The sequence below is a fragment of the Colias croceus genome, chromosome 20, assembly GCF_905220415.1.
Source record: "Colias croceus chromosome 20, ilColCroc2.1".
Lineage (NCBI taxonomy): Eukaryota > Metazoa > Arthropoda > Insecta > Lepidoptera > Pieridae > Colias > Colias croceus.
This window is the reverse complement of record NC_059556.1, coordinates 4714033-4857482: the sequence shown is the minus strand read 5'-3', so window position 1 is coordinate 4857482 and position 143450 is coordinate 4714033. Positions and strand designations below refer to the sequence as shown.

Genomic DNA, 143450 nt, shown 5'->3' with positions numbered 1-143450 from the left:
TTGCAATAATGATCATATTATTATTTTATTAACTGCAAGTACAGTCCGCCCCGGCTTCGCCCGTAGTACATGTATACTTTTTCTCTCCACCATTCTCGTACTTCAAGGAATATTATAAAAAAGAATTATCGAAATCGGTCCAGCCGTTCACGGGTGATGCCGTGACCAAGGGAATTAGGAATTCATTTTTATGTATAGGGATTATAATATTAACTTAAAGAATAACCGTATGCAAAATAAAATAGAAACGATTAATTGCATGCACAAGTAATTTTGTGGAAAATTAGTTGTTTAGGAGTAATTTTCAGGTAGAGTTTCTTAAAGAATTTTAGTTCCAACATGACACGCTACGGTCATAAAGTACATCGTTTCTACTTACAGCGTAATTTTTAAACCTTTATCTACCGTGTACACACACAATAACTTTAAAACAAGTGAGATACACCAACAGAGACACATTTATATAACTATTTTAAATTCCCGGTGGAAAAATAATTTAATCCGTGAGTAAAGTAGTGAAGAAACCGCGTTTAATTTAATCTAATCTATACTAATATTATAAAGATGAAGAGTTTGTTTGTTTGTTTGAAAGCGCTAATCTCGGGAACTACTGGTCCGATTTGAAAAATTCTTTCAGTGTTAGATAGCTCATTTATCGAGGAAGGCTAAAGGATATATCATCACGCTACGACCAACAGGAGAGGAGCCACGGGGGTGAAACCGCGCGGAGCAACTAGTTTCATAATAAACGTCACATAAAACTATAGTATAATATTCTTGTAATTTATGCTTGTAGCGAAGTAAATGTCTGGCTAGCGTGAAGAGATTAATTAATCAAAAATACCGTCCGTTAATTAAAACTATAACCTCAGGTTCGCCCTGTGATGGATTAAGCGCTAATGTAATAACGTATTAAATATTTATTGGATTATAATCGTTTTGTAATATTATATGTATCACAGTTATATCAAAATTAAAATAATTGAGAGGTTGTATTTAAAATATAAAAGTAACAAATGATGGCTGAACATAATATAGGTACGCTTCTTGGGCTGAACCAAAGAGTTATTATCTGACTTTGCGTTGACATTCTGACATTGTTCCAATGAAATCTGCGAGAAAAAAGACTATAACCCTTTATAACCTATAACTATAACCAAGAAGACTATACCTAACTATTTTAGTGTTATTATCGTTTATCTTATATTTTATTCATATTAAAAAATAAAGTTTGGCAATTTCATTAGAAAACTTCGCGAACTCTCCGCACCGCTTTTACTAGTTATTTTAATGTGTAAATTTATAAAATAATGTACGCAGTGTTTTACGCAGTAAAACTATGAGCGCAATGTCGAGTTCGAATTTTAGGCCCATTTCTATCGCGACAACTTGCGCTAAACTAGTAGATTCGATTGTTCTAAATATTATTTCTAAATACATTTCGATAAATGATGCTCAATTTGGATTTAAAAAGCAAAGTTCAACTGATTTAGCTATTTACTCCTTGAAACAGACTGTAAATTACTACGTTACGCGACGGACTAAGGTTTATGCTTGTTTTTTGGACCTTAGTCGTGCTTTCGATCGTGTAAATTATGATATCCTATGGAGGAAGCTGGAAGAAGCGCGGGTGCCACCTGCTATCATTGGCTTGCTTAAAACGTGGTACACTACACAAAAAAATGTCGTTCGCTGGGGAAACACTTGCTCAGATGAGTTTGTACTGTCATGTGGGCTTAGACAGGGAGGTCTGACCTCTCCTCTCTTATTTAATATGTATGTTAATCAGTTGATCGAGGAGCTCAGCCAGACCGGTGTCGGCTGCTACATCGATGGTATTTGTATGAATAACCTCAGCTATGCTGACGACATGGTCTTGCTGAGCCCCTCGGTCGGCGCGCTCCGTAAGCTCCTCACCATCTGTGAAAATTATGCAGAAAGGCATCACCTTGTCTATAACGTAGATAAATCGGTTGCTATGCTTTTTGGCGCAACCTCTAGGGATATCCACCTGCCTGTTTATCTGTATAATCAGCCGCTCAAATTTGTTAATTCTTTCCGCTACCTGGGACATATAGTTTCGTTTGATCTGACAGATGACCTCGATATAGACAGAGAGAGGCGTTCTCTGGCTGCGCGTGCTAACATGATCGGTAGAAAATTTAATAAGTGCGAAAGAGATGCAAAAATATTACTGTTCAAAGCTTATTGCACCGCTCTATATACTCCACAACTGTGGACAAGGTATAAAAAAGAAAATTATCGAATTTTTAGGGTACAATACAATGATTCGTTCCGAATTTTATTCAAACTACCGCGTTGGTGTAGCGCGTCTAGCATGTTCGCGGAAGCCCGCGTGCCGGTTCTCGATGCATTGATCAGGCATCGGGTTGCTAGATTTAGGAATATTCTTTTTACTTCTAGTAACTCGATTATAAATGCTTTAACGAATTTTGGTAGCAGCATCTTGGCATTTTATGCCCGGCTTCTGCGTTAATATTATGATTTTTAAATTGATTCTTTTTTGTATTATTTCAATAACTGTGTAATGTAATGTAACTATTGTATTTTATTTTTGTCTAACGGATCTTAGTCGTCCATTAATGTACATAATAATTCAATTAAGGATATTTTATTTTATTTTATTTTTTTTATTTTATTTTTAAAATATTAAAATTCCAGAAGATTCATATTCTAAACGCTAGCTTCAAAGTCCAAACGTCAGGCCTGATCACAAAGACAATATAGAGACTTGTGGAGACTTGTGTGTTATAGACGATATTTTACATGAAATTCCTCAACCGACGTAAGTGTCAGGTCGCATCAATATCCATTACGCCCCATCGTATCTGACAAGATAATAGTCACATGTGGATTACCATCGAACCTTGAGTAGGTGAGATACGTCTTAATCCAAGGCAATTAAAATGTATGGACCAAAGCGATATACTTATTGAATATAATTTACAAACGATGTAATTTGAGATAGAGTTTGGGAACTTTCTGGAAAAAACATAGATTAACTGTGCCCTCCATTGTAGAAACTGTAACTTTGGAAGGTTAAGCTCTAATCTTCTATGCATATTATTATTAATGAATATGGTACCTACATAACAAAATAGGGGATTTAAGCATTTTTTTTTAATAATTCTTATTATAACTATAATCTTATGATATATCTCTGAACATCAAATAAATTCAAAGTATGAAAAAATTGTATTTTCTTTGTACGTGAGATATTAGCGTGACACAGGCTTATCGCAAACGTCTAATTTCCATTTCACTCTCCAGTAAAAACAAAGATTTAGCCTAATTTCTTGGGCACATCTATAGGAGATGCTGTCCTAAAAGATGTTCATGAGATTACAAATTAGTATGAAACACAATACGGGTCTTGCGGGTTTATTCGCAAACCATTAATTGTCAAGCTTACCCAAGGACTGGTTGTAGATTAATTTAGCTCACGATAACGCTCCGACACCGCTCAGAATGCCGACTCAGCGATCTAGATAATCTATACAGCCTATAGTTTATATAAATAATGTTAAAAGTTCAATAGAATGTGCTTGAGTAAATATAGTATCTGCTGCTCGCACCGACTCTGACCGGTCGCTTTTCAGTCGCTTTTCTTTCATGGACAAATCCAAAAATCGTTTAAATCTGTTTAGCCGTTCTTGAATAAGTGGTGTAACAAACACAACTTTATTTATTTAATATTGCATTGAACTATACAGATTATTGTTCTAAATTCTGCCTATATGGAAATCAAACGCTCTGTTTAAATAGGTAATTAATTGCCGGACGTTTAAGAAACGTTGAATACAACGAACTACTAACTACGACCTACAATAACACTTCGTTACCTAAATCTTTGGAATATACTCAATACTACAACAACCACATGTCAAACTAATACTACATTGTTGATACTAACGAAAATAAATCAATATAATAACTCTATCTATATGATTGTTACATTTTCATTGAAGCTTTGAAATAATGAAATGGCTGCCTTGAATCCGTGGGCGGAAAGCCCTTATGAATTTGTCAATGTATTTTGTATGATGAAGGTAATATTTATAAAAAATACGAAAAAAAGACAATTTGATCCAAAATAAATATTGGATACTTATTTGTGATATGTTATTTCAGTTTTATAATATCTTAAATTATTAAATAAATAAAACATGAAATTAAGATAGTAACTAACTATCGTTTTTCTTTTACAGTCCGTTTTTAAACAATAGTGTAGGCAATAACCTAGATGCAGGTTTTATAATTGCGGATTAAAAGTTCGCCTAAAATGCAGGCTGCTAGCCAAACTACAAATTGGTTACCAACCCGCACTGCATAATCAAAATGATGCATGAAATACATATTACCTACTTATCTACCTTTATAACTTTAAAATACTATTATATATGGAATTATTTTATTAAATATAATAGCGATATTTATTTATAGCAGTACAATAGAAATTGTGCGTAGGATATCATTATATTTTATTTGTTATGCGGTCCGTATAATAACGACATGGTATGTATTTAGAATTGTTATTACATTCCAATGGAATATTATGTACGTGTGGGTGTGAATAAGTGTAGGAGTAGCTATGTGTGGGAGTGTACAAATAGAAGCCAAACATTTCTTTGATATGTTTATATAAAAAAATCATATAATTTTTTCTCGTTTGTTTTTTCTCTAATTAAAATTTTACTTTCGGACAATACTCTCCAAGCTGTAGGTACTTGAAGGGCTTCTGTTCGACATCTTTTAAGAAAAATATGCCTACATTCTTCCCATTATTTATTCAAAATAATATAACGCAATTTATTTTATGAAGATAGACGATTCAAAGAAAATAATGATTTCCGAAGTCGTGTTTAGTATAAACGATATATTTCTGGAAATATAAGTAGCAATTATTATAAGACTTCAATGTGAGGACAGAATGTATAATTTAGCGTTGTTAATTATTTATTTCTTAAAATTAAGATATATTGTAAAAAAAAACAAAGTAAGTTTTCCGCTTTCATTACACCATATTAGCTTTTGTTAAATATCGTAAAGTAGCCTCAAATAAAAAAATATGTATATATTTTTTAATCATTTAACCCCTAGCACTATCTGGATATTACGTTTAACATGTAATCAATCAATCTGATAAGATTTAAGAATTATACGTTTAATTGTAAATATAAACTACTTACTATCCTCTAACAGCGTTCATTGAATGTAGATAAATGGTGCAGATACAAACAGAATCGCACATTACGTTATCTTACATACAATAGATACACTAGAAACCCGTCCGTCTATCCTACCTACAAGACTCCTATCCCATCTCCCTCCTTATAAAGTGCTACATATGAACCTTAAAATCATACAAAATCATTTTGACGAATTGATACACGAATTGTAACATCCATTTCCATGCTCTTATGAGCACAAAGGAACGTTCTAGAAATACGAGCAGATATAAATCATTCGTCCCTTACGATGTTCCCTTAAATGTATTAAGAACACAATATACGCAAAAGTATGAGCTATTTCCTCAAGAATCCACATCTGCAGATAATCACCGTTATTTATAATAAAACACAATACGGAATACGAACGCGGAATAACCCCAAAAACTTAATGTCATCATTTAATTCACAGGTTTAAATGAAATTTCCACCATGTTTTACTTAACCCGAGAGAGTGTGTAGATTCCGTCACAATTTAATCTTGTTTATGATTTAATTGTTATCTAAAACACGTGCGTTAGTAAAAAAAATTGTTTTACAAAACAAGGGCATTATAACAGCATTTCTGGACCGCAAAATGAAAGGGACATTTTAATTTAAACTGTACCAGATTTTGTGTTGGTAGATAACTGAAACAGCTGTCATGCGGTAAAAAACATACCATTTAAAATATATACCACTACAATATAATTATACAAACACATACAACAGATCACAACACATAAAATTATGAAAGTACCATTTTTATTTATTCAAGAATTTAGTTATTCTGATAATTTCTATAAATATCAATCTATTTTTATCAGCAAATGTTTCGAGTTCCAAAAGTTTTAAATATAAAAATATTATGAAATTCCTACACGGGAGTGTCAAAGTGTTGCCGAGAAACCTGGGGCTGTGTCATGTTTGACAATGAAAATGGTATTATTTCAGCGAAATAACGATGAGTAAATGTTTTCATGAGATAAGCCGCTTCATTTTCTGTTCTGTCTTTGTCTCTACAATGTGTTTTAATGTTGTTAAACCTTTGGCTTTTAAGGGGATGTTTTAAATATAGAAGTCTAATGAAGTGATATGGTAGAGTTTTCCATTTGCAACGGAAATGTTTTATACAGAATTTGAAATCTATACTATACTTAATATTATAAAGCTGAACAGTTTGTTTGTTTGAACGCGCTAATCTCGGGAACTACTGGTCCGATTTGAAAAATTATTTCGGTGATAGATAGCCCATTCATATAGGAAAGCTTTAATTCATCTCGCTAAGACCAACAGGAGCGGAGCACTGCGGGTAAAACCGCGGAGCACAGCTAGTATTTAAATAATAACCTTTTTTTTATTTCCAGACCTACAAGCTTAATACTTAAATAATACCGAATAAATGTTAAATACTCTACTTTAATAATATCGACTTAATGATGCTGTTCGTACTAATAATTACATTAATTATTATCTTCAAAAGAGAAAGATCTACAACAAATGTCCTTAATATCAATAGAACAATTTACTCTCTTTATTATAATTAAACGCCAAATTGAACATAGACAAATAGAATATTGTAAAACGTAAGCAATGAACAAGTAAAATCGTACCATTAAGCAGTCAACAGCGGAGGCAGAAATAAATCGGATTTTCCTTTCAGACGGGATAATAATAAAAATCGACGCACAATCATTCGTAAAGACAATCCTCTGTCACTATAAAACAATTTAATCGTAGAGGATTACAAATATATAACCCGGAATATTTCCAATGCGATTTAGGATATTTATAGAAGAACTTTATGATATGTTCACTGTATATTTGCTATTAATTAATAAGACTTGTTGTAATTGAGAATATTTTAAAGTGATTTTATTCCTTAGCTAAATTCATCAGCGCTTGATTTGATTTGTTTTACATGTCTTTTCTCAAATGAATGACATGATTGTAAAATTGTGAAACTATCTTTATCTCTATGAAATAGCTCCAAGAAATAAATTTAAATAGTAATTTTTTGTTAACCGAGAATTCCGTCAATATAACAATATCTTTTACCGTAAAAACAATTCTATCAATATGGGATAATATAGGTACAATAATGTCTAATGATGCTGTTTACGTATAACGTTTTGTATCTACAAGGCTACAAATAAAAATACATTAACTAGATCTCAAACATTTCCTTATCCTTCTACATTCAAGAATGTTCTTTATAGTGTACTCCACACCCTAGAATAAATACTTACACAGATAGTTAATGCGATGGTTATAAAAACTGAATGAATTGGTCTGCTTTATACGCCTACTGTACCGCGATAAACCTGATTTAATGCTTACGTGCCATTCAAGTTCCTTTATAAACTCCTTTGTAATTGCAAATCAGGCTACTTTATTTGCTAAGATTATTTTGTACCCGTTGTTTTATTTAGTATGTATTACTTATTGCGGTAGTTGTAATGAACATGACGTTTGCAAAAATATGCAAACGCCTATGCATTTTAATCAGTGCAACATGGGACATATTATAATGTAAATAACCGAGATTTATTAATGTAGAGTTCACATATAAATTGTGAATAAGTACAGTAAAATTAGAAATGTTTGAGATTTACGTCGTCGTCGTCGTCGTCGTTTCAGTCGTGGGACGTCCACTACTGGACAAAGGCCTCCCTCAAGGATTTCCAGTACGACCGGTCACCGGCGGCCTGCATCCAGCGGCTCCCTGCCACTCGGACCAGGTCGTCCGTCCATCTGAGATTCATCAATTCATCAGATCATTTGAGATTTTAACATTGTTTAAATAGATCACAGCCTTATATTTTCTTAGTCAGTAAAAAATAATAGCAATAAAAAAAAATTAAACGCTACTGACGTTTGAAAGAACTTAATTGTAATATACCAATTTGAGAATATACCAACGCTTACCTACTTTTAGTTATTAGCTTAAATCCAAAGATTTTATTACACACTAGTAATTTCAGCATTGGCCGAGATAATAAGTAGCCATGTCATGGAATTCTTGGCCAAGACCTCATTAATTGTTGTTCCTACAGCAAGTTTATATGCAAAATGCAATGAGAGTGCTCATCCCATTATATCCTTGAACTAGTTTTAGAATAGACCCATTTTAATCGTACATAAATTAAAATTATTGAAAAAAATATAGGATTAATTTGCGATGAATTATGCAATTAGTATCGACTCTACTTGACAAGAATAAATAAAATTAAATTATTATATGAATTAATTAAGATTCTCATTTATAGAAAAGACATGATGAACCTTGAAATTAAAATTTCGAGTATAATCCTTCCCACTTCAATCTTATTTTATATAGATCCAATATTGAAGACGACAAGTGTTAACTTTTATTTATTTTATTGGCTGTTGTGTAACAATGACATGAAACCGAAAGCCTTTGGCAAATGCCCAATATTGTACAAGATGTATCTTGTTCGCTGTCACACAGAAAGCAGAAAATAAATTACTCTGGAAAAGGATTTAGGTGCATTATAAGGACAGTGTGTCTTATTTACAATTTAATAAGATGCTGTTACACGTTTTGTTTTATGTTTATTTACGGGACATATTCGCTTGTCTTTCCAAATTTTTATTTTGATATTCTTAAATTTACCCATCCACAAACTATTTCTAAATGTATTCTATCCCTCTCATTAAATGAAAACAACTGTTCTTTTATTTAACTCTTTATGTATATTTTGCTCTTTACTGCTGATGCTCTATTTTGCAATGCATGCTTTATTTTCTACATAATCCCACTATCAGAAGTCAGGTAATTGCTATAGAAGAGTACTTACCTAGATTAAATACTCTTATTTTTCACAGAATGCATAAACAAATGTGTCTAATGTATGATATCTTTAATGTTTTTTTTACGATATCAAAATTAAATCTGTTTAGACATCGTTTCTTACCGGCCATTCTTTGTGGAAACTGATTTCCGAATCGGTAGTAAACGACGCATACCTATAAAAGCTTAGACGTAGCGTGGCTTTAGGGTTGAAAAGGTATTTTTATTGATGCCAATCTTTGTATAGATACTATCCCGCATTACGAGTATATACAATCAAATACTCATAGTAAATAATAATACATGTTTTATTTTGTCGAAACCAAAAGAAAATTACAGTTTGATTTCATGAAAACAGCACTATTATTAATATCATAAAATTTAATAAGAAACAATCGCTCCCCAGTGAGTGAAAACAAGGAAAACAATTTCCAACGAAAACAGTTGACAAATAAAAGTTACAGAAGTGTCGAAGTTTAAATCGCATTGTGTTTGATTAAAAGAGGAACGAAAATACTCGTTTACTGATCATGGTTCGTAAAAATGGTGTGAGGACATCCTAATGTTATATAATATTGCAAAAACGTGCCTTGGTCTTTTCAATTTTACAAACAACTAAATTGCCTTTGCGGTTAAAGATTACTAATTTTACTACTCGAGAAATGAATTTTCAAATTTTCCGCCTCCCAGAGCTGAGGTGGCATTTACGCTAACGTACCTAATTTGAGAAATATTCACACCAAATTTGTCTCAAGCTACACATTATAATAGTCGAAGCAATATTACTGATATTTCCCTACTTGCACGATCTACGGGCTTATGATACCTATGTATCAAATTACTTCTGTGGGAAATTTTATGCTTCCTAATCTTTAGTTATGAGAAACCTTTATTGTTATCTAAAATTCACCATTACATCGTCAATTTGATTTCCAAATGGTTCAAAATTCTTTAAATTTTAAGGCCTTTTAAGTATATCATGAATAACAAAAAGCATTACTCGGCAACAGCTGTTTTACAGCGACTATAAAGTATTTATTAGTGGTAAAACTTACAAAGTCAGTAATAGTGCTAAAGCCTGCTAAATCGATAACCTTTCTCAGTGATTGAATTACTTGAAAAGTTAATACTCTTATTGTTTATGTGGAGTTAAAATACGTTCACTGATTAAGTGAACATGAAATGTCAAAAGAAATGATATCAACGTTTTATGATATTTTCGGATTGTTCTTTTCTCACTCACAATCTTCTAAAGCAAATAATTTTTAACAGCTTTTCTTTATAAATAATGTTTATGTGTAAATTCTTTGCAAAGGTTGATTCAGATAATATAGAGCCGTTTTAACGTTCGCCATGGGTCCGTACCCTTATACGATCCTAAAAATAAACACACATGTTGTGTTTAGTAAAATCAATAAACCCCAAAATAAACGGGGTTATTGAACAATATTTCCAAGGATCATCTGAGTATTTCCAAAACATTGAACAACAGGACGATTACGTACTTGGGAAGGTGTGCGCACTCCACCATAAAGTAATTCGCTTTATATGCCTCTATACTCTATAGCTATTTAACATTATGCCTATGGTAAGATAAACTTAATCATAACATTACAATTCGTAAGTCTGCCTGTCTGGCGTATTTTCATGATGAATTAAATATGAATTTTTCATGAAGAATGAATTATAACTGATGGAAGATAAACATAGATAGAACCATGAAGATCTATATGAATTACTTGTTTTGGAACTTAGAAACTTATAGAAAGGTCAAAAGCCTCTCCTACGTTATTTACACCGTTATTGTCATGCATCCTTGACAGCATCCTTGAATGTACATAAAAAATCTACAGATCTACAAATATGAAAATGACCTAATGCAATGGCTTTCATGACTTAAAAGAGCTGTTAATCTATAACAATAGTACATTTGGGGTTCATTTTCATAATTTGACTTATTGAATCATTTTCCTTTCATTTAAATAAATGCAAATCAAGTAACTAATTTGCATTTAATTTTCATTTTCTACAAAACAGTTACAGTCCATTTAACAAATAATCAAAAATGTAAATATCAATGAGATTTAAATATACCAGCTGAAATCACTAGGACTGAATTCACTGTAGCGAGTGCAAATAGGAAATAAATCAATTATTTCTCGGTTCAACCAGAAGGAGACACAGGAAAATAGCAATTATTGGATATGCCGCAATTTGTGCCGTCTTACGTTCCTACTTCCTCGCTTGAGGAAATAAATAACTCACAATATAATAAGCTTGCATTAAACTTTTTTCAAACATTTTTTGCGATGTTGTTTGGTCTCATCAAAATGTTGTCTCTGGTACTTTGGAAATAATATTTTGCTATATTTTCGCATACGTTATGTGAGTTGGTGTACTTGGTGAAACTGTATTTTGAAATGAATAAAATCACATCTAGTAGATATTTTTCAAGCGTTTCTTCAATGAAATTTTGAGATTTACGAGTGTAGAATTCTACAATAGAATGTATAAATTTCGAGCATATAAACACGATATGATATATTTTTCAAGCTTTTCTTAGTCGAGAATTAGGTATAGGTATCAAAATATGTTCGTTGATGTATTTACCTTACACCTAAACGTTGAAATAGTGTAGGTACTGAGTGTTTTAAAATAAAATACCTCTATCAGAGTATCTTTTGTGCTTTACAACATACTGTTGATATTCATATTATATACCTAAGTAAGCTTATACTACAATTTAATGTTACTCTATCATCCTTTGAGTATTCAACCAATTTGTATTAAGCCAAACTTCCCCAAATTCTGCCTTTGCGGATCTTGAGCCCTGCAATAACATGTAAGTTCAGCAAAATAGACGGAGCTATAAAACGATATGAGCACAAAAGCGGTTTATGTAAGAGCGTGGATGCGGGTGATGTCAGCTGACGCTTATTCAATCTCACGGCTGGCCACCGTCGCTGCTTCATTACTCCTAACCTTGTCTTCCGATGCAAGGTCTTTGAGCTCATTATATAAAGTTTATCAGATTGATTAGGTATCTCTAGTATTTCATTGTCAATTAAAAAGGCTGGTTATTTATTTTTAATAATTCAAAAATTACTTGTTTAATTCGATACTTAATTACTTTTGATTTTGTTTTCTTGACCTCGTCTTTGTTTATTTACATACCTACCTACTAATTTATTATACGAACTTTTAAATGTATCGTCGTACTTTTAGAAACAATTACTTTTGCCGTATTGTTTCCTTTTGCCAGAGGATTGTTTTGCTTTTATAAGTATTCAATTTCAAAACACTTTTCAAATTGTTAAAGGATGGAATTAAATGTTCTGTTTTCGGTATTACTTACAAATGCTTTAAAAATAAAACACTTTATTTGAAAAAATGTCATTTTACATATTCTATTCTACTACAAAAAATAATATTCTCTATATTATGTATTCACATTGTAGTCTGCATTCATTTCACGGAAACAGCCAAAACTTTCCGGATTTTCCCACTGACCAAGCTTTTAGCTGTAGGTCCGCATACAAAACTTGGTTTATGTTTCATGAAGCGTTATTATTTATTGAGTTAATTTATTACAATAGTATAAGTGGTCTACGAGAGTTCTTATGAATATCTGAATAATGAAACGTCGCGCTGTACTCGACTAGCTCGAAAATTTATCAAAACTAGTGAAATAACGTTGTTGTTATGAACTATTGTTTTAGGAAACCAGCTTATTTTCCGGCTAATAAAACATTCGTGTGCAAAATGGGAGTAAAATGTATAAATAAACACAACAAAGGAGGTAGGTTACACGTACGTAGGCACAGCTGCGAATCAAACGTTTGTCGTGACTATTCTCTTTGAAGTGTCTGCGTTTATTGACACGGTTTAAGGATTCAGGTCGTGGGAACGACGTTATATCTGTACGTATGTTTGGTGGCTCTGAGGTGAAATAACCCAGCATTTTGTCTTGCAAACAACGTGAATTTAGAGTTTTTGTGAGTCTTTATTCAAATAGGTAAAGACTCAATGCTCTGGAAAAACAATCTTTAATTTAATGTTTTCTCGTCTGAAGTTTTATATTTCGATGAAATGATTAATTTATGCCATAACCTTATTATAAATCAGCAATTTACGAAGAATTGAAGCAACCACTCTACACGATCTACTACGGCTACGAGGATGGCTACGAGTGTACTACGCGAGATTAAAATAATATGCTACGCCTACATATTTACGCAAGAGGTCATATTTTATTAGTATCGCTACCAACCTCAAATAGAATGAAGGATCTAAAAGGACCATTTTAATTGAACGTGGCCTGATTCTATTTTAGTAAACAACCATCGCTAGAAAATTATTTCAGTATATAAAAATAAATTATAAAATAAAGTAGAGACGCATCAACTGAATCGCAATTAACATTTCGAATAAACATTCGTGTAATTATTCCTAATGTATACTTATTCAAAACATGTTTTTAATTTAAAACTAAAATAAAAACGTCAAATTATACCCAAAGGGAAAGCGAGGACCAAACAGCATTCAGCGACTATGACTGTAATGACGTCAGATACAAATTGAAGTCAGGCTTAACGAGAGGATCCAGCTGCACTCAAGTGTAAAACCAGTTGTGTAAATGTAGCTATACTTTGTGGAATTTGTATATTATCGATCTGTTGTTTTTGTATTTAAACAATATAAGAAAAAAATAGATATATACATTAGCCTCATATTTATTATTGGGGCACTTGTGGAATGTAGACAACAAAGTACCGTAAATTTTTTAAACGCCTTGATAATAATTAGGTTTAAATAAGTGCATCTCCACTGCATACCTCACATCCATATTTAATAAGAGCATAATATTCTACATGTATAAAAATTGGATATTTTATTCTAGAAGCCAACATTTCTCAAAATTTTATTTTCATTTTAAGCTCTGAAAAATTCAAGTTTCTACTAATTTATATCTTATAAACTATCGCATATCAGTTAGAGGATAGTGCCTCTAAACTTTATCTCCGTTACGAACTAGTTTCTCACCCTACGGCGTTTCCACAAACGTTTAGATATCCCTTGAGTAAAAGTTTCTTAGTTAGCCATGTTATTTTGGGATTTCTATCATTTCACCAGACTTTCTACCCAAAGTTTAGCTTTTACACCGAGGATTAAACATGCTCCTGATTTTATTATGATAAAGTTAAAATACAGTGTAATTTTAAAATTAAAACTTCGTATAAGTTAACGGTCGAACTTCAATCTTATAACACACGTGGTCTACGTAAGTCTAAAGTTTCCAGACAGGATAAAGTTGAACTGTACCCAAAACTATAAAGTAAGACTTATCTACAAACACCTTACATGAATGGTGCGCGTCAACGCAAAGTTGTTGTCTCCTACCTATATCACTATAGTAAACTAATCTAACTACTAACTATAAAAGATTTAAGGAATTAAATTGTGAAGCAAATGTTGCAACGTCATTTCCTTCTAGAAAAATCTTAAGTACCTCTAAAATGTACATTAGGAACAATAAATTTTACGAGTTGGAAAAGGAATCACAGAAGTGCAAAAGGGCAACTGTTGCCATCGAGCTTTTATTATTTTAATGGGTTTAGTTACGCAATTAGGAGATAACAAAGGTTACTTTACCTTTGTTACAGGAATGGGCCGTAACTCTCATAATACAATTTAAAGTTGATGTCGCTTATAAATATGCAGTTGACGCCATAAAACGCCCAAGACTAAGGTGATAAATGGATCTCGTATGTAAATGAGCTTAATATTTATAAAAAAATGCTCATACCGAGATAAAAGCTTTTAATTTAGACTTAAAACTATCAAGTGAATGGGAACAAATTTAATGTACAATTTTTTTCAGCTCTAGGTACCTATATACATTACAATGATAAAGACAGTCGTAAGACAATAAAATGTATTAAACATTGTATTGATTAATTTATCGAAATATAATTTATATCTACATATGTATTACATAGTTCAGTTGTGAGAAATATATAAATGAATTTTGGATAATATTATAATATCCATTTCTCAATAGATAAGAGTGTGTTCTAAAACAAGGAACAACAATCAACATAAATGTAAATTAGCATCCTTAACACTTACATTGACTTCCTAAATACCAAATTGAATAACTCCTCTACCGTTAAGATACATTTGAAAGCCTAGATTTAAAAGTACTAATATCTTAAGAGCAAGATAACTACAAAACTTCCTAAAGCCAGTTTCCGCAATTCCTTTCTTAAAACGTAGCTTGCGCTTAGTTTAGTGGAGCATTTATTTGCCCTAGTTCAAAATGTTTCAAACTTCAACAGTCAGTTTTAACACGAGCATACCAACCAGGCTCTAACTTTAGTAATTCGTTATTAGTGCAAACTTTTTAACAAGTCTTAAATAAATGATATGAATAATTTAGGTGACACAGAGCGTGATCTTGCGATCAAAGAAAATTTGATCTGATTGAAAATTTATAATTCTGTAAATTCAATAATTATATCAATAATAGCATCTAAAAGATGTACGAAATAATATTACATTTTAAATTAATCTTATTTACCGATATGAAAAAAATTTAGAATTTTTTCTAGGTGAAGAAAGAGCCATGTCCGTAGAAATATTTCAGGCGTTTTCTTTCAAAATTAGTCCGTTGCCTACGACGACGAAACTTTAATTTAACATTTTGACTAACTTTTAAGAGTACATTGTTCGCCCTTCCTCTGAGTTTCATTATTAAAAAGGATAAAATTGCAGAATTCAGGAACACAACAAAAAAACCTGCACAGTTTACAAGTACAGTGAAACTTGGTTAAGTGGGACCTGGATAAGTGAGAAACCTCCATAACTGGAACTCATGCTGAGGTCCCAACACTTTGGCACTGAATTACCTCTGTTAGTGGGACGAGGTAAACCTCTATATCTGGGATTTGTTCTTTCGATTTATCATCATAGTTACCTCTATAACTGAGACAGCGAGTAAATTTTATATGCATTAACCTCTGTAACTGAGATAACATTGTTTGTTTACTCATTCTTATTCTACCCACAAATTCCACACGTAATTCCAAGTACGTAAGTACAAATTTTGAGCTTCAATTACCTTCAGTTTTAGTTTCGCTTTACTATCATACAGGTTTATTTGAAAAATGTCAAAACGAAAGCTACAATCGTTATCATTACGTGAAAAACTGAAGTTAATATCCATTTATGAACCTGTATTCTCACCTCTATTAATGGAACCCTCTGTAAATGAGACAGATATTTATTTATACCTACCTGTATATCTGAGACATTGGGTGTGGAATACCTCTATAAGTGAAACGACATTGCAGGTCCCTTGATGTCTCACTTAACCAGGTTTCACTGTAGTTTACATTTAAAGTGGTTACTAGTGACACAATTAGAGATTATGAAAGCAGACTTCTGTTAATGTAGGTAATATACATTTTTAATATATAAACCATTTATATCTACATATTATTTACAATTTTCTACGTTCGTATCTACTGTGTAGATACATATTTTTACTTGAGAGACTTAACAGCGCCTATTCACAATCCAATGATATCTGCAATTTAAGACCACGTTGTAGTCATAACTAGCGATCTAAAATACATTATATCCGGCTTTCATGTAAATGAGAACAATTTGTGTGAGACCGTTAACAGTTTAGAATATCTGAAATCTATTAGGTAAGTGAATTTACGTGTCTTTTTAAAGAGGTCTATACTTATAGAACTAACAACTTAAGTATCTAGGGGAAAGATTAATCTTTTAACTTTTTGTATTTTTTTAATATTTGTTTGTTAAGGTTGATTATAAGTAAAACAGTAACATAAAAACGGTATGTATAAGTTATGGTTTTCTCAGCCATCTCTCAGGTAATAAAATAACCCACCCACTATATAAAACCTTATTGAAAATAGTTAAACAGTAATTTACAATTCGTGAATATAGCAGCTGCAAGTGGGAACGTGGAAGAATTTGCATTATCAATTCAAGAGATTAAACTGGTCCAGCGTTTATTTCTACGAAGTGTTTTAATGCCCAGCGATGATTTTAAACCCCTTTGATTTGTGGACTCGGATGAAAACCTTGTGTAAAGTCTGTTGGATCATTTCGCTTTGAGTACATAGTAGAATGTAATAAATTCGCTTAATTGATTTCTATAGATTTATCTCATGAGACCGCTTTGAGCTTCAAGCTCTATCGAATATGAAGGACCAGGTTAATTTTGAGTGGAAATTGGTATGACGATGCTTATTGCATCACGTACATAGAGCGTTCATTTTTCATATATATATTTTATTATTTTAAGTTTCTGAAGCGTAATTAGAGAAAAAACAAGATTTTATAACACTTATAACATAACAAACACTCTAGCAGGCCAGAGCCCATGTTTATAATTTATATATTATATTGCAAGTATTTATTATTTAGTCAAATATTACACAGTTTACTTTTAAACACATTACATTGCTTTTAATCACAGCTGCTTTTTCTTTGTAACACTCAGAAAAAAAAAATTTTTCAACTAGTAAAATCAATTTTGGGAATCGAGAAAAAATCTTTCCTCTTTAGCATTTAAAAGTAGGTATTAATAACTACCATATTATATATTATGATCATTCAATAAATAACTGAGGAGTATAATGCATTTTTGAAATATCTTTGGGTAAATAAAAATTCTCAACTATAGTAACTAAAAGTTTTTTTTTTAATATCATGAATTAACAAAACAATAACAAACAATGTAACTACTTCATAATTTTCAACAATACCGCTTATAAAAAATAAAAATATCCCATATTAAATAAATCATTATCTTATTTACAAAAAGGATCCTCAAAAATATATCAAAGCATTGGCACATTTAAAAAGCCATATGTATTCAGATCATCAATAATATCCTTAACTCTATTTTTATATACTTTCACAGCCGTTTCTTTGTCTTGTTCCGTTTCCAATACAATTTTACTTCTTACATGTCCTTCCTGCTGTAAACCACTAGATAACCATATTGCAGTATTAGCTATACAAAAACATGCTGGTCCAACTGTTTTCAAGTCTTCTTCAAACAATTGCCTAGAATATCCATTTGGCACATTTGCTTCAAGCAGAATTTCTTCTAAAGTTTGGAAATATGTATCCAATAGTTGTTTGAAATGCTGACTCCGAAATTGTGATGTAGAACCTGTTATTATTAGATAGAGGACATCAAACGCTGGACTTGACATTCTTGTTGTTTGATAGTCTATCATACAAACAGAGATTGGGCGGCCATCCTGAAATAAAAATTACAACACATTATACAATTTTTAATTACAATAAATATGATAAAAGTAAGAGTGCAATTTACCATATATTTGAAAAGTAAATTTTCTTTCCATATATCTCCATGGCATAAGCATGTTTCATTTACAGAGTTATACATAGCTTCAGCAAAATTTTCACACTCTGTTTCTAATATTTTAAATAATGCCGCATATTGAGTATTAGAAAACTTAATAAAACCTTTATTCAACCTATCCTTCAATATATCCATAAATCGCTTATTATTTTCCCTATTCAATGGGACACATGTACTTTTTGCCGTTACATACAAAGCTGCTTCTCGCTCCCTTAGAATAAACGAAAGAGCATGAAACTGTGCCAAACATTTCACTGATAAAAGCAAGTGTTCTATATCCAAAAATACATCTTTAGTGAATGGGTGATAACCTTCCGCACACATATTTTGCATAACAATAGCTTCCTTACAATAATCGTTATTTATATAATAACATTTTGGCACGACGAATCCTAATAAACCAGTTATGTTATTCTGAATATCCTGGTACTTTGGTAGGACAGAGGAATATACAAAAATTTCCTTCGCAAAAAATATCGTAACAGCACCGCTTACACGATATCTCTCATCTGTTGGAGCTAATTTTAAAACAAGATTCAAAACTACTTCTCCCTTTTGATTGCGACCGACTAAAGAAATAGGAATAATAAGTCCAAAATAATTTTGCGCAACGTTTACGAAAGTTTCTTTTTCATATTTCCAGTTTTCTATTTTGGAGTCAATTGCAACACATTCTAATATATTTTTGATATACTCCTCGTTTATACTTTCCATAGTTTTCTTATTTAAACTTACAACTTCCACTTTTTTTTCAAATTATCAAATTCAAAATTCATCAACAAAACAAAATACAAATAATTCCTAGCGCGTGTTTTGAAACATGATACCCACATGACACCTACGTCAGCTGTCATTCACCTGTGACATGTCCAATTTTCATTTTCTTTTTTTTTTAATAATTTATTCATAACTAAGGATACAAGTCCTTCAGTCGCAATCTTAAAGCCATAATATTTTCGCACAGTATTTTCGTCAACTAGGTGGTGCCACTTCTAAAAAAAGAAAATAGTGGTGTACGGAATAGTAAAAGCAAGAAGAGTAAAAGTAAGCCAAAGATGCCACCTGATACCACCACCATATTAACATTACGTGCTTTTCTCCAAACAATATTATGGTCTAGATGCAGTGGCGTATTTATTTCTAAAATTAACACTATATACAGGATCAAAATTTGTAATGCCACGTCGGGAGAGAGAGAGTACTCTTAATAATGTAATTCATAGAAAATTTTATCCATAGATCCCTATTAAAATATATATCGATATTTAAAAAAACTGTATTCAAAGATCACCATTTCGCTTGCCAAAACCGTGAATCGATCGGACTATCTGTTAAAATTAGGTATCTAAACTCTGTACTTCTATTGCATCGATCGTTAGTGTTTAAAGTCTAGGCTTTTGAAATTATAAAATCTGCTTTGCTAAGGTAAACCAATAATTAATGCTGCGAGATTTTTTTTAAGTTCGTCTATAGTACAAAACGAATTAAAAGACTTGTTGTTAATTTGGTATCCAGTGTATCGTATCCAAAATCTCTTTAAAGAATTATTGATATAATACCTACATTATATCACATACTTACCTAAGAAATATACCTACCTACCTCAATGTTTACCTATTTGCCGTTTTAATTCCGATAACTCAAGATATTTACAAGGTATTGAAATCAAAATATCATATAATTATATTATAAGTTGATACTAGACAAAACACATAACATGGATAACATCCGTATCTACATCTATACTAATATTATAGCTGAAGAGTTTGTTTGTTTGTTTGTTTGAACGCGCTAATCTCGGGAACCACTGGTCCGATTTAAAAAATTTTTCGGTGTTAGATAGCCCATTTACCGAGGAAGGCTATAGGCTATAATTATATCATCACGCTAAGACCAACAGGAGCGGAGCAATGCGGGTGAAACCGCGGGGAACAGCTAGTATTAAATACTAGCTGCTCCGCGCGGTTTCACCCCCGTGGATCCACAGTCCACTCCTGATGATATATAGCTGATGGGTTTTGGGCAGGAAAAAGCAAAGATTGTTAAATAAACTTAAGATTCTTTATTAGACGATGCGCGTAGTACGAAGGGTAAAGACGGAAGAGAAAAATTATAAGATGACACCACAGAACAGTAAGAACATAATAGAAGTGCGATGTGGGCGTGGCCCACGTGTCACTAGTAAGGTAAGATCACCTAACTCGCTCTCAGTTGTGCGCAGAAAAATATTCGAGTCGGTTGTCAACTGTCAAACCTTATTTCCATATTTATTCATTATTTAGAGCGTGTTGTTCGGTATTAGAGTGGAAAAATGATAACAGACGAAATAATATCAGCAATCGAGGCATTTCATACCATCGGTAAGACTTATTTTAATTTATTTTAAATATATTTTATGTTACAACTTCGCTTGTCGTAATTTGTCAAAAATTTATAAAAATATTAAGTCAAAATGAACCTTAATTCATAAGAAATAAGTACTAATATAGATTGAACAGCAAACAAGACTTTCTGGAATATTATTGCAATAAACAAACGAATGTCGGATTAGTGATGCATGTGGCGCATATCGACAGTATCGATACTTTAGAAAAGACAAACATTATAAATATTAAATTTTATTCTATTTTTCCTTAGCTTTCATTTGTCCTATTTATTTATAGATTTTCGAAAGAGCCTAATTTAAAAGAGAAATGGATAATAAATGCAACGTGACGAGTTAACTGGATGCCGAACAGCAATAAGCAGTCTAACAAAGGCCACCGATACATCAAACCTACGGCAGTTCCAAGATTTAAAATAATGCATATTTTCTGTTTGTTTTGTAAATATAGATTTATACTATTCTATTCCGGTTTTTTATTTAAATATAATAATATGAAAAGACGTACTTAGTAGTAATAAACATACTCCAAAATGTGACACATTATCCTATACTCATATAATAGAAAGAAAAAAAAAATGCACAAAAATATATTTATTTGTGAATTATCGATAACAAGGCTGACATCCCTTAGAGCATAGCATCAGGTTAATGTCAAGTTAATGTCATTAATTTAGAGTGACACAAATTTCAACCTTATCTTTATGTGTAGAGGTTCAAAGTTATATGTATTGAAAACCAACGCCATCTGTTGTGGAATAGCTGAATGTTTTCGAATTTGGAATTTCTGAGCAAAGAGAAACAAAACAGCTAATATACCTAGGAATGTTATACTAAAATAAACCGTAACTTGGTTCGTTAGGGTACATATTGAAATGCTGAATTTATAACCTAAGTCAGTTTTTACTCAAATTAAGCTGTCCAATCAAAGGCATAGTTTACTTGTAGTGTACTGTATAACTATCGGTTTAAATGTGTGGGTTTGGCGACACTGGTTTTCATACTAATTATGACATTATAGCACTTCTATTATGTTCTTACTGTTCTGTGGATGACACATAGGTATTTGACATACACATTTGTTTATACAAACTCTTTTCACCAACACTGGCCCTTAAACAAATGTGTAGGTACATAATTATTGTACAACATTAAACAAGTTTAGTTTTTACAATTTAAGAATTTAACAAATTTATTGTAAACCTAAACACGTTACAAACTTATAATGCTTTTCTTTAGTAAGTGGTTTTGTTAAAATATCGGCAGTCATTTCAGAAGTACACAAATAATTCAAATTAACAATATTATCTTTTACAACTTCTCTTATAAAATGATGCCGCACATCTATATGTTTCGTACGAGCATGATACATAGGATTCTTACACAATTTTTGTGCTGATTGGTTATCATTAAAAATCGTAACAGAACAATGCCTACCTAACAATTCATACAACAGAGTTCTTATGAATAACGCTTCTTTACAAGAATCTGATAGAGCCATATATTCTGCTTCTGTGCTAGAAAGAGCGACTGTTCGCTGTTTTCTACTTTCCCACGATACAGAACAGTTCCCAATTTGAAACACAAACCCAGTGTACGACCTACGATCGACCTCACACGAAGCCCAGTCAGCATCAATATACCCATTGATGTCTAGACCACTTCTACTAAAAACAAGTTTGTAGTTTACAGTACCCTTTAAATACCGTAGTACGCGTTTCGCGGCCTTCCAATGACGCTGATCATAACAATCATTATACTGGCTCAGCATGCTTACCGCGTGCGCGATGTCTGGCCTGGAGCTAACTGAAATATAATTTAAACAACCAATTAAATTTCTATATTCCAAATTCTCCTCCTTTTTATCAGCCTTTACAAGTTTCAATCCCGATTCCATTGGAGTTTGAGCTGGCTTACAGTCAGTCATATGAAAACGGTCTAAAACATTCTTTATGTAACTAGACTGATCAAGATAGATATTATCTTGGTTTCTTGTGATGCGCATACCAAGTATATGGCTGGCTGGCCCTAAATCCTTCATTTCGAATTCTTGCATGAGTTTCTTCTTTATTTCAACTTTCATTTGTGAATTTCTGGTTGAAAATAATAATATATCGTCCACATACAACCCAATGATGACTAATTCTTCACCATTTGATTTAAAATACACGCAGGGCTCTGAAGACAGTCTTCTGAAACAAAGTTTTGTAACCAACACATGGTTTATCTTTTCATACCAAGACTTCGAAGCTTGCTTTAGGCCATAAATTGCTTTATGCAATTTATATACTTTATGCTCACAGCCTTTTACTTTATAACCTTCCGGTTGTTCCATGAAAACTTTTTCTTGCAAATCTCCATTTAGAAAAGCAGTTCTTACATCCAAATGATCGATATCCATCTGCTTTTCAGCTGCTAAAGCCAATAATATGCGAATAGTGGAATATCGAACCACTGGAGAAAAAGTTTCCTCGTAATCAATTCCATAGCGCTGTGTAAAACCTTTAGCTACCAATCTGGCTTTATACTGCTTTAGATTTCCATCAAGATCTTTCTTTTTCTTAAAAACCCACTTGCACTTAATCGGTTTTTGATCTTTAGGTGGATCAGTTAATGTCCAACATTTATTTTTAATAAATGATTGATACTCATCAGCCATTGCTTTCTTCCAGTGAACAGCTTCAGCCCCTCCTAGAGCTTCTTGAACTGTCTCTGGTTCATCTCCAATGCAGGTCAGCATTGCAGTACACGCACTGTCATATTCCGATGTATCCATCGCATCTTCAAGTGTCGATTCACCTGGAATGTAAGTGACATCGGAAGGATCAACAGAACTACTGCTGTCAGAGTCATCTAACTCAAAAATACACTGTCTTCTGGGATTAGTTACAATCTCATTTTCTTCCCCTTTTTCTGGTGATAGTGAATTTTCAGACTGTGCCACTTCAACATGAGAATCATTTGAGTTTAAATTCTCAGTCTGTAAATTATTTATCATCATGAAAAAATCACCATTTTCACATTTTTCAGTGTTTTTTGTATAGAATTTGTTTTCAAAGAAAGCAACATTCCTTGATTTAATAATTTTGCTGAGATTCTCTGGATCAATCAATCTATAACCCTTACTATTTTCACAATATCCTACAAAAATGTAAGGTTTACATTTTGAATCTAATTTCTTACGATTCTGTGTCAAGGCATAAACCACACAACCAAATATACGTAAATGGCTAAGATTCACCTTCTCATTAGTCCATTTTTCCTCTGGCGTGCTACCGTAGACTGCTTTTGTAGGGGACCGGTTCTTCAAATAAACAGCGGTATTGACCGCTTCTGCCCAGAACTGCCCATCTAAGCCTGCGTCTCGTAACATGCTACGAGCCTTCTCGACGATTGTCCTGTTGGCCCGCTCAGCAACACCGTTCTGCTGAGGCGAGTGCGGTATGGTAGTCTGGTGAATGATGCCGTTATCCTTCAAATATTCCTGGAATATAGAATTGACATATTCGCCTCCATTATCCGTCCTCAACAATTTTATTTTTCTATTGGTTTGGTTCTCCACCATTGCCTTGAAATGTTTGAAGTTATCGAAAACTTCACTCTTATTTTTCAGAAAATAAATCCATGTTTTCCTACTACAATCATCAATAAACGTGAGGAAGTAACTAGCACCACCGAAAGATTTCACTGGCATAGGCCCGCATAAATCACTGTGTACAACACCTAACAGTTCATTTGACCTACTTTGTGCCTTCTTAGGAAAAGGTAATTTGCTAAGCTTCCCCTTAACACAAGCTTCACATTGACTGAACTGTGATTTATCATAAGTAATACCACTAGCCATACCTTTCATTAACAAATGCATACTCCTCATATTGAGATGTCCTAGTCTCCTGTGCCATGTCTCCTGCGTAACAGAGTTAGCAGCCGCCTGGAAACTCAGCTCAGTTTCTTTCTTACAGCTCTCAGATGCTTTCTTCTGCACTAAATCTTGAGCTTCTGTATTTACCTTGGTAGTCGCAGATTCTACACTATTCCCTGAAAACATAGAACAGCCACCACATCCTACCACACACAGATCACGCTCTCTAACAGATTCTGCAGTTTCTAATTGATAAACACCATTTTTATGTACAGCTGTAGCTGCTAGCTTTTTACCATAGAATATATTACAACATTTTTCATTAAAAATAACTCTAAAACCCTTCCTAGTTAACGCACTGACTGACAACAAGTTTGTAGCTAAATTCGGTACATGATAAACTTCACTGATTGTTTTGATGCCTAATTTCAAATTTACTTTTACATCACCACGACCAGCAGTAAATAGTTTTTCACCATTAGCCACCTTGACTTCAGACACATAACCAGGAACAAAGTTATTTAGTATATTCCTGTCATGACACATATGACTACTCGCACCAGAGTCTATTAACCATATATCATTCTGCACACAAGCTGATAATGCTGTCAATAGTAACTGGTTTGTTGAGCTCTCCGCCTTAACTGGTTTCACAGATTTACAGTTCCTCGAGAAGTGACCAAGCTTCTTGCACTTAAAGCATTTGTTTTTCTTACGTGCCGCCACCAACGCTGTTGAACTCGTGTCACCTTTTTCATCACGTCGATGCTTCTCCTGCATGAGCTTCGCTTTGACCACTTCACTCGACAACTTGATATTAGAATTTTCAAGTGCCATTATGAGTGGATCAAAGTCTTGAGACAAGCCACTCAGTAAGAGAACTGCAACGAAATCGTCTTCCAGAGGTGAACCAATATCGTTCAGCTGTTGACTTAGGTCGCTAATCTTCGCAACGTAAGTTTCCATGCTTTCACATTCGCATAATTTTGTTGCAAACAAAAGACGAAGCAAACTCAGTCTCCTTGACAACCCCTTGTCTTCGTACGCCTTTTGCAAATTAATCCATGCATCCCGCGCCGTCTCTGCGTTCCTTACATGCGTAAAAACCGAGGGCTTTACTGACAAACAGATCTTAGCAAGAGCTTTCTGAGATCTCTTCATATGAGCCGCATCTTTGACATCTTCAGTTTTATCTTCCGAAACGACGTCCCATAAGTCCTCGTGAATGAGTAGCATTTTCAGTTGGAACTTCCAATTACTGTAGTTTTCTATGCCGCTCAACTTCTCCACAGGAGTTAAAGTCGAAACCGATGTCGATGTCGCCATTTTTACATGTATGGACGGGCGTTTTAGTTTATTTATAAAATTACTTTTATTCTGCCAAAACTCAAAAATAATTATATACAGAGCAAAGATAACGTCCTGGGCCCATAACCTGATGGGTTTTGGGCAGGAAAAAGCAAAGATTGTTAAATAAACTTAAGATTCTTTATTAGACGATGCGCGTAGTACGAAGGGTAAAGACGGAAGAGAAAAATTATAAGATGACACATAGGTATTTGACATACACATTTGTTTATACAAACTCTTTTCACCAACAATAGCCAGGAGTGGACTGTGGCTATATATCATATAGCTCCTCGATAAATGAGCTACCTAACACCGAAAGAATTTTTCAAATCCGACCAGTTGTTGCCGAGATTAGCGCGTTCAAACAAACAAACTCTTCAGCTTTATAATATTAAGTATAGATTAATTATTATGAATTAGGAATTTATTTGTTTGAATTATAATTTGTTTTACAACAAACTAACTACTGAGTTTTATACCGTTTTTCTGCAATAATTAATGAGACAGATTTTAACTCGCAGAAGTAGGTACAGTCAGAAGCATAAATATATTACTATTTGCAGATTAGCAAAAATATCTGTCACAAGAACGAGTTCAATAAAATCTGTCTGCCCGTATACAGCAAAAATATCTGACATTAGTAGGCAGCATAATAAATTGGCATCAAAATTATGTGACGAAAATGTACAGCAAATAATTGTGATAACCTCACACAGCATAAATATGTGACGTCACCTAGGAGGCAATAATATCTGACACAATTTTATATATCTATATTTCGATGTGATTCCTCATATAAACCATAAATATGTGACATCAACTAGGTGGCAATAATATGCCGGGCGGTGGAACGGGGAATGTAATCCATCGTCCGGTGCGGTGAGGCGACTTGAGACGTGTTCCGCTCATGCCGCCAACGGGAGGGAAGAGCAGGCAAACCTCCTTTCCTGTTCTTGAGATGGGCTGCCGCCGAGGGGGTCGCGGAAGAATTCTAACAACGCGGCCCCATCATTAAAGCGGCTCGACGGAACACAGTGGGGTTTTAGTCGGTAAGAATCCGACATAACCCACGGCTCCTTCCCCGGGGGCCGTGGGTATCTTTGGAAGATTTCCCCACTATTAAAAAAAAAAGGTGGCAATAATATCAATATTATCTGACACAATTTTATATTTCTGCATTTTTCATCGATTCCTCACAAAAAGCATAAATGTGTGACATCGTCTAGGTGGCAATAATATCTGACACAATTTTATATTTTTGCATTTTGCATTGATTCCACACAAAAATCATAAATATGTGACATCAACTAGGACGCAATAATATCTGACATCAACGAGGAGGCAATTAATATCTGACGCAATTTCATATTTCTGTATTTTGCACTGGTTCCTCACAAAAAGCATAAATATTTGACATCAACTAGAAAGCAATAATATCTGACATCAGCTAGGAGGCAATAATATCTGACACAATTTCATATTTCTGTATTTTGCATTGATTCCTTACAAAGAGCATAAATATGTGACATCAACTAGGTGGCAATAATATCTGGCGTCCATGACATGTTTGATATAATATTATAACATAGAGCGCCGGTATATGTCTAACGCGATCATTGAATGACGACATTCAATTGAATGACTAGGCCGAACGTTGATTTTGCAACCGTCACTCAACGTCCAACTAGTTAGCGGATTATAACATAGCCTAAGGGCTATGTTATAATCCGGATATAAGGCTCGGATGTAAGGCTCGGCATATTGTTGAACTAGCTTCCGCCCGCGACTCCGTCCGCGCGGATGTCGGTCTTCGCGTGGATGGTTTTTTTTTTTTTTTAACCATTTATTGTACAGCAAAAAACAAACATGGAAAATATACAGTAAAGCATCACATAAATCAGTACGATTTGATCGTGATGCATATTCATTCATACGTCAATTATGTAATATGTATAAACACTGTTTCATTACTTAAGGTTTATTTCTCCATTTTGAGTAACTCTGACAATGACATCTTATAAATATCTATTGGACCCAAATACGGGTAGGCCTATAATAATACGCAACGTGTGTTCGCGGTTCTACAGAACAACGTCTATGGATAAAACTGAAAAATTAAGATTAATTTTTTCTGCGTATTTTTCCAGGATAAAAAGTATCCTATTTTACGCCCAGGATAATAAGGTATAATTATACCAAGTTTCATCGAAATCGAATTGTTAGTTTTCACGTGATGCCTGAACATACAGACAGACAGACAGACAGACAGACAGACAAAAAATTTTTTAATTACATTTTTTTGTTACGGGTTTGGTATCGATCCAGTAACTGCTATTTATTTTTTCAATATTTTCAATGTACAGAATTGACCCTTCTACAGATTTATTATATCTATGTATAGATAGATGACTATTGCGTTCATTGAAAAACAAAAGTTGCTGAGAATTTACACTATCCACAAGAAGACGGTTGCGAGCAGCGCTGGCGCCTATTTCTGTGTATTTAAAAATTATATCGAACTCAACCACACCACCATATCCAGACCAACGACTACTGTGCTAAATGACGTTTAGAAATTGACGAGTTGTCCTTTAGTCATTAAATAAATGTCGCCATGAATGAAATGAACGCGCCAGTCATTCAATCAAATAGCACATTCTACCAGATGACTGCGACATAGGTATATAATTATTATGTCAAAAGCCGCTAACGTCAAAGAAAACAAAATAAATTCGAAATGTGACATACTAGCCGCGGATAGATCATAGAAAATATACCACTTAGGGCCGATTTTTCAATGCCCAGATAAACAGCTAGATAGACTTTATTCTTCAGTTAACAAAATATTCAATTTTTCAATAGACGAATAGGACTTATCTATCGAATAACTACGTTATTTGAGGAATAAATCTATCTGCTGCTCCAACGGCCAGATAGCGTGCTATTCGACGATTAGACGTTTGAGTTGACAACTGACGCGTCAAATTTGGGATATTTTCGTATTTAATAACATAGAGCGTAGAATTTTTACAATAAAGCCTCTTTCTATAAAATAATTATCAATTAAAATCATATTGAAATTGATGTTTTTGATAGTTCCTACTGATGATCATGCCATTGAAAATTTGCCGGACGCTGCCTTTATGTCGTTTCCATCGTAAAATATATCCCACCAAAAACATAAATGTAAAAATTGGAGCCGAGTTCAATCGTTGACTTAATTTGCCAAAAAAGAAATGAGATCTAATTAATGTGTGCCAAGTTCTGCAGACAGTCCAGAAATTTATTTATAAAGATGTATTAAGTTCTTAGGTTGACTGAAAACTCAATTGTTTTATTTTCCCTTAGAGAACAATGTTTATTCCAAAATATAACTTTTTTAATTTGAATAATATAATTATTTTCACAAAGCAAACAACTAATGACCTATTGAACCCCATAATTTGATGAGGCTAGTTTTACATACTGTTTATATTTTGTGAAGTTCTAAAAACTAGCCTCATCAAATTATGGGGTTCAATAGGTCATTAGTTGTTTGCTTTGTGAAAATAATTATATTATTCAAATTAAAAAAGTTATATTTTGGAATAAACATTGTTCTCTAAGGGAAAATAAAACAATTGAGTTTTCAGTCAACCTAAGAACTTAATACATCTTTATAAATAAATTTCTGGACTGTCTGCAGAACTTGGCACACATTAATTAGATCTCATTTCTTTTTTGGCAAATTAAGTCAACGATTGAACTCGGCTCCAATTTTTACATTTATGTTTTTGGTGGGATATCATTACTTTTTGTACAGAAAATTACTCTGCAAATTTGATTTACTTTATGAATATAATACTTTTTATATACGATTTTTTTTATATTTTTTCTTGCGGATTCTTTGTATGGTTTGTTTAGTATTATTTTCTATATTTTCTTGTATGTTATGAATGTCAGCGCACATTGCCCCGTCATTATCTGCAATTTTTTAAACTCGTTTTCTGTTTAAAAGATTACATGATTTTCTAAACATCCAGCGTGAATATGTACACACACTATTACAAAGATGCAAAGATCGTTGTAGAAGAATCGTCGCTTTACTCCATGACGTTACGGTATTGCCATGATGAGATTTTGAAATTTTACTCTAAACGCGCCTAAAGATGTTTCACTTATATTAATATTAATATTACGCAAATTAAATCATTTCGACCTTCGACAAAGCCTTCTTCCATTACACTGAAATTAAAAATAAACTAAACACTCATAAATAAAGAATAAAGAAATGTGAATTTGTAAAATTATATATTATTTTAACTGTATGAGCAATATTTTTATTACAATTTTCTTTTATTTTACGTTTAATAATAGTTTTGAATAAAGAAATCATGCAATCGAAGTAATCCGCCCTAGCGATACTAGCGCGAGTGAGTGTGATGTCAGAGGCGCATCGAATCTACAGATGTTTCGCGCTAAAATATGTAAACTTCAATAATCTATATCTCAGTCATTTATTGATGGATTTCAAAATTTTTTTCGGCCACTGACTAGTTTTGATCTATTTTTTAAGACTAGTAAGGTGAATATACTATTTTCTATTTTTTTAAACTTTTCCATTTTTCCATACAAACAAAATTAATGTCATTGAAAAAAAAATTAAATACAAATAAATTCAGTATTTTCTGATTTTTTCCTTTGTACACTCACTATTACCTAGCTGATTACAAAATTTGAACTTTCTAGGTCATCTGGAAGTGGGTTAGGTTTTGTATATGTCTATAAGTCAGTCAGTCTTAAAAATTGCGATTTTTGGATATTAATATCTACGCAACTGTTTAATCTGTATTTATGAAATTTAAGGTTCTTGTTTATCTTGAGGTCCTCTTGATATGTACCAAATTTGGTTTATTTAACTTAAATAGTTTTTGAGTTATAAGGGGGTGAAAAGTGGCTCGAAATGGTTCGTGTAAATATACACACGGCTGCTGCTCGCCAGTTCTCTTCGCTTGAACTCGGCTTGACACGCTGCCGCGTGTCTAGATAAATTTTAACACAAATTTAATCAAAACTCTTTACTCGAATCAAAACAATAATCAACAATCATAGAACACAAGATAAACTTAAAATGCACTCCTGACGTGAGTCATAATGACGGTTGTTGACATATTGCAAGTTGACTCTATCCCACTCTAACCTGACTAATTTAATATGTTTGTTTCGCCACTCCAAGAGCAGAGCTACCAATATGGAAATATTTGGTCAGATAGTTATTCATCAAATAAATCACGATTGAAAAATAGGCGAGCCGTTATGAGTTAGATAAGCAATTGAATAAATCTATTCGAGGGGTAGTTATTAGACTGTTTATCTGGGCATTGAAAAATCGGCCCTTAGTGAATATTTCAATTTAATCGTGATATAATATTATGATATATCTAGACATAAATGTAGTATGCATACAATAAATAACGTAAATAATATTTATTTGTTTTGTAAATTTTAAATTCAACTGAAAATATAATCGTGTCAGATATTATTGCCTCCTAGGCGACGTCACATATTTATGCTGTGAGAGGTTTTCACAATTATTTGCTGTACATTTTCGTCACATAATTTTGATGCCACTTTATTATGCTGCCTACTAATGTCAGATATTTTTGCTGTATACGGGCAGACAGATATTATTGAATTTGTTCTAGTGACAGATATTTTTGCACATCGCCCCCTAGGCATATATTATTGCTCGTGACTGTACTACAATATGCGTGCTCTTGCGTCAATGAAACTTTTTTTTTCTCAAGTAAAAATAAAATTATGAGTTATGTTATGTAAGTACACAGAAAGTTCGATTCGTGTCGAGTCCACAATACTACAGCTTTCCTTAGGAAAACAACACGATCCCGCAGCTAAAGGCACTTACTGCGAGGATTATCTGGATTGTCGGTCAACAAACAAGGGAATTATATAGAGATATAGATATGTCTATATATATATATATATATAGATATATATAGATATATATAGATTATATAGATATGTCTATATGAGACATAAAGTTACATGGTTATTTTTTATTGGGGATAAGGAGCCGCTTTGGCCAATAGTTTTGCTAATAAACTGAACTATACTATAAAACTTAAATGTTACCTACAATAAATATAAAAATATTTAGTAATATTGCCTAAAATTATACGTAAGTAGTTATTTATAATGTATGTACCTAGGTACAAATAACAAGAGGTAATTAGATTTTTTAACCAATTTCACGAAAGGGCGAGGTTGTAAGATTTTTACGCCGTAGGTTTTAATTTTTCGATAACAATTTCATACTTTGCTTGATAGTAAGATAGTGACTCAATCTATAAAATGTAATATAATTAAACGTGACACGTTTTATTAACATAATAATAAACTTTACTACAAATAACAATAAACTTTACTACAAATAACACGGACGTGGTGATGAGCATTTGTTACCGGCCGAACCCGATTTCAGGACAAACTAGTTTTACCTAGGCTAAACTAGTTCGACCTAGCCCCAATAGGAGAAATTAGTTTAGGCTAGGCCAAACTAGTTCATCCTGATATAAATGCACACACAACCAGGATAAACTGGTATGGCCTTGTCTAAGCATTTACCTGGAAATGCAAAAAATTGTTGAAAAAATAAAGGTATTTTATTAAATTTTAATTATAACTGGTAAAATAAACAAAACAATGTCAAATTGGAAAATAATCTTTTTTATTAAAATATAATAATTTGCCGTTAAAGCTAATGGTACTAACAATAATTATTATGGTACCTAATAGAAACAATCAAGGAAACAATCTCAATAGCGATTATTATTAGGTACTTCACTTCGAGCGGTCAAAATCTTAATATACATATTGTAATCAAATAATAATATACATATTAATAACTAGCTTCCGCCCACGACTTTGTACGTGCATCCCCGTTTTTCCCCGTTCCCGCAAGAATTTCGGGAAATCCTTTCTTAGCGGATGCCTACGTCCTAACATCTACCTGCATGCCAAATTTCAGCCCGATACGTCCAGCGGTTTGGGCTGTGCGTTGATAGATCACTATATCAGTCACCTTTGAGTTTTATATAATAGATATATATTTTCGACTAGGTTGCCAGTCAAAATTCACTAATTATAAATATTTAAGTAAAATTAGGAGAAAATAAATTTAAAATTTTGCAAAAAAACTGTGAACGCATTAATCCTGCGGTAGGATCTTAGACTATAAACTGAACAAGAATAATTGGAAAAATAATCATACTTATTAAAATTATTAAGATATTAGCTATATCGTTTAAACTCTTTTTAAACTAATGGATAATTGTTAATACGAACACCTTACAAACACTCATAGAATCGATTATTATAACTACCTACACTTTGAGCTGTCCATAATTTTATGTAATTATCTTAAACGCAACCACTACCGCCAGCCAGACAGCCCGGACTGTAACCGAAATAGCAAGAGAAACAGCATATCAAAAACCCAACTATACTAAAATGACTTTTTTTAAAACGTTGGTAGCTCCCGTACCATATAGACCGTATTGGTCTTAGGATGAACTAGTTTGGCCTAGGCAAAACTAGTTTGTCCTGAAATAAGATTTGGCCGGTAACAGATACCTATACAGTTTATTACCTAGGTACACATTTATTAATAAATGATAACCTCATGTACATATTGCTATTTGCTACATTTCATTTTATCACGTAGCATGATGGTTATCTAGAGTAAACTTTCGCATTATTGCAGGTAAATTATATTTACTTGCATTGAAATGATTATTTCTAACAGTAGTGGTTTAAACATCAATGAATAAGGAGTAGGTAACTTCATCTAAATAATATGTATATCCCCGAAGATCGTCTCAACGATATTCTAAGTGAGGTAGCGAAGAAAAGGAATCTTAAAAGATGGAGATATATATGCAAAAATAGCATGGATGCAATTGAAAATTACTTCGGTGTTTTAGTTCCTGCCACAATAAACGGCACTAAAACTGACAAATCTGAAGATGATCTAACACTTCATTTATTAATTAAAATTACTCCGAACAATATTGAAAGAAGAATGAAACAAGTTTTCAAATATTTATTTGAAACAGAGACCTTCCTCTACACCATTCTACGTCCCAAGTTTTGTAATTTATCTGTTGTGAATATGGATGGCTTAATACCGAATTGTTATTATACTGATTTAGATCCAGAGAAGCAAGTTATAGTTTTACAAGACATGACCTTTGAAGGTTACCACAGATATACAGGTCAAAGGTTTCTTGATTTTGATCATTTAGTTGTGGCTTTGAAAGCGCTTGCAAAATTTCATGCTGTTTCCTTAATATTGGTAGAAAAAGGCAACGTGTCTGATATTAATAATGTAATAGCTCCGTACACAGACACAGACCCTGTAGAATTGAATATAGGGTAAACGCAGCTATCAACGACCCATCGAAAATCTGAAGGTATTACCGACCTATAAAAGTAATTCGAAATTTAAACGTTTCCAGAACTATTCTAGCTATAGGTAGGCAAAGTTATACACGAATGTATTACTTGAGCATCGTATACTTTAACGTTAGAGTGAGTAACTGAGCAAAAAAGAGTTAAAATGCGTAAGTTGCTGCGGGGTAGCGTGGAAGCAGGACGTGTCGTACTGTTCCGTTGTTCCTTCGGGTAAGTACTGTGAGTATCTTTTTAAGACATTTACAAACAAATGACATCTATACTTTAATTTATATTACTAAATGTCAATGCATTTAAGTGTCAACTTTTCATTTCTTACAACATTTTATTAATAAAAAGTAATTTGAAACGATAAAACTTAAAATTAAAATGGGACGGTGTTAGCTTCACCAGTTTAAGTCGTAGCAGGTATCAACGACCCGTAAGTCGGCAATGGCAGCAACGTAACTTTTTGTTTTATTTTCTTTTATGTTATTATATCATACTAACACAAGTGGTTTTATGGACCAGTTTAAATCTAAGCTATGAGTCTTCATAAAAATCTATTAGCGACTAAACTTTTTTGTCTAGTGTTGTGTCTTTTAGCGTTGTCAATTTATACAAAGTTATGATATTTTCGAGGATCCCTATCGAATAGTTACAGTAGTAAATCATTGTTTTTTTTTTGTTTAAACAATATGCATTTGTTCATATTTTGTATGACATTAATCAATTATAATCTATTTTATAGTCTGATGGTCAAATGAATTAAAATAACCATTTTTTTATGGGTCGGTAATACAATTTAGGTTTATACTTACATACTTTAATACCAACCCATGTGGGTCGGCAATAGCAACTATAGGAAGCTATTACCGATCGAATATAGATTGTTTAGTTTCTCATCTACAAATTCAAATTTGCAGAATGTAGAATAAAGATGTTTGTATATACAGATAATATTGATCCTTAAACATTCTGCTCGTAATTGAGCGTGCAAATATATTTTTATTACTTTTATGACATAATAGGTGCCTATTAAAAATTATATTTTTTTTAGGTTAAATTAACATAAAACATATAATTAGGTATATTTTTTCCAGAAATATGGAGCCACGAAAGCGGCGAAAAGTATTCAGTAAAACACAACTCGCCGAAGCAATCAATCAAATAGCATAACGAAATATCCTAGAGTTTGAAATCCTTAATTTAATATATGTACATATATTAATAGTATTATGTTGACAACAAAAAAATACGAATATATTTGCATTTTTATTTCATTTTATTAAGATCGGTTATCATCATCATCACTAGCTTCTATACATTCTATTGCTGGAAAAAGGCTTCCTCTCACATACGATCGGGAATAGCTGCATAAAAATCGTTTATAGCTTCACAGCCGTTTTTATGGGTCGGTAATAGCAACAATCGACTAAGTCACATTGGAAATTATTTTTTACAAGATAATCCTTTATGAGAATGTATTTGCTTCAATAAATACATTTTTTATACATAACACTAGCATATAAAATTAAATTATAAATCTTTAGAAGAACAAGTATACTTAAAAAATATGGTTGATTTTGAAATTGCCTTAGAGGGGTCGTTAATACCTGCGTTTACCTTAACTTTGAAATTAGCTCTAAAGAATCATCATAAATACTTCAGTGGCACTAAATATGAAAAATATCTTAAGAGTTTGTTATCCAGATATTCCAGTGTCCGTTTGGATAGTTTTCAAAAAGCACGCCGATTGATATGTGGACACGGGGATTATTGGAAGGAAAACATTTTATTCAAATATAAGGTAAGTTTCTACTTTCTTCTATACGTATATATAAACTAAAGTTAACATTTTTCAGTTATCAGAAATTAATATTTTTTTTAGGAAAATAAACCCGACCAAGCTTGTATCATTGACTTTCAAACTCTACGCTTCCTGAGCCCTTCGCAAGACTTTCTAAGCTTCATCCTTGTAAGCACAGATGGAACGACCAGGTCAAGCCATTATGAAGTATTAATGACTACATACATCGAAGCTGTTACTGATATCCTCGCTTCTATCAATGAAAATCTAGCCAAATCATTCATTGATGATTTTAAACACGATCTTAACGTTGTAGCTGATAACTGTTTGATTACATCGTTTATGAGCTTTGCCTTGTGGTATGGATTGGAAGAAGAAACCCTTTTGCTAAGTAAAAATAAAACGGACAAAAATATAGCTATTATAAATTTCACAGAGACGATAAGAAGCGCCATTGACGATTTGGAAAGACTTCGTTACATTACTATTGATACCAATGCATAATTCATTAAAAATATACGATTAAAAAAAGTAATTTAGTTTTTGTTTTCAGATATACCTACCATCTGTTAATAAATCATTTATATTCTTGCATTTAAATAAATAATTATGATAAGACTAATAAAAACATTCACTGATACGTGATATTAGCGGCTACCTCTGAATTTGAAGTGTAATTTCTAGATAAGTAAGTCACATCACGTCGACAACATAGGCTCAAGGTTACCGAAGATGAAACGGATGATCCAGTGATGAATACTAACTAATTGGACAACCTACCCCTTTATATAAAACATTTAAACCCATCTATTTGCTCGGATCGCGAAATCGTGAAAGCCATTCCAATTTTGTCGTTTGTTACACGTGCGTATGGGACTGCAACGGGCAACCTCTCTCTATTACATATCGCAATTATGCTTGTATTCATTGGATATCCCTAATTAACAACCCAAAATTTTACTTAATTTAATTTACTAATATTGTATGACAGACTCGCACAAATGAAACGGGACCTAAAATTGGCAAATGCCTTTACATTTCTAATGCGATGTCATACCGATTTGATTTTTGAATTACAAAATGTTAACAAATTAATGTTTGTCAATTTGTTACATTTATGTAGGTAGACAAAACAAAGAATATTAGGTGTAATTCCTCTGCTGGTTGACTGCTAAAATATTGAAATGTAGATTATAAATCAGCTCGAAAGCAAATTTGGTGAATCTGTAAAGTCGATTTTGGTAGATAATAATACAACTTGCATTGGTTGCGCGGGCAATGAATATTCATAACGACATTCCCGTCTGCTCTAATGAAATTTGTGCTAACTTTAAAATCGATAACGAACATGAAATATTAACAATTTATAATTAAATAAATACAAATATAATGTTCATTTCTAATACGAAGTGTTTCATAGATGTAGGTAGTACCTAAGCTAGGTAGATAATTAATGAGAATCTATTAATTATAATTACTTTAAATAATATATGTATAAGGCAAGGCTGTTTTAAGGCAAGTATAAAATCTGAGAATAGTACCTAATTTAATTTAATTTCCTTTCCTCCAATTTAATTTTTCTCCGTACGTCCGGTTGTCTGGAAGAAATCGCTGCATAGTGATAAGACCGCCAATTGTTTTAATGTATTCTTAGGTTAATTATTATTGTAATAATTCTAAGAGCAATAAAGTATTAATAAATTAATAAATACATATTCTTTAAAATTTATTAGGTAGGATGATAAAGATGAACTGTGTACTAGCAATAGTTATATTATCTGTGATAAAACAGTAAAATCTATACTTAATAATATAAAGCTGAAGAGTTGGTTTGTTTGTTTGTTTGTTGAACGCGCTAATCTCGGGAACTACTGGTCCGATTTGAAAAGTTCTTTCGGTGTTAGATAGCTCATATATTTATCGAGGAAGGCTATATAATATCATCACGCTACGAACCAACATTAGTGGAGCCACGGGGATGAAACCGCGCGGAGCAGCTAGTAGTTAGTAAAACTTATTCTTGGGGAAAATATTGCCTCCTCAATATTTATCAATACAAATTGAATAAGAAGTTTGAAATATATTCTAAAATTAGCATTGAAACTTCTATAAAAGTAAAGTCGGGTAGGACTGGCTATAATAATGTCATTTATAAGACTTCTATAAACAGCTATTTCTATACAATTATTTATTTTCTTTGGGTTACAAGCGAACAAAGACGCTGCCTGAATCTAGTTTACTATGAAAGTTGTTCAACCTAATTTAGACTGAAAGAAACATTGTTGGAATAGTTAAAAGAAACTTCTCGAATCCAGACAATATCAATAAAACGTACTTCATCAGTATAACAATATGATCATAGAGCGTCTATTGCCAAGGTATTGAATGCACTTAGAAGTAGTTAGGTACGTGTATCCAGGGTTATACCAGACAGAAAATTTTAAGCATTCGTTTCAGATTTTATCCAATTTTTCCAAAAATGTTGCTTTAAAAAATGTCGTCACTACCTACTTATTTCGTTTAGAAAATATTCCGTAATATATATATACAGGTATCTAACTAGAAAAAAAACGAGCGGATATGCAAAACCAATTTAAAAAGTAATAATTAAAATATTTTCTTTCACTTTGCTTACATTGAAGTGGTTATGAGATATAGACTATAGAGGTTTTTTGTATATTTTGACTGGTAACCCTGGGCATACAAGGTAACACGAAGCGAGAGATCGTTATGTACTTAATTTGAAACTTGGTGCCATGTTATTCGTCCAAGATTAAACTAGGAGCCGGATATTGGAGACGTTGGATCCGACGGCAGGAAATATTTATATATTCATATAATATTCGTGCTTAGGCAATCACGCTAACTGAAATGGATATTATGAAAGTTTCTAAAGATGAAACGGTTCTAATGTATATACTTAGTATTCGAAATTGGAGCTAATATTAGAAGTTATTAACATGAAAAATAAATATAACAGTTTTGTAAAAGGTATGAGATAAGGTATTATAAAGGTATCTACGTTTAGGTCAGGGTGATATTTTTTCTTATTAAATTAAATATGTTACCTACACAAATAAAAGATAATAATAATAATTGAATTTACTCAGAGAAGGCGATATTATACATACACTGCAGTCTGATTCACTGAGTAGGGGAGACCGGGTTTGGTTGTCTCACGGGTTGGTTGTCACAGCGGTCTTAACACAAAACTGAACTATCGAATAAGTCTGTTGAACAGCGTGGCAAGAGCGATACAGTGACAACGCTGTTCTCACTTCGCGTCAGACCGCTCCGATCTGCCGTGAGGGCCTCACACGAGTTTATTGTTTTCGCACAGCAAAAGTAAATTTTTGTGCTGCTGTGTCGAACCTCGTAATTATACGTTCTTGTTTCACAGTAATAATGTTTCAGTTCATTTGATGATGATGAAATGTGTTTTATAATATCGTAGTACAGTTTTTTAGATAATCATTGACCGGAATTTATTTTCAATGTTTTTTTTCTAAAACGTGTTATGGGGCTCGTTGTCACAAATTTTCGGGGGCTGGTTGTCACATGTCAACCAGCTCCCTGTATGCGAGCTGACTTTATTTGCGTTTTGAGGTTGTTTGTTTCAGCCGTTAATTTTCAATCAACACCGGAAAATCACCCTAACAAACCTGTTGGAAGTCCATATATCCTTGATGACTCTATATTGACTCACGTTTATTATTATTTGCTAAAATTGTGATTCTTAATATTCAGACTGAAAAAAAGACTGTCTACGGTTTCATTTGGTTAAGAGTTCTAAATTAAAAACTATTCCGTAAAATTATAAGACCAAAAAGTGACTTTCTATTTATAAATTGCCTGTTATTTAGTATGTGACTACCTACCCTAGGCATTGTGACAACCATCCCTGACCCGGGGTTATAAGTCACATTTTTCTTTAGGGTGAAAATACAAAATATTTCTACAACTGATAATATAATACAAAAATACGTTTATTTATTTTGTAACAGAATAATTACACTATCGTTTGGTATACAAATATCATTCCTAAACAACGTATTTTGGAAGTTACATAAAAAAAGTTAAAAATGTGACTTTCATCCCCGCTCTCCCCTACAAGTTCAAGTGAACTTTCCTAATTGTATCGTCCGAAATCGTACACAAGAAGTTCTACTAGTGAACTGTGACTGCGGCAAGATAAGCACTTCCCATTTGTATTAAAAGCCAACAGTATCTATCTAATTGGGTATTGTAACAATTTCTAAGTCTCTAGGTAAGTACCTACGTGAAAAGAAAGACCCTACATAAGTTCGTTTAAAATTATATCAATATTTCTTCATCTTTTTATTATCTCTATATATTTTCAATATAAAAACCCGTAAAATATAATTTCAGAGGATTTTGCTACATCTGCATAAAATTGTAGGTAAGTAAGTTAGTTATTAATCATTATAAATGTTACCTACTTTGAAAATCCAAAGAAAATTTAATCAGGATTAAAAAATTTACGAAGCGTACGTACGAAGCAAATGGCAATACGTCTTTACGGTTAGCCGCTAATCTAGGTAAATCCAATATTTACAAGCAATCCTTCAGCATTGACGCAATAGTTAGCTCTAAACTATTTTAAGAGCAATTAAGTAGTAAGGCTCTTTTACACAGCTTAGAATTAAATTTGCTAGCATCGCGCTAGCTTAATCGAACGTAAATTGACAAGATGCAGTGTAATGAAAGCATTTTGCGAGCTCCATCTAGCAATTAAATAGCTTTCCTGGGGCTTGTTTATAAGTGTTTCGTCTCTGATTAAGCTGCCCTCGCTAGTTTCCCTAAAATATTATAAGGGATTCAATATTCGCTAGGTTTCTTGGATTATTCATTCATGTGGATTAAGATTCGACATTAATTGACCTTCAAAACGAAAAATACAGCCATTTCAATTGTAGATATAAAAATATATACCCATGTGTTTATTTGATGACTGAATTATTGAGTCCACTACAAAAGTGCGAGGTTCTGCGGTTTCATTTATGACACCTCGCTGTTTATGGCCCATAAAATTGTATTCCCTGACGTTCATTTGTCGATACGAGTACCTACGCACTTTATGTATTGCGGAGCAGGTGTCCTATAAAACGTCATATTTTATTCCACTCTTATACCCGTGATAAACTTTTTATTGCTTTTTATTGAAGGCTCCTGCTTGTATCCGATTATCCGATATTCAGAATGAAGTGAATACTCGTGGATAAATCTTTAATTTGCCGATTCATTCATATTGTCATTTTGTTTATATTCTTTTCACGAGATTTAATTGTAACGAGCTTTTATGGATAACATTTATTCGAAATAAGGGGTAATAATTAGTTTACACGTTTTATTACTGATACGTTTTACGATTGCTATCAACTAGGCTATAAACTCCAAATGTTCGTCTAGAGATTGAATCTAGATGAATTATTATACACATTAAGGTGACTAGTAGAGCAAAACGCGAGTTTGCTGCTAAATTATAATGCTTTAAAGTATAATATGATTAACTGCAGTAAAAAATCTCAGATAAATATATGATATTCTTCAGGAGATAAACTAGTTTGATAGTGTGTTGAAAACACAATACAACTTATTTTACTCGATAGAAAAAAAATACAAAGGTACCTCTAAAAAAATCTTTTGATGCTTAAAAACCATACTAAACTACATGCAATCATTCTGTTTTTTCGGCAAATAATTCTACAAGCAACATACTAAGATAAATACTGTGTTATTTTTTTAGTCCAATCAATAGATTTCGTGTAGATCGCAAATTCTTATTCCCAAACCAAAAACGTACGCATGTGTGCGTGAACGCCTGTGTACCGACACTACCGGCCGAGGCCCGTTCGTAATGATGCGCGTATGGCGTTGGGCTGCAGCTGTGGCGCGGCGTGTGTGTGTGAGTGTAATGAAATGCTTGCTCAGGGCAGCGCCTTATGGTGTTGGAGAACTGTATGACTAATAAATAAGATTAATAATTAATCTTAAACAATTTATCCATAAACTATGTATAGGTACTAAATACCTACCTATTGAACTATCAGTTTCATATTATTTTATAGGTAGGTAATTTAACGATAAATAGTGCACCACTTAATAAAAGCTTCATTTAAAGACCAAAATATGTTTGAGCAGCATATCCTCCCTTAACTTTTTATGTTTTGTTAGAAAGAATTTCTTAATTTACAGTAATTTTGTGTAGTTAATAAATTATCATTATTCCTACCGAATTTAAAGTACCTAGGTATCATTTCATAACGTATCAAAGGCTAATTCGATAAATTTTTGGTGGGAACTTAATATTTCACTATACGCCGCGCCAAGCCTACTACAAGGCTAGGCTTGAGGGTCACCAAGGAATAATGAGTTCACTTCTTTCAATATATGTTTGTAAAACAATGATTAATTGATGTTAAATTGAAACAAAAACTGTTGTTCCGCGTTCGCTTTTTAAAGTACCTATCTGATAGGTATGTATTGCTAATATCACGCAGTTTATATTCAAACGTACAGTGGAACTAGAACAGAATTTCAAGAATTAAAAGGACTAGTTAAGTACATCTATATTATATATTTTTTATGAACCTTGATTTTCTTATACAGAAATGCATTAGGTTTGTTTACTTAACAATGTAAACTCTTTACACTTGCCCTTACATTTTCCTACAAGGTCTATTTCAAGGTGAAGAACGCACTTAAACTTTTATGAAAACGTGCTTACGTGGCCACAATCATCTTGTCAAGCATTGAAATATTAGGGTACGCCATTTTAGTCAGGTGCCGACCATTACATTCATTCTGTCTAACAAATTCAATTCAAAAGGTTTCTTTTTCCGATTTCTAACAAAGCGAAGACTTAAAAATATTTAATTTCACCCGAAATGTCTCTTTATGCGAGTAATTCTTTATTTCCAACAACAATATCTGTACCTAATGGTTTTCCTCCACGAATGGAAGATAAATCGAGAAATAAAATAATTTTCTTGGATGTAACTCCAGCTCAATCTCCATATTTAAGACCGGTTTCAAAGAATTCTATAGTACCAATTAAAGATAACCTAATTATTCCGGAAATATACAAGGACATTGTCTACGAAAATATAAAGCCCGTCTTTACCCTGCTGCGTATTATGGGGATATTGCCGCTCACGAGACCAACGGCAGGCTTAAACCAATTTCAGATTGCATCACCCTCAATGCTCTATTCTATGGTTATATACATTTGTTTGGTCGGATACGTTCTTTATCTTTCCCTACACAAAGTGCAAATCTTGCGAACGGCTGAAGGCAAATTTGAGGAGGCTGTAATAGAATACCTTTTCACGGTATATCTTTTTCCTATGCTGGTGATCCCAATAATGTGGTACGAGACGCGTAAAATTGCAGAGACTCTAAACGGATGGGTTAGTTTCGAGGTAAATGAAGTATTTATAAGTATAACATTAATTTTCATTTACGACCACGCTACATTATTATTCTGAACAATGACGTAACATATATCAAGCTCACAAAAACCATTGTAATGTTAGTTTAGCAGACCTTTTCTTACCTTAACTTGCCTTTTGGCCTAGATATAAACAAAGGAAAAAGTTAAGTAATGTTTTTCTTGCGCCGAAGTAAAGCAATCCTTTTAACATTATATTGATTATATCGATTTTTAGTATACAAAAAATATTCTCCTTTAATTATTCAAATACAAAATCATCCCGAAAGTGTCGGATCTTTACCATAATCCTTTAATCTTAGGGAATATAATTATTATAAGAATACACCTGATTTAAAAGAGGAAGAATTCTACTTATCTATTTAATTAAAGTACGACAATAATAATTTAAATATCTACTTAAGCTTTTGAATAATTCAAAACTGAAATACCTATGACTCTTACGCTCATATTGAAAAAACTCGGGTAATCTATACTAATATTATAAAGCTGAAGAGTTTGTTTATTTGTTTGTTTGAACGCGCTAATCTCGGGAACTACTGGTCCGATTTGAAAAATTCTTTCAGTGTTAGATAGCCCATTTATCGAGGAAGGCTATATATCATCACGCTACGACCAACAGGAGTGGAGCCACGGAGGTGAAACCGCGCGGAGCAGCTAGTGATAATATAATTTGGTATACCTATATTACCTAACAATGGTAATGGTATGGCCACTTTGATTAGTATAATATCACTGTTCAATGTTTTTTAATTAATTGACACTAATTTTAATTGCTAGATTTTTCCTTCTTAAATTAAGCTTTAAGTACCTACTTAGGACAAACAAACCCTCCTCCATTTAAATTTCATTCATAAGTTTACTGCGGCTACCGATTCGCTCGCTTGGTTCATTCTACGATTAAAAAAATATATACCTACTATATTGAAACTAGTTCATAGAAATTAAAAACAGGTGTTATAGTACTAACTATAAAATATTCTGTGTATTTTTTTGCAGTTGGCCTACAAAGCTTTGTCCGGTCGAGTTCTTCCTATAAAACTTTACAAAAAAGCTCTAGCTATTGCGACTATAATTCCTATATTGTCTACAACATCAGTTATTATCACTCATGTTACGATGGTTCACTTCAAAATGATGCAAATCCTACCTTATATATTTCTTGAAGTGTTAACATACATATTGGGTGGATATTGGTATCTTTTATGTGAGGCGTTGAGCGTGTGTGCTAATGTTCTCGCCGAAGACTTTCAACAGGTAACGTACCTATTTTACATTGTGACATTATAGTTATTTTTTTATTTTTATTTGTCTCTTTATTCGCACATTACTAGATACTTTATGATAGAGAAGAAGAAAGAGAAGTAAATATCTTTATTTGAAAATCATATTCCGATTGAAAAAGTTAAGGTTACGTAGCCGTAATTCGTAGCGGTCTCTACGACTCCACTATCCTAACACTATGCTCACACAATACTTCTTCGAGCTTTTGGTCAGTATAAAGAAGTATCGGAGCAATGTGTGGATATTATTATTGTATATGTTACCGGAAATGTATGAAATCAAGGAATTGTATTGTTACCGGAAATGTATGAAATCAAGGAACTGTATACGGAAATGTGTACAATTCCGATACCATTTAGGAAATGTATAAAATATTGTTTAATAAACTATTTAATGCATAGATATCATAGGAAATGTATAATCTTCCTAGGAATTGTATACAATTCCAATATCGTATTAGGAAATGTATAAAATAAATGATTTCTGTAATAAAACACTGTATCGGGTAACAGTCTTACCGTAAAATAATAATAATATGTTCATATTATCTTACTAATTAACATTTCTTAAATCAACTTATATTCAATCAAATCAAATTTTCATTTGGTTAGTAATCAGTACCCTCGTCCCGCTGTCCCCTTGTACACGTCCCAGTCGGATTGTATAATCCACCGTATTACAAACGACCGGCATTTTGTAATATGCCGAAATTCGTCTTTTTCAAAAATTCTACAAAAAGAGGTCGTAAGCCGACGGAGCCCCACTTCGTGGGGCTCCTATTTCTACGTAGTTTAAAAAAACACGAACCTAACCTAACCCATCCCCTTATCCAAACCAATATTCTGATTACGGGAATTTTCGGCCCTCCCCCCATCGACCCGCGTACCTTCCAATATTGAAATGTATAGATTTCCTAGGCAATGTGTATAAAATAATTTATTTTACACATTTCAGGGCGATTTCAGGAATTACATACATTTCTTAGGAATTGTATACAATGACGGATTACATACATTTCCCGTAACATATACATAAAGAATAGAATTCTAAGAAAAGAATTATATTCTAGAATCCCAATAAACCTATAACTATTTCCAGGCTCTCCGTCACATTGGGCCGGCAGGAAAGGTCGCTGAATATCGCGCTTTATGGTTGAGACTAAGCAAATTATCTCGGGACACAGGCATTGCCAATTGTTATACTTTTACTTTCGTCAATCTTTATCTTTTCCTAATCATCACTCTGTCTATTTACGGGCTGTTGAGTCAGATATCCGAGGGATTTGGTACAAAGGATATTGGCCTGGCGTTGACGGCTTGCTGCAGTATTTTTTTGTTATTTTTTATCTGTGACGAGGCACATTATGCATCACATAATGTAAGTTTTCAATATTTTAATCAGTTAGTAAATAGAATAACTTTTAAATTAAAAAAAAATTGATTCAAATATTTAGAAAATTATTCTTTAAAATTTATTGTATTTAGGTGCGTACAAACTTCCAAAAGAAACTGCTCATGGTTGAACTATCCTGGATGAACACAGATGCCCAAACGGAGGTGAATATGTTCCTGAGGGCAACTGAAATGAATCCCTCGCAAATAAGCCTTGGAGGATTCTTTGATGTCAATCGGAACCTTTTTAAATCGGTAAAACACTCAATAAAAATAAATAAAAATGTTATTTGAACTTACGAATGTATAATTATATAGCAAAAATTTGCCAATTTTCTACCGCCAATTACGTACAAAATAATATGTAGGTACCTACAAGAAGACCATGTAAAAGTATGTATATTTAAATTGCTTTTAGCTCCTAGCTACAATGGTGACGTATCTTGTGGTGCTACTACAATTTCAAATTAGCATTCCTGATGATAGTCAAGCTATGGAATCCGATGAGATGGATGAACAGGCAACCAGTAGAGTTGTTGACGAAATAACAACTACTACGACAATCGCAACGACGATACTCACTACTTTAGCAAAGAAAAAAAAGAAGAATTAGTTATTACAACTCTTATTACAATCCATAAATTAGTTTATTATGTAATAGTCAGAGAAATAGGTGCATAGCATAGGTACAGGTGGCCCAGAAAGACCGAAGTGGTGTGAATTGCTTATAACTTTTTATTTAAGAGATATTTTTTTAATTTTTTTTTTTTTAAATACATTAAATTTATGGGGAATATTTTTGGATTAGTTATTAAAAATGATATCCCGCAAGTGGTGGCCATATTCTGCTTCGCACAAATGTGCTCTTTCCAACACATTTTCCATGACCTTTCGCAAAACTTCCGGTGGTATGTTGTTAATTTCTTCTCGAATATTGGTTTTTAACTCCTCAATAGTCCTAGGCTTATTAACATAAACTTTTCCTTTTAAATAGCCCCAAAGAAAACAGTCTGGAGCGGTTAAATCCGGGGAACGCGGAGGCCAATTAAAATTGCTGTTACGAGAAATTATTCTTTCACCAAAGATGTCGCGTAAAAGAGTCATTGTGGCCCTCGCAGTGTGCGCTGTGGCTCCATCCTGTTGGAACCATATTTGCGGATGGTTTTCCACGGCTGGCCTTACAAAATTTTGCAACATGGCCCGATATCGATCACCATTGACGGAAATGGCGACACCTTGTTCATTTTCAAAAAAAAAATGGGCCAATGATCCTTTCTGAAGAAACACCGCACCAAACGGTACACTTAACTGGGTGAAATTGTCGTTGATGAAGTACTCTCGGGTTTTCCGTAGCCCATATCCTACAGTTTTGCTTGTTAACGAACCCATTTAATTGAAAATGGGCTTCGTCACTCATTATTAAGTTATGAATAAAATTTGGATTCTCTTGTGCTTTTTGCTGGAAATAAATTGCATAGTCAAGTCGTTGCTGGTAATCTGTTGGTTTCAATTCTTGGACAAGTTGAATTTTGTATGGAAACAATCCTATGGTGTGCAAAATTCGCTGCAGCGACGTTCTTGAGAGGCCCAGTTGTGACGAACGTCTCCTGGTTGATGTTTCTGGATCCTCCCGAATACTCTCCTGTACCACTTGAATATTGTCAGCCGTGTGAACAGTTCGGTGTCTGCCGGGACCAGGAAGGTTCCTTACTGCTCCTCGTTCTCGAAAATTTGCAACCAGACGGTTTATTGTTGACTGAGAGGGTGCAAACCGCACATTAAATTGACGACGGTTTGCACGCTGAGTCAACACAATGGACCGTTGATTTGAAAAGTAAATTTCAACAATTTGGGCACGTTGTTCAATTGTGTATTGCTCCATTATAAATTATCCAAGTCTTCTTTACAAAATACTGAAAAGAAAAGAAAAAAAAAATTATAATAAAAAAGTTATAAGGAATTCACACCACTTCGGTCTTTCTGGGCCACCCCGTAGTAATATAATATCGTCCATGTATAATATGTATTAAAATTGAATTATAGACCTAGATATTATGATATTAAAATTAAAACGATGATTAAAACTACAGTAATGTTGTTAGATTTTAGTTTTATGTATGCAGACTCAAATAAGTTGTTAGGTAATTAAATATTATTTAGGAATTTTAAATAAAATAAAACCTTTTTAAAGTAACTACCCGAGTGTATTTTATCAAATTTTATGTTGTGGACCTTGTTGTGGACTATCCTACTATTCCTATCCAACTTAAAATGCGAAAGTAACTCTGTCTGTCTGTCACTCAATCACGCCTAAACTACTGAACCAATTTGCATGAAATTTGGTATGGAGATATTTTGATACCCGAGAAAGGCTACCTTTTATTGCTAAATATGTACCACGGGCGAAGCTGGGGCGGACCACTAGTCTACTATAACTTATTATAAACACGATTGACGGCAGTTTGTAAGAATGCATGTATGTATGAATGAAGTATGAATGTATGTTTGTTACTCTTTCACGCAAAAACACATGTAAATTTAATAGTAAAAGATCGAATCTATTATTTTATCCCATTACCTCGCGAATGTGGCCGCAGGGTCTACCTAGGTATTTATTCAAATAAAAACGAACATCAAAGAGTTCAAGTGAATACCGAATTTAGAAATAAACAATAGTTTATACAACCACTAGCTGTGCTCCGCGGTTTCACCCGCGTGGCTAGCGTGATGATAATATCACCACGCTAGGCTGTATTATAATATATTATAGCATAAAAGCCTTCCTAGATAAATGGACTATCTAGTATCTATCGCCGAAATAATTTTTCAAATCGGACCAGGAGTTGCTGAGATTATCGCGTTCTTAAACAAACAAACAAACTCTTCAGCTTTATGATATGAAGATAGATTTTCAACACATTTTCAATCAATAATTCAATTCAATTTTTTTATGAATGGCAGTACTGCTGGTACCACAGCTGCGGTTTTCTTTAAATTAAAGGCCGCTGCATACGTGACGGGAAAATACCTCGGACGGGACGTGAGCGGGACGGGCACGTGATTGCCACGTTCAAAACGGGAACGTGGTGCTAACGCATACGTACCGTGGCATTGATTCGGATCTAACGTGCTAGTGTTGTGAACAACGAAAGATGGATTTTTCAATTCAAGAATTGGCTTTAATTATTATTTATTTTTTTATTAATTATTTATTTATTAATTTAAACTAAACAATACTGTTTTTGATTTATAAGCTTAAGATGTTTCATTTTTATATTTTTGGTAATAATGCCGCCATAAAACAAAAATATTATGCAGCACTAAAATTATTTTGGCATTTTAAACATAAAATACGTAATTCAGAACACGATGAAGTGTCACAGGAATCATCATAGGTGAAAAGGACTAAGTATAGTTAGGAATACCACAATATATTCATTAAATAACACTAACCGTTTTCACTGTATGACAATTTCACAGCAATTTTACGCCATAAATAATTTTTATACTTTGTGTCTAAATATTGTGGGTTCGCTATACTATACAACGCTGGATATGAGCGAACACATTCGATCAGTTTTTCGTCGTCCATTTTCGATACTTGGAAGGCGTCACTATTAATCTCTCCGGCACGAACGGAGCGACTGTGCATACGTAGCGAAATCACGGACGGGACGGGGCACGTGCGGGACGGGACGTGCTAAACATCGTCGGCGACGATATTTTTCCCGTCCACGTTCCCGTCCCGTCGATGTTCCCGTGACATATGCGTATTTGGATACATTTTGTATGCAACGATGTTTCCAAAACTTCCCGTCACGTCCCGTCCGGGTAAAATCCCGTCACGTATGCAGCGGCCTTTAATTGACATCTATCAATGTCAGCTTGAAAGAATATTCCGGAGTTTTATGTGTCAAAGGAAGTTACTAATAACTTTATAGCTGCATTCTTGTTTTATCTAGAAAACGCTTAGTCAAGCGGCTTTCTAGAAAGTTATAAACAGTTTGCTGTAAAACCCAATAAACAAAACACACAAACACAACAATGGTCGATTACAGCAAGTGGAAGGATATTGAGGTTGGTTTTATATCAATTTTATTTTAAACTTTACGGTTAATATATTGTAAACATTGTGCTATTTTTCAATTCTTCTTACATTTATATTCGTTTCTAATTTATTAACAGATATCAGATGATGAAGATGAAACTCACCCAAACATTGATACGCCGTCGTTATTTAGATGGCGTCATCAAGCCAGAGTCGAAAGAATGGAAGAAAGAAAAAAGGAAAAACAAGAACATGAACAACGTAAGGCTGAGAATATTAGGAAACTTAATGAAACCAAAAAGAAGATAAATGAAGTGGCACCTGACAGCTCAGATATGGATTCACTGAAAAAAGCCCTTGCTGACTTAGAAAATGAGCAAAAGGAGATACAGAAGAAAGAAGACGAATTAAGAAAGAAAGAAAAAACGACTCCATGGAATGTGGACACAATAAGTGAACCAGGGTTTACTAAAACAGTAATTAATACAAAACCCGCTAGGCCTAGAGATGAGAATTTGACTGAAGAAGAGAAGGAAGCAAAGATGAAGAAATTCATAAATGAAAATGAAAAACTTCTTAAGAAATTTGGTATGTTAAGAAAATATGATGACTCCAAACAATTTCTCCAAGAGCACAACCAGCTTGTGTGTGAAGAAACAGCTAATTATTTGGTTATTTGGTGTATCAATTTGGAAATGGAGGGAGTGAGTAAACTTATACAATAATCTATTTCTATTCCTTTAGGACAATTTGTAAGTAAAATGGGTCTACAAATTAAAGATGCCAAATTCTTTGAATTCATGCAATTATTGTACTCAAATTTTTAAGTAAAATAACTGAGATTATTTGCTAACTATCAGCATTTAATCTATAAACTATTAATGAACCAAATTATGTAATATTTATATTTATGTATATGCTTTCAGAAACATGAGCTAATGTCCCATGTAGCCCATCAAACTATCTGTATGCAGTACATGCTTGAACTATCAAAGCAATTGGATGTGGATCCCCGTGCATGTATTGGGTCATTCTTCTCAAGGTATTTATTTATAAGTTGTATTTTTTTTAATGATGTCTCTGCCATAAAAAATAGATTTTTATAGAGCATATAAAAATTAAAAAGTGGCAAGGTATAGCAAACTCCCAGAGTTTCATTCCATAGATATCAAAAATCTCAAGATTTTTTGAAGTGAAACTTCTTTATCGGGGTTGGAAAAAAATTTAGTGTAACATTTTTTCGTTACGCGTGACATTTTTACGCGCCATCTTTTTCTTATCCCTACCACGCGTGATTCAACATATTTCTGTAAAGTTGCATAATATAATAAATAATTTTTTGAAAAATAAGGTCATAAAGAAGTTCCACTTCTTTCGTGTGTACACTAGTACACGCACACATTTTTTTACTGTGCTATCATCTCATACCAAGAAAATTGACCAATTAACATATTCACAGAATTCAAGTAGCAGAAAAGACATACAAAGACTCCTTTGATGATGAGCTTGAACAATTTAAGAAGAGGATTCAAAAGAGAGCGCAAGAGAAGATACAAGAGGCTATCAAAGAGCAGGAGGAGGAGGAGAGACAAGCCAGACTGGGGCCAGGTGGTCTGGATCCTGTGGAAGTTTATGAGGAGCTGCCTGATGTAAGTCGTAGTTATATCTGTAATTCTGTAGTTTAAAGTTGACATATAGTATTTTTTTAATAAAGTAAATGTTTCCCAAAATCAATCAATTTATTCTTGTTTCAATATTTAACTTTAATTCAAAATATTACCTTTTTTTATGAGAATTTATTATTAAGGCAAAATTACTCTATTGTTTATTATTGTTTGGCATTAACTTTAAATAATTATTTAAAATTGTGTTAACTCAAACCTTTTTTTTATTAATTTTGTTTCATTAATTAGTTATTCAAAATTACTATTTCCTGTCATTGAGATAATATTACTACATATGGAGGAGACACCACAAACAAAAGCTGTGCGCCATTTTTTTGCTCTAACTAAGTTTTAAAAATTATTATCTAGTTAGGTACTTACCAATGAAAGTTATTCCATTGCACTTTTCCGTATTATTTGTGCAATATCGTAACACACACGAAGGCATATTTGATGCGTTTCACTTTAAAACAAATAAAAAATGAGCGTGCAGTTACGCCATATGGCGTCATCCGCTCAACATAGCGGAACATAAGTGATGTAGGCGGTGTCGTCTCCATATGTATATCTCAATGTTTCCTGTTACATAAATAAATGTAATGGAATGGAAGTTTAAGTTAGAATCAAGAGAAATTGCTATGTTCACGCTCCGTTTGTAAAATATGTATTCTATAATTGAGGATGATGATGTTACAGGAATTGAAGAAATGCTTTGATGCTCAAGACGTCCCAATGCTTCAAGCAACTATAGCGAAAATGCCAGAACAAGAAGCTATTTATTATATGAAGAGGTGTGTGGACTCCGGCCTATGGGTGCCAGGAAAGAATGATGAAGAACCTACTATGAAAGATAATAGCGGACAGCCTTCTTCTGAAAAAGATGTAGTGCCTTCTATCAGTGCTGAAGAATTAGATTAAGTTCTCTGATACCTTGTACATAATTTAAGCCACATGGCATTTGCATTTTATATTTTTTGCAGTATAATTGAAATAAATATCTAGTATTATTTCATTGTTTTCCACCTAACCTTCAGTGGATGTTGTGTACAGAACAATGCTTATTATTAACCCAATATATGCTGGAGATTATGTATGAATTTTTATTTATTCCTCCTTTCCAATTTAATTCCCCTCCTAATTATATTATACAATTATTGTATTTATTATTCTCTGCATAAATATTTTGTGATTAACTTTATCATCAGGTCATCAAAATCAGCTCAATGATTTAGGCTTCATGGAGTGATAGATAGCGTTAGCTACTAGTAAGTATTATGTGTTATAGAGTTACTTTCTCTGTGTAAAAGAAAAAAGTATCAGATATAAACACTTTTATAACTTTCGCTTTTATGACATAGGGCCATAGGACTTTTCAGGTCGTTTGTTATTGCTGGTAAATGTTAACAGGTTCACTGTCCACAGACCAAATATGGTCTGTAGAGTATATAGCACTACTAGTCCACAGACCATATGTGGTCTGGTCGTCCATACGATTTCCAGGCTGTTTTTAACAGTGAACGTGGAGAGATCGTCATTTATTTCACGTGGACTTGACAGAACATAACCTATATACCAAATAGTGTCGGGACATAGGTAACAGATGTACCGTTTTATCATAAATAATTCCTGGACGGACATAAAAACATAACTGGACGTATGGAACAATTCTCACTATATAAGCTGGACAGTGAACCTGTTAAAAATGTTATGACGATTCAAAAGTGCTTTTATAAGAAGTCTACTTGAATAAATAAATGATCTAGTCTATCAATCAAAATATATTTTAACTGCTTCATCACGCAACCGTCCACTCACCCGATAGAAGTAACAAAAAAGTTGAAAGGTGTAGGTGTAGGCTAATTAGCCAGAAGTCAATTCTGGTCTCGATTAAGTTGTCTCTTTTTTGTACTTACTTTGTTGTCATTTGGTGCGTTAGTATGCCGAGTTCGAATGTTGGTAATCTATCTACACCTTTCACTTATAACATCATCAAGTAGAAGGATAAAATAAAACGAGTGTATAACTTGTACTTTTTATATAACAAAACTACGTAAATAGTGTGAGAGAGGTGCGGCCGCTACGTGAGCACGTGCGGCGGCAGCTGCGGCCGGCCCTCCAGCTTGCTGTAGTCCAGGTGAAATTCTTTCGCCACCTACAATTAATTATAGGTATTCAATGTTCTGTTTAGTTATGCTTTCTTAATACAATCTATCTGTTTTGAGTACCTATTAAAGATTATCTTTAAATATTTTAACGATTATAAAAGGGTATAGAGGTCCGCGCCGCAGTCCAAAAGCCCAGCGGCGGCGCGCCGGGTGCGGCACCCGGCGCGGCGCGGCGTCGCCTAGTTTTTTTTAAAGTTATTAGGGGGTGGGTGGACAGTAGAAAAATCTCTGTTTAAGTTTAATAAAAAAAATATTTTTATGAAAATCAAGAAGCTTAACTTTTTAGTGATGAACATGATAATTATAAACATTGCCAATAATTTTATTGGCAATGTTTTTTTTTTTTATGTCAGAGCATGCAAAGGAGCAGGTGGGCCACCTGATGTTAAGTGGTCACCACCGTCCATAAACACTTGTAACACTAGGAGTGTTGTAAGGTGCTTTGCCGGCCTTTTATGGACAAATAAGCTCTTTTCTTGAAGGCCCCAATGTCGTAGTTGTCCGGGAACACCGCAGGTGGCAAATCGTTCCATAGTTTCACCGTACGCGGAAGGAAGTTGCGGGTGAAGCGGACAGTGGTGGAGCGCCAACCATCCAGATGGTGCGGATGGAACTGGTTTTTACGGCGTGTGGTCCGGTGGTGGAACTGTGCGGCTAGTAAAAGGTGGAACAATTCCTCAGAGCACTCCCCATAGTAGATTCTGTACAGTATACAGAGAGACGCAACGTCTCTCCGCACTGACAGTGGGTCAAGCCTATCGGAAAGCCTACGGTCATCGACAATTCGAGCTGCTCGACGTTGGATGCGGTCAAGAGAAAGGAGTTGATACTGTGGGGCTCCGGCCCAGAGATGAGAACAGTACCCCATATGCGGTCCCACCTGAGCCTTGTACAGCTGAAGTCGGTGGGCCGGCTTGAAGTACTATCTCGATCTACTGAGCACACCAAGTTTTTTCGAGGCTAATTTAGCCTTCGCTTCCAAATGACTGCGGAATTGAACGTCACTCGAGATTTCAACTCCGAGGATTCCGATTTTCGGCGATATACTAAGGGGAGTACTCTTAAACCGAGGTTCTACGATAAATCGGGTCTTTTTAGCGGTGAACGCGCAAACCTGTGTCTTTAGGGGATTGAACTCGATTAAGTTCGCCCCAATCCGAGACTTCTTGGAGAGAAGACTCGACTTCAGGCACAAGTTTGTTTCGACTCTCATTGAGGCTTTCCTTTGAGGTGTTTGCACGGCCGGGATAAAGAGCATCCCCCCTACTGTCGTCTGCATAGCAATGAATGTTACTGATTTGTAACAAATCATGTTTATAATTATCATGGATGAAAAAAATTTTGTTAACTTTTGCAGGATTTAGACGCGATCTCTTCGCAGTTAAGACTAGCCCAGCTACAGAAAAACCCTTTTACTTGGCGTGCTTGAAGCTGGGATAGATAGAAGCGATCGCGCTAATTCGGCAAGCCCAGGAAAAACAACTTTTTTTTTGTTCCCAGAACTTAAGAATGTTGCCCTTTACATCTCCTAAATCTGAAGGGTTAGCCGTAGCAAAATATCTCCAACACTCTTGAGCGACGTCGTCATCCCCATCAATAAATCTATTGGAGTGTTTTTTGGCTAGCTTTTGGAGTAAAATATCTGGCATCGATATAGTAGACATTGCCTATTATCGTTGCCGTGTTGTAAACAACAACTCGTGCTGTGTTCGCGCGCAAAATTTGAACTCGGCGCCAATTTTTCTGTGACCCGGCGGCGGCGGCGGCGCGCCGGGGTCTCTCGGCGGCGGCACGCCGGCGTGGCGCGGACCTCTAAAAGGGTATCATTTAAGCTATCACCAATTTAATTAGTTTTGTGTTTCTTAAATAATAGAGTGTCCTCAAAATAGTAGATCTGTCACCAAAATGTAGTCACCAAACAATGCAAAATCAGTTCCACAATAAATCACCTAAAATCCTGAGATATAAGGTCTAGTACCAAATAAATGTTTTTGTATGTATTATAATAGGTGTGTCCTAATAAGTAGAGTAGTAATTTTGGTGATAGAAAATATAGTTCCCATTATAAAACTCGATTTCATTTACACATATTATAAAGAGAAAGTTTTGAACGAAAGAAATAAACTCTAACAGTGTCGATTTAAAAAAATCTTTAATTATTTGAAATCTACATTTTTCCTGAATAACATAAGCTATTTTTTATATCGCGTCAACCCAGCCCCCAGGCAAGGTCAGGGCAAGCAATTATTTATATGCGGTCAGTCTGATTGAATATCACATTCTGAATATGAGCTTAACCCACAAGTCTTCACAGAACTACGACTCTTCTAACAGACTGAGCCAACTAACTAAACTATGTACTACATCTAATCATTCTTACTCTACTTAGTTACAAGCTATAAACTTCACATATACATATAAAAAAGAGGAATATACCTTACGCCAATTATGCGCATCGAAAAAGTAATATGTGCCCCGTTCGTACGTGGACGTCTTCTCCACCATCGGCATGCCGGGCGCCTGCGAGATCCACACCTTCTCCTCCATGTGATACCGCCACTCGCGGTTATATCTGAACACGTTATACAATAATAATTACAATTTTGTGCATCACTAGTTTCTACCCGCGACTCCGTCCGTATTTTTCCGGGATAAAAAGTATCCTATTTTATGCCCAGGATAATAAGGTATAATTATACCAAGTTTCATCGAAATCGAACCGTTAGTTTTCACGTGATGCCTTCACATACAGACAGACAGACAAAAATTTTTTTTAATCACATATTTGGGTTTGGTATCAATCCAGTAACACCCCCTGGTATTTATTTTTTCAATATTTTCAATGTACAGAATTGACCCTTCTACAGATTTATTATATGTATTAGTTGGTTCAATAAAGAAACGAATCTTCAATGGCGGCCAAAGCTGACTTTGACAGATGGTAGGATCAGCAAAAAAGAAAATAAAAATAACGTAAATTGATAATTATTTTATTAATTATTTCAAATTGTTTGTTGACAAACTTTTTTGTTATTGTATTTGTGTATTTATATGAATTATCATATTTACGTATACAGAATGTAATAAAATCCCCATAATACTTGTAATAAGCCCATAAAACTGAACAACTTTTCCCAAAGAATATATTTTGTCAAATTCCAATAAAACATTATTTACTTTCGCAAATGCATAATTGTCATTGTAAATTTATGATAAAAACTATTATAGGGAAAATCAAATACATTTTAGTGATTTAATTTTTCCCTTTTTTTTTGCATACCGTACGGCCGTGTTTGAGCGGGAATGATAAGCGCCGCCATTGAAGATTCGTTTCTTTATTGAACCAACTAATATGGATTTGTACCATAAATAAATACATGCAAATGCCGTTGTTCCCTTGTGGGTCTACGTATTGGTGCGAATGAGAGTGACAGGCATTTTTGTAAACCTATAAATGTTCAGAAGTTGTCTTGGTATTTCTACCGTTGGACCCACAACACAAATGTGTGGCTGTGGCTGATTTTAAATTGTGACCACAACGCGTGGTGAGCGTAACATATGCAACAATATTTTTTTTTACTATACAATCTTATCTCTAATACATAGTTTATTAAAATTATTATGTTCATCTTTCTTTATAAATAAACAATCATTGTATAAACTACTACTTAATTTTAAAGCTTAATGTCAATAAAAAAGATAACACTTACAACTCAGCGGCGGCGGCAATTTGCAGTACGTCTCCGACGAAACAGTAAAATAGATAAAAAAGTAAATCCTCTTTATATCGACTCAGTCGTAGAGGTGCTAATTTTTCCCTAATTGATCCGTTTATCAGGTATTCAGGAGGAACATGATAGTCCATGTCTTGAGGCCTGCAAATAACCATGAAAATTATAAATTAATTTGTACTAAAAAAGCCAACATTTTGATTTGCATGCTTGGCTGCGGAACTTATTTTCGACGTTTGTTCTCGCATATAGTATGATAGAAAATATTTTAAACTTCTTTTAGCTTAACAATGTTTATTTGCACATTAGGTTTTAAATGCGTGTTTAGTTAACCCGTTTAGATTATAATCTGCATATATTAGACAATTTACTATGTTACTTTTATTATCAGTAGAAATCTATACAACTTAACAATTACTTTCAATTGATCTTTACTTATTATATTATCTTTACTTACACGTTATAACAATAAAAAGCTACCTAAAATTTATCCTTATTTATTACATGAAAATTCCAATTACCTGCAAGGCGTATCCGCCCACGGCCCCGCGAACGTTAAATAAAGGTTGTCCGGCGAATTAAGATTCAGCCCGAGCGCAGTGAGATCCTGCCCTAGCGCCAACGACACGAGACTGGGGTCCGACTCCGCGGCTCGGATGAACGTTAGCAAGCCAACGATGCCAAACTGGTTGGGTATCATCGTCTCGGGGATGTTCGTCACTTTGCCTGTAATTTTGTGTTATTATTTATATTTTCTTATGAATTTATTATTGTATTAATACGTTCTTAGGAAAGGCAGTCAGGGGAAAATTTGTTGTTTGATGTATTGGACGTTTGAATTAATTTTAAATAGTGGAAGTTTTTTTTAGTTTTGTTCTGTTTCATAGTTTTTCTGGCTTTATACCCATTGTTAAAAAAATGATAATAAAATAAGTTTTAAACTGCCTTTTTTACTAAATCTAAAAGTTTACAGTGAAACATTAAGTTTACATACTTTCACAGAAGATTGATGCTATTAAAGTTGAAATAATAAGAAATATTTCTTCATTAAATCTATCTATAAAAAATATAACACTATTTTATATTATTAGGTTAATCATGCAATTAATATAAGACATGTGATACAAATACTAAATATAAACTAAAAGCTCAGTACAAGTTATATATTTATCACAGTTAATAAATAAAATATATTTGCATGCCATAAAGAGGTTAAAAATAAACTGCATAAATGCATGCTAACAACTATTCTATATTATATTGTACTAATTAAACTCTAAACATCAAAATACAAAATAATTTCATGTGCAATAATAATTCTATCTAAATTTTACAACTGATGATCAAAGACATTTGACAATAAAAAAAAAACAAAATAAACTAAACATAGACAAAATTGTCACACGTAAAGAAAAACACATGTAAACAAAACTAAAACGCGAACCTACGTTTAAAACATGCCTGGAATACATACTTCAATTGCAATCACTAAGAACACCGACATTCTACATGAACTTAACATTTTAATCACATCCATACAATTCCATTTGTTATACACACCATAAAATTCCGAATGTGCTCCTTGACTGACAACTTTGGGGAAGAAAAAGAAACATGTGTCATTTTATGTTAGTCTATGAGTAACTTGTATCATGCACATTAAAATATATAAATTGCATTTTAAATAAACAATGTTTAGTATAATTAGTAGTTATTCCGCATCTTATTCCAATACAATAAATGAATCCTAAACCTTTTCTTATAGTTAATTATAGCTATTATTTAATGTGATATTTCACTATAAAGGAATAATATAAAATATTTACAATATTGAATAATATCTTACATAAGTTTATGCTTATTAACAGGTTGTGGCAACCTTCTAGCTATTAGCTAGTAATCAACATGCCTTGGTAAAAACCATATTTTCTTGCTGGTTCTACTATTTTAAGATTTACATACGTTCAGTTGTTAATATATTAATGTGTCTTAACACTTTGCAGGTTATTCAATTTGCATGTTTACTTAAATCAAGTCTAACTGGGTTTTAATGTAAAATTATGTGCTGTATAGCGCTGTATGTGATGTAGAGTTTGAAATTTGTCCATACAATACAGATATAATGTACCAACCTTTAGTGTTTCTGTGAGGCAACATGTATGACAATGTTTTCTCGACGGTATACTTGTCAAATATCTACACATAGTACCAACCTTCAGGCGAGGTCTGTGTGCACTTGCGCGCCGGCTTATCGTGCACGTGCGCGAACTCGCACCGTCTGCACCGTGAGACATTATTAATTGTACTTACTATACAATCCATCTCCATACTGTACCAATCTTCGAGCGAGGTTTATATTTGTTTTATAAAACCATCAGCATATTATGCTTGCTTGGCCCATACATATTTAACGTACCAACGTCGATTGAATTACAGTACAAACAAATAAAACTTCGACACTGCCCTTTCCTCGTCAACATAAACACATAGTAAGTACCGAGACCAACCTTCAGGCGAGGTCTGTATGCCCTTCCGTGCGGGCTTGTCGGGCGCGTGCACGAACTCGTGCGGCGCGGGCTGCGGCGGCGGCAGCGCGCCCGCGCCCGCGCTCGACGTGCCCGGCAGCGCGGGGAAGTCCTCCGACGACATCGTGAACTCCGACTGCTCGGCGGTTGGCTGCTTGACCATACCCACTGTGGATGGGTGGAGGATGTTTAGTGGTTTATTATTTATTATGGCGTAGCACATTATGCACACTTTTTAATTTTTTTTATATACATATCACACCAACATCAACAAATAAATGTTTAAAGTACTTATTAAATAGCTTTCTGGTCCTGGTTTCGCCCACTTTGTCTAAAACTTAATAAGTTATATACTAAAACCTTCCTCTTGAATCACTCTATCCATTGTGTAGTTTTAAATATGTAAGCATAACTACATACAGACATTATGACAGTCGCCGTAAGTAACTTGACTTTCGATTCTATGTATATGTTGGTTATAATTCACTTTCTTGCATCACCGTTTTGTATAGGACCATACAAAAAGTCAGTTATAAAGTGTATATTCACCGTAAGGTTTAGAGCCGGGCGGGGGCGGCGCCGCGGCCGGCGCCTGGTCGCCCGCCCCTCGCGCCGTCAGCGACGGGAACTCGCTCAGGTCCAGCAGCGGCGGCGTCGACGTGTCCCCGCCTTCGCCGAACACCGAGTGGTAGTTGTTGCTCGCGTTGAACCGGGACAGGTTCGCCATGCTTGACTGGAACGTGCAAAGTTAACGTTATTTATATTACTAGGATATAAGAAATTGAGAATTTGCTGCACAATAATTTGATCTTTATTTTAGCAAAAGGAAAGACAACATAATTGTGCATTGACACACATAATATGTAACACACGTAATGTGTGTGCAATAAAGTATTAAATAAATAAATAATACAAGTAAAAAGCTTATTATGATTAATGTAAAGTAAAAGAGCCTTCTAATATTATAATTTATAAATTCAAAGGTGTTTGTTTGTCTTTCTTTCGTGTCACAACAGAGATTTTAAAGTGCAAGATTAACCCATTGAGCCATGAGCGTCCCAATCGGACCACGACACAATAGATTTTCTATTGTGTCTGTGATTTCCGGGGCTGAGTGAATAAGCTACTTTTAACTGCTGTGAAATATCTTGTTGCTATGAGAATTTCGTTTATCAGTGCAAGTGCAATGGGGCTTCACCCCATTAACAGTTTTTGTTATGTATGACTAACTAGTTTTAATTACTAAACCAAGTATTAAAACTCTACCAACATAAGAATGTTACATTATTCCTTAATAGAATAACGAATGTTACATTATTCCTTAATAGAATAAGTTAATTGCAACCCTAAAACACTTGAGGGCTCAACTGTGCATAAATCAGAAATATTTCTATTCTAACAATCAGAATTATTTCTATTTTAAGTTACAAAAATATTGTAACTTAAAAATGGGGATACTTATGGGGATAATTATAATATAATTAAAAATGAACATGACTTAACTTGCACTCACCCACTATATAGTGATCACAAAAAAAGAGTGAAAGACTAATCTTTGCCAAGCTTTATGTGTACAATGTATGTTAGTACATTTGTCTAGTAGAGTGCAAGTAAATTGAATAGTTGTCAAGCAATCATAGTTTTTGTATATAATTAAAATTGAGGCCACTGTGTCAGCTGAAGAAATAACTATGTCAATGTTCTATTGTGCTGCATAAAATGTATAAATAATGTATTCATACATTTAGTGAACAGATTATGAAGGGACTAAGTATTTATTAAATTTATTTTTAACAAAAAACAAATATCATAGATGAATAATAAAATATGTAACAGGCTGAACTACATCCATTATATCTAACTAAATTGATATGAAATATTAATATTGTATCTCAAAATTAGCCATTACCGAATACAAAAAATATCTCTCACAATTGAAGTATTTATATTTTTTTCTAGCCTTGTGTTAAACTACGTTTATTAACATACAGGTGAAGCTAATAAAAGCAAGTTAAAAAAAGAACAATTCCGTTCACCAACATACCATAGAATTTGAGTTAGCTTGCGACAGTGGCGTCGCCATTGGTACCCTCCGATCAGCAAATGCTCGCTGTCCAAATAATGTTGACCTAGATGCCATAGACGGGGGTGCACCACCGGGCATCGCCGTCGATCCCCGGCCCGGTGACAGCGGCCCACCAAACGTTGGCGTCACATGTCCTGACACTCCGCTGACGAGACCCGAACCGACGCGCCCACCAACGCCCCCACTTACGAGGCTTCTAGGCGCTTGTTGATAATTCAAGTTTGCCATACCCTGAAAATTTTTATATATTTATGAGAAACGGCATTTGTTCATTTTGTATTAGTTAATATTTATCTTAAATAATTTTTGAAGTATATGTAGAATTAGTTAAGACAGCGAATATAGAATTGGAGAAATTTATTTCAAACATAAGGGAGTGAATATGGTATGACAAGAATACCAATGATGATATTGTAACTACCTAACTATCTTTTTAGTTATGTTTATACTGTATTAATATAAGGTACAGCTAAATGATTGTAATCACTACACCTATAAAATGGAGAACTAAAAGATTCAAAGGCAATAGACACTGTAAGCTGAACATGTAAAGTTATTTTACCTGTTGAATTGAATTATGAATAATCTGATTTGTAATTTTGGAATATGTATGAATTCTAATCAAAGACTCCTACTTAATGTTATGCTTACAACTATCATGTTTACATACACGAGATTGATTAACAGATAATTTATTTAAATATTTCAGTTTCATAATTTGCAATATACTTTCTATATACACATTCCAATAATGTGATTCTATTAATACTAACATTGCACTGAGAAGTTTGATAGTTTTTCCAAATTATTTCTTGGTGTCTTCTATATTGATTTGCATTTCTTTGTTTTGGATAAATAAATTTAGCTGACTGAATAGATAATCCTAGAGGGGAAAATGCACCTTCTTAAAAATCAATGAATACGTACTAATTGATACCATAGAAACAGGTGCAGCAGAATATAATCTTAAAGATTAAATATAGAATTAGTGTGGACTTCTAATAAATAAGAAAAACGATTAAATAGTGCCCTACATGTTGTCACTCAGTACAAATAATGTCATGGACAGCTGGAATTTAAATCTGCAAATTAAACTTACTGTTTTAACGCAAATTTTCAATCAAAGGTGATAAACGAAAAATATAAATGTTAAATATATGTAATAAGTAACCAATTTGGCATGTTGGATAATTTTTATGTGATAAAAACAAGTCAATAATAACAAAAGTTGGTATACGTACTAGATCAAGATGGTTATTTATTCTCCTGTCAAACAATGGCGACCCTGGAAGACGTTCCAATTTCAGATCACCATCAAATAAATTAATAAAATATTTACCTAATGTGTCAACGTCAGTCCTCAATTCTTATTTCAGTAACAGTATGGATAGTTCATACTCATATACACCTTGAGAATACTAAATATTTCCACTTGAATGAAATAAACAAAAGTTTGTTGACTGTTCAATTTTTCAGTATTGAGCATTTAATGCACCAACTAAAAAATATCCAGGGTTATCTTTCCATGGGACACTGCTATAAAACACCCAAAACTTCATACATTTTTACGTCTCTAGTTTGTATTTTAACAATTTCACTCAGATTTGTTGAACGCCACATTACCCTAAACAACTGGCGGCCATATTGTTAGAGCGGAAATTTACAAATTCAGTCACCTTTCAGGCCTTAACACAAACTATTGATTTAATTAGCAATAAAATACATATTTGTGTATTATTAATAATATTAAACAATTTTTTTATTTTATCTATTTAATTTTGTCTATTCAGTAACATATATTATTAAAAACTTTAATTTAGATGGTCTATTGATTTATCAAATAACATGAAGTAAAAAGTTACCGCATGAAATTATTAAATCCATAGATCTCAATAACTTAATAACTTAGTTATTATTACCTATTAATTGATTATATATATTAATATTAAGTAATTTTCAAGTACTGATGATTCTCCAATTTTGTGATAACGAAAGCCTTAGTCTTAATAATCTATATAAAGATTTGAAAGTAAAACCTGCTGAGAATGGTTAGTTTTCACACTAGCTCGCTTTTTCATGATGCATTTTAGTTTAAAATTAAATTTTAATCTACTTTAGAAATTTTTACAAACGTTACACAATTTTTTCCAAGAATTACTTTAAAATTGAAGTTACTTACTGTATCCTAGGGTCTTCATTAAATAATTTCAAAACTACCGTCATGACTGTTATTATTTATATTAATTTTTTTTGTCCTAAAAACTATATTTCCCCAAAAATTTTTCCCGAAGGTCAATTTCAATGTAAATGTACTTTTTTTAATAGTTTATATTACTTTTTTATATTTTATTCAAAAATAATGCACATATTCATAGACAGTATTGTTTATGAAAAGTCATACGCTATTGTAATTTAATAAATGGTAACACTGGGATCATATGATATTTCAATGGAGAAGCACGTCTGATAGGCGTCGACTAATCTCTTCAGCCAGTGTTTAATTTTCTGGCTCAATATCGGTTGTTTTACGTGTTAGTGGTGTTATAAAATAACTATCAGCCATGGCGCTCAGCGATGCAGATGTTCAAAAGCAGGTAAATACGCGTAAACTATCGATATTTTACGATAATTGCTACACGTAGTTTTCAGTGCATTGAAAATGTCAAGATTGATTGATCCAGGGCATCCCATGTCGGGCACTAAATGTTATATTAATTTATTTAACAGATCAATAAAAGAAACACTTGACATGGCTAAAATATGTATTTTATGTTTAGATCAAGCATATGATGGCCTTCATCGAACAAGAGGCCAATGAAAAGGCTGAAGAAATCGATGCCAAGGCAGAGGAGGAGTTCAACATCGAAAAAGGCCGTCTGGTCCAACAACAGCGGCTAAAAATTATGGAGTACTATGAGAAGAAAGAAAAACAAGTTGAACTCCAAAAGAAGATGTAGGTTAACTAGATTTCTATAGGGATAACATTTTGAGTTTACTATTGCTCTTCTAACACACTGAAAGATTATCTCATTACACATCTATTCAACTACAAATTTGACAGTGTAATTAATAGTAAAACATGTGACTTACACATGAAACAATTTTTATCCTTCTTCAATTAGCTTCACCACTAACAACCAGCACTATCTTTTACTATTGCCTTTTTAACATTTTACATACATATTATATAACAATTAATATATTAAGATGAATAAGTATCAGAAATACTCTCTCATTCAAAACCAATGTTTATATTTGCTCATAGGCACTCATTATCTAGCTATCACACAAGTGAAACAGTGTGATGGAGCTAATATTAAAATATTCTTGAAAATCTTGGTTAAGTAAAACAAAGTGACATGGAGAATTAATAGACTGAACTGGCCTTAAATGTTGTTTAGACAGGGTGACTTGTTATAGGTGTACAGTTGGATTTAAACCTAATGGGGATTCGGAACATCTGTGCATGTGTGCGCAGAAACAGTCAAGTTGTTTAATAAATGCTTAGCTAAAATTGTTTTCTGCACATTGGAATGTACGTTGTTCAGAGCCATCATTAAGTTTGAATCATACTGTAATAGTTTTAAGGCTTTATAGCTTATTTGAAGACAAAAAAAGAAAACATATTATCCTAACCAAATTTTATCAGTCTCATTAGAAATATTTGACTTCCTACTTCTATTTTGACCAATAAGGACATAGTAAAGTAGGTCATTAAAAAGGATGATTGCACTTTCTTATATCTATCCAATGAAAATTTCACTTTATACTGAACTTTATAATTGTAATATTCTTTCACCATTCTATTATGATTAACATGACAGGCTGGTAAACTGATTTTTGTTACCAAGGTTTTTTTCACATCACTGATAAGTCCCTTATCTTTCACATGTCCTATGTAGTATGGAGTATTTGCTTGAAAGCATGTTGCACAATTTGTGCCAAAACCATACTTCTACATAATATACATATTCAATATTTTATGTGTGAATCTCTTCTTTTATAGCACAAAGTATAATCTTAGCTAATGATAATATAACAAATAAATATACCTATGTATTATAAACATGTATAAATATGTAGTCTACATATGAAATATTCTCAATGGAGTTCCAAATTATACAAATAAAAATATAATGTAATATGTAATTGGAAGACAAATAATATGACAAATTAGAAGTGGTTGTAATTCTGTAGAATGATAGTAGTTTTTATAAGTAAAAAACATGTGACCAGAATAATTAATGTGACCATAAATGGTTATTATCCATTATGGTCACATGATTTGATTTTAACTTTATTATTGATCCAAGAAAATATTTTATATTATTTAGGTTTGTATATTTTGAGATATGATGAACAAAAATGTTTCTAATACATATAAATATAATTATTGTATGTCAGCTGGTTGTGATGATGCTTGTTTCTCAAAAAACGAAAGCAGTGATTAATTAGTTGTTGATAATACATGGAACTAATTTTTATTTTCTCAATCATTATTGCTTTAATCACAACATGAACAATTGATACAGACAAAGATTTGTATTACGTACATGATACAAACAATAAAATTGTCGTCAACAGTCAGTCATCGAACATGCTGAACCAAGCTCGTCTGAAGGTGCTCAAAGTGCGTGAAGACCACGTGCGCAATGTACTGGACGAAGCCCGCAAGCGCCTGGCTGAGGTGCCCAGTGACAACAAGCTGTACTCAGATCTGCTTGTGACACTCATTGTACAAGCTCTGTTCCAAGTGAGTGGTTGTTCTTTCCTATGCATTCATTGTAATTATGTACTTCCAAGTTAAACTTTACTTGAGATATGTGATAGACAAGTAATAAAGTGTATTTTTTGAATGTAATTCTATAGAATGCAAACAATGAATGACTATTGAGCATGAAGTAAAATAAAATGCTATCAGAAATTCATTCAAAAGTAGAAAAATTTAAACTAACATCATTCTTATTGAAACAAATATGTTAAAGTTATTTTTACCACTTTACCTTACAGCTCATGGAGCCAGCAGTCACCCTCCGTGTGAGACAAGTAGACAAAGCCCTAGTGGAGTCCCTGATTGGCCGAGCTCAGGCCGACTACAAGAACAAGATCAAGAAGGATGTACAGATCAAGGTTGACAGCGAGAACTTCCTGCCACCAGACACCTGCGGTGGTATTGAGTTGATTGCTGCCAGGGGCCGCATTAAGGTATGTTATTTTTATTGCAGTTTTATTTAAACGTAAATACGAGAAGTCTAAAGGCGATATAAAGCAATATTTGATTTGTAAGTGTTGTAGGAAAGAAATTTCTTGCCCAAACAAACAATGGATGTTTTCTTAATAAACATAAAATTACTGCCACAAAGATACTAGAAACACAGTAACATCAATCTATAAACAGTGTTACTTGACAAAAAATTTAACAAACATTGTTATTGTAGTTTATAACATAAATAATAATGATCCACTAAGAAAACGTTAATATAAATTACTTGGCATTTGTATGTACATATTTTATACGCAAATGCTCACTGCATCACTGCCTGAGCAAAAACATGTGTGTAGCATACTAGCATACTATAATTGATTGCAATATCTGTTCCAGATCCGCAACACGCTGGAGTCCCGTCTGGAGCTGATCGCGCTGCAGCTGCTGCCCGAGATCCGTAACGCTCTGTTCGGACGCAACCCTAACCGTAAATTCACCGACTAAACAGTCAAACAAAAGCACTTGTTACTACTAACAACATATTTAAAACATTCATTATTAGTAGAATTAAATAAGTGTTTTATTTGCCTAATTAATAATAATATGTATTTTAATGTGTATAATTCTATCGCCGTAGAATGTATACTGATGAATGTTAAGTCGCCAGAAAATGTATTAAATGTGTGATCATGTTATTTGTCTGAAACCTGGTTCTACAAATCGCTCCAAGTGTACATTAGTTTCGCCGCTAAATACCCGTATTCTAAATGAAATATTTTATTATAACAATTCATTCGGTAGCCCACGTTATATTCTAGAGGATGTAGTTTATAGGATTTTGGAAACAATATATTTAATGTTACTGTCTTATAGATCATATTATGTGGAAATATTACTGTTAAATATAGTTACATCATCCAATTTTCAGTATTAGAGCACAAGTTAAGAGAATGCTTCATAGATCGTGTTCTATTCTCTTCCAGATATTTTTATGGTTTCATCCTATAATCATCTTCTATGAGGTTTTTTTAGGGAATAAAATAGTGACTGTAAGAATGGAGTCTGACGGCAGCATCCTATGTTATGTTCACTCAAATCAATGCAACGATTTGACTGGGCGCAGCGTAGTGTCACACTTCATTCTTGCAGCCGTTCTATTAGTCCAGTCAAAAGCTATTATAATAATCCTGCAGCATAATTTTTTGTCCATTTTGACTGGACTAAATACATTCCTTATTTTTCTTCCTGGCAATCAAATTGTTTTGGGCTTGCTTCTAACATTCAATTAGAGCACTATAGCTCTATATTTAAGGTATATAATATGTATGTTTTGATTATGGCACTGTTAAAATTCTTATGTAAATATATAGATGTGTTAAAATTCCTGTTTTATTTATCGTATAGGAGGTAGCAACGTTGACAAGTGAGCATTTTAGTATAGTTGGTTCTTTGATATGCTGTTCCTCTTGCTATTTCGGTTATAGTCCGGGCTGTCTGGCTGGTCGCAGTGGTTGCGTTTATTAGTGCGCATCTTATCTGCACAGGAAAATATCCTTAATTTAAAGTCATTTTTTAACGCGTAATTTTTAATATTTTGCCTTTAGCTAGATCCATTAGACATACATTTTTTATTGCAAGACGTTTTTTTCGTTGTTAAATAGGTGCCAGACGCAATTTTTATTTCAAAATAATTCAAATGTCATCGAAGTAAGTGAAATTCCATCAACATGAGTCCCAGTGAAGGATAAGTAATCACTGTGTTACTTATACTATATATAATATTCATTTTACTATTTACAGTTTTTTTGCAACAATCTACAATATCGCCTCCTTTTCCCAACGAACCTCAAATAGGACGTTAATGTAAACTTGATAAAAACCAAATATCATCAAGAAATTAAAGACTTTTAACGGATTTTAAACGCGATTTATTCATTGTATTATTTTCCCAAGTCTTTAATTTCAAAATGTATAATACTCGCGTAAAATCAAACACTAGAAAATACAAATATCATCAAATTCATATTTATACCCAAAAGTGTAATAAATATGAAACCATCTATTAAAAATATTAGTTTACTAATTATTCAATATAAGTATTAAAAAAGGATAATATAATATAAATAATAAAGTTATTACTTACCTTTTAAGCAGACTCATGTTGATGTAATTTCACTTATTTCGATGACATTTTAGTTATTTTGAAAGAAAAATTGCGTATGGCACCTATTTTACAACGAAAAAAACGTCTTGCAATAAAAAAATTATGTCTGATGGATCTATCTAAAGGCAAAAGATTAAAAATTACGCGTTAAAAAATGACTTTAAATTAAGTATATTTTCCTTTGCAGATAAGATGCGCAATAATAAACGCAACCACTGCGGCCAGCCAGACAGCCCGGACTCTAACCGAAATAGCAAGAGAAACAGTATATCAAAAACCCAACTATACTAAAATGACTTTTTTTTAAACGTTGCTAGCTCCCGTACTATTATGAGCCCAGTTAGATTTCAGGTCCCTGTGTTCCCATCTCAGTTACTAAAGTAAAAAGGAACTTAGGTATAATGTAATAATGCATGTTTCAATAATGCACTATAATTTTAGCATTATTTAAAAGACATTTCAAATTATTGAGACATTAATCAACACATTTTTTTATCCTCAAAACGAACAAGCCATCACTACATAGTATAAAACAAAGTCGCTTTCTCTGTCCCTATGTCGCTTTGTATGCTTAAATCTTTAAAACTACGCAACGGATTTGGATGCGGTTTTTTTTAATAGATAGAGTGATTCAAGAGGAAGCTTTTAGTATATAATTTATAAGGTTTTAGACAAAGTGGACGAAGCCGCGGGTGGTAAGCTAGTTCAAAATAATTCTGTAATTTGATTTCAATTCAACAACTGTAAAACTACTTATTAATAAATTTAACATTTATATTAAAGAAAATTACTATTATACGTACCATCCACCATCTTTAAAGTATAAAATAATAAGATTCTTATTCTTTAAAATTATTTGTAATTTTACAATAAATGTACTTATTACTTCAAACAAAAAAATAAAAGTAGATAGGTAACCATAAAATTGCCTATAGTAATTTTTAATTACCATTGATAACACCCATACTAATCATAAAAAGTTTTACAAAGTAATTAAAGCTAACTAACTTCCCTTTCTAAAAAAAACTCAATTTAAAACTTAATTTAAAAGCCATACAAAAAAATAAGATGACATATTGTTTGCTTAAAACTAGTCCCCAAAAGGAGGTAATCCAAACAGTTCAGGTTTAAATTCTTCTAAACTATTAAGTACTAGAGTTGCTTCTTTTGTAAGATTTCTGTCCATTTGAGGGTCTGGCACCATTACTACTTGCATGCCTGCTGCCAATGCTGCTTTTACACCATTTACTGCATCTTCAAATACTAAACACTAGACAAAGCAAAGTGTTAGGTTTTTCATATAAACTTCTACAAATAAATTTAATTCAACATTTTGTGGCAGCTTGAATTTATCCTTAAAATATATATATATATATATATATATATATTCAATAAAGACTATAAATTTAGAATTTACTTATTCATAATAGAAAATAATATTTAAAGGATAAAGGACTTACTCTCTCAGGATCAGGTTTGTCAGGAAACTTAGCAGCTGTTACCAAGAATATATCTGGATGTGGTTTACCCAGTTTCACATTAGGGTCTGAACAACCAAATGTTTTGTAAGGAAACAATGAAAATAGCTCTGTATGATGTTTATCCACTTTTAAATGGTAACTTTCCTCACTAGAACTTGTAGCTAAGGCTATTGGAATGTTGTGCTGATGAAGATGTTCAATTAACCTCCTTGCTCCTAAAGAATTAAATAAAATAACTACCTTCAGAAATAAAACCACCACCAACATTTAAAAAAGGATTTGATGATTTTTGAGAGGAGGAATAAAGCTTTAAAATAGACATGTACCTGGTAGTAATTTTGTGTCTTCAAATATTTTTTCACCCTTTTTACTTTCAGCCAAAAATTCTTCGACTGTCAGAGGAAGGTCTAGTTCTGTTATAACGATTTTCGCAGATTCGTGAGCCTGGCGACCCATCAATCGCAATTTCAAATCATAACTATATTCCTTTCCATATTTTGAGAGCATATTTTGAAAAAGCACAGTGTAATGGTGGCAGTACACATGGGGCCAACGTGTTGGGCCAACGGGTTGGGCCAACGTGTAGAGAGCTACTTGGCGGTATGTTGGCTTCATTAGTGTAGTTGGCGCCAATATTGGCAGGCCATCCGAATGTTGTCGGTTTTTTGTGCACACTTCAAAGGATCTTGGCGCGCTCCGCAAACAGCGTTCACACGTTGGTGTCTTCTTCAGTTTGTTGTTACTCATCAGCGGAGACAGTATCGTTGCGCGTCAATGAAATTTACGTTTCCATGTTCCGATAGCGATGGCGGCGCCGATGTGGACAAGCAATGAGGTTTTACAATTCGTAGAATTGTATCAACATGAATGAATAATTTGGAATCCACGGCATGAACTACACAAAAATAAAAACCATATGACTCAATCAATTAGATGTTTTATTTTCTATTTATTATATTATTATTCTAGGTAGATGTTTTTCATAACTCACTTTCATACATTTTCGACAAAAAATGAATACTTAAGTGAATACTTATATTTATAAAATGAGTAAAATAGTATGAAACAGTTAAGTACCTACTTGTTCTTAAAAATTAAATAACAATATACAATGAGCATGATTTTGATCAAATTGTGCTTTAGGTACTTATTACCTACATAAATAATATTATCAAATATCACCAATCAATACATCCGTCCGTACTCTTTAAAGTTTCGTTTTATAGTTAAAATTAAATGTAAAATGTACAAATTTTAAACATTTGAAAAAATCTAAACATACATATTTTTTTAATAATGTTTTATTTGTAAAGAAATAAAAAAAGGAAAATAGAGATTGGAAAATGGTATCATCATAGACAGCTGAGTACATTCAATGTTATTGGTGCACATGTACGTAATAATTAAACGCACTGTATAAATAAATTGCCGCGGCTGCAAGAACTTCTACGGACTACGTCCATCTTTGAAGCGCCAATGCAGAATGATCAGTACGCCAATGTGTGAACAGGAATCTTGAATCCTTCATTTTGAACCCAACACGTTGGCCCAACGCCTTGGCCCCATGTGTACTGCCGCTATAAAGGTCTTCAGTATCTGAAATGATAAAAATAATTTATAGGTCTTGTTATGTATAAGCTTATAAAAATGCGCTGTGTTAAATTAAATTAAAAAAAACATTACTTAGTATTAATCCATCCATATCAAATAACACATGAGTTACTGGTTTGAAAACCATTTTTTCAAAATTAATTTAGTTACAAAATAAAAATAATACACTGCTTCATTCAAAATGGTTCCAAAGCACTTCCAAAGGTAATAAAATATTATCTACACATCTACACCTACACCCATCTACACGACTGTCGTGGACAAATAAAAAATTTCCAAGTCAAAATAGGTACCTACCATTTTCAAATTTCGTGCTATTCTTTAAACGGTTTCTTGTTATACGCATGGTCCTTAACTTTAGGACAAAAATAAATTGAAAATGATTATATGTTGAACAAGAATAAAATATTAAATAGGTATAAGTTACATTTATTTGAATAGATGGGAAGGAAATGATATTATCTACCCGTGGTATTTACAAATAATAATTTTATAAGTTAATAACAGTATTCCGTTTTACGGCGATCGTGATAAAAATAAATACGAAAATGTCAACCACTTTCAACCATCATTCGTAAATGACACAGACAATGAAATTTCAAGGTCACTGAACTAGTACGCTGTACGGTGACACTTGACAGTTGTCAGCACAGAGTACTTTTGTATATGTTGTCAGCAAAGAGTATAATGTATTTTAGAGGTTGTCAGACCGAAATGGTTTAAAAAGTACCTGTGAAACATCCGTGAAATAAGAATTAAAGATGAATAAATAATGAGAAGAGATGTCTGAGGTATCCGCAAAAACCTGCAGGCTGCATTAGGCCTTTAGGTAAGTACCTGTTTATTATAAGCTCCCTCAGAAATTATTAAGTTATTATCATTAATTAATATTGTGTATTAATTTATAGCGAAAACGGTAGATTAGAATAAACATATGTATTTTTAAATATAGTTACTACGATTGCTGCAGAGGGCAGCCTAATCGGGAGAAATCCTATACCTACACATCAGTAATTTACTAATTTGTTATCTAGAACAAGTCTAGAACCTATGATCATTACTTAAATAAGTCAAGTTCAAGAACCTTGATCTAAGACTAGAACCTACGGATGTTTTTTGTCCATTGTTGTGCATTGTACTTTACTACTACTACTGACAATATACCTAGTTATTATTAAATTAAAAAAATAATTTCAAATTCTAACGGAAATCGTTCTTAACTCTATTATCAAAATTATAACAAAGATATATGTATAGAGTGCTACTGTTAGTGGAGATCGGTCTGTTACAGCCCGTAAATAAAACACATGTTACGATTAACATTTATTAAATATTTACAGAGGTATACATATGTAATGACAATAATAAATTAATTTCTAAAATTAAAAAAATAACCTAGTAATGTAAGTTACCAAAAATATAAAACTCTTGAGCAAATATCGTACGCCTGTAAATAATTTATTTCAATAAACATTATAAATTAATTAAATACATTTTATTTAATAAATATCTTAACTTAGATTATGTATCTATTTTATCATAAGAATTTTATGGCCATTATTATACTTCAATGAACTAACATCAAACATTTTATTTTGGGATTTTTTTTACATCTAGAATGCTTGGAATTAGGTTAGAGGTCTTATTTTGTCATTTTTTTTATTATCAAAGACGCACACAAATCTACCTTATTAATATAAATAGGTAACGTGGTGTGGATTTCTTGGCGTAGGCATTGATACGTCAATTTAAATACTAAAATAAATATAAAATGAAGTCTGTTAAAAATTATGTTTCATACAGTTATTTAGGATTTTGACCTAAGAAAATAAAAAATAAACTCAGTAGGCCTGTCGAAGACAATGATGTCGTCCTCTTTGTACATCCTATGACACAAAACGTACGGACTATCTATCTAATATTCTTTTAAAGTGTATAGTTTGCGTATTGCTTATTTGCAACATCCTAAAGGACAAGATGTGATACATCCGGCGTGTACGCTGGACTGTAACGCGGTATGCGAGGCAGCTCATCCCTGCGCCTTGCGCCGCGGTCTACCGCCAGGCTGATGCTCCCCGCTTCCTTCACGCCGTTCGACTTCGCTCGCCGCTGTGAAGGCAAAATAGCAGCCCTTAATGTCTTCCGCTTCTAAAAAAATAGAACAAGTTATTTCACGTTGGATGGTTTGATGTTATATACAGTTTTGTACTTACGAAGCTGTCAGAGACGTCCCAGAACGTCCAAAAGCACCACGCTCTACTACATGAAATTAAAAACTAAATGAAACGTGATATAGATTTTATTGTGAGTAATAATTTAACAAGGATATATTTAGTTCGAAAGCCATGGTCGTAGGTGGGTTTATATTTTTGACTCGAGTTGTTTTTTGTCGATGACATCGGACTCCATGGATATTACTCCAATTTTGGTTCGGTTTACCTCGACTGCTCCACGCCATCTATCAGCAGCGTGACGAGCGATCTCCATCCTCTTCTGTTTTTTTATTTGATGTTTTTTGTATACGACTTCAATTACAATAAGAACTATCCCTCCTATAATGCCAGCTAAAACTAGAATGAATACCCCTGCCATGTTTTTCAAGCCTAACGTATTTGGGGTCTTTTCGTTTTCTTCACAATTAAGCATGTTATTTCGGAGTATCCATTTATTGTCGAACGATTCCATGATCCCACCTGAAACCAACATCCATTGGGTCATCACGAGCGTGGAATTAAGCTTGCATTTTTTGTTACAAAATTATTGATTTCAAACAGTAATCGTTTTCTTACTTTCATGAAAGTCAAGTATTGCCAATGTTACTAAATCAGCCCACGGTGATCCTTTCTGTAAACCGACTCCATAACCAGACCTCCCGAAGAGTTCACCAGCAGTCACCAACTCACAATCTTGAGCCGCTTCGAATTCCAAACGTGATGAATCCCAAATAAATGCCATTAACTTCCTGTAATATATAACATAGAAGTTAGTGTTATATTGAACAGCGTGACAAATAAGTTAGGTGAATTACCTACTTTGCCTGTTGCCATCAGCCATGAAAATAGATAATATTATACATTACCCATCTTTAACATCTTGTATAGCCTGTTCAGCATTATCGTAATTATTGGCCTCCATTGTTCGGTACATGTTAGATAGTTCGACCTGCCGTCTAAAGTACATGTCGACTGCAGATCCCTTCACTGTAGCACACGTGAGGTTCTCCATAGTGTTACGAAGCTGTATAGATGTATTTTTATTAAGATTGTTAAGATCATTCAGATTGATGACTCAATTACTAGAGATAAGCTAGAGATAGATAATTTTACTATACAAAAACATTCATTTTAAATGTTCTTTAATAAGCATATTATAAAAACAACTTACCCTAGCATCATTAATACCGCTCAATTTAGTTTTCGGTCTCTCTAACACAAGAAATGCAGCTAAATTAGCAGTGTATGAGGCAACAATGATCATAGCGAAGCCTGCCCATACCATGCCTAGCACACGTGCCGAAAAACTTCTTGGTGTCCCTGTGGCAGTAATAATAAAATAATAATTGTAAATTTCTGTTTTTATCAATGCGAAACCTATATAAATTTGTTGGGTGCTTAAAAACGAATTACATATTGTATTATGATTATTATTTTAGTAGCTTTTATTTTATCAAGGGAAATGCTTCCAATAATATAAATATTAGTTAAGACGTGTATTTATAAAACTTTTTTTAAGTTTTAAAAATAAACACGTTGTAGCGACGACGTAGGCCAAGGGTTCCAAAATATGCATTACCTTCTCCAATACCGCTGTTAAGTAAAACTCCCCATGCAAACCAAATTGCACTCGACAAGTTTAACGCATCTTCTTCCGTTCCATCTATATTTGCTAACTTAAATCTGCCAAACGGTGAAAATCTATCCAGCAAATACAGTACTAGTGCCACCACATGTACAGACACCATCACAAGTATCCATAAAGTGTTGGAGAAAGGTTGTAAGAAGGATACGAGGGTTGACGATCTAGATGGCTGGAAACAAGAAAAAAAAACATTATTACGAAGAAAATGAATTCAAAAATGGAATACCTAATCAACGTTCCCGCAAAGCTTACCTTCTTCTCCAAGATCGTGATACCCTGATATTTAAATGGCTTGCTGAATTCGATAAATTCTGCTCGTTCAGGGTTAATTGTTAAAGGTGCTACGATCATATCGGCACGTTCATATACTAATTCTCCTGGTGTAAGATAAAAAATGAGGTCAAAATGAATGCTGCGTTACTGAATCTAGATGCAACAGATCATTTAGTAATGCGGGACATACTATAATAATCGACTTGCAAGAACCAAGAATAAACAAAAAAACATTATATTTAAATGAAAAGCGTATTAAATCAAAAAATAAATTCAGTAAAAGCACTAACATAAGTATAACGATGATATATTATCTATATAATATACGGCTTACCAATTAATCCAGTCCATTCCTTTTTAGATCCCGGTTGAGAAATATTTTTGAATATATAAGAACCAAACTGGCCATCTGGTGAGAGAGCCAATGAAAATGTGAAGTTTATAGCTCTTGATAAGTACGTCAAGAGGTCCATACAAAACCCCTTGCAGCAGTACATTTGATCTAAAAGAATTCGGGTTTTTTAATTTTTATTTACCAGAGACGTTTTAACTAAGACGATATCGGCAGGAGAGGTTTGGATTACCTGCTTCTTCACTCGCGTTAAAATGTGGACATGGAATTTCTTCACTCGTACAATCGAAAATATCTTCAACGCGGCGGGCATATACAAAGGGTTTCTCTTCGATCGTTAAAACCTTTATAAGTACACAAAATTTATTATTATCATATCATAAATTAATATTATTATAATAATTTTTTCAGAAAAATAATCTACCTTGAGGTGTGTTGGTATCATAAATCCTTCTGGTTTTGACGAACTACGTCCCATCCATATAATTTCGTGTTCTTTGAGTTCAAGACGCATTTTTTGTGTTTCCTTGAAACAAGAAAATTATTTTAAATTCGGAAAATGAGATGTATTCCCTAACACGTCATGTCTAATACGATGTCTCTATCGAAATTGATAAACGCAATAATCAGAGGACTTATTACAGAAGAATTTCATCTAATTATCTATAATATCACTGTAATCAAATTAGTATGTAATTTTCTAGCTAAATTATGTACCTTAGAATAAAAGTATTTGCCAACAGCTACGTGTTCGCCGTGTGCCCTAACATTGACCATGTCGTATTCTGCGTGTACTCTATCACCATGATCGTCAAACGCTACATGTCCGGTGGCACCATTCTCCAGCCTCTGTTTTCTGATGTAATCAAACAGTACTTGACCAGTCAGCCATATAGATCCCGAATTATCACAGTCGGAAGGTGGAGCATTGATTTCTTCGGTTTTGTTCATTTCACGTATTGCTGATGCGAGGACGTAGCTAGACCAAACGTATGAACATAATGATAAATGATATTATAGGAATTAATTAAAATACCTTAACTTTCGAAAAAACTACTCAAAGTGACATGATAATAAATAATCTACATAGAACTTTTTTTTTATTAAAGGCAAATGATAAGTTAACTACAAAAAAACGTCACGTTACGTCAGTTGAACTTGGTGACATATTTTACTGATGCAACAACATTCCTCTTTATTTATTTTTGCTAAATAAGATATTACTCTTACATAGAATCCTGTATGTGGGCATGTTCATTGGTAGCATTTACGAGCCTGAGTCCCAGGAGACCTTCAGGGGCATTAGCAGCATCCAACGCTTGCTCTGTCACCATCCACACGTACCCAGTTGTCGTCATATTCATGTATGTTGCGTCACGGAATATTATCTCGGCGTCCGTCTTACTGGAAGAGATAAGATTTTTAGAGAACTATTTATAAATCTTATTTACAGAGTTATCACAACATGTGGATTGTGGGTGTTCTTTATCAAATCAATAATTAAATCTTACTTTTCTTCATTCGGATTTTTCTTCATGTTCAACATGGATTTAATTTGTGAAGTAAAAGCTATCTGGAAGACCGTATGAAATAGGAAATACCTACAGAATTATTACGTTAAAGAATATCGCAACATTTTTTTTTGTATACCAGAAATACAAAAAAAAAATGATTGCGATATTGTGTAAGTACTGTGTTCTTATAGGCACGCATATACCTAATACTTAATATTGACTTAATAGTAAGAGTATCTTCTTTAAGTATATCATATACCTATACAAACCTACTTATATATAGGTATATATAAGTAGGTTAGGTACCCTCAAAACTATTATAAACTATTGATTCATTGCTATAGTATATTCGGAAATGCAGTAGCCAGTAATATCCAAAAACAACAGTGCAAAGCTAAATATAGTTTTTGGTTATCAGTTCTCACACGCTATACTTAATTGTTTATCCATTCAAAAAAAATATTATTGCCATTTCATATCTCCTATGATAAAAAAGTATTCAATAAAAATATTTGTCACATAAAGCTAATTACGATAGATATGTTAAATGTTCACCGATACAGTGTTAAATTCAATTTGTATTGGTTTATACCAGGTACATACCAACGTTACGTAAATAACAAAATTCTTAACATACCTCGCATACATAAGGAAAACCCTTGCCTGTGCACCTCTTACGTCTATGAGTTTTTCATTAAAAGAATCCAGACCTGGTTCAAATTCAATAACCTGTTCAACCACAACTTTACGATCAACATCTTCATCACCACTTTGGGAAGTTGTTTGGAATCTAAAGATATGAAATACATATGAATATATAGAAAACAGTCTCATAAAGTCTAATTATCATAATTAATAGGTTATCGCAAATTGCCATTAATCATGGGATGTTTTATGTTTGCTTATCCATTAATTAATTAATAGATGTATCTTTAACCTTTGAATATCAAAATATGTTTTAATAATTAATCGCCAAAGTCGTCGCAGATTTTCTTTATTCGTCACAAATCAATCAAGTAACTATACATACCTTCCCAAGATTGCTCTACCATCAGTATCCGAGCTATGTATAACAATAACTTTCATATAATTGAAGTGTTTAAGGACATCCACCCATACATCAGCCTGATGCGAATACGGTGGAACAGTTCGTAAAAACGAAACATGAATGTTTTTATCAGAGAAAGCAGAGTCGCGGGAAGAAATGCCTATGACTGGTATGTGGTAGAAACCACTCGTATATGACACTGCAGCGGGTGAAAGGTCACCTGTTATTGGATGAGATACCACCACTGCGTAAACCTAAAACATTTAGTATTGATATTTAATATGATAATTACGAAATAATTTCTAACTATTTAACTAATTTGTAGTAGGTGTGTAGAAGGTAAGTAACTATCTTCTATAAAATTCAAGCGAGATTTATTTATTTCAATGGTACTTACTCTGTGTGCAATCAAATCTTTACAAACATTCAGTGCAGTCATTATGGGATTAGGATCCATCAAAATCGAGTAATCATGGTAGGTCACACCGCGAGGGACATATTTATCTTTAAAGTTGAGATTCTGGAATAAAAATAATTGGTTATTTGACATGCTTAAGCATTGATGCCCTTTTAACGTTTTAAACTTTCAAGTTATACTTACAGAGATTGTATCTTTGAAGAAGGCAATAGACTCATTACTAGACAGTACACCACCTACATTATAGTAAGTAGGGTTTGAGTTTCGACGTCTGTCTATATCGGCATACACTGAAGACCAACCGAGTATCGTTAAAAATACTACGGTCCACATGGTTAAATTAAAATCTGAAAATATTTTCTGTCTTAAAAATGTTTGATTCATCAAGCTCGAATTATAGTCATCAATGTGTTTTAAATCTCGATAGATGATAAAAGGTTTTACAGGTATGTGTTAAAAAATGCACGACTGCGTTTAAAATATTTCATTTGTTTTTGGTTGCTTAAAAACCTTGCTACGGTGTAATACTTCAAATTTTATTTGGAAAACTGAAAACGAAGCAGGTCCTTAGATATTTTTACAGGATTACTTACCAATCACAAAAATAGGGAACACATTTTTGTTGTTTTAAATTTAGCAAAAGTATTAAAGGTTTACGTAACTTAAATAAGGTAGGATGCTGAGGCGTAACGGTAGATGGAGCAGCACCTATCTTAGGTTACCATGGAAATCGCACATGCGCAATAGCCTTAATCAATCCTACATTTTGTGTATGTATTAAATATGTAGAGCAAGTAGTACACATATTATGTAGGAGTAATATGAAAAATTAGAAACATCTAACGCTAATCTGTTTGAGGTTTGAGTATTTAAAGGTCCACCATCGTGAATCGAAAGAAAAAAGCTGGTATTTCTGGGGTGGGTTGATAAATGGTTTCATGAACATTATTCATGATACTAACTATACGGGGCTTAGTAAAAAAATCTAGAGGTTCTTTGATAAGTAACTACTTAAATTATTTTCCATACAGTAGCGATGAGAAACGAGTGTGGATAAAGAGGTCAAGCTGTCGTTAAAACGCTTGACACAAGTATGATTCCACATTTAACTATTTTTAATCACTGGTTAAATCTTATACGTCTTATTTCAGTTGAAAGAAAATACGAATTACTTGATTAAACATTTATTTCTTAATAAAAGCGAGATAACAAATTACAACTAAATCGATTTCCTGTAGGTACAACAATCCTTATTATGTAGACCTGTATAAGTACAAGTATTAAGTAAACATTCAAATGCAAAATTTGCGTTTTGAATAAGCATTTCATTTTATAGAACATTATATTATATCTGTGATGTGTGATGTGATGCACGTATAGATCAAGCCCAAGCCCATGTGGTTGAAGGACTCCAGCCAGAGCTTTGCCATCCAGGGTTCCAAGATGGACGCAAAGCTGCAGCAGCAGCGGAGGCGGCATGCTGAGCTGCGCCTGCTGCACCAGCCGCTCCCGAACTTTGTAGCACTGATAACTTTAATGCTTCAAGATCTTAGGGAAAAAAATATAATAAGTACCTAAATAATAACACTAAATATTTATGTACGAGAAAAACTTTTTTGAACTGAAACTGGTTACATCATTTAATTACTGCCTTACCAGCGCTCTGTAATCTAGCAGCTTGGTTATTAGCAGCGCGTTGTATGGCTTTAGCTGCAGCGGCTTCCCTCGCTGCCGCGATCTTCTGAGCGGCAGCCGCACGCGCTTTCGCTGACGCAAGCTGGGCCTGTGCGTGAACGGCTGCCTGCGCCGCTTCTAAGGCATGCGCACGAGCTATCCTAGCGGCCTCTTCACTGTAAAAAATATAGAAAACGTACCATGGGTTTTGAAAATAATGAATAATATCACGAAATAGAAAGATTTTTTGAAGTGAAACTTCTTTATCGGGGTTGGGCAAAAATTTAGTGTAACAATTTTGCGTTACGCCATAGGCGTGACATTTTTGCGTTACGCGCCAACTTTTTCTTATCCCTAAGTTTCACTTTCACGTATGTACTCTAGTACACGCACTCATTTTTATTTTTAAATATTTATTATTTTTTTTTTCCTACTATGCAGTTCGTCTGAGATCAACTCTGAGATAGGTATACTTACATGTTATAATGAGTAAAAAAGTTCCATGAGAAAATTGATAACAACTCTTTACATCAAATTATATGGAGTTCTTTGGCCGATACAATGCTCGTACCTGTGGCTCGTACCATATCACCTCATTAATTTTAGAATTTTTATTAATGTTTCTCATAACGGACTTACATAAATAAAAATTCTAAAATTAATGCTATATTGCTAACTAAAAATAACATAACGTGGGCTTTTCCAAGGCTTTTGAATGAATGAATGAATGAAAAATTCATTATTGCACACAAAAAATCCAAGATTACAAAATAAGAGTGATATAGGTATATCACTCTTATTTTGTAATCTTGGATTTTTTGTGGTACAAGTAGTACAAGTTATAATAGCTTTTCCTTATTACTTTCCCCTACCTGTGTAATATTTCAAAAATACGATTAATTACTTACCTCTTATGAGCGGCGTGTGCTGATTCCGCCTCTTTCGCGCTAGCAGCACGTTGCTGTTCAAGAGCCGCATGTTTCGCCGCTGCGACTTGACGCTGGGCTGCCATTACTGCTGCCGATGCTGCTTTGGCTGCAGCAATCGCTCCAGCCACGTCCGAACTAGAATCTGATTCAATCGTAAAGATAAAAAATATTTTGTTTTTATGTGTTTTTTTTTTGTCTTTCTAAGGGCGGCCGTACACGGACCGCTTCAAGCAGTTGAGAACAACGGCTTGGAGCCGCGACCGCGCGGTGAACTATAGATATTCATTCACTGCCGTACACATCACTGCTCGAGCAGTCGCGTAGCTAGTACGTCGCTTAGCCGTTAACTGCTCGAGCTGCCCGTGTACGACCGCTCTTAACTTACCACTAGCCTGATGACCGCTTACAGAGGTAACTTGCACCAAACTACCAACAGGTATCAAGCTGGCTACATCCCATTCGGATGCACTTCTCTTCTCCGTTTCCTTACTGTTAACAGCTGCGACGACTGCGCCAATGATTAAGCACTGCAATATGAAAAAAAAAATACATGTGAAAAAAATACGCAGGTATTCACAAAAATCATGGTTGCTTTTACTACGAGTGCTACGAGAAAGGCGAAAGAGGCGCGAATTACAAATAAAAAATGTCGGAGGTGAAGAAAGAAAATGTAGGTATCTACACCAAAACCATAACAGAAAAAATTACATTTTAATTGATGAATGACGAAATTAAATGTATTGCGAGTTATTCGTTATCTAGAATATCTTTCGTCTTACCATTTTTAATAACGCCATTATTTTATAGGAAAACCTGGTGCAAACTTCTGTAGGTACTGTACTCCTCAAAAGAGTTGCAAGTATGATTGAAACAGTGTTCTAAACAAACATTTTATATTAGTGAAGGCGGAAGAATTAGCAGATACAAAAGAAAGGGATATTGGTGAACGAGACCTAAGTATAATTGCCTTAAATTGCTGGAACACTATCAAGACTATCCCTTTCAAGAGAATGTTGTGTTGTTACATGTCCCATTAAATGATGTGTATGGTGTACCTATCTAAGTATAATAATATCATCAAGCTATTTATACCACTACTAGCTTTCCGCCCGCGGCTTCGCCCACTTTGTCTAAAACATTATAATATACTAAAACCTTCTTGAATCACTCTATCTATCTAAAAAGACGTGTGGCACTCGGGGACTGCCGCGGTAAAGCTATGGCTATTGCATGCTATGCCTTCAAGCCACACCTCCGCCCGTCGGAGTGGGGAGCGTGAGGTTTTTTCGTTACGGAATTTCTCGATTCGGTCTCCGCGCTCAAGGCCCGTGATAGAAGCTATGCAATAGCTTAAAAAAACCGCATCAAAATCCGTTGCGTAGTTTTAAAGATTTAAGCATACATAATATTATAGGGACATAGGGACAGAGAAAGCGACTTTGTTCTTAACTATGTAGTGATGATGAAAAGATGCACTAACTTATAATTATTTAACTATACAGTAAAGTTTTATTCTTTGTTTTATTGGTAAGGACCAGTTTGTTGAAATCTCTAAAAAAATTATTTAAATCGTTCCAGCTATTTAGGACGAGTGCAGTGACAAACACACGCACAGAAATTTGATCATCTAAATATCTACTATTTTTTGTTACTTAAATGGCATATAATCACAAATATTATAAATATAAGATTACAATAATTAATATTCATCGCTCCTTAGTTAAAAAGTATCACAGGTTTAAAATTATTGAAATAACGAAGTATGAATATTGAATGCAGGTCTGGGGCAGGTATTAATATTTCAATGAGAGTCAATGCGTATTGAATTTAATTTACGTTTCCTTGTCGCATTTTTTAGATCTAAAAAGATATAAAAAAGAGAAATGGATTGTAAAAATAACTTTTTATCGTAACACAATTATAATTATTTTTAAGAGGACGGATAGCTTAGAGTATATATTACAATAGTATAGAGCGAGTGTATTGCACAAATTGCATAGTGCGCATCGTAGGCAGATGAGCTATAGATACTATATAGATGTGTGTGTGACAAATAGGGATGGGTAGATATCAATTGCGTGTTGAACTATCGATAAGTTATGTAAATAAATATGTATCATAAGTAAATTTTATGTTCAATAAGTTATTAAAGGAAAAATATATGAATAAAGTATAAATATGTAATTTTAAATTTGTTTACCAACTGAATAAAGTTTGTTTATTCCATTTGAATATTAAATATTATATAAGAAATTTTCTTGTATTAATTATAAGTACTTTAAAAAATATGTTTGATTGGAATATCAGAAAAACGTGAGTACTTGTTAAATAATAAAGTTAATAAAATAAAAGTTCGGGTTTAGTGCTATTTATTTAATAATAAATCAAACAATAATAATAATGTTTTAAAAATGGTAAAAAATATTAAGGAATAATTAATAATTTAAAATGATAATATAATAAATAATATTAATAATTTTTTTATTCAATTTTATCCATTCTACTATCAAAATCTTCAAAATCAATTTAGCGGTTCAGAAAATATATCGTAACATTACATATTTTACATTTACACTATAATACATTCGCATTCATAATTTAGAAAGTGTATCATACAAAACACACCACAAATTTATTTATAATACATTTTTAAAAGAGTTTTAATTTTAAAGTTAAATAAATAATTTGTTAAAATATAGTTCTTCTAGTAAACTTTATATCGAGTACAGCGTTGGTCAGGTCACATCACTACGATCACGTGGCGGCAGTGAGGCGCGCGAGCGAGCCTGCGCGTGTCCGCCTCCCACCTACTCTTCACCCCCGCGATGCTAGATTTATTTTCATCAAATTATGTAAAACAATCGACTTACTGATGAAATTTGATAGTGGATTTCAATTTTGTTTATTTTCTAGTATCGTTTTTGCAAGATAGAACTGCACATTTCACCACGTTTATTCGTAAATATGAAAAAAATCTAGAGCAATGCACTTCGTGAGCACTCAACCACGACTGCGAGCGCTCGCGGCGGGAGCGTCGTGTTGTTCCCACCTGTGCCTACTGTTCCCACTTGGTTGTTCGCACTCTATAGATAGTATATATACTCTAAGACGGATAGGTTTTTTTGTGGTTTTTTTATTGTCTCTGTGTGCATGATATTTGATAATAGCAACATTCGTATTGAAACGTCACCAAAATGTCATTTGCAATAAAAATTCTCCCGGTTGTCCTTGCTCGCGGTCTGATTTGGTTTTAATTTTTACATTAAAAATTTTGCAATGTGGTTTTTTTAATTTTAAAATAAAGTCGGTGTAAAGAATTTGATTTTCTGCCTTTCTTCCACCAGTAAGTATTATTTATTGGTTTGGTTACGTAAATATGTATAAGTATTTTATTTTTCGTTTCAATTTTTGAATTCTAGCAAATCAATAATTGCTTGTGCGATAGCTTGTGCGTATTTTGTCTGTAAAAAAAATATAAATTAAATCTTTGTTGTATCTTAGTTTGTACATAATATCAAAATTTATTTTATAATTATTCCACTCAATACACAGCTTTTATTTATTTTAATTTGTAGAATGGATAATTATGTGCATTTTAAATTTAGGTGTAACTATTCATCCCAATTATGAGCAAGCCTGGTACTCCACCCCCTCCACAAACCTTCAAGTAAGTTCTATAGAAATTAAAGGATATATTTGTAAAGCTACTTTATTATACATAGAGAAGCTAATTACTTATCCATTATTTGTATAAATTATTGTTACTACCTAGGTACATACAGAAAATAAATTATTTACAGGCTATCAGTAGATGTTTCATTTACTTATAATCTTTAGGTACAAAAAATATTATTTCTGCATAGGTATATCTAATACTTGAAATATCAGTTGCAACTGACTAATGAGGTAGCTATGATATGAGAAATATTATCAATATTGCAGACATAACTTGTTTCATAAATTATTTTAATTGAAAAGGTCATTAACCACTCAAGTGCTGAACGACCGGGAGCCGGTCGATCCACATACAGGGGCTGGTGCGTTGCGACCGGCTCCCGGTCGATCCACAGACAGGGGTTTTGCGTTCGCTTTATAAAACGGTCTAATAACCTTCCTCTTTCTAACTTATATGACATGTTAAGGAAAAAACAGGCTAGCTATAAATCAAGATAACAACATAACCACATGATTTAAGTGGCCCACTTTTGATGACACATTGAGTAGGTAGTTTTTTGTACAAAAAAATAAACAGGGAATGTGTAAAAAAAATGTATGGGAGGGTATGATGTTTTTATTTTCTCGTAAGAAGAGTGTAACAAAGGATCAATATATATTAAAATCTCACTGAACAGCTGTTTTAATTTTTTATTAGCAGACAAAATGTAACAAAAATTACAAGGGTACATTTGCTTTGACTTACAAGTTGTTTTATTAATTTAAATGTTACCATGTTTTGACAAGGCATAGACTATTTTATTATCTATGAATTTAAATACTTGGAAATGTGCTATTGTTATAGGAATCTGAGTTAATCGACTTTATAAAAATATTGGACCGCCAAAAACCCCATTTGCGGCGGCACCGGGAGCCGGTTCCGCACATTTCCCGATTTTTGCAAAATGGCTCCCGCACTTGAGTGGTTATAGTATTGTTCAATAAAAATAGATGTAGATCCATATTCTCTCTGTAGTAATATATTCTGTTCTGTATTCTTAATTTTAAAAAGTATTGCTTCATAAATGGCATATTTTTCTAGTGTCTTTATCCAATATAATTTTGTTAAGATAAAATTCAGTATTTCATATTAACTATCTAGTTGAATCAATAATTTTATAGCAATATAATAAGGAATAATCATTGATTTTTTCTTTTTATAAATTTTTTGCTTTCTTGATGCTCTTATATTGTCATAATTGTTTTTATTGCTGTTTTCTAATTAGTCATTCACATATTTTCACATATTGATCCTGTGTTAAGATAGGTTAAAAAACCTTTTTAGTTTAGTATTGTTAAAGAGGTCAAATTGTAATTGTAAATTAAATTCATATACATAACTATTTATTATTTCCTTAATTACAAATAAATTGATAATACTGATCATAATATTCATGGTGAAAAATGCATGCAATCTAAATCTGTCTAAAATTAAAAAAAAATAATTGATAAAACATGCCCTCTGATACACTGACAAATTAAAATATGTATATTTCAATAGAATATCACTATTGCTGTTAACTTATTCTCCAGTAATTAACATTTGAATGATTTATTTCATGGATAATATTATCTATGCACTATTTTTCGAGTAGTACTTACGACCGATAATTAATTCATAAGTACTCATAATTATTCATAGCACTATTTTCTTTCAGCCCTCTTCCAAAGATCATCAATGGAGGTATTGCTGGAATCATAGGTGTTTCTGTCGTATTCCCGCTGGATCTGGTCAAAACTAGATTGCAGAACCAAACAATAGGTCCAAATGGAGAGAAGCAATATAAAAACATGTAAGTGTAGCAATATAAAAACATGTAACATAGTAATGTTTTGTCAATACATAGTAAGAGCCCCGCAGTTGCATAATCTTATGAGTCTCATATATATGTAAAAACCGCTTGAAAAGTGTCTCTGTTTGATATTATTTGTTGGCAGAAAATATAGAATATATGTTAAACAATAACATATTATACATCTTAGTTTAATTATTACTGTCTAATGATGTCTGGCATGAACACTAGGAACTCGTAAGATGTAATTACATTTATCCAACTAGGATGCTTGTAATCTAATAAAAAATAATTTATTTCTGTATTTAACTGTTTATTTGTGTGTTTACAAAGGTGTACAGATACATCCTGTATAAGAGTGGCAAATGGTTAATAATATTACCTATTTACTTGGCTGGTACTTGGTAGTAATAAAATTAAATATACAGGGTTACAGGAAAAGTCGATGTAGATCCGTTAAGGGCATGTAGTACACATCATTTCTGAATGATTTCACTATGTAACCCCTCATCCTAAACTTAACCGTTTTCGAGATATTCGAGTTTTAATTTTTTTTATGAAAATGCCCAATTTTTCGGCTATTCAATTGAATATTTTGAATATTTTTGACTCTTATGATTATTTTTTTTGTTTTTTACATGAAGAATGAGATGCTTAATTACCTCAATGACTAAAATTGCACGTAAGTTAACTAAATAGGTCATTGTAGACGATCGAAACTTAAGAAAATAAGTACAAATTATAAAAAAATATTTTTCTTTTCTGGATATCTCAAAAAATTATTATGGCACTTGCTCTGCAGATGTGCTTAAAAACATCTACATTTTATCAGCTATCCAACGAGGTATAACAACCTAGGGTTGTATTTAAACTCATAGAAAAAAACATAGTTGAAAAGGTTCAGGTAGTAGGTCTAACGGGTCCCTCGGCTATTGTCCTTCAAGTTAATCCGGTGCGTGTGAGCGAGACAACTTTCGATTTATGCAGATGAGAGTGAGAAAAATAATGTGCAAAAACAAGTTTGGGGATACAACATACCCATTGTTTTGTATTTGGTCGTTTGTTTGCTTGCCATCCATTTTAGTCTACTCATGCGATTCGTCCATGGTAGATGCGAATTATTGTGCTTTCGGATTCCCACACGACTTATGTGTGTGACTTAGGTGACCTACTTATGTTCTCCCATTACAATTACTGCGGGACATGTGGTTTAAACATGATGGCTGCCCTGCTCATTTCAGAAGAAGCGTTAGGGAATGGTTGGACACTAACTATCCTAACAAATGGATTGGACGAAGTGGGCCTTTACCCTGGCCACCCAGATGTCCCGACCTGACCCCCATTGATTTTTATGTATGGGGGCACATGAAGAGCCTCGTTTACAGTGAGCCCAACCCCATATCGTCAGTGGAAGTTCTCAAAGAAAAGATAATTAATGCTGCTAACGACATAAGAAGAATATTAACCACATGGTGTAGTGAATAGTGGACTACGTGAAAGAATGAGAAAATGTGTGCGAAATAGAGGTGGACACGTAGAACATGAACTATAAAATTTTATTCAAAAACATTAGGTGATTAAATGTTATTTTGAACTGATTTATTGTTTCATTTAGCTTACTACAATCACCGACGATTTTTATGCCAACTATGAGTTGAGCGTGAGTGACTTTGTATGCCAACTAGCGTTAACAACGCACCGATTACGTTATTTTCCAAACAATAGCCAGTAACTAGTCACTTACGCTCAAGTAATAGTTGGCGTACGGTCATTATTTGTACGATCGACAATGTGAACAAAAAAAAAATGCTATAAAACTGAATGATCTCCTAGGTCAGGATAGCGGGATATCGATGGATGCATGAAGGTTGTACCTAGCCGAGAGAGGCCTATGTTCAATAGTGGAAGCCAGAGTAGGCTGAAATGATGATGCTGAACTTAAGTCAAATTAATTAGATTAAATAAGGACTATTTATTCTGACTGCCATGTAGCCTTAGAAACTAAGTTTCACCTTTGAGGTTAATAAATACCCTAGAGTTTTATACCTCGTTGGATAGCTGATAAAATGTAGATGTTTTTAAGCATATCTGCAGAGCAAGTGCCATAATAATTTTTTGAGATATCCAGAAAAGAAAAATATTTTTTTATAATTTGTACTTATTTTCTTAAGTTTCGATCGTCTACAATGACCTATTTAGTTAACTTACGTCCAATTTTAGTCATTGAGGTAATTAAGCATCTCATTCTTCATGTAAAAAACAAAAAAAATAATCATAAGAGTCAAAAATATTCAAAATATTCAATTGAATAGCCGAAAAATTGGGCATTTTCATAAAAAAAATTAAAACTCGAATATCTCGAAAACGGTTAAGTTTAGGATGGGGGGTTACATAGTGAAATCATTCAGAAATGAGGTGTACTACATGCCCTTAACGGATCTACATCGACTTTACCTGTAACCCTGTATTGTGGATCATGCAGAATTATGAATAGCATAATTAAGTGATCAAATAAAATAATAATGTAACATGCCTGAACTGGTTTCTAAGATAAATTTACCTTTGTATACAGTTGTTGGTATAATAATCTAGATTCTATATGAATTGTATTAATCAATGTAAATATAATTCAAAATCTCAAAGCAGGCTTAAGTGAAGACGTGTGTCGTGTACATACATTTAAAGCGTATAATATGAATTATTTGATGACAATTTCTATATTATAGATATAAAATGCCGTAACGTTCTATGGATTCGAGGCCGACGCGGACGTAAATTATTTCCGACGTTATGCCAATTAGGGCCGATTTTTCAATGCTTGGATAAAACTTATTCGTCGAATAATGTACAAAACTACCATTTTAAAAACGTATTCTAATTGCCCGTATTTGACAGTTTACGTGACATTTTATTATTATCGTGTAATAATTTATTGGACGGATAAGTTTTATCCAAGCATTGAAAAATCGGCCCTTAATGAAACAACAACTGTCTGTAATTCGAACTACATTATTTGACGTCATTACATAATATGTATTGAATTATAAATAATTTTAAATAAACAACTGTGCTACATCACATAAACTGTTGGAAGGGTCCCCTGAAAAAAAGATTCTATCTTCAAGTAATAAAAAATTGAACATAACTTCATATTAACCATAAACAGCGTACCTAGAAACGCTCTTTTAAAGCCAAAATAATATTTTAATTTAAATTAATTATTAGATAATAGAGTTGTATGACCATGAATGTTTTTGTTTTGGTCTACTTATTATTCATTTTAGCTGTGATGTATTTTGGTGCAAAAAAGGGTCTATTTGAATGAAACAATAACAATATTTGATTTTTTTTTATAGCACTCGAATGCTTTATAAATAGTCATAATTTTTTAAAGAATATAATTCTGAGTCCCGCCTCGTGATGTAATTTTTTTTAATTCTTTAAAAATGTATTACAATGAAGTTAATTAATTTTTAATGTACATGTTAGGTTGGATTGTTTCCGCAAAACATACGCGGCGGAGGGTTACTTCGGTATGTACCGGGGGTCGGCGGTGAACATCATTTTGATCACGCCGGAGAAAGCCATCAAACTAGCAGCCAATGATATGTTCCGGTTTTACCTCACACTGCCTGATGGGTAAGGATTTCTTTTAGCATTTATTTGTTTACTAGCGGTCCGCCCCGGCTTCGCCCGTGGTACCTACATGTTTTATAGCCTATGTTTCTCAGTGAAGATGCAGCTTTCTAATGGTGAAAGAATTTTTGAAATCGGTCTAGTAGTTTATGCGTGAAAACCATACACACATACATAATTACAAACCTTTCCTCTTTATAATATTAGTATAGACAAGATATTTTTGCGATGATAAATAATATAATTATTGTGATAAAACCTTTATTTAAACTTAAAAGGCTTCTCGGTCGAATTAAAAAATGATTGAAGTGCTTGAAAGCTATCACGCCTATTAAAGACTGTATTTTTTAGGTACTTATAAGTTTCTTATTTTAAACTACGTCGTATTTTTGTATTTTTCTTTTAATCATTGTGACAACTAAGATAAATAATTTCTCATTAGAAATTTCTTCTCATATTTTGAGCAACAGCTTTATAGTTGTGAGTACAGCCAACCAAATATGCGAAAAGCCAGTGTAATGTTTATACTAAAACTACTGTTTATTTATATTTCTCTTTCCCTCGACTCTTATCCATACTAATATTATAAATGCGAAAGTAACTCTGTCTGTCTGTCTGTTACTCAATCACGCCTTAACTACTGAACCAATTTGCATGAAATTTGGTATAGAGATATTTTGATACCCGAGAAAGGACATAGGCTACTTTTTACCCCGGAAAATAGGAAATAGGTTTTATCCCGGAAATCCCACGGGAACGGGAACTATGCGGGTTTTTCTTTGACTGCGCGGGCGAAGCTGCGGGTGGAAAGCTAGTAGTGCTATAACATCTATAGTGCGAGTATAATATTATGTCCTATTTCATAGAAACAAGAGTTAATTATACATATCCTACATTATCAACTGAATCAATTTTAATATGTGGAGCACTCAGGCCTCTGCACACCAAGCAGTATTTATAACTCATACGATTATTTATGTCCTCAGCTATTATTAAATAAACTCCTAGGAAATTGTATATTTTAAAACATTGTTTAACTTATTAATTACCACAAAATATATCATCAAACGAAACGACAAGATGTTAATACAACACACAGAAATCTATTTTAAGACGTGAATTTAAAAACAACTGTGACATTGTAATAGAAATATCTTGTGCTCGTTATAAATAACTGTACTAAAACTGCTTATAGCTGCTTATTGTCTCTACTATCTCATTGATACTCAAAAGAGTATAAAAATATGATTTTCATGATTAAAACCCAATATGAAACTAAATATTATTGTTTATAAAAAGTTATAAACATCTTACTGTAAGGTTTTATGTTATCTGTGATAATCAACTGATTGCGCAATCGTGTCAGAGTTTCTGAGATAAGAATTAATGAGATAAAATTATACTGATTCGTAAATACTGCTATGCCTTTATATAGGTACTTTATTGTGCAATTCATAATATTATTATCTAGGTACATTGCGTATTTAAATCAAATTATAAATATCAATATTTTGGGGAATCTAGAGACCACGGACCATATCGAAAAACGATTGTAACTGTGGTTCAATAGATATATCTTATACAGTAACAACCTAAATTACTAAGATTAAGAATACTTTGCTAATATTTAAACATAAGCGATTATCGTAGTAACTCATTTCTAGTTGTTTCGAGGATTTTTCAAATTAGTCACGATTTTCTGAATGTATTTTAAATAAGATTTTCGACATTTTACATAATGAATTTTGCGGGTATATATTTATTTGTACATAAGAATTATTATATAATGTATCGTAGGTAATAAATTTAATAATATTTTATTGCTATACGGCAATAAGATTGCAAATTTGTTTTGTGGTGAATCTTCATAATTTTATACAAATTTAATTAGTTACACACAATCTGCATATTTGAAGGAGAAAGATTGTATTTTATTTTACAAAAATACGTATCTAATGCTGTATCACTAAGGGCCGATTTTTCAATGCTTGGATAAAACTTATTCGTCGAATAATGTATAAAACTACCATTTTAAAAACGTATTCTAATTGCCCGTATTTGACAGTTTACGTGACATTTTAATTTTATCGTGTAATACTTTATTGGACGGATAAGTTTTATCCAAGCATTGAAAAATCGGCTCTAAGATAAACAACTGATTTTTAATGTTTTGATTGATTGATAGGAGTATTAGGGTAGGGGCAGTTGGTAACTATGCAACTACCTGATAATATTTGATAAATAGCCACGTCACAAGATAATATCTGTGATGTGATTGTAATGTGAAAGTCTTTGGCTATCAATGGATCACTTGTTTAATAGATGCAATGATTATTTATTTACCTTTGTTAGTACAAAGTACTAAATGTTAAAGCATTCGTATTACTATCAAAGTAGTGCTTAATAGATAAACAAAGAGTGGAGTAGCAAGGTCAAGGCTTTATGTAGTTCTCTTTTATTAGTTTAAGTGCATCGATCTAATTTTCCAATAAATATTAAGGTTATTCATCTAGGTCTCGAGCATGCTTTTTCGGAAACAACTAGAATACTCCTGTACTAAAACGATCCTATTGAGAATAGGGTCGGCTCATCGCCACATTGAGACGTCAAAACTGTAAAATCAAACGAATGAATATAGACTACAAGCCCGCATAGGAAAAAAATATGGGTCAAATGAACCACCAGGGGACATATCTAGAACGATAGAAGAGCATAAAATAATAAGATTCATCACTATGCCGTCACTTGTAAGCTGTCCAACTGAGTGCAGATGAGAATTGAAAAGTACAGGTAGACTCGGTAAATTTTGGTCATATATTTTTGTACGGCATTCTTAACTATCGATAGATCCATTAAAAATATTAAGAAACCGCTCAGTGCCGTACAAAAATGGTGGTCCACAAAGTCGGAATTTTTATTTAATTTCTACCGGGGGTAAATTTGGTCATTTGACCATGTACGGCATCTGTGTCATACTATGCCTATACTGCTTTTAATCCATTATTCCGCAACGCCGTACAAAAATCATGGGGACAAGGGGAAAAAATCGAGAGTTGCAATCCCCTCTCTTTCCCCACTCCAGGGGGTCATTTGACTAAGTACGGCTTCGGTTCCAAAACATTATCTAGCACTCAAAAGTACTATTAAAAGCAATGCCGTCAAAAAATAATTGTTCTTTTAAATGTATACCAATAATCATCTTAATTTCATCGAATTCTTGATATAAAGAGCTGTAAGGTCATTTGACCCTGTACGGGAACTTTTTTTTAACATGATATTGTAAAATTCAATTGTTGTATAGTATTGCCGTTCAAAAGAAACCGTTCTAAAAAAAGTTATAGAGAAATGCAAAAACAGAAATTTTGTAAAAGTTTAAACATCGTAGATTAATGAAATATAATAGTTTTCTACACTTTATTCGTTGTTTTAAATAGTATTAACATAGATAAATTAGGAAAAAACGATGCCGTACATTTTTGTGCAGACCACATCTTTTAGGCTGATGAAAGCGACGAAAGCTACAATTTTAAGGGTGCTTTATGGCCATTTGACACAGTACGGCATTAAAATATTTTTACCCAACTACGGCAAAGCAAAAGGAGGGTTATGATTTTGACAGGTCATGTATGTATGTTCATCTATTCCCTCGTAACTTCTAAACTACTTATCAGAATTCGACAAATGACATATCATTAGAAGCGTCTGAATTGTTCACTGGATAACCAGCGACCAGCTAGCTAAAGGCTATATGGGGTTTCACAAAACCTAATGTGGCGCCCTCTAGCGGACAAAACATACAGAGTAAAAAATAAAGTTAAGATAAATATACCGTGTTTGGTATCATTTGAAAGCGCTTTACTTGTACATTTTGAATATGTATAATATATTACTAGCATTTGCTTGTGACTTTACCTGTATTCATGGGCTGATTGCATATAATTCACATCTTTTCGTTCATAGCTTCTTTATTAGTTCATCAATTTAACGGAGTCCATTCCACCTGACTGGTGATAATTAACCACCTCGAGCTTCTTAATATTAATGTATATTTATATTTTATTATCAAAATATAAAGCAAACATTTCGTTATATGGATTTTTTTCTTTTTCAGATTTTTCCCCTTTGAACCAACGAAAATGTACGGCATATGAAAAAATATTATCTATGCATAAAATACTTTAAAAATAAATTTATTTCGTGTTGTGTCAAATGACCCCCTGGAGTGGGGAAAGAGAGGGGATTGCAACTCTCGATTTTTTCCCCTTGTCCCCATGATTTTTGTACGGCGTTGCGGAATAATGGATTAAAAGCAGTATAGGCATAGTATGACACAGATGCCGTACATGGTCAAATGACCAAATTTACCCCCGGTAGAAATTAAATAAAAATTCCGACTTTGTGGACCACCATTTTTGTACGGCACTGAGCGGTTTCTTATTATTTTTAATGGATCTATCGATGGTTAAGAATGCCGTACAAAAATATATGACCAAAATTTACCGAGTCTACCTGTACTTTTCAATTCTCATCTGCACTCAGTTGGACAGCTTACAAGTGACGGCATAGTGATGAATCTTATTATTTTATGCTCTTCTATCGTTCTAGATATGTCCCCTGGTGGTTCATTTGACCCATATTTTTTTCCTATGCGGGCTTGTAGTCTAATACTCATAAGTCGATCAATAAGATTTATATTTAAATTCAAAGTTGGTTGTCCAGTTGGGCAAAATTATGCATGACGTTGATAAGCAAAAAGGATTTCTAAAATGGTACATTTCAGATATTATTTCAAACAAAGATTTTAACAGAGTTTCTGTTGAAGTTTTTAACTGCTAAATCTATAATACTCTCGTAAAATGAAACACAAGAAGATACTACATTGGTTCACAGTTCGCTACCAGTATTCCGACAAATGATAGCCGGCGGCAGCGCGGGTGCTTGTCAGATCGTCATCACCACACCTATGGAACTGCTGAAGATTCAGATGCAGGACGCTGGCCGAGTCGCTGCTCAGGCCAAAGCTGGTAGGTGATTGAATTATATATAAGCTGTGCTGTGTTTAATTTATTGTTGTACTTGTTGTGTATTTTACAATAGATATTATAGTGGTTAGAACTATACCATAATCAATGTGTATTAATTTTGACGTGACAACGTCTTATAATTCGATAGAGCCGGTTGCACGCACGAAAAAACATGACTCGTGCGGCGTTACCTCGCTCTGAGGCGTTCCGGAATGCTTGAAGTGCAAGCGAGAGCACGGAACGAGCGACAAAGAAGCACAATCAGATGTTGTCACGTTCAACTGTCGTCAGTAAACCGACTTTACAGACCAATTTTTTTTCCAAGGTTTAAGAGGAAAAAATTAAGCCTGTCTACTGAGTGAATGACTATGCCATGACCATTCAGAAGTGCTTCTAGAAGAAGTCTAATGTAAATAAATGTTTGAGTTTTAGGCTTTATATTGGTCTCCACCTTCCATTGTCGAAGGCAGTCAATTTTGTAATAATACGCAAAACAAACATTTATTCCTCCTAACAAAGCTGTGTAATGTGGGATTATTTACTTTGGATTATTATATAAATTTGCACCGTTTTGTATGAACTAGGTACGTCCCACGTTCTGAAGTACTAAAAAGGAATTAGTATGCTGTTATAGTTAAAGAATATTTAGCAACCGTCTGTAATAACAAAGTAAAGAGTTGAGTAAATACTGGAAAGGCCGAAGATTATCAGAACAACTTTAAAAAATGCCTCGTCACGATGTCGTCGTAAATAAAAAAAAAAATATTTGAAATTGTATGATGAAATTCAGTTTTGTTGTTACTCTTTTTCTCTTACATGTTAGTGAATCGATTATGTAAGTTTATTTTTGTAAACGATAAAAGATAATAGGCGTGGAGGGCGCTGTAGAAGTTAAAACTCCTATTGTTTCGTGTACAATAGCCATAAATATTGATTTTACTTCTAACGTCTTTAGAGATAGTAGACTGTAGTTTAGTTATCCGCTTTTTATGTAATGACTAGTTGACCATATAGACGTTTTTCAGTCATATCTGAATCATAGAGTAACTTATATAGGGGGGATCTGAATTGATTATGAATTGGGACGTAATGGGGGTCGATAGCCTGTAAAGATAAATGATTATAAATTTGCTACTGATTGCTCATTATTAATTTTCATGTGAAAAAATTTTACATTTCATATATTCTTACAACTTAAAACACAGTGGGCATATTATTATGTTTAAATAAAAGATTTAAAATATTGATTAATATTAACGTCATAAAATACGATCGATATGACCTCGTAACGAGGAACACAAACGATAAACGTACTTAGTAAAATTGACCATAGTCCGGTGCGGGAGACGTTCCCTGTTCCTATCTCTCCAATCGTTGACTAAGTCATGATAATATAACCGGATTCCTTTCAATAATATAGCAGATATTGTTTTAAATTCGAATAAATTTTTACTCTGAAATATGCGGCCAATTTCGATAGAAACTAATCAGTGCAGTTGGCAGTCTCAATCAATATTTTCGTTTGGAACTTTTGCGTTATAGCACACCCCGGACACTCCATACAAAATTATAGTTTTGACAGTCACACTGTAGAGACTGCAAATGTGTGTGTAAACTCTTTATGGTTGGCACATTTGTGACTAGCGTAAAAAAAAATTCGCGTTTTTCTGATGAAATACATCCGTAAACAGCACAATATCTAACCATTTTCTACGAAAAACGATAATCACAAATCCAAAATAATAAAATTGCTTTAAGTCAATTTGATTAATGTTGTCAATCTTCGTTGCGTTTCGTCTAAAGACGTCGTTGGTATCGTCCTTGCGGGGAAATGGGTACCATAAGGCTAAGCGCGCACCACGATTTTAATTTTTGCGACACGATTTCAAAATCGCGCTGTAGAAAATCGCAGAGAGTACGGTGCGCGCACAGCGATAATTTAATAGTGATTCTTACTCACTTTCATCATGGATTTCGTACAAGTTGCTTGTATTTATTTACTACTTCGGAGGATAAGAATAAAAAAAAAGAAAATTCGTCTATATTGGACTCCTTCTTTTACAGCAGATAGAATTGTCAAAGGTTTCTTTTATCCATACTAATATTATAAATGCGAAAGTAACTCTGTCTGTCTGTAAATTTGGTATAGAGATATTTTGATACCCGAGAAAGGACATAGGATCGGTTTTATCCCGAAAATCCCACGGGAACGGGAACTATGCGGGTTTTTCTTTAACTGCGCGGGCGATGCCGCGGGTGGAAAGCTAGTCAGAAATACAATGAACTTCGGATGTATCCCAAAAAATTCTTTGGCTATTATAGAATGAAAATTCCGCCAAAAGGCCGCCCTTTGTGCTTTTTTATTTTTTTTTATTATTGTAACCTTTATGACTGTAAATTTTGTTTCTTGTACAATAAAGTGTTAAATAAATAAATAAATTCAAACCTTTGACAGATTACTGAATTTATAATTTATTTACTTTATTTATTATAATTTACCAAACAGTACCTACCTATACGATGTTTACTGTTGGACAGACGAAACACAAGTGAAGTGCCGGTCGGGCCCGAGTGTGCGATTTTATTATCGCAGTGCGCGCGGTACCATACAATTTCATATTCTGCATTTCATTTTCGCGACAATCGCGTCGCGAGCAGTCGCAGCAAAATGTGACAAATCACAATTTTAAAATCGCTGTGATTATTTAATCGCATGTGCGCGCATTGCCATAGTAACTCATACGTTGTATTTCTGCGATAAAATAATCACGCTGCATAAAATCGTGGTGCGCGCTTAGCCTAACATGTCTGATCGTGCGGGGTGAGGTAAGTGTTTAATTTTGGCGGGAGGCGGAGAGTGTCCGTTCTGTAGCGTTTAGCTACTATTATGTATTCTGTGGTTATAGCACAGGATTTTTCAGAATGTCGGAATAAGATATACCAACGGAAAGCGCTTATATATTTAGCTTGACCTTCCTCTGTTTGTTAACCGTTAATCTATGATCTCATCTTTAATTACATTTACTAGGTACTATAACGAATATTAAGAGATAGCCCGATTTATTCCTTCACTGTACCTAATTTTCGACGACTTCTGATAGAATATAAATTTCAACATGACGTTTGTAGTTCAGACGAAATAAACATCTGTTAAATCTTATGTATAAAATAAATAAAATAAAAATAAATAAATATTTTATTTTGTGATGTTAAAGTCTATCTGACTACCAAACTAGGTAAAAACGTGTATGAATGAAAAAAAATTACATATAACACCATCTTGAAGATATTTTATATTCATTCATACCACATAGCACATGTCTTATTTCGCATGTACAGAGGGCCGCAAGTTCGAGCGTGTCACAGCAATGCAGTTAACACGCAAGCTGATCGCGGAGCGCGGTATCTTCGGCCTGTACAAGGGAATAACGGCCACTGCCGCTAGGGACGTGTCCTTCAGTATCATATACTTCCCGATGTTCGCTACGCTCAACGATCTCGGGCCTAAGGAGCCGGGTGCTACTGGACCACCTTTCTGGTAAAAATATACCATTTTATTTAATTGGGATCGATTAGTTGGTATTGTATTTTTAATAGTTTCTGGATAGCTTGTAGAAGTGTCCTGACAATCTCGCATTTCATAAAATAAGTGATAACAAGCATGACTCACGCTGCAGTTCATAATGACAATAGACGAAAGTGAATGTGGTACATAACTATATAAGAAAGAATTGAAAAAAAAAAAATCTAGAACTTTTTTTCCTCTTCATTAGTAGAGATTTTTTTTCTTTTTTCTTTCACTCGTAAAACTTTACTAATAAAACTTTGTATGGAACAGGTGGTCGTTCGGTTCCGGTTGCCTCGCGGGCTCATCAGCGGCGCTCGGCGTGAACCCGTTCGACGTGGTGAAGACGCGCATGCAGACGCTCACCAAGGGCAGCGGCGAGCGGCAGTACTCGTCCATCGTGGACTGCATCACGTGAGCGCTTCTTGTATTGTGCACGTGAACCCGTTCGACGTGGTGAAGACGCGCATGCAGACACTCCGAGTGGTTCTTGTATTGCTATTTGCGTGTCGCCCGAAACACAAATATCAAAAGCAAATACAAACCCACAATATTGCTTTACGCAACTAGTCCAACGCAACACGTTACGAAGGAGAGGGAATTTTGGTAAATTAAACTTTGGCTGTCTAGTGTAAAAGTACCCAAAAAAAAAAAAAAAAGAGAATATGGAATATCTTTCCAAACATTTCCCACGACATTACATTTTCCAGAAAAGTTTTTATTATACTTTAATAAATTATATTTCATAATTTCAGGCAAACAATGAAACACGAGGGACCGACCGCTTTCTTCAAGGGCGGAGCTTGCCGTATGATTGTCATCGCACCACTGTTCGGTATCGCGCAAACTATCTATTACCTAGGTCTAGCTGAAAACTACCTAGGTATCAAATAAATAACCACCCGCTTCCGAAACAATACACTTGTTTAACTCACAATGCATTTATAATGTTTGTTTCAATGCTATTTATGTTTCTGAAAACACTGAATAATGGAACAAGTTGAAAATTTTATAGAAAATAGTAAAATTCTAAGTATATTTGGTTTTAAAAATATTTGTGCTTAGAAGTTTCTAAAACGCAACAGAATAGTACTATTTTCTACGATTTAGAAAATAATGAACATAATCAAATGAAAAATCGCGAAAAATTATAATAATAATTTACTTGTGCGTTAATAAAATGGAGCTTTCTATGGTATTACTCTATATTCTCAATGTTGATAAATTAACATGTATTAACTTTTAATTAATTACAATATAATATTTCTAGTTAATTTATTTTGGTTATATCATGTTCACTTTGAGTATTAAATTGTTAGCTAGCTATTTATTGCATTTTATTCATTTTTCTATGAAGTATAAAACAAATTCTAGTATAATTTATGTTTAGCTCAATTTATTTTAAAATTTTAGTTTAAGCTTGAAAGTGATATTAAATTGTTATTTTTATTTAATGTCAAATGAATAAAATTATAATTGTAGTATTTATTATTGTGACATTAATTTGTTATGTTAGATTTTACAAGTACCAAGTACTGGTTTTTTAACTTAGTTTTTGCATTAAATGTTTTGCTGCCATACCATATAACTATATATTTCGACAAATTTTGCAAAATTATAATATATTTTTCAAGATCTTTACAATGTGTTGCCAATAGAAATATAAACATAGGTCATGTACACCGCTCTTTTAATTTCTTTATTTCATGCTAATTGTAAGAATTGTGTTTATAATAATGAAATTATTATTCAATTATGGTGTTGACAATAAATGTACTAAAATATGTGAATGTCGTGTTAGAATAAGCGTTCCGAATTTCAATTATATAACAGTGTCGTGGCTGGGAAAAATATCATAATACAATATTTATAAGTTATTTATTGTCCGAGTTGAAGTTGTCCATGAAAAGTATTAAATTGATATGTATATATTTTATTGCAGTAAGTTTAATTTCAAGACACATTAATTTATTCGTAAAAAAATTTTATATGAAACCTAGCTACGATTCTGAAACATTATACACAAACCAAATTATTTGTAAACCGTACAATTATTTATTAGAAATATATAGAATTTGCTTTTGTTTTCAGTCCAGTGCTCATTTATTAATTTTAATTAATGTATACTAGAATCTCAATTTTACAACTTATGGCATAGATTTGAAAGAGCAAGGTAAAGCAATATATGGTTTGTGTATGACTTGATAAGTCCTTTCTGTGTCAATTGAAAAATGTTATGAATTAAATGTTAAACATTGTATAATTATGGTAATTATTACTTCCATACCCAGTTTTAGAACTTCCAAATGTATTTCTATATGTGTATTACTATCATGATGTATAACTGAGTGTTTAGGAATATAAATGTTTTGCTTATCTTTGCTTGTATTGGTTTGTAAGGTTATAATTTGCTGTTGTTTTTTGCCAGCGATAAAAAACATATCTATAGATGAAATCGCTGAACGAGGAATAATAAAAAGTCACTTGCTATTTTAGAATTATTGTTGCATTGTAGGTCAAGAAATGACAGACAGAAAGCCGTTACTATTTATTTGAATAAAATTTTAAAATTATTATTTATGTACATAACTGGTAACATTCCACTCATAAATGTTCTAGTCTGAAGTAGTGGTTACATCCATGTTCAAATATATAAACTATATATAAACCCGTTATTTATCTCCTGTAACCCTTACGACAATAAAAGTGGCTGTTTTGGTGACGTCAATTCAATAATATCTTTTTAGGGCTTACAATAAGACGGTGTCCATATAAACCTAGCTGTGTTATAGATTTGGTCGGATAGCTGCGTTTTAGTAAAAATCTATGTTGCTGCCGTTAAAATTGAATTGATATAGATCTAGGTGTTCAATAAATATGGTTAAAAATTTGTTGTGTTGTTTTAATACAAACAATTCATCTAGTGAAACCACAAAGCTTTCCTAGCCTTGTCCAATTATTTAATTACTAATTTAAGAATAACACCTGATGAATGAGACGAATTTAAAGTCGTAAACTGTTCGGTGGTCGTAAAATAGGTATTTTTTTGGAAAATTATGAAACAGTTTACAGTAAGAACTTGTTTAAATATGCCTTTGCTTTTCCATTGAAATATTTTATCGCCTTCGTTTCTGGCATGGAAATATAATTTATGTATGTCTATTTCCGTGGTTTCTGCCCTTAATAGGGCATTGTATTCATTGCCAGATGTGAAATTAAAACTGTGTCTGACATTAGTAAATGTCAAATGATGTGACAGTTGACAATTCACCGTTGTCATTTGTCTTTGTCAAGCAAAGCGACGCTTTCGTAATTCGTTTATGCTTTTCTTGTGAATGTGAATTTTGAAGGAAATTACTTGTTATTTGCAGAGAAAGCTTAAATATCATAATAATAAATATAAATCTCTACATACAACAATAAGAAAATGACCACCCTCGGTCCTAAAAAGGATGGAGGCCCAAATGTGGAATACTTTCAATCGCCGGAATGCTTGGCTCAATTTGACCAAATCCGTGTATGGTTGCAGAAAAATTGTAAAAAGGTAAGAAAGTTTAAGCATAAATAAATGTATCTGTGTTTATAAATGATCCGTAAGCTAGTAACATGTAAATATTTAAAAATATATACAGATAAAACAATATCTTATTGTTATCCTTATAACAGACACCGACTAACTTCCCTCGAATCGACGACCAATAAATAATCACAGAAAATTTTCCATTACAAAAGTTTAATAAAAATGAAGATAATTTCTAAAGTATAACATCTAACTTAGCTATCACATTGCTGGATTATGGACTAGCTTTGTCACTGCAATTCAACAACATTACAACGTCTATACTAATACACATATGATTGAGAATCAAACAATTGTGGAACAGATTAACATTCATTTAACTTGCTTAAATTATTAATTATTGATAAAATTATACTTTTCAGCATGTCCAAACTGATCCACCTACAAAAGAAGGCTTGGCACAACTAGTGATTCAACTGATACAGTATCAAGAGAACAAGTTGGGTAAAAATGCCACCGATCCACCTTTTCTGAGACTTCCTGTGAGTAATATTTTTTATTTATGTTGGACTTACTTTGCTGTAGACTTTTAATTCCACTAGGATTCTGTACAATATTTTTATCTCTTAAGCTAGGGAATTGCTTCAATGTCAACGAGGTTTATTGTTAGAGAGAAAATAAACTTTTTGTCCCATGTTTATCCTGTCATGAGATTAACAGAATCATTTTTTCTGTTTATTGAATGTTTTACATACTGGCTGGATACTTTCAAACCATCAATAATTAAAAGGTGTTGTTTGCTGCCACAATCCACATATAAAATAAATTGATTTCTAGTGATTGATTTTGAGCTTGATTTTCTCTACTCAAATATTAAAATTTAATGCTAGTTTATATACTACTAGCGGTCCGCCCCGGCTTCGCCCGTGGTACATGTTTACGTTTTCTCTACATAAGATCCATCCTCGTACTTCAAGAAATATAATAAAAAAAGAATTATCGAAATTGGCGATTCATTTTTATATATAAGAAGATAAGAGAGTGAGTTTTGCAAATGTAAATAAAAAGGTAATTTTTTTGTATCCATTAAAAATGTACCTATTTAATTTGAACTTAAAATATATTTTTCTTGATTAAATGAAGAGACAGAGAATACTTTGTAAAAGTAATACATTTAAACTTAGTTTAAAAGCAATCTTAAGAAGAGGAATAACATTCAGTTTTTATAGGTGTATTTTATTCAATCAAAAACGGAAATTTCATATACAATTACATCAATACACATCAGCATTAGGAAAAACAAATTGGTTGTTAGGAAATCCTCTAGAGCCAGTGCCTTGTATAGCGAATAAGGAACCAGCTTCCTGTTCCTGCGCTAATTGGGCAGAGTTTAAGCCCCTTCGGCTTGTTGTCACATATAGAGTGGATAAGTCATGGCCGCCCCAAGTTACTGAAGTCACTTTGGTCGCTGGTATCTTGTGTTGTTCTAGCAGTTTGCCCGCTCGCGAATCTATTTTTATCACCTATAAATTGACGCGAATGTAAGATTATGTAGATGATGGTTTATGAGTGGATGTCACTTATCAGATAGAATTTGTTAAAATGGGAATTGGCTCAATGAATATAAATTAAATATGACCTCACAAACTGTCTTTGATATCATGCAGGGACAATGTTATATCCCCGCTCAATTGATTTGTGAAATTGATATATCTTCAGCCGAGAAAAGTAATTTTTTTTCTTGATTGTAATTTGAATTTATATTTTTGGTTTTATGGCATTCAAATGCTTTATAAATATAAATTTATAAAGAATAGAAAAAATTCTATTCTATTGATTGTAATTTTTTTATTCTAAAATTGTATATTTTTAATTATGACGATACTAAGCGAAAATTGTTATTTGTCATGAAACTACATTTTTATTGAATAGTCTGAATTTTATACTGTACCTTCCCGCCATCATAACAGGCTACCCATAGGTTTCCATCTGTGTCTATGGTCATGCCATCAGGGACACCAGTCACATTGTGCTTCTGAAAGCTGAATAGTGTTCTTCGATTCCCTATAATTAACATTAAATAAAATAAAATCTCAAGCATTTTATGATGTTGTTTTTTTATTATTATTTATCATTATCTATTTATTCTTTCTTTATCTATGTTACATGTACATTAACATAGAGGTGATAAATAATAAAAAAAAAACAATAAAATTATTAATAAAATTTGTTTCTTAAATATGACTCATTGCTGTGTGTTTATAAATTCACACTGAAAGTCAAATATTAATTTATTTTAATTTACAAGGTAACTTTCAACAGTTAGCACAATAATGTGAATTTAAATAAATTTATAAAATGTGTAACAAATCGAATTAAATAATAATATATTTCAAATTGTTCCACATATTTTTGAATACGAAATTTATTTTTATCAATTATTTTTAGTACCACAGCAACCATACAAAATACAACTTATACTTACGTATGTCACCAGTTTCAATATTAAAGTCGAACACATCGATAGTTCGCAGGGGACTGTCTATATAAAACATGAATTTATCATCTGAAGTCCACGCTATACCATTCGAAATAGAGACGGGACGAACTTTGTCTTCAGGGTGTATATAATTGTTACTTGTCAACATGTATAAAGTACCCTGATCAAGATCTACACCGGAGACATCTTCTTTCCCCATAGTACCTGAAAACCATTAACTTATTTAATATTTTTAATTCATTATTGACATGTAGGTTTTATATTCAACATCGGCGTTTAACCATTTTATCAATAGATAGAGTACCTACCTAGGTACATTAACATAAGAAAGATTTGTATGCTAATACAAAACTATGTTTTCTAAAGATATTCTAATTTTAGGATCAAGGTAAATATCTTACAATAGTCTATTTACATATACATACCAAACCAAAGTCGTCCCTTTGTGTCAGCTTTGCCATCATTGATACGGTTGTCTGGTTTGCCTAAGTCAACTGCAGTGAGCAGTCTCATAGCACTGTCGCCTTCATTAGCATCCCAGGACATTAAGTACAGTTCACTGCGAGATGCCAGTACCACCTCTCCTGGGTAGTCCTTTACTGTTACAACGAGAGATACAGGCCCGTACTCTGAAACATTGCGCTCTGATGAAGAACGTACAATTTTTACTGTTGTATAGTTATTTATCGCGGTCAAATCAATTATGTATTTTGATATATCCTATTTTTTTTGTTCCGTTTCAAGGTATCTTTCTTTTGTATGCGTGGTTAAAGAATGCTTTATAATTATCTCAAATAAAAACGATAACTATACTTTTTGGTATCTCGTCTTCAGGTTTCGTATTAATGTTGTTTCGGAAAATATGTTATTTCATCCAAAGAGATAATAATTCATATCTAAGTATTATAAATTGTAACTCAACACTCTTCAGAAGTCGTATTCCGAATGCTGTCGGATTATTGTTAAAAAAGGCTTATAGACCTCAAGTGGCTATTGTTGAGAAGCATAAATTGAGCATGTGAGTGATAGATTGAATGATGCTGATTGAGAGCATTGTATGTACCTATTCTTCGCGAAGTCACATTTCCGGTAACAGCGTCAAGTCTGTAAACTTTTTGATCTACTATATCGACCCAGTAGAGTGCACTTTCATTTTCTGTCCAATGAGGGCCCTCAAAGTGAATACCACCTCGAGCAACCTAAATTAGAAATTGAAAGGCATGAGACAATCTAATGATTAACTGATCTTATGTAACATATCGTGTACAAACAATTTTATAATCATTGATATGAAGCTGCCGAACCATAGAAACCGGTCTAAAGTTGTTTGTCCCTTTTACGAACGATGAACTTTTTGCTAAAGTTTTGAAGGCAACCTCTATCATCTTAATATATATAAATCTCGTGTCACAATGTTTGTCCTCAATGGACTCCTAAACCACTTAACCGATTATAATAAAATTCGCACACCATGTGCAGTTCGATCCAACTTGAGAGATAGGATAGTTTAAACATGTAGGTACCACGAGCGAAGCCGGGGCGGACCGCTAGTAGATACATATTTTTCAATTTCGAGTATTCATATTTTAGACCATAAAACAACAAACTTATTTTTGTTGAGGAGTAAACAGATAAATTTTAATATCTGGCATGTAGGTACATAAATTGTATATACCAGATAAGGAAAGGTTAACTTCTTCATGCATTTTCAATATAAATATTTAACAAATAATAAATGAATAAATTTGTAAAATAATATCAGTTAAGACCATGACATCTTAAAAAATAATCTGTAAAATAAGTTTAGAATTTACTAGATTTTAACACTTTAGACTTTAGTATGAGAAAAAAGACAGTTCCTTACATTTTTTATTAATGGCGATGAAGCCGTATATCCTTGAATACACTCTAAACACAATATTGTAAAAATAATTGGATACCATAACTTCACTGAATTTCCCATTATAAATCTAAACTAATTTTTCACTTCAATTTCGATAAAAAATATTTTTGTTTTTATAACATCGTCACGCGTCCGTTGTTTTGCAAATTTGAACGTAAACTGCCTGCCAACTAAAGAATAAAGATATTGAGATAAATCCATGGTCAAGTTGTAGTAGGTTGCAAAATCTTCCAAGCATGTTTTTGCTATAATCAATTACAATGTCGAATAAGAAGCAATACCTATAATCAATTAATTAAGTATTGGAATCATTATGCTATCTGTTATCCCAATATAAATGTTATTGCATTCATTGTCTGCGAGTTTAAATTAAATAATGGAAGCATCATTTCTCATGCTTTTTACTTTAATTAATATTAATAAGAAGAGCATTACACCCAGAATAAAATAACATAGACTATAGAGAGTAGGTATTATGCAAAAGAATAGGTATTATTGGTTGAAAGTAAAATTATTCATAATTTTAGATAATTTAAATCTAAGTTTAAATCTGACGAGGCATCACCTTCTGAAGATTTAAGTTATCTTAAAACGGTTGTCTACTTGAGATTAGATCACGAAAACTTGTTATTTATTGTAAACGTGAAATGCTAAACAATATTATTTTGCAATTTAAATAAGAATGATTATCACTACATAAAGCATAAAACAAAGTCGCTTTCTCTGTCTCTATGTACCTTTGTATGCTTAAATATTCAAAACTACGCAACGGATTTTGATGCGGTTTTTTTAATAGATAGAATGATTCAAGAGGAAGGTTTTAGTATATAATTTATTAGGTTTTAGACAAAGCGAGTGAAGCCGCGGGCGGTAAGCTAGTTACGTAATAAACCGTAGTATTAAATTTGGAATTATATAGTGATTGAATGAGTAATCTACTACAGCGTATATGTAATATGTATAGCCATACTTACAGTATTGATTAACCATGTTATATTAATTTCGCCGGAAAGGCAGGCCATTACTTTGCGCGAACCATCAACGAATATAATTCAAGACATGTTTGGTATCGCTAAATTGGTTTCATGTCCTATTTTAACTTGAAACTGTTTTTAAAATGCTTTTGTTACCATTGACCTTGCATTCTTTATCGCGCAAAAAAAAAAAAAACATAGAGTGATAAAACACACACACAACATGTAAATCGTATAACCGGTAATATATTTAATATATTTATATGATTAAATATTTCGTAAATCACCTAAAATTCCATTATAATCAATATATTTTATTCTACTCTACCTAGTCGGCAGTCAATTAGGGAAGAAAGTGAGAAAGAAATCTCATTATTTATCGCATAGCGGCTGAGTATTCGCGTTTGCTCTATTATTTTCCCGTGACGTAGAAAAATTTTTCAAGCACACATTTCCATTCCAGATAAAAGTGTTCATGGACATGAAGCCTGGCGGCTCACTGTGCACCGTGCTGGCCACCATGTTCCGCTTCAAGTCGGAGCAGCGGTGGCGCAAGTTCGACTTCCAGGTCGGTAAGGTATGCACCCGATCGCACGCCGCCTCTCACCGCCGCCCCGCGCCCCGCGCCCCGCAGTCCCGACACCGGCTCTATAACAATGCATTTGCACGGCCGGTGGAAAAAGTTTGCGAACGATGCCACGAAAAACTATGCATTTTTTGGTTCAAAGATACTAAGTACCCACATAGTGCACAGACCTTCAATCATTTTTATAACAGGAAAGATGTAATTATTTTGTATATTAAAATTCAAGTTGGAAAATGGTAAAGAAACTTCGGTCGCATCCTTTTTTCCAACAGTCGTGTCCTCCATTCCAATCGCACGATTTAAGGGTATGAATTATTAACAACTACATATTTATTACACTTCTTAGATACACCAAATACAATTTTTCTTATACACTAGAGAGATCTTTTACAATTTATTTTTACATGTATAGAGACAAATTATGGTTTTTATGAATTATTTTTTTTAGATCAGACAAAAACACACAGCTATTATGTTATTCTTGGTGGGTACATTCTTGCCATTTCACGCAGATCTCATTCCAATTTCAAGGTTTTCGGGAGTCTTATTCTGTGTTCTGTGTAAATATATTTTTTAAATCGTTTGTGATAATTGTATGTTGTGTTTTTGTCACTAATATTTTGGGAAGTGTTACTCACCCTCGTTGTGTGCATGTGCAATATTGTTTATTTTTTTTTATGATTTTACTAAATTTTATGTCACACTATTTTGTGATATTTTTTGGAACAAACGTGACTTTAGTCTCTTCCAAATTGACGTAAGTCCTTGAACTACATACAAACTTTTTCCACCTAAAAATTCCTAGACGTCAGAACGGTAGATAACGTTAATGAAAAATGAACCTTATGTTTACCGTATACGAATTAATTTGCCGTTATTTCTTCCCTCCCCCTGTCCTCCCGTTGCAGAACCCCTCTCGCAAAGACCTGAACGTGCAAATGATGATGGAGATAGAGACAGCTTTGCTGAGCGCTGAAATAATCAGGTCACCTTGCATCTACATACGCCCCGAAGTCGACAAGGCAACCGCCAATAAAGTCAAGGATATCATAAGCAACCATCAAGTAGAGATCTGCGGTAAGCTTTCACAATTTATGACACTTAATGCCAAACCCTCGCAAATTGTTCAGCATAAATTTTGTCATAAGATTACTTCATATTTTTGGATAACTAACAGATGTAGTAAATAGACATTGTTATTGTAGTTTTTATACAAGCTCTACGAGCTTATAATTGAAGTGAATTATCTAGAGATTTCTAGCAAGGACAAAAGTTTTTCTGTACTATTGTAATCTGCACAGGAAGTGCAATGTACCTTTTATTTAATTTATTTTTGCTGAACCAATTGTTATTTGTTTCTTATCTACATTTAATTGTTAACATTTCGGAAATATAAATGTATTGATAATATGTTGAATTTGAATTTTTTTTTTCATGGCATTCAAATGCTTTTTTATAAATATATTTTTTAGAATAGAAAAAGTATGCCCGCGAATGACGGAAGACGCGGGATTTTCTATTCTTTGAAAATTTATACATAGATATTTTGTAAAATTCTTATATACAATTCATATAGATGATTCATGAACTCTTCTAAATGCAATATTTTTTAATAACTACATACTATCAAAAGGATATTATTATTTTTTCTTTTTTCTCAATCAGATGACGAAGAAGACGCCACCCACATTATATACCCAGCCGTAGACCCACTGGAGGAGGAATACGCACGGCCGGTGTTCCGTCGCGGGAACAACGTGCTCATACATTGGTACTACTTCCCCGACAGCCACGACACGTGGGCGCAGGCTGATTTACCGGTAACATATAATAATAGACAATAATATAATACATATATTAGTGTGGGACGGCCTTCAACGAGGTGGACAGACGACCTCATCAAAGTGGCGGGGAGCCGCTGGATTCAGGCCGCTGATGATCGGTCGTTTTGGAAATCTTTGGGGGAGGCCTATGTCCTGCAGTGGACGTCTTGAAAGGCTGGAATGATGATGATGATGATGATATAATAATAGTACTAATTTGGGATTAAATATTTGTGCATTTTGTATTGTTACTGCTTGCTGGAGCTGCATTTGAGACTGATAAAAAAATATTTTTATGTAAAATTAAATTCACAATTTAAAAAGTGATCTATTGTTTAGGTACAGATCCTAGCCATTTCCAGCTCACAGAAGCATTCTTTATAAATTTATATCGTGGAAAGAACACAGCAAAACATATATTATTTGTTTTATTTTAAAACTATTCGTTATTTTCTATTATTAAATAGATTGTAAGTTTTCAAGAGAATTTATTAATATTTATAGGTTGATGTACCGGAAACAGCGAACTGGGACTGTAATAAATCGGACCCTTACCGCGTGTCTGCTACATGGGTGTTGGATTTGCCGCACTACAATGAGTGGCTCAATGAAGAGGATTATGAAGTTGACGCTAATGGAAAGAAAAAGGTATAATTATAATAACAGTGTGTGAAAAACATTATTCAAAATTATATGGCATGGCAAAAGCTAAAACAATTATTGACTAAAAGCCTTTTAATGTGCAATAATACTACCTAGTGTCTGGAAATATACCTAACTATGTTGATGGTACCTAAATTATACACACAATTTTATGATAATCATTAATCCTTAATTTGTGGTCAAACGTCAGACGGATTAAAAATGTCGCGTGCTTACCGTAAAATTTACAAGTTTGCTCTAGTTTACCAATTCTATTTAATTGCACAATCTCACTACATTTTAACAATCAGGTGCACAAACTACGTCTATCAGTCGACGATCTGATCCCCGGAGGAGAAACCTCGTCAAAGAGCAAGAAAGGCAAGAGGAAGCGTTCCCCCTCCCCACCCCCGCAGAAACATAGCAAGAGGAAGAGGTAAGGAATAAATATATTATAGTTATATGTGAAAAGATTTTAAATATCAAATACATATTTAAAATTCAAGCATTTTAAGTGATTGAGTAAAAATGAAAATGTGACAATTTCAATAACAGTAGGATATATCCAAGTTTCAAATGTGAAAGTCAAAGGCATTGTAAAATACATCCAAAAATAACTAAACACCTGTGGAATGCTTTATTTAATTAAATTTAAGTAAAATAAATTAAAAAAACAAGTTATCAATCATGAAAATATTTTTTATATATTATAGCCGTGTAGCAAAACGGCGGGAAAACGACGTAGACGAAGAGGAGGATAATGCATCAAGGGATAACACTGATGTTACTCCCGCCCCTGAACCTGAAAGAGCACCAGAACGTAAGTGTTTGAACATTTTTTTTAACCTTCAACAAATATCTTATCCTAATCGTTTTATAAGAAAGTCGCGGTTTAAATAACGAGGTATTAGGTATTTTAAAAGTGAGTCTTCTTTAGGCGCGTTGTATAATTTCAAGGTCGTATCCGAGCCACACCGTGAGGTCTTGCCAATCGAATCTTGCCATAGACGTTTCACTTACACTTTCATCATGTTTACATTTTCATCTCGTCTCGTAGGCAGTTCAACAGTAATTTTTTTCATTTTTTTTTGTCCAAATAGCGCCCGCAAGCACGTCGTCCGGTGCTAACACAGCGGCTGAGTCGAGTGCTGCAGCGGCGGATGCTCCGACCACGCCTGCGCCCATCGACCACCATGATGACTCGCAGGGCAAGCACAGCGACTCCAACACGCAGGTATAATCTACACTAATATTATAAAGAGGAAAACTTTGTTTGTTTGTTTGTTCGATTGTAATGAATAGGCTCATAAACTACTGGACCGATTTTAAAATTATTTCACCATTCGAAAGCTACATTATCCACGAGTAATATAGGCTATATATTATCACGCTAAGACCAACAGGAGCTGAGCCACGCGGGTGAAACCGCGCGGCACAGCTAGTAACTAATATAGAAGGTATAATAAGGCAGCCTGCTCACTCTGAAGTCCCTATACACGAAGCGAGCGTTTTGTTTTTGTAATTTTGTTGTTTTAATCTATACTCATTACTTATATTATAAAGCTGAAGAGTTTGTTTGTTTGAACGCGCTAATCTTTATAATCGCACTACTGGTCCGATTTGAAAAATTCTTTCGGTGTTAGATAGACCATTTATCGAGGAAGGCTATATTATCATCTCGCTAAGACCAACAGGAGCGGAGCACAGCTAGTAACGAATTCGAGCTCATTTAATACGACTTCTTTTAGCAAACGTGATTGGATATTGTCTATTACTCGAATAGGAATTGTTATTTTAAACATCAGAGAGGTGCAAAGTCAAATAAACGAACTTCAAAAATATGTTCTATATACATATTATTAAACCAATGAGGAGGTGGTGAGTAAACAGAACACTAATTAATATAATATTGTAACAGGAAACAATAATCAAAGAGGAGCTAGAAGACAATGTAACGGATCAAACGCATCACATCGTAGTACCGTCCCACTCCGTGTGGTTCGACTATAACTCCATACATACCATCGAGAAGAGAGCCTTACCAGAGTTCTTTAATAACAAGAATAAGTCTAAAACACCGGAGATGTATCTCGCTTACAGGTAACTAATAGAAACAAATAGTTTTCCTTGTTTGCTGAATTTTTATCATGCAATAAAAGTTGGCGTGTTAACGCAACCTTCTGTGACATGGAATGTAAAATACATGAATTATAAACCCAATATCTGCTGCTATTTTCCTTGTCGTGGCTAATCTTTATGTTCATTGACGTTTCGTTTCATTATACAAATAATGTTAATGATTGAATAATTTTGCGTTAATCAATAATTTCATTATCATTGAGAAAAGTAAACAGTTATTAATTATTTTCAATTGAAAAGTAAAGATAGAAAATGTACTCGACAGTGTAAGTATATGAAATTTGGGTTTATGACCCCCGTTCATGTTTTGGCTCGTATAGATCTCGCATATCACTCTATAAATTTGATTGTCCATCTGGTGTGATATAATCCAATAAGACTCTATAAATAACTTGGTTAGCACTTTATTTAATATATTTTTTCCACAAGACACTTCATGACCTTCTCTCACGCGTCCTACTATAAAATACAGATTTAGTTACGCGCAAATAACGTGCGTAGGACGTGCGAAGGTCATATATTACTTTTTTCATTAGAAACTTCACTATCGACATCTTTTATTGATATACTAGCTTCCGCCCGCGACTCCGTCCGCGCGGAAAAATGAAGATTTATTTTTTTCTACGTAATTTTCCGGGATAAAAAGTATCCTATTTTATGCCCAGGATAATAAGGTATAATTATACCAAGTTTCATCGAAATCGAACCGTTAGTTTTCACGTGATGCCTGAACATACAGACAGACAGACAGACAGACAAAATTTTTTTTAATCACATATTTGGGTTTGGTATCGATCCAGTAACACCCCCTGCTATTTATTTTTTCAATATTTTCAATGTACAGAATTGACCCTTCTACAGATTTATTATATGTATAGATTACTAGCTTACCGCCCGCGGCTTCGCCCGCTTTGTATAAAACCTAATAAATTAATAATAATAAAACCTTCCTCTTGAATCAATATCAATCAGAAAAACTCGCATCAAAATCCGTTGCGTAGTTTTAAAGATTTAAGCATACAAAGGGACATAGGGACGGAAATAGCGACTTTGCTTTATACTATGTAGTGATTTACTTTTTTTCGTTAGAAACTTCATGATCGACACGTACCGTTTGAACCCCACGGAGTATCTAACAAGTACGGCGTGTCGCCGCAATCTCGCGGGCGACGTGTGCGCTATCATGCGTGTGCACGGTTTCCTCGAACAGTGGGGACTCGTTAACTACCAGGTATTGTTTTCGTTTTAGTTTTGAATGTTTATAAATATGTATTAAAAAAAAATATAAGAAAAATAATATCTGAGGGATTTTAAATTCAACCTAGAAAGGTTTTATTCCTTACAAAATGATTTTATATGTCTTTCCTTTCCTTTACCTTTAATAATAAAATAATAATCGACTAAAAATAAGTGTTAAAGTGTCACATCCGCTGTTCAACTCATTTTTATTTTTATAACCACCCCTTCAGTTTGGGTTGCCAAATAAGGATTTGTTTTTAACAAATGTTTAAAGTTTGAGCTGTTAAAAAAAAATAAGTTCCGGGTTTTGCCACTGTCAAGACATTTTATTGTGCACCAAAGATTGCATTAACAATATGTTCATGATATGTTCTTACACTTATTTCTTCAGTTTCTTTACCTATCACTAATATTACGAGTTTCTTTTTTCGTATACGTTATCACTCTGTTTAACTCGGAATACTATCCTCGATTATCTTAATTTTTTAACCTAATGAAAAACAATAATATATGTTATTTGTTGCCACACTTGTAAATTTATATTTAACGGGCACACTATCTTGTGTCTTTCCAATGAAATAAATAGTTCCATGCTCATCACAGATGCGATTTCTATCCAAAAATATTTATCGTATTTATTGAAATAACGAATACGTTTTATGAATAAGGTCGAAGCAGACGTCCGTCCGACGGCAATGGGCCCGCCGCCCACGTCACACTTCCACGTTTTATCCGATACGCCATCAGGCTTGCAGCCATTGCAGCCCAGACCAGCACAGCCTAGACCTGGTAGCTATGGTTACGGTTGTTATTTTTTTCTTTATTTTTTGTTATTTTAAGTTTAATTGTGTTAGTCAATATCTGTGTAATAAAACGAGATGAAAGATCTAAATTAATTAATTCTGTAAAATATGTCCTCATCTTAACAGTAAATTACCTACAGTCATTGTTACCAGAATCAGAATATTACTAAAAATACTACTATAATTAAAATTTCAACTTTTTTATACTCTGTCAAATACACTTAGAACACTTTATAGTATTTGGTTTATTTTAAGAAGTTTTGTAATTATCAAAAGTTTATTACATCTGTTCACAATTTTTTCAATACCAAATAATTTATATTTTTTAAAAGACAAATCGTAATAAAACAATATTTTGTAGTAGAAAACGCAGCGGTGCCTAAAGTGGAGGCCGGATTACCGAACGGTGCGGAAGGCGGAGCTCCGGTCAAGGCCGAGCCGACGGTCAAGACAGAACCGACCCTGGAACTGGGTAATGCGCCTGGACTTAAGTTGGATCAGGTAACTATGATTTTAACACGGATATAATTATTGAAAAATTGCGTGTTTGTACCATATTTAAGTGCTTGCAAAAACATTTTTTATATGTATAGCAATGTATGGTGTTTTTAAATAAAACATCAAATCTATTCTAACTTTTTATTTAGTTTCCATTGTCTACTATGTACAATAATGTACAATAACTATAAATATTGCCTTTTATTGCTTTAACTAGTTACTGTGTAACTCGCGCAAGTTAACTTGACACCTGAAAAATGGTCCTGTCCCTTTCACTTCATTCTATTATCACGAGAGAGTGAAAAAGACGGATATAGGTAGCAGGTCTCAAGTTGACTCGCCCGGGTTGTAAGTGAAATAATTATTGATTTGATGTATTCTGAATTATAATGCTTTTGTAAATCAAATACAGTGAAACCTGGTTAAGTGAGACATCAAGGGACCTGCAATGTGGTTTCACTTATAGAGGTATTCCACTTACCCAGTGTCTCAGATATACAGGTATAAATAAATATCTGTCTAATTTACAGAGGGTTCCATTAATTAACTTCAATTTTTCACGTAATGATAACGATTGTAACTTTCGTTTTGACATTTTTCAAATAAACATCTGTATGATAGTAAAGATAATAACATATGAAACTAAAACTGAAGGTAATTGAAGCTCAAAATTTGTACTTACGTACTTGGAATTACGTGTGGAATTTGTGGGTTGAATAAGAATGAGTAAACAAACAATGTTATCTCAGTTACAGAGGTTTATGCATATAAAATTTACTCGCTGTCTCAGTTATAGAGGTAACTATGATGATAAATCGAAAGAACAAATCCCAGATATAGAGGTTTACCTCCTCCCACTAACAGAGGTAATTCAGTGCCAAAGTGTTGGGACCTCAGCATGAGTTCCAGTTATGGAGGTTTCCCACTTAACCAAGTTTCACTGTATAGATATTATTAATAAAATTTACTCTAAATCTAGTACCGCGGTGGAGCCCGCGGTCGCGAATGGACGGAACAAGAGACGCTTCTACTGCTGGAAGCGCTGGAGCTGCACCGCGACGACTGGAACCGCGTGGCCGCACACGTGGGCACGCGGACACACGACGAGTGCATACTGCAGTTTTTGCGGCTGCCCATTGAAGACCCGTACCTTAATGATAGTGAGTGTAGCGCACATCTACAATAATAAATCTACACCTATGATATATAAAAGAGTAGATACGTTACCCGCTCTCTATTTTGGCAAGAAAAAACTCAGGTAAGTGCCCGAGTTTCACTTAGTCACGCACCATTCAGCGTCGTGGCTGGACGTTCTTTTTATATTTTAATCGGCAGTTGTTATTACGAAGTACATGAGTGAGACATGTATTATGTCTCGTGCGTGAGAGTGAAAGAGAGAACAACTGTATTGGTGATAATGCGTTAGTAAGTAGGTATGTATTAATTACGCTGTTTTTTAGTGCAATGATGTTGGCGTATGCCGCGTCTACTAGTATAATAGGTCATTGATCTACACTAATATTATTAAAAGAGGAAAACTTTGTTTGTTTGTTTGTTTGTAATGAATAGGCTCATAAACTACTGGACCGATTTTATAAATTCTTTCACTATCCGAAAGCTACATTATCCACGAGTGATATAGGATAGGTTTTATCCCGGAAATTCTGAACGGGAACTATGCGAGTTTTTCTTTGAAACCGCGGGTGGAGCCGCCGGTGGAAAGCTAGTTACGCATATAACAAGAGACGCTTTTACTCCTGGAAGCGCTTGAACTTTTGATCTGACTAAGTACATCCATATTTTAATTATAGTTGGTTGAGCATAAGCTGCGAATAAACGAAATGTATAAAAGCGTATAAAATTCCCTTCAAACATGCTTTAAAACAAACAACCAATAAAGAAATACACATATAAAGAAGCAAAGATCAGAGACTAAAAACGCTCTAACTACAAAATAATGTATTCTGGGTTAATTTATTTTAATCAATACTAATCGAACTTCAAACATTATAAATTGTTTATTATATACTTTTATATTTTCTAGGCGGTGTTTTGGGACCTCTAGCGTACCAACCGATCCCATTCAGCAAGACGGGCAATCCAGTTATGAGTACCGTGGCTTTCCTCGCCTCTGTGGTGGACCCGCGTATTGCGTCCAAAGCTACTAAAGCGGCTATGGACGAATTCGCTGCTATTAAGGTATGATATGGTTATGAGGTTAAGTATGAAAATGTTATCTATTTTGTAAGTTGAAACAAAATTATAATAGATATATGCCTAAGACTTTGAATAAATGTCACCATTAAACATGAAAATAAGGTAACATTAGTTTTATTATTGCCATGTAATTAGTTCTTATTATAGTCGAGCCAATTTAATAGGCAACATTTGACGTCTATCAATTTTATCTTCGAAGAGAGGTAACCTGCTTAAAAACATCGATTAAAGTGTATTAATCGATACGGATTTGAAACATTTGTCAATCGAATTTATTAATTTATGATGATTTTTATTCACAAGTAATCAATGCATTCGATTCTAGATGTCAGATTTCGATTTTTAGAGTAACGTCTCTAGTATTTAAAAAGAAAAAAGGTTTATTGACACAAAATTGTAGCGACGTCAGTTCTTCAATTCAGAAATTGTTTATTATGTTTAGGATGGTTTATCAGTAAAATGAAATCTTAAAATAACTTGTATCGGTCATTATTATTATAAATATGTAATCGTAATTGAAAAAAGTTAAGCAAATGTGCAGTTCTAACAAAACGAAATATCATGTTATTCTATGTCGTCGTTACTAGGTTACGTTGTTGAATTTTGTTGAACTGTCAAATGTTGCCTATTAAAATGGCTCTACTATAAGACGTATAGTATTCATGAAATAATTGTCAATTATTATTATTTTTACCATTTTATATTTAGTATAACGTTTATTAAATTACTAAAAACCACTAGATTCACTAACAATTAAAGGTCGTCAAAAATTGTTTGTAAATTTTATTAATTTAAATTACCACTTTATTTCGCATGTTATAAAATCTCCGCCGAACAGGAGTTTACTCGTCGGTAGACTTTTTCATCGGACAATTTTTAAGAGTGAGTGTGAGCTGAAAGCTAAGGCTTTTAAATACAAATTTTACATTACATTGTACCGGCGATCGTCAACAGAAAAGTATTGATATTTCGTGTTATATTAAATATATCCGTTCCGTCGTGCAGGACGAGGTGCCGGCGGCCATGATGGAGGCGCACGTGCGCGCGGCGGGCGCGCTGGGCCCGCAGGCCGCGCTCGCGGGCACCGGCATCGCCGGCACCGCGCCCGAACACCCGCCCGGTACCGCTCGAGTCTTCATCCATACTAATCTATACTAATATTATAAAGCTGAAGAGTTTGTTTGAACGCGCTAATCTCGGGAACTGCTGGTCCGATTTGAAACATTCTTTCGGTGTTAGATAGCCCATTTATCGAGGAAGGTTATAGGCTATATGTCATCACGCTACGACCAACAGGGGTGGAGCCACGGGGGTGAAACCGCGCGGAGCAGCTAGTATTATATATGCGAAAGTAACTCTGTCTGTCTGTCTGTTACTCAATCACGCCTTAATTACCACGAACCAATTTGCATGAGATTTGCTATAGAGATATTTTGATACCTGAGAAAGGACATAGGGTAGGTTTTATCCCGGAAATCCTACGGGAACGGGTTTTTCGGAAAGCTAGTTTTATATAACCGAGGCTTTTTAATTATATTACCTCCACCTGCATGTTTGTATGTAATTTTGACATGATTTTAAAAGGGCATCTATGGAGTTTTTTTACCTGTACTTCTCCTTAAATACTGCTTTCCGAATCGGTGGTATAAATTAAAAAATGTTATGACGTCTAATTGAATAAAAAAATTTTGGAGTTTATAACCGAATCAACTAATATAATGACACACTTAAACGTTACTTAACATAGAAAAAATATTTAAATCGATTTAAAAAAAATGACAAACAAAAGTAATAACTCCCAAGAACTTTTAATTAAATTAGTAAAATAAATACAATGTACTTCCTCAATCAAAAATTTTGTAGACAAAATATATTTGACATTGCAAACTAGATTAAAATTCAATGGAAATTAAGAAAATATTGTTTAATTTCTCCCTATTTGTAACATATGCAGTATTCCTAATTGAATTACTTTAAAACAGAAAAGAAAGAAGGCGCCGACGTAAAGGGAGAACCAATGGAAGTGGAAGGGGAGGGAGATGCCAAAGTGAAGGAGGAGCCCTCTGAGGGAGCGGCACCCGCTGAGGAGAAAGATGTTAAGGAGGAAGATGCGCCACAACCACAAGGTATAAAAAAATGAATATACTATCTGAACTAATAAAGAAAAAAAAAATGGTTTGTATGTCTACACTAATATTATAAAGAGGAAAACTTTGTTAGTTTTTTTGATTGTAATGAGCTCATAAACTACTGGACCGATTTTAAAAATTCTTTCACCATTGGAAAGTTACATTATCCACGAGTAATATAGGATAGGTTTTATCCAGGAAATTCCACGGGATCGGGAATTATGCGAGTTTTTCTTTGAAACCGTGGGCGAAGCCGCCGGCGGAAAGCTAATTTATAATATTTTCACACAAGAACTTCTGGACCGGATTAAAAAAAAGTATTTCACTAACAGACAAGTACATTTTTCCTGAGTCATAAATTATTTTATTTCATTTTTATCGTTCAGCCTCGTTGAAGGTCGGGACGCGAGGCTAGTGTAAAATAAATAGACTTATATTTACTTATAACTAAATGTCCAGCTTAAATAAAAAGAATTGTATTTGAAAGAAAGAAAGAAAGAAAGAATTTATTTACCAAAGGCCAACAACAGAATACAGATATAATAAAAGAAAAGAAATACAAAAACAGGGAAAGAGACAAAAGTGTGGCAGACCTTTAGCAAAAATTACTATTTATTTGATAGTGTTTATATAACATTTTAGAACCGTTTTTAGCATGCATTGCATAATGTTAAAATGATGCATAAATAAATTTTAAATTAATATATATTTATATTGATTCAAGCCCTCCAACAAAGTTGTTTAAGGTATTAATTGATTTATCAACAAGAAATCAAAATGAGTTGTATCATATATATCAGTTTATCAATATTAGCATAAAGTAAATCTTATCTAATAATCAACTTATTTATTTGATAACAATTTATATAATAATTTATCTTTATATTAATTATCTTCTATCTTTCAATATAATTCTAAATTTTTTCGATGCAATCGAATACTTTTCGGATTATGAATAAAACATGAAATGACTCACAAAAGTGTTCAGTACTGGAAACTAATATACTAGAATCTAGATCGTTTTAATATATCGCCGACTTATTTTAAAAACAAAAAGGTTTCTGGTAACCAACCGACTCAAATAGCAATCTTTTAGCAATCTGATCGAAACAATTTAGTAATCCAGCTTTTCAAAGATCGATAAAGAATAAAACGATTGTATTGTAACAAGTGTTTACATAATTATGTATATCATTTATATGTAAATTCACGCGTTACTATATACTATATACTTATACATTTAAAAAATGTATATAGAAAAACGCGTCGCCATGTCTCGTCAAGATTTTTATTTATTGTTTTTTTTATGTTCTATAATACTTTTTATTTGGAATTTTTACTGCTTTTATATTGTATCATACTATATGTATAGACTCGCACTTAGACAGCGTGGTAGATTATGACCTGAATAAATATGGCTAGAATTGATAGTGTAGATAAATCCCGTGTTGTAGGGTATGGGGCAAATCCTCCATCTGTTTGACTGATCGCTTTTCTATCTGGACAATACGATACGATGGTATGGAGTAGATCCTTAGCGATACTTAGCGATAAGTGTCATTTCTTTTCTCTTGTTGAAGTGAAACTGGTTTATCGGGGTTGGAAAAAAATTTAGTGTAACATTTTTCCATTACGCGCCATCTTTTTCTTATCCCTACCACGACGATTCCACGATTTGACGTATTTCTGTGAAGTTGCAATAAATTATTTTTTTGAAAAATAAGGTCATAAAGAAGTTTTACTTCTAACGTGTGTACATGCACACATTTTTTTTGTTCTTAGTGCATTTCTCTTCTGCGTGTTCACTAAAATATTAAATAACTATATTTCGTCCAGAACCGCCTGCACAAGTTGACGCGAAACTCCAATCAGCGGCCGCAGCAGCTTTAGCAGCGGCCGCTGTTAAGGCGAAGCACCTCGCTGGAGTCGAAGAGAGGAAAATTAAGTCTCTAGTAGCGCTGTTGGTAGAGACTCAGATGAAGAAACTGGAGATTAAGCTGCGGCACTTTGAAGAGCTGGAGGCCACTATGGAGAGGGAGAGGGAAGGTAGGAGTTGGGATTTGTATGGGATATTTTGAAGTTTGAAGGGGATGACATATTGTCTTGGTAAATTATTTAGGCTGGTTGCAGAGCTTGACCGACCATCAGTGCGTACGTCAGTCGCGCTTGTCATGTGTATGGAAATTCATAAAACCGTTCATAGCTAGACCGACCATACGCACGCGTATTGTCATGCGCATTAGTGTCATATTCATACACATTGATGCGTATCGTCAGGACCCACGGTACGCACTGATGGTCGGTCAAGCTCTGCAACCAGCCTAAGTGTTTGGTTTTAAAACTCTTTTATACACGATATGTGTTGTGTCTGTGTTGTTTATATTCAATACTTCCTTTAAATTTCCATTGATGTTGATCACGGCCAATGTGTGATTAATATTGGAGTACAATGTTTTGTATAAACCACGAGTGTAAATCGATTCTTAGCGGGTTCGATTCCAGGGATAAGCAAGTGATATTCCGTTTTCAAAATAAAATAATGTTTGCTTTCTGCAAAATTTGTTATCATCGGTATTTTAACTACTTTCTCTCCATGGCCCATAGAAAATTTTCAGTGTTTATTAAGGTGAAGTCACACTAAACTCTATATGTTATTTTATCTTCAATATTAGGTCTTGAATACCAACGCCAGCAACTAATACAAGAAAGGCAACAATTCCACTTAGAGCAATTGAAGGCGGCCGAATTCCGGGCAAGAAATCATGCTATTCAAAGGTAAGAAAAACATTTTGTTTGACTACTATAAATACATAATATCTATGCGGATATTTTTAGGATAGGATATTTTTAGGATATACGAAATAGCTAAGCCACCAGACAAGACCCTAGAAGAGTAAAATGTTACAAGTGCCATAATTTTAGTAACAACTAAAATTATTTGTATACCATAAATTCGTTCAATTATAAGGAAATAAAAATTTGCTATTGCTAAATTGAACGAAAATAATTATTGATTATTATCAAAAGATGTAAAATCAGGTTCATTATCTTCTATACTTATATTATAAAGTTGAAGAGTTTGTTTGTTTGAACGCGCTTATAAACTACTGATCCGATTTGAAAAATTCTTTCGGTGTTAGCCCATTTATCTAGGAAGGCTATATGCTATACATCATCACGCTAAGACCAACGAGAACGGAGCAGTGCGGGTGAAAACGCTAGGCAAAGCTAGTGTAATATACAAGTTATTTGAAGTATACATTTATCTACCGCCCGAAATTATAATGTAAGTATTTTCTATGTATGAATGCATTAATCTTCGATCATTGTATAATTTTCAATCGATATCTAATCTGCGTGTCAAATCAAAAACAATCCTTCGGTTGATTATTGACAAGCCCAAGACAATATATAGCTAGATCAATTTATTAGGAATTTTGTATTAGATTGATTGTTATCTCCTGCGTTAGTTGATATATTATTATAGAAAATCATTTGTGTTATGTAATAATCTTATAAAGCCGTAAAGTAGTTGCCATCCACAATGGCCACGTCATTTTTTATATTTTTATTTATTATTAATAATTATGGATAGGTCGACATTTGGCCTTTCATCGAAAATGAGAAAGCATCTGCAGGATGTAGGTACATATGTATGTATGATTCCTGTGTGACAGGAAAACCGTTAGACGTATTTTGATGATGCATGACCAGTGCCAAAATAACATTAGCTATGTATATAAATTCTTTATTTTTCCCTTTATTTTTACCTTCTTTGTTATTTTTTAACAACGTGGCAATACTATTTAGGTTAAAAGTGAAGACCCGTGTCCCCGTAGTGGGGTAAGGGGCAGATGCATTATACCTACATCTGTTTCACTGATCGATTTTCTTTAGGGACAAGTAGGTGATCAGCCTTCTGTGTCCTACCAGACCGAGACATTTTTTTTTTCGTCTCCACCGGGAATCGAACCCAGGACTCCTCGGTATTACGCTCACACGTCAACCACTGTACCAAGGAGGCGGTTATTCTGAATTTAGGTTATAATTATGTAATATTTTACAGGTTACAAGCAGAAAGCGGCGGCACCGGCGTGGTTGGGGTGAACGTAGGCCCCGTGGGGGGGGTGGCCGGTGTGGTGGGGGCCCCGGTGGGCCCCGCCCCACCGCCCGCGGAGCCCACGCAGGAACCGCCACACCACCACCCTTAAGCACCGCACGGCTTATGGGGCCTATAGCTCTAATTAAGGATTACATTAGCTGTTTAGTACTTTAGTATACCAAAATAGGATAAGTGCTAATGAAATGGGTGGTTTTTGAATAGTTGGAATCTCGGGATGTGATTGAAATTTGTATCGGACTAGGTTTTGTCCGCCGTGAAGAAAATTGCTATGCAGTAAAAATTAGCATATATCCTCTAGCTTTCCGTACGAAACCATATCTTACAGTCGCTCCATTGCAATATGAAAGAAGGATAAACAAACAGACCTACTCATTTAGAATATTAGTAAAGACTTACAGAGAATTGTTTCCACTAAACAATAGTTTTATATGCCGTTAGTTTATTCATACCATTGCATTGTGAACAGTACGCAGTTTTTAATGAATTAGAATTTTCTCAGTTTTACAGATGATACGGACAAAACAAGAAAATGACTAAATTGCAGTCATGTCCTTCTTTTACACAATTTGACAGAACTAGTATATTATATTATGGACCCTCTACACAATGGACAACTTTGGTCGAGTAGAGGCAATCACGATAGTGTAGAGGGCCTAAATGTCTTTGAACGGCCGTCATGGTGGATAATAATCGCCGTAATGGCGGTAAATATTGACCATCAATTGTTGGGCCAACGCTGCTCATTTTGAGAAGGCCCATTATGTATAACATTTGTAATATTCAAAAGTTTGAATGCCTATTTCATTAGTTATAGTTTTAAGGTGTATTGTAATTCTTGTGAGGTCGGTTAAGTATGACGATGATGTAAATGTATACCATCAATAATAATTTCCAGTAAATCTTGTGTATGCTTACTTATGTCACATGTAAAGCAAATAAATAGCTTCTTTATTAATAAATAATTATTAATTTATTATTATATTATTATATATTATTATACGGTATTTCTATAATTGTTTAATATCGTCTACTGCAGCAATTACGCATACGATTACTTTTTTCATAATTATATACCAAATTAATAGTTTTTCCAAGCAAAAACATAATTAAAACTATCTTATTTATTTAATAATTAATACCGAGATCTCGTGGTATAGTAAATATTATAAAAACTGTATCAATATGTATGGTTTTCTATATAAAATATTAAATTCATAATGTGATCTTTTCATAAAATTATTTAATCAGATGTGACATTACTGTGAAAAATGGTAAGCAAATGTTTCTGTTTCCGTATGCCATTTATTTCTGTTAAACAAATGAAGTGTGACAAATTTTTTGTAATTTTATTGAAATTAAAAACATTTATATACTATGCAATTGGGTTATTCGTTACTGGTCCAGCTTCTGGAGAAGTTCTTAAAAGGTACTATAATAATTTTTATTCTCTATATATATACTTTGAGGTGAGTATTAATCGTTGAGAGATTATTTGTTAAACCCTCTAGTGCAACTGCATAATTTATCTAATATCGTAGGCAAAGTAAATCATACACGTATCTATATATAGGTCACAATTTTGGTCGGCTTGCTATCTTAATCTTATATATAATATATAAATCTCGTGTCACAATGTTTGTCCTCAATGGACTCCTAAACCACTAAACCGATTATAATAAAATTCGCACACCATGTGCAGTTCGATCCAACTTGAGAGATAGGATAGTTTAAATCTCAAATCGTTTTAGAGAAAGCGGGCGAAGCCGCGGGCGGTAAGCTAGTATTAATATAAATTAGGAACAACAACGGCCCGAATCTCAATCCTTGTGGAACTCCACATAGTAAGAATAAAGCTATGAATGAGGTATGAAATTGGAATTATATAAGTCACCTTTAGATCGAATCTATATTTAATCTGATGATTTATTAAATAGATTTATTGATAGATTTTACTGACTACTTCTTCTTTCTTGTATCTGATTCATATTATATCTTATCATCTTATGTAAAATGATAGTATTTTTGTCGATATTTTAAAATGTTATGCTTACTAATTATTTTAGTTACTTTTTAGTTTTAAACAAAAACGTTCCTGAGTATATTCCAACATTTTATAGTTTTTTCTGGGTACTGTGATTTCTGTTTTCTTGGTGTTAAGACTATAATCGACCTACTTTTTTTCCTTTGGCCTATTATTTCCTATAAGATTCGCCTACTGCAAACTAAAAGTAAATCTAATAAGAATTGTTTAAACGTGATACAAATAATATTCGTTCGTTATGTTTCTCTCTTAATTTATTTTTTATTCATGATTCTTAAGCAGTATCCATCAACATAACATCGTATTGCTTGGTAAACCAATACCAGAATATTCTAGAAAATTTTAAAAAGTTTGCCGTCTCGGATTTAGTACTACTCCGTTTTCTAGTCATCGTTTAAAAGTGTATCCACAGATTGCTATTTCCATCATTCAAGGATTGTGAATATAGTTTAATATTCTTGCCCTCATTACTGGCTTTTTATTGACGTTAGAATAGTTGTGAAGGATAAATTATTTGAATTGCACAGTACATACGCATATTTTTGTCAATATTCATGCTTGAATATTTCATTTCTGATTTAAAAAGTTTCCCTGTTTTACAAACGTTTTATAGTGAAAAAAAGGGATACTCAAGACTAATCATTAAAAAAATACATAATATTCCATGGTTTAAAGAATATAAAAATTTTCAGTCGTTTTCATTTCTCCAATCTGTGTTGCTTTTGGAGTGGTACATACAATCTTCAGAAATGATTCGAATTAACTATTTTTTGTGTCAACTGCTATTGATTGCGTGTGCGGCGGCAGATTCGGACTATACTATAACTCCGGTAAGTACAGTTTTTTGAATTTATTTAAGATTTTTTATTTCCATTATATTTATAACCCTATCTTCCGATTCTTTCGTCTATCAAAAGACGATGCGAGTTATTTAAATGTTCTACTCACTAGCTTTAAAAATCGAATCGTCTTCTAAGAATACCATATAAAATGTACATCTATGATATATCTATTTTAGCATATTGAAATAAAGCTTAAATTGTTTAAATGCATACTAAAATTATAATTAATGAAACAATTTAGATATATACGAGTGATAATCCGAATGAGCCTGCCATATTCAACCACGGCGAGAGCCCTGAGTGGGACGCTGACAGTCAATCCTTGCTGTTTGTGGACGTTCACGAACAAAATGTACATCGCCTGGACTACGCCACAGGGAATTTAAGCACAAAACATATAGGTTTGTATGAAATCTAATCATCTATTTTAACAAAATTGGTTCACTTCATCTTAATCGTGGTTTGTTCATCTTAATTATGTGTGCACCTGATCATTGCTGAAACGCAACATAAGATTAAAAAAAAATAGTAATAAGAAAAGAAAGCAAAGCCTCCGTGGTTTTTCCTAGTTAAAAAGTAACCTTTGTAGCATTTAGCAATCAATCTCTCTTCCTGCATATCTAATAAACCATATTTCCGTAGAAGATAAAATATCATCCATCCATAATTATGTACTTAATTTCTTTTTTATTGTCCCTAGATTACGGCCAAGTGAACGTAGTGGCGCGTGTCTCTGGTTCTAGCCGACTATTGGTCACTGTGCGCTCTGCTGTGTATTTGCTTGATTGGAATGTTAGTGGCGACTCAGCTTTAAGACTCCTAACTACGGTAGATCATGGACTACCCAGCAATGTCATAAATGAAGGCAAACCGGATCCCTCAGGAAGATTTTGGGCAGGTAATATTTTTAGCTAGAATTTCATATGTTATCGCTTTTATCGTTACTTGAATAATCTTCTACATCAATTCTGAGTCATTATTCTGATATTCTTTATTTACAGAACATTAGTTACATAATTTATTAAAAACTCATCTGTGTTCAAACTGTTTGGCGTAATGGATCTTAAAGGGCCCCCTTGAGGCACGATCCACCAATGTGTCATCGATAATTGTATTTTACCACGTTACCATTTACTCATAAGTTGACGCACGACAAATATGGCTGTATTCAAAGTTTTGTCTATGGTCGAAGTTCCAAATTTCTAACAAAATTTGTCCGAAATTGCTATAGAAGATCCGCTGCTACTTATTCTATATGTCTGTTATATATTATAGGTACTAAGGGACCACAAGTAGGCGATGCAGTGCAGGATAGTAAAGCTACTCTGTACAGTTTCGATCTAAACCAAGACGGTTTGGTACAGCCGCGTGTTCAATTACGACCCGTGACAATTTCAAACGGCATCACATGGTCTCTTAACGGAACTATCATGTACTACATTGACTCGGCAACAAAGAAGGTTGAGGCTTTTGATTTCGATGCTAAAATTGGAGCAATTAGTAAGTATTATTTTAATGTTACTGAAATCTCTTTGAATTAGGTAAAATGAGTTTATAATAATTCTTTATTTTAGGTGGAAGGCGTACGATTTTCGACGTTGCTGAGCTCAACCTTGGTGATGCTATTCCCGATGGCATGACAATCGACAGCAAAGGCAACTTGTGGGTCGCTCTAATGTTTGGCGGCACTGTAAGTATTCATGATAATGCTTATCTTAAGCTCCCACATTCGATATACGAATAGGATATCTCGTGTTTTTATTTTAATAATTTTATACCAGATAAAGAGGAGAACAATATCCTACTAGTATAAACGCAATGGCACGCGTAAGCTACTGAACCATTTTGATGTTATTTGGTAGTAATATATCATACATACCACAATAGCACATAAGCTAAAAATAGCATAGCTCATTTGCTTTTTTTTTAATAAGCTACGGAATTAGTTCTTTCGTGGTTTCGTCTACGGATGAAACCGCGGGGCAAAGCCAAGTAAGAAATAATCAACTAATTACTTGTATTTCAGGTGTTGCACATAGACCCCGACACAAGGCAACTAGTGTGCAGCTACACTTTGCCAGTATCCCGAATCACATCTGTGTGCTGGGGTGGACCCAACTTGGACATATTGTTCGTGACCTCTTCGAATCGTGGCGCGAACGAAACTCTTGCGGGCGCCATCTTTACCATAACCAATACTGGGAGTTCGGGTGTTGCCCCATACGAATTTGTTTTTAATAGTCCCGATTCTTATTAAATACCGCCTTATTATTTGAAAAATATCGATGAAACGAATATAATTTTTTATATATTACTTAATTATGTGTAGGTACCTACTTTAATAAATTTATATTTTTGACTTAATTTGTGTTTAATTTATTTTATCATTATCAACAAGACTGTGTAAACAAAATTTATATTTAAATATCAAAAATGTGTATCATAGGTATAATGTTGAATTAAGGTACACAGCTGATTAATTAATTTTATTAATAGTTGTTTAATAAAATAGGCATTGTTAAACAAATATTGTTTAAAATTTATTTGATTAGAGAAAAATCGTGTGACTAAATGAAAATTGTAACTTTTATCGATACTTTTTGATCTCATCAAGATACCCTAGTGGTTCTTACATTTTAATCAATTTTACAGGTTTCTTGATTTTTTTTTCTAATTTAACTATTCTCTTTTTTAAGTTATGAATTTATAGCTGTTGCCTGCAGCTTTATCCGTATTGCTCAGTTCCTATTAGTAAAGACCAATGATAAACATGCACTCGATAATAATTCTGAAATTATTTTTGAAATCGGATCCGTAGTTTCCGAGATTAGCGCGTTCAAACAAACAATTAAACTTTAAATTATGGATGGTTTACCTATTTATTTTTCACATATTATTTTGATTGCAATGACGCATTTAGTCAAGTTGTACGTTCAATAATATAAACGTGAGTGAATTTTTAATTTATTAACAGAATTTACGACTGTAATAAAATCAGGGTATTGGAGTTATGAAATTGTTTTATACGTCTGTACGTACTTTTACATAAAATATATATTGAATTGTATATGCCACAGCACAAACACAAAATAAAATCTTATCCGAGGTTTTTTCGGGGCACTGTTTGCGTTCACCAAAATTGCTCTTGAAACTGTAATATGCAATAAAAATTCTGCAACAGTTGCGAGCAAACGTGACTTATTAAACTATTTATTTAAATAATTAGATATACCTCTTCACATTAATATATTATCAAGGCCAAGTTTTCTATTGTTAATTTCACTAATATGCCACACTTAATTTCACAATTATGCAAACAATAGTTCCCTAATTGAGTACTTACTGAAATAAAAAAGGTAGTTTTACGACTTGTGTTTGATTCAACAACATCCAGTTATCGTTCATTCTTTAAATTTTTGTTCGATTCTTTTGCTTGTAAAAATCAAGAAAATCGGAAGAATTCATTGATTATTTTTATTTTTTCATATATTTTGCTATTCCAACATCTGTGTTGGGTTTTATAGCTAGAATTGGCGCGTGACACTCGCATTAATAGTAAATAGTAATCGATAATGATTCGAACAAACTTTTTTTTATACCAACTGCTGTTCATTTCGTATGTGACTTCAGATTTGGACCATTATTATAAGATTTCTATGGTAAATACAGTTTTTAACATTCAAAAAAAATATTTACATTTCCACATTTTTTTTATTGAGCTCAAACTAATCCAAGACCCAAAAAGATAATCAATATGACGATTATTATGTATTTACGAGTATGAAGAAAAGTTTTTAATTACATACATAAAATCAATTAATTCAGGTATCGTCAAGTGATAGGCCGGATAAGCCTGCTCTATTCTTACACGGCGAGAGCCCGGTTTGGGACGTTGACAGTCAATCTTTGCTGTTTGTGGACGTTCACCAACAAAACGTTCATCGACTGGACTATTTCACGGGAAAAATTCACACAAAACATATAGGCAAGTATGAGTTTATTAATTTATCTGAGTAAGAAACTTAGTAACATATAACTTAGTAAACGTGATTTAAGTGGAGAAGATACCTACAGAAAAAATAAATAAAGGTAGTCCAGTGTATCTGTAAATATTTGGGTAATAACATAACTTTTTTGTTCTTAGATTACGGTCAAGTGAATGTAGTGTCACCAGTATCTGGATCTCGTCGACTTCTAGTCGCCGTGCGTTCTGCTTTGTATTTGCTTGACTGGAATGTGGCTGGAGATTCCGCTTTAAGACTGCTAGCTACCGTGGACGAAGGTCTACCCGACAATGTAATAAATGAGGGAAAAGCGGACCCTGAAGGAAGATTTTGGGCAGGTAAAGATTAATTAATTATCTATCTCACTATATACTCTGCTACTACTCAGATAATAGGCATTCATTGCTGGATTCGATTTCCAAATTAAAGATAAGAATTAAGAATAACTAAATATTGTTAATGCAGAAAATTAAATGTAATACATGCTATTTCTTTTTTTAGAAAAATAAGTAAGTTCATGCTTATACCTAGCGTACCTACCGACATTTTTTACATTGAAAAAGGAAGCCTTTTTTTAGGTTGTTACAAAAATAATTGACACATTTGATATGATATTTATTTTTAGGTACAAAGGGGCCTCAAACTGGCGACGATGTGATGCCAGATAAAGCTACTCTGTACAGTTTTGATACAAACCAAGACGGATTGATACATCCGCGCGTTCAACTGCGACCTGTGTCTATTTCAAACGGCCTCACGTGGTCTCTAAACACCACTGTCATGTACTACATTGACTCGCCAACTCAAAAAGTTGAAGCCTTCGATTATGATTCGCAAAGAGGGGAAATAAGTAAGTAGCCTACACACGTTTATGAAATACTAGGTTGTTATCCCGCGTATAGTCAAAGCGCCGAGGTAGAAATTTTCCACTTTGTCCATTTCACTGTAGCTTCTTAATTATCTCCAGTCGCATCATTGGAACGTGAAATAAAGACAAACAAACATACAAGGGATTCTGTAATATCAGTAAGAATTTCGTAACAAAGTCGTAATACTAGTCAATAATTCCTATTTTTTCTAGCTGGCAGACGAACTATCGTGGACATTTCGAACTACGGATATGAAGATGCTATTCCGGATGGAATGACGATCGATAGTGACGGTCATTTGTGGGTCGCATTGATGTTCGGTGGCACGGTACGTAAATTAGTTAAAAAATAATTATATAATCTGTATATAATATTTTCGTGTCTGTAACCAAACTACTCCGAGTCGACCGTTTTTGATGAATTTTAGGCAACTAGTCCGTAAGCTAAACTATTTTACTGAACTATGTACATACTCGATTTCCGCCAGCGGCTTTCCCCTCGCAGTCAAAAAAAAATTCCGCATAATTCCCGTTCCCGTGAGATTTCCGGAAAATTATCCTATGACATTACTCAGGTCAGCTGATAAGTGCATAAAATCTTTGACGAAAACAATTAATCAATTAAACTTATATTTCAGGTGTTGCACATAGACCCCGACGCAAGGCAAGTGGTGTACGGCTACAAACTACCAGTTTCTCGTATTACATCTCTATGTTGGGGCGGACCAAATCTCGATGAATTATTCGTGACGTCATCAAAAGACGTACATGACACGACCGAGCCTTACGGAGGCGCCATCTTTACCATACGGAAGACTGGCAGCCGAGGAGTCCTCCCTTACCACTTTCGATTTGATATTGCTGATTCTTATTAAAAACTGTGATACTTTTTAATATTGTTTTAGAAATAAATGTTTATTTTTACTTTATCCTGTGTTTTAATTATATCACATACACATATTCTATTTCCTACTAATAGACCACTTTGGTAACAATATCAAAACCGATACTGAACAAACTCCGCACTCTAATACATACTAGAAAACGATTAAAAAAAGTAAACTACATGGTAACTGAATACTTGAAATCTTACTGCATTATAAAATTTCATTAAATGACATTAATAGCTAAATACACCGTGCCCGTTACAAAATTAAGATTTTCCATTATTCCCTACCTTACGTTAATTAAATAGGAGATTAACTACAATTGCGTCACGGCTATTCAGAAAATATATTTTACTTTCTTTCATCATTCTTTTTACATTGACATTGGAAACAAGTATATTATGTAGATTATTAAAACAATGTCAACTCTACAAGTTGTATTTATTGTTGGATTATTCAAAATATTTTGCATAGAAAAAGCTGAAAGCGTAAGTTGATATAGTTTTATACTTGGCGAGACAAACCTTTCATTTTATAATTTCCTAAATTTGTTTAACCCTTCAATTTTGTACAGCTGAGTCGTAAAATAATTTCATTATTTTCAGAATACACTAGTTGGACAAAAACATAAACTTCACTATCACTATGAGACCTTCAACTACACGACATTGGACTTCACGCACGCTGAAAGTCCTGCTTGGGACCCTGACTTAAACACATTGTATTGGGTTGATGTACTTAACCAAAATGTGCATGCGTTTGAATATACCACTAAACAACACCGATTAAAACATATAGGTAAATTAATTATCACTATTTTAGGCACTATAATATTGTAATGATAAGTGTCCATTCAAAAATCCCTATGGATCAAAAAACAGGATAATATCGGTAAATGCCGATTGGTACCGGGGCAAACTGAGTGTTTTATAAAACTTGTTCGCTGATGCTTTCCTAATTCAATTTTTTGGTAAGGAAATTTTTTTTTCTTTGTCCATGATCCTACCCCAAGAGGCGACACATTAACACATCGACACATTTAGTACGCGTGAAAAACCAATTTAGTTACACGTATTAAAACACGTCAACGGTAGTTTTCAATATCTTAATTGAAACCATGAAGATTTTATTTCAATTAATTAAATATGAACCAAGTGAAGTCCCGTATTCCCTTCGTACGATAAGGACACGTCATGCAACATGCATCTTTTCCACTGATTGCTTTTCTTTACGAACAATCTTCTGTGACCTGCAAGACAAGGGCATTTATATTTTAGAGCCCTTTGGATATCATACCAAGGACCGTTAAATTTTACGCTCTAAGTGTGTATATTCTGACTGTGATAATCATTTCAAATCATGAGTTTAAATGTATGCTTTCACATAAAGTCTTCAACAATCAAATTTTATGAAGTTAGTCGATTAGTCGTATTAAAATTTAAAACTTGTGTTACATTAAAGTTTGTATTTTATTAGGTACGTTTTTTATCAATTATAGGAAAAGGCGAAGTAAACATTGTTTTACCAATAGCAGACAGCAAACGTCTGTTAATTGGAGTGCAATCTTCCGTATATCTGTTAGATTGGGATGAACCTTTACCTTCATCATTACGCTTTATAGCAGCGTTAGATATTGGAAGTCCAGACAATATCTTGAATGAAGGAAAAGCTGATGTGAAAGGCAGATTTTGGGCAGGTATTGTAATTTTATAATTTACTTGAAATTTGATGCCCTTTTGTTTTGTTATTAGTATAATTACTATTCTCTTGCTTGACCGAGCCAATCTGTTTAATTGTGAAGTCATGAGTAGATACGTTAAATTATTAAATGTGATCGCTGCAAGTGCATATTGCTATTATAAATAATTACTTAATAATGAAGTAGGTATTTATTTAAGTCATTAGATGTTAATTGCCAGCATAACAAATTAATAAAGTAAAAATTCTTACTTAAAATGGAAACAATGGACACAATTTTATATGTATACGTGTACCTGTTACAAAAAAACTAATGGTCATTTTTAAACTTTCCATATATTTTTATCAATAATCATCCGATGTATTAGTAACGTTCATATTTTTTTACGAATAAACATGTTTGATACTAATTATTATTTAATAACACGAAAGGTACAAAGGGTCCGCAGTACGGTGACACTGTGTTGCCAGATCAAGCTGCGCTCTATAGTTTGGAGCAACCACATTTCGAGCCAAGAGTTCAGCTGAAGCCCGTATCTATATCTAATGGAATTGTGTGGTCATTGAATAACAGCATTTTGTATTATATAGACTCGGATACGAGAAGGATTGATGCATTCGACTTTGATGCAAGAAAAGGACGAATTAGTAAGTTATTTCTTCATACTATAGTCAAAACCGTTTCATACATCTAAGGTTTGAGAACATCAGTGATGGCAAAAGCCGCAAAAGACTGAAGGACCTAGTTTTTATTGATTTATATTATGTTTTCTATATAGCTAAATCTTCTTGGTACACAGGTAAACGTCGCACAATAGTTGATATCAGCAAGTATAACTTTATGAAAACCACGCCTGAACCCATACCTGATGGAATGACTATAGACAGGGATGGATGCCTTTGGGTTGCCCTTATGTTTGGTGGAGCGGTAATTATATTAGTTACTTTTGCCCTTGTATGACAGATATGGAAACAAACTTGTAACATTCTCAGTAATATAACGTAAAGTACAGTTGTGTATCGATCGATAATCCGAGGATTTTAAATATTTACATTAAATTTAAATAGCGCCACACTGTCATTATTAGCAAATTGTATTGCACACAAAATTTATCATTTATCAATACAGCTTTAACATATTAAATTGTACAGGTTATACGTATAGATCCAGATCAGAAAAAAGTAGTGGCAAAAATTAGCTTGCCAGTTTCCCGCGTAACTTCCGTAGTGTGGGTTGGAGACACATTAGAAGAGTTGGTTGTGACCACATCGCGACGCAACATGGACGCAAGGGAGCTAGAACGGGAACCATATTCTGGGAATTTATTTATTCTTAACAAGCTTGGTACTGGAGGAGTACGGAGCTATAAACTTATTTTTAATGATTCGGATATTTATTGAATTTGTATAAAGTATATGAGATTGTATGTTTAGTCTTCGGAATAGGTTAGAGAAATTTATTTTGATACTAGTTCAAGGTAGTAAGATAATGTTTTAGTTAGTAAAATTACACTGGTCAGGCATCCGCCCCGGAATGGAGAGAAAGGATGCGGGTTCGAGTCCCGCCTCGTGATCGAATTTTTTCTATTCTTTATAAATTTATATTTATAAAGCATTTGAATGCCATAAAACCAAAAATATCAATTTCAGCTAGAATAGTAAAGAATCTAGAATCTGTAACTACATTCGTGCAAATAAATATACTTAATTTGAATTTGAATTTAAATTAAGAAATAAGGAAAAGCTGGAAAGCCATTGGATAGTAAATAAGTAAAAGATAGGATAATTCATGATATTTTTCTTTATTTATTTTATAATTGCGTTCACAACAAGATTCATTTAACAAGATTCGTATAACGCTTTAGACTCCATCAAGATATAACAGAATGAACACGACAACAGCGAAATACTATTATAAAACGAGAAAATAATTCGAGAAAAGTTTTAATCTTTAAAATTGAGAAAAAATTTACAATCTTTTCATCTAATACAATTTTTTAATATAATTTATTTATAAATTTGTCGTTTTCACTGAATTGAAATTAATATGTATTAAAGAATTTTACTACAACCAGATCGTTTATATAATTTTAATTAAAATTTATAGACGTAAAGTATATCTAATACAGGGTGTCTCATAAGTACCCAACGATTTCAAAAGTGTGTCTAGACTAGCCGGCGCCACAGAGGGGAGCGGGGAGTGCGGCATTAGCTAGCGCGTTTCAAGGATTTTTAGTTGCCGCCATGTCGTTCACGGGAGAGCAACGCGCTTTTTGCGTTCGCGCCTATTTTCAAAACAATAATTCGCTTATTCGTGTACGGCGCCTGTATCGTCTCAATTATCGATTGAGGCATATTGATGAAACGCCCAGCAACTCTACCATACTCTCATGGATCCGGAGTTTCAACACTACCGGAAACACAACAGGAAGCAAGAAATCTGGGCGTCCAAGAAGTGTAAGAACGGTTGAAAACATTGAGTTGGTGGCAAGTTCGGTGCAACGTCAACCTCAATTAAGCATAAGAAAACGGCAGTCACAATTAGGCATGTCCAGAGCGACTGTTCATCGAATTTTGCGTTCTGATTTAAATTTGAAGCCTTACAAAATTCAGATCGTACAAGAATTAAGAGAAACCGACTTTGATTTAAGACTGAATTTTGTAAACACAATGTTGGAGAAGTTTGACGATTACCAGAACATCTTCTTTAGTGACGAAGCTCACTTTCATTTGGACGGCTATGTCAATCGGCAAAATTGTCGTTTCTGGGGCAACACAAATCCAGGGCTGCTCCATCAACGACCTTTGCATAGTCCGAAGGTAACCGCATGGGTGGCTATGTCGGCGAAATGTGTCATCGGACCTTATTTTTTTGAAGACGCAAGAGGCAGAACTGTCACCGTAAATTCGGCGCGTTATGTGACCATGCTACGCAACTTTTTCGAGCCAGAGCTTCAAGAATGTGAGCATTACAATGTCCAGTCATGGTTCCAACAGGATGGAGCCACATCCCATACAACTAACAACTCAATTGAAGCCCTACACCAATTGTTTCCCGAAAAAGTCATTTCAAGAAGGGGTGACATTGAATGGCCCCCCAGAAGCCCGGATTTGACGCCACCCGATTTTTTTTTATGGGGATATCTTAAGTCAAATGTGTATGAAAATTCTCCGCAAACTTTGAACGACTTGAAGACCAACATCAGAGAAAAAATTGCGTCCATAGATAGACCGCTTCTTCAGAAAGTTTTCAGAAACTTTCACCAAAGACTCGAAGAATGTCAGCATCGTAATGGACGCCATCTCAACGATGTAATCTTCAAAAAATAAAAATTCCTTTTGTTTTCTATTAAATTTGTCAATATTATATTTTAAAACCAATAATAAGTTTAATTTTTTGCATCATGAAATCGTTGGGTACTTATGAGACACCCTGTATTACAACAGTATAATAAAATACAAACGTAATTGTTAAACATTAGGCACATTTTACCGTAATTAAAATCTATTAAACCTGTCTAGGAACCATCTAGAATAAATGAACAGCTATTGCATTCATCCCCGAATTCTGGCAGAGCTTTAACATGTATTCTGAAGAGAGATAGTTTGAGAATTCCGATTTCTGGAGATCACTGTAATAAATATCCATCGCTTTGATTTGAAACGCAAGCGTACCTGTTGTCACCAATGGTTTTCATAGGTGACAAGGTTTAAGATAAACACACGTAATATTGATAAGTGATAACATTGGTTGGTATATTCCAAAAATCTAGAATATTTTAGAAATTTTCAAGTACACGTATTTACAGGTACACGCCCCTTGTGTTTCCATACAATACAATATAAAACATCTAAACATCCAAATATTAAGTTGTAATAGATCAAACACACGCTCTCGATTAAGAACACTTATCAGATATTAACGGGACTAATGTCTATTTAACAATCAATATTTTGCTATACTAGGTCAATAGTCCATTGAATAAAAAGTTCTAGAGTGCGTGAGTTAGTAACGTAAGATGTTTCTTCGGAAACATGTCAAGAGTCCCTAGGTAATAAACATACTAATACCCCGGGACACTAGGAGGAGCCCCGGAGTGGGGGGAGGGGGGAAAAGGTCAATTTTTTTCATTTTTCGCTTAAATCTCAAAAACGGTACATGTTAGAGAAAAACTTTCAAGGAAAAGTTGAAAGGCCATAAAATTATCTACAAGTTGTACCTAAATCATTTTTTCCTATATCCTACCCTTTCTGAGTTACACGCAGTAAAAAATGATTTTGGCTCAAACAATTTCCCCATACGATCAAAAAATATTTCTTTCTTCCAAAAAAACCCAAATGTGCAACTTGTGACCGGGTCTGATAGATTGCTCTTAATTAGTTCTATATTTGGTAAAATAAACACATTCCTCCATGGAAGCCTTTAGGAGGAATCGATTGTCAAAATATTATATTAGGGTAGTTTGAGTTACTGAACTTGATCTTTTTATTTTTTTCTTCCAAAAAACTCAAAAGTGCAACTTGTGACCGGTACAGATAGATTGCTCATAATAAGGTCTATCATTGATAAAAATACCAGAATCCACCACGGAGGCCTTTACGGGGAATTGAATTTTATTAGGGTAGTTACGATACTTGAACTTATTTTTTTTCTTCCAAAAAACTCAAATGTGCAACTTGTGACCGGTACTGATAGATTGATCTTAATTAGGTCTATAATTGGTAAAATAAACACATTCCTCCATGGAAGCCTTTAGGAGGAATCGATTGTCAAAATATTATATTAGGGTAGTTTGAGTTACTGAACTTGCCCTTTTTTTTTCTTCCAAAAAACTCAAAAATGCAACTTGTGACCGGTACAGATAGATTGCTCATAATTAGGTCTATCATTGATAAAAAAAAAACAGATTCCACCATGGAGGCGTTTAGGAGGTATTGAATTTATTAGAGTAGTTAGGTAAAATAAAAAGCTTTCGAATTTTTCACATTTCATGGGATGTAGCTCGAAAACGGCTGCGAATAGAAAAAAATTATCTAGGTACAACTTGTAGATAATTTTATGGCCTTTCAACTTTTCCTTGAAAATTTTTCTCTAACATGTACCGTTTTTGAGATTTAAGCGAAAAATGAAAAAAATGGACCTTTTCCCCCCTCCCCCCACTCCGGGGCTCCTCCTAGTGTCCCGGGGTTTTAGTATGTTTATTACCTAGGGACTCTTGACATGTTTCCGAAGAAACATCTTACGTTACTAACCCACGCACTCTAGACCCCCCTTGGAGGGACTCATTCAATGGACTACAACTATTTTGAACGGAGAGAACCACTATTGGAATGTACATTTTTAATAATGTATAACTAATCGTTAAATATAACTATTAAGAGACGTATCAGTCAGATATACATATAACTCTATTTAGAACGACGCATGTTATGATGTTCAAGAAGCGCTTAAATTTGCTTTTCATGTTTCATGTTATAAACATATTTGAGTAATAATACAATAAAGGTTCTGTAAGGAAATAATTTTACACTTTAGACGTGTTTTTTAATTTAAAAATGTTAAGAGAAATATTTATATATTAACTGAGATTTTATTAATTATATTATCATGTTATAACTATTGAAAATATGCGTCTAGTATCTAGCGAAGTTGTAGGATACTACGGATGTATAGTAGGATATCCGGGAGAGACCTAGTGAACTGTTTAGTTTGTACTGATTTTTATAAAACCATTATATCAAATATTATTGTATTTTAACTCTTTAGACGGCCTATTGAAGGGTAGGTAACTAAGTAATTTATGAACTTCCGGGAAATGAAGTAATTGTGTGAATATATTATGTATATTGTTTCAGTATACTACAACGTTTAAAGGTTTTAGCAATTTATAGTCTCATTTTTTGGAAGCAGATTAACTGAGGTAGATGCACATTTATAATAAATGCTAGAGAGCAAAATAATGCATATTTTTATAGTTGACTGAGATTCTATAGAATGGTTTTATAAGTTTCTATAAACATTTGTACATGAATTAATAACACTGCCTTTTATAATTGTTAGTTATACAGGGTTACTTGAAAAACACCAGCAACCTCGCAGGACAAGATAGCTAACATCATAAGTAACAACATTTGTTCTACGACTTTTGGCATAACGCAATAAATTATTTTTAAATGATTTTTTAAACTTTTATTGACATTTGTAAGTCTATGTTCTATTCATTATCGGATGGACGAAGCGACACCCCCTTCCCCCTCACGTTCGCTTCTTGTTTACGTAATTTTTGGGAGGCGTAGAGTTTATAATATGCAAACGGAAAATTAAATATATATTTATTTTTGTATGAAAATAAAATCTAACAAATTATCAAAAGTCGTAGAACAAATGTTGTTGCTTATGATGTTAGCTATCTTGTCCTGCGAGGTTGCCGGTGTTTTACAAGTAACCCTGTACATAAATATAAATTCATAATGTCTTGAAATGAAACGAACTAAACAAGTATTATTCTAAATATAAGAAACATGTCTCCAATTTCCGAAAACCTATTCTCTAAACTTTATAAATAGAAGAAAAAGATGGAATTTTAACATCGAAATATAAGACGCGAAAGCGCTAGGAAAATGTTAATAACTTTGCAAGCAATAAAGGCCCATAATAACTATAATATTTAGATGAAAAAACCTATATAAGATGAATGATGATGATCACTGGCAGTGGTATGGCTTTACAATACCTACGTGATACCTATACATCTAATATTTTAATATATACCTAATATATATTGATACAGTTGACGTTTTAAGTTGGATCATGCATGTTTGTACACTATATATATAGAATTGGTTGTAATTGGCTGATTGACTTATTGCGATAACACACTGCATGTCCAACGCAGCCTAATGCATGAATGCCGGTTTTAACTTTTCCTGCTCCTCTTGTATTTGTATAGAATACACTGACAGTCCAAGATACATAAATTGCATCCATACGCGTTCATTCAGTTCACGCAGGGGAGAAACATACGCAATACGCACGTCAGTGCGGCAGGAACGCAAAACAC

At 33.4% G+C, this 143450-nt stretch overlaps 16 protein-coding genes across 28 annotated transcripts; 10 read left to right on the top strand and 6 right to left on the bottom strand.

Moving 5' to 3' along the window:
* Nucleotides 1-17771: 17771 nt before the first annotated feature.
* Nucleotides 17772-19297, bottom strand: LOC123700735. The gene is made up of 2 exons (XM_045648050.1): nt 18422-19297; nt 17772-18347 (listed from the first exon to the last, which is right to left on the bottom strand). The coding sequence occupies exons 1-2, from the start codon at nt 19184-19186 to the stop codon at nt 17919-17921; spliced, it is 1194 nt and encodes a 397-aa protein (XP_045504006.1). The 5' UTR covers nt 19187-19297; the 3' UTR covers nt 17772-17918.
* Nucleotides 19298-33757: 14460 nt separating this feature from the next.
* LOC123700944 lies at nt 33758-36863 on the top strand. The gene is made up of 3 exons (XM_045648325.1): nt 33758-34496; nt 36147-36328; nt 36410-36863. The coding sequence occupies exons 1-3, from the start codon at nt 33923-33925 to the stop codon at nt 36830-36832; spliced, it is 1179 nt and encodes a 392-aa protein (XP_045504281.1). The 5' UTR covers nt 33758-33922; the 3' UTR covers nt 36833-36863.
* Nucleotides 36864-43236: 6373 nt separating this feature from the next.
* On the top strand, nt 43237-47087 carry LOC123700839 (gustatory and odorant receptor 24). The gene is made up of 5 exons (XM_045648182.1): nt 43237-43770; nt 44799-45056; nt 46182-46460; nt 46568-46729; nt 46893-47087. Exons 1-5 carry the CDS (start codon nt 43237-43239, stop codon nt 47085-47087), a joined length of 1428 nt encoding a protein of 475 aa, XP_045504138.1.
* A 3368-nt stretch (nt 47088-50455) lies between these two features.
* LOC123700840 (hsp90 co-chaperone Cdc37) lies at nt 50456-53275 on the top strand. The gene is made up of 5 exons (XM_045648183.1): nt 50456-50551; nt 50660-51226; nt 51449-51564; nt 51982-52171; nt 52883-53275. Exons 1-5 carry the CDS (start codon nt 50519-50521, stop codon nt 53102-53104), a joined length of 1128 nt encoding a protein of 375 aa, XP_045504139.1. The 5' UTR covers nt 50456-50518; the 3' UTR covers nt 53105-53275.
* Nucleotides 53276-54206: 931 nt separating this feature from the next.
* Nucleotides 54207-64858, bottom strand: LOC123700866 (CCR4-NOT transcription complex subunit 2). 5 transcript variants are annotated; one of them, XM_045648224.1, is made up of 8 exons: nt 64730-64858; nt 62652-62924; nt 61157-61340; nt 60590-60775; nt 58604-58808; nt 58062-58226; nt 56788-56923; nt 54207-54338 (listed from the first exon to the last, which is right to left on the bottom strand). In XM_045648224.1, exons 1-8 carry the CDS (start codon nt 64769-64771, stop codon nt 54264-54266), a joined length of 1266 nt encoding a protein of 421 aa, XP_045504180.1. In that variant the 5' UTR covers nt 64772-64858; the 3' UTR covers nt 54207-54263. The 5 variants fall into 5 exon arrangements, with proteins under 5 accessions (XP_045504180.1, XP_045504184.1, XP_045504181.1 ...); XM_045648228.1 differs by having other exon boundaries at nt 60773-60775; XM_045648225.1 differs by lacking the exon at nt 64730-64858 and adding an exon at nt 64033-64489.
* Nucleotides 64859-65122: 264 nt separating this feature from the next.
* On the top strand, nt 65123-69280 carry LOC123700854 (V-type proton ATPase subunit E). Its single transcript, XM_045648203.1, has 5 exons — nt 65123-65287; nt 65471-65646; nt 67278-67446; nt 67704-67898; nt 68296-69280. Exons 1-5 carry the CDS (start codon nt 65255-65257, stop codon nt 68401-68403), a joined length of 681 nt encoding a protein of 226 aa, XP_045504159.1. The 5' UTR covers nt 65123-65254; the 3' UTR covers nt 68404-69280.
* A 1788-nt stretch (nt 69281-71068) lies between these two features.
* LOC123700952 (pseudouridine-5'-phosphatase-like) lies at nt 71069-73516 on the bottom strand. 2 transcript variants are annotated; one of them, XM_045648336.1, is made up of 5 exons: nt 73453-73516; nt 73128-73140; nt 71871-72073; nt 71524-71759; nt 71069-71333 (listed from the first exon to the last, which is right to left on the bottom strand). In XM_045648336.1, the coding sequence occupies exons 1-5, from the start codon at nt 73499-73501 to the stop codon at nt 71154-71156; spliced, it is 681 nt and encodes a 226-aa protein (XP_045504292.1). In that variant the 5' UTR covers nt 73502-73516; the 3' UTR covers nt 71069-71153. The 2 variants fall into 2 exon arrangements, with proteins under 2 accessions (XP_045504292.1, XP_045504291.1); XM_045648335.1 differs by lacking the exon at nt 73453-73516 and adding an exon at nt 73228-73422 and having other exon boundaries at nt 71070-71333.
* A 966-nt stretch (nt 73517-74482) lies between these two features.
* LOC123700965 (glutamate [NMDA] receptor subunit 1) lies at nt 74483-81322 on the bottom strand. 2 transcript variants are annotated; one of them, XM_045648357.1, is made up of 17 exons: nt 81212-81322; nt 80802-80965; nt 80598-80720; nt 80183-80454; nt 79790-79942; nt 78869-79042; nt 78356-78617; nt 78063-78164; nt 77871-77982; nt 77621-77788; nt 77266-77390; nt 76948-77182; nt 76540-76688; nt 76235-76392; nt 75945-76117; nt 75595-75848; nt 74483-75303 (listed from the first exon to the last, which is right to left on the bottom strand). In XM_045648357.1, the coding sequence occupies exons 2-17, from the start codon at nt 80949-80951 to the stop codon at nt 75121-75123; spliced, it is 2793 nt and encodes a 930-aa protein (XP_045504313.1). In that variant the 5' UTR covers nt 80952-80965; nt 81212-81322; the 3' UTR covers nt 74483-75120. The 2 variants fall into 2 exon arrangements, with proteins under 2 accessions (XP_045504313.1, XP_045504314.1); XM_045648358.1 differs by having other exon boundaries at nt 74483-75264.
* A 468-nt stretch (nt 81323-81790) lies between these two features.
* On the bottom strand, nt 81791-84171 carry LOC123700966 (tol-Pal system protein TolA-like). Of its 2 annotated transcripts, XR_006752666.1 has the most exons (6): nt 84001-84171; nt 83607-83748; nt 83201-83363; nt 82275-82468; nt 81919-82166; nt 81791-81881 (listed from the first exon to the last, which is right to left on the bottom strand). XR_006752666.1 is itself a non-coding variant. In XM_045648359.1 (5 exons), the coding sequence occupies exons 1-5, from the start codon at nt 84016-84018 to the stop codon at nt 82000-82002; spliced, it is 684 nt and encodes a 227-aa protein (XP_045504315.1). In that variant the 5' UTR covers nt 84019-84171; the 3' UTR covers nt 81791-81999. The 2 variants fall into 2 exon arrangements, 1 of the variants encoding a protein (XP_045504315.1); XM_045648359.1 differs by having other exon boundaries at nt 81791-82166.
* A 2239-nt stretch (nt 84172-86410) lies between these two features.
* Nucleotides 86411-102376, top strand: LOC123700964 (mitochondrial glutamate carrier 1-like). 2 transcript variants are annotated; one of them, XM_045648355.1, is made up of 8 exons: nt 86411-86564; nt 86827-86888; nt 88594-88728; nt 92218-92367; nt 97255-97388; nt 100728-100926; nt 101227-101367; nt 101709-102376. In XM_045648355.1, the coding sequence occupies exons 2-8, from the start codon at nt 86848-86850 to the stop codon at nt 101845-101847; spliced, it is 939 nt and encodes a 312-aa protein (XP_045504311.1). In that variant the 5' UTR covers nt 86411-86564; nt 86827-86847; the 3' UTR covers nt 101848-102376. The 2 variants fall into 2 exon arrangements, with proteins under 2 accessions (XP_045504311.1, XP_045504312.1); XM_045648356.1 differs by having other exon boundaries at nt 86415-86561.
* A 1896-nt stretch (nt 102377-104272) lies between these two features.
* LOC123700961 (SWI/SNF complex subunit SMARCC2) lies at nt 104273-127429 on the top strand. Of its 5 annotated transcripts, none has more exons than XM_045648350.1 (20): nt 104273-104497; nt 104896-105015; nt 110314-110418; nt 111345-111513; nt 112102-112256; nt 112764-112907; nt 113213-113337; nt 113615-113721; nt 114002-114135; nt 114820-115001; nt 116130-116271; nt 116948-117083; nt 117444-117583; nt 118560-118740; nt 119625-119779; nt 120803-120917; nt 121780-121923; nt 123763-123972; nt 124599-124701; nt 125993-127429. In XM_045648350.1, the coding sequence occupies exons 1-20, from the start codon at nt 104381-104383 to the stop codon at nt 126135-126137; spliced, it is 2829 nt and encodes a 942-aa protein (XP_045504306.1). In that variant the 5' UTR covers nt 104273-104380; the 3' UTR covers nt 126138-127429. The 5 variants fall into 5 exon arrangements, with proteins under 5 accessions (XP_045504306.1, XP_045504308.1, XP_045504307.1 ...); XM_045648352.1 differs by having other exon boundaries at nt 110314-110427; nt 116948-117068; nt 117447-117583; XM_045648351.1 differs by having other exon boundaries at nt 110314-110427; nt 116948-117068.
* LOC123700963 (regucalcin-like) lies at nt 105689-109046 on the bottom strand. The gene is made up of 6 exons (XM_045648354.1): nt 108838-109046; nt 108037-108172; nt 107399-107602; nt 106959-107177; nt 106425-106537; nt 105689-105996 (listed from the first exon to the last, which is right to left on the bottom strand). The coding sequence occupies exons 1-6, from the start codon at nt 108934-108936 to the stop codon at nt 105748-105750; spliced, it is 1020 nt and encodes a 339-aa protein (XP_045504310.1). The 5' UTR covers nt 108937-109046; the 3' UTR covers nt 105689-105747.
* A 1264-nt stretch (nt 127430-128693) lies between the features above and the next one.
* Nucleotides 128694-131296, top strand: LOC123700770 (regucalcin-like). The gene is made up of 6 exons (XM_045648093.1): nt 128694-128920; nt 129174-129333; nt 129633-129830; nt 130208-130432; nt 130507-130622; nt 130959-131296. Exons 1-6 carry the CDS (start codon nt 128840-128842, stop codon nt 131187-131189), a joined length of 1011 nt encoding a protein of 336 aa, XP_045504049.1. The 5' UTR covers nt 128694-128839; the 3' UTR covers nt 131190-131296.
* A 609-nt stretch (nt 131297-131905) lies between these two features.
* Nucleotides 131906-134733, top strand: LOC123700763 (regucalcin-like). Its single transcript, XM_045648085.1, has 6 exons — nt 131906-132591; nt 132758-132917; nt 133077-133274; nt 133562-133786; nt 134018-134133; nt 134443-134733. The coding sequence occupies exons 1-6, from the start codon at nt 132505-132507 to the stop codon at nt 134677-134679; spliced, it is 1023 nt and encodes a 340-aa protein (XP_045504041.1). The 5' UTR covers nt 131906-132504; the 3' UTR covers nt 134680-134733.
* A 340-nt stretch (nt 134734-135073) lies between these two features.
* On the top strand, nt 135074-137800 carry LOC123700909 (regucalcin-like). Its single transcript, XM_045648282.1, has 6 exons — nt 135074-135179; nt 135297-135489; nt 136190-136387; nt 136822-137037; nt 137190-137317; nt 137542-137800. The coding sequence occupies exons 1-6, from the start codon at nt 135111-135113 to the stop codon at nt 137788-137790; spliced, it is 1053 nt and encodes a 350-aa protein (XP_045504238.1). The 5' UTR covers nt 135074-135110; the 3' UTR covers nt 137791-137800.
* An 833-nt stretch (nt 137801-138633) lies between these two features.
* On the top strand, nt 138634-139719 carry LOC123701036. Its single transcript, XM_045648448.1, has one exon. The coding sequence runs from the start codon at nt 138634-138636 to the stop codon at nt 139717-139719; it is 1086 nt and encodes a 361-aa protein (XP_045504404.1).
* The last annotated feature ends 3731 nt before the right edge of the window (nt 139720-143450 follow it).

Bases quoted from the DNA above. Each gene is read 5' to 3' on its own strand.
- LOC123700735 (XM_045648050.1), bottom strand. From the start codon at position 19,186: ATGGAAAGTATAAACGAGGAGTATATCAAAAATATATTAGAATGTGTT. The intron at 18,348-18,421 runs GTAAATTGCACT...TTTTTATTTCAG, and splicing joins ATTTACTTTTCAAATATATG to GATGGCCGCCCAATCTCTGT.
- LOC123700944 (XM_045648325.1), top strand. From the start codon at position 33,923: ATGTATATCCCCGAAGATCGTCTCAACGATATTCTAAGTGAGGTAGCG. The intron at 34,497-36,146 runs TAGGGTAAACGC...CTGCGTTTACCT, and splicing joins AGACCCTGTAGAATTGAATA to TAACTTTGAAATTAGCTCTA. The intron at 36,329-36,409 runs GTAAGTTTCTAC...TATTTTTTTTAG, and splicing joins ACATTTTATTCAAATATAAG to GAAAATAAACCCGACCAAGC.
- LOC123700839 (XM_045648182.1), top strand. From the start codon at position 43,237: ATGTCTCTTTATGCGAGTAATTCTTTATTTCCAACAACAATATCTGTA. The intron at 43,771-44,798 runs GTAAATGAAGTA...ATTTTTTTGCAG, and splicing joins ACGGATGGGTTAGTTTCGAG to TTGGCCTACAAAGCTTTGTC. The intron at 45,057-46,181 runs GTAACGTACCTA...AACTATTTCCAG, and splicing joins TCGCCGAAGACTTTCAACAG to GCTCTCCGTCACATTGGGCC.
- LOC123700840 (XM_045648183.1), top strand. From the start codon at position 50,519: ATGGTCGATTACAGCAAGTGGAAGGATATTGAG. The intron at 51,227-51,448 runs GTGAGTAAACTT...ATATGCTTTCAG, and splicing joins TCAATTTGGAAATGGAGGGA to AAACATGAGCTAATGTCCCA. The intron at 52,172-52,882 runs GTAAGTCGTAGT...ATGATGTTACAG, and splicing joins TTTATGAGGAGCTGCCTGAT to GAATTGAAGAAATGCTTTGA.
- LOC123700866 (XM_045648224.1), bottom strand. From the start codon at position 64,771: ATGAAAAAGCGAGCTAGTGTGAAAACTAACCATTCTCAGCAG. The intron at 58,809-60,589 runs GTTGGTCTCGGT...ACAAAATTACAG, and splicing joins CATACAGACCTCGCCTGAAG to GCAAAGTGACGAACATCCCC. The intron at 58,227-58,603 runs GTAATTGGAATT...GGTTATTTGCAG, and splicing joins TGGGCGGATACGCCTTGCAG to GCCTCAAGACATGGACTATC.
- LOC123700854 (XM_045648203.1), top strand. From the start codon at position 65,255: ATGGCGCTCAGCGATGCAGATGTTCAAAAGCAG. The intron at 65,288-65,470 runs GTAAATACGCGT...TTTTATGTTTAG, and splicing joins ATGCAGATGTTCAAAAGCAG to ATCAAGCATATGATGGCCTT. The intron at 65,647-67,277 runs GTAGGTTAACTA...TGTCGTCAACAG, and splicing joins GTTGAACTCCAAAAGAAGAT to TCAGTCATCGAACATGCTGA.
- LOC123700952 (XM_045648335.1), bottom strand. From the start codon at position 73,282: ATGGTTTTCAAACCAGTAACTCATGTGTTATTTGATATGGATGGATTA. The intron at 71,760-71,870 runs GTACATGTCTAT...TTAATTCTTTAG, and splicing joins AGACACAAAATTACTACCAG to GAGCAAGGAGGTTAATTGAA. The intron at 71,334-71,523 runs GTAAGTCCTTTA...TGCTTTGTCTAG, and splicing joins ACAAACCTGATCCTGAGAGA to TGTTTAGTATTTGAAGATGC.
- LOC123700965 (XM_045648357.1), bottom strand. From the start codon at position 80,951: ATGTGGACCGTAGTATTTTTAACGATACTCGGTTGGTCTTCAGTGTAT. The intron at 80,721-80,801 runs GTAAGTATAACT...TTTTTATTCCAG, and splicing joins TCTTCAAAGATACAATCTCT to AATCTCAACTTTAAAGATAA. The intron at 78,165-78,355 runs GTACATAATTTA...TCTTGTTTCAAG, and splicing joins GCAAATACTTTTATTCTAAG to GAAACACAAAAAATGCGTCT.
- LOC123700966 (XM_045648359.1), bottom strand. The intron at 83,364-83,606 runs GTAAGTTAAGAG...CGATTGAATCAG, and splicing joins AAGCGGTCATCAGGCTAGTG to ATTCTAGTTCGGACGTGGCT. The intron at 82,167-82,274 runs GTAAGGCAGTAA...TTTTTCCCTAAG, and splicing joins TGCTAGATTACAGAGCGCTG to ATCTTGAAGCATTAAAGTTA.
- LOC123700964 (XM_045648355.1), top strand. From the start codon at position 86,848: ATGAGCAAGCCTGGTACTCCACCCCCTCCACAAACCTTCAA. The intron at 97,389-100,727 runs GTAGGTGATTGA...TCGCATGTACAG, and splicing joins CGCTGCTCAGGCCAAAGCTG to AGGGCCGCAAGTTCGAGCGT. The intron at 101,368-101,708 runs GTGAGCGCTTCT...TCATAATTTCAG, and splicing joins TCCATCGTGGACTGCATCAC to GCAAACAATGAAACACGAGG.
- LOC123700961 (XM_045648348.1), top strand. From the start codon at position 104,381: ATGACCACCCTCGGTCCTAAAAAGGATGGAGGCCCAAATGTGGAATAC. The intron at 113,338-113,614 runs GTAAGGAATAAA...TATATATTATAG, and splicing joins AAACATAGCAAGAGGAAGAG to CCGTGTAGCAAAACGGCGGG. The intron at 121,924-123,762 runs GTATAAAAAAAT...TATTTCGTCCAG, and splicing joins AGATGCGCCACAACCACAAG to AACCGCCTGCACAAGTTGAC.
- LOC123700963 (XM_045648354.1), bottom strand. From the start codon at position 108,936: ATGGGAAATTCAGTGAAGTTATGGTATCCAATTATTTTTACAATATTG. The intron at 108,173-108,837 runs GTAAGGAACTGT...TTTCTAATTTAG, and splicing joins CATCGCCATTAATAAAAAAT to GTTGCTCGAGGTGGTATTCA. The intron at 107,603-108,036 runs GTACATACAATG...GCAATGTTTCAG, and splicing joins TGTGACTTCGCGAAGAATAG to AGTACGGGCCTGTATCTCTC.
- LOC123700770 (XM_045648093.1), top strand. From the start codon at position 128,840: ATGATTCGAATTAACTATTTTTTGTGTCAACTGCTATTGATTGCGTGT. The intron at 128,921-129,173 runs GTAAGTACAGTT...GAAACAATTTAG, and splicing joins CGGACTATACTATAACTCCG to ATATATACGAGTGATAATCC. The intron at 129,831-130,207 runs GTAATATTTTTA...TATATATTATAG, and splicing joins CTCAGGAAGATTTTGGGCAG to GTACTAAGGGACCACAAGTA.
- LOC123700763 (XM_045648085.1), top strand. From the start codon at position 132,505: ATGATTCGAACAAACTTTTTTTTATACCAACTGCTGTTCATTTCGTAT. The intron at 132,592-132,757 runs GTAAATACAGTT...CAATTAATTCAG, and splicing joins ATTATTATAAGATTTCTATG to GTATCGTCAAGTGATAGGCC. The intron at 132,918-133,076 runs GCAAGTATGAGT...TTTTGTTCTTAG, and splicing joins AATTCACACAAAACATATAG to ATTACGGTCAAGTGAATGTA.
- LOC123700909 (XM_045648282.1), top strand. From the start codon at position 135,111: ATGTCAACTCTACAAGTTGTATTTATTGTTGGATTATTCAAAATATTT. The intron at 135,180-135,296 runs GTAAGTTGATAT...CATTATTTTCAG, and splicing joins GCATAGAAAAAGCTGAAAGC to AATACACTAGTTGGACAAAA. The intron at 136,388-136,821 runs GTATTGTAATTT...ATAACACGAAAG, and splicing joins GAAAGGCAGATTTTGGGCAG to GTACAAAGGGTCCGCAGTAC.
- LOC123701036 (XM_045648448.1), top strand. From the start codon at position 138,634: ATGTCGTTCACGGGAGAGCAACGCGCTTTTTGCGTTCGCGCCTATTTT.